Below are 116570 nucleotides of genomic sequence, written 5' to 3' on the forward strand. Positions count from 1 at the left end.
CGCAACAGTTTAATATTCACCTTTTCTGGGTGCCGGGCCATAGAGACATTCCAGGTAACTGTAAGGCAGATGAACTCGCCAGGAACGGTACAGTACAGCCCATCCTACCACGTTTGGTAAGTACTGGCATACCAATCGCTACTTGTAAACTGCTACTAATGCAAGACGCTGCGAGAAGGGCAGGCACCAGGTGGACCAACAGCACCACGTGTCAAGCCACAAAAAACATCTGGCCAACACTGGATTTAAAACGTTCAAGGTGCTTGCTCTCTCTAAGCAGATCGCATATAAGCTCGATAATAGGTGTCATAACCGGACACTGTCTAATAGGAAAGCACGCCACGAGACTAGGCGTATTCTCAAATGACTTTTGCAGAAGCTGTATGGACGAGGAAGAGGAAGAAACGGTTCTTTATCTTCTCTGCACATGCCCTGCTCTAGCTCGAAAACGCAAGAATTACCTAGGGGAATTCTTCTTTAACGATCTAAACGATCTAAATCATATCAGTATAATCAGCCTCTCAAGTTTCGTAAGGGACTCTAACTGGTTCCATTGAGCTTAGGAGGAAGCCTCAAGATTCATGTGGTATCACAATGGGCCGTTAAACTGGCCTAAGTGTGTCCGTTTCCATCTTGGACAGCCACTATAACCTAACCTAACCTACATGGAGTAGCTTTGCCTCCGTAATTTGATAGGCTAACTAATCACCAAAAGTATTTAAAACTTTTATTTTTTGTTGGAGTTCTGAGCGGATCTATTTTATCTTCGTCAGTTTTGTATCATTTGCACTTTATGTTTAACCTAAATCGAGTACCGATTCAAAAACATTTAAGCCGATCAAACTTTAGTTTAAAACGTCCAATTAATCATCTGTTAAAGTACTGAAAATATTTTTTTTTTTTAATTCTGTTGATCAAATTAGCGAATCCGATTGTTTCAAACCAAATTTGTCTCGCATTATTTAAATTCTTAGCTTAAAGTTTAATGTTTTCATCAGTGATGTTTAACGTATCTATATAATTAAATTTTAAGTTTTGTTTGTTAATTTAGTGTTAGTTTTCACCGTAATGAAGTAAATAAAGTTTTTGAAGCGTGAAAAGGAAGTTATTTAATTTCATTCAAGAGATCTTACCTCTTGCCACAACAACTCACCACTCCGATGGATAAAGTATCTGTCCCTTACCTGTACATTGTACATACCTGGCAATGATAAACCAAAAAACTCAGGTGTGTTTTTCACAGGTAAACCTTCTTTCACGATCTCACCTAACTGTCAGTTTCGGCTTACCTGTCGCTCTGCGTAGTTCTTCAATGTTCGATTTATAATTTAAAAAAAATTATTGCCGATCGTTCGCGTTCGTGGTCGTGGTGGTATTTTGTTGTCTAAGAAATCTTGTTTTTGGTGTGGGTTTATATTTTCGTCGCGTCGTCGTCTTTGCTGAAGACTAAAGAGCGTCAAAGAAACATTTCAGTTTCACTCTTTTTTCCTTTCCTCACCTTCTCCTCGACTTAACTATGTTGCCAGAGGCATAATAACCAACCGACCGATCGTCAACATAGTGTGCGTACTTTTCAACTTTAATATATAATCTTGTGGTTTTGTTTCTTGATATATTTTATGGTAAAGATAGAGATACGAATACGAATAGTATACCTATGCACCTTACCACCAACACTCTTTTAACATTCTTAAGGAATTTCATTACATCTCCTTTTTCTGCTGCTTCGTTGTTTGCACATCTCGATCTCACCTGAAGACCTGAAAAGAAGAATTTAAAGAAAAAATAAAGCAACAATATATTCCCCGAACTTGTTGTTACTATTTCGTGAGTGTGTTGTCATTGTTGGTCTCTTTTATTATTATTGATTCGTCTTCGTAGAGAAATCCTAGCGGTTTTTGTAAAAGATTAAATATCACACCTTTAATAAAAACAAAATATCAAATACTTTATCTTTTACCTACTTTTGTGTGACAGGCGGACAAACGGTTGACTTACGCAATTTCGCATTTTTGTGTTGCCTCGTTTTAGCCCGTTGCTGCCTACCTTTACATCTTATAATATCCTCCCACCTATTTCTTACGTCGTCGTTTTTCATTTAATTTTCAAATTGAGTTCAATAATTTTAAAAGTGTAGAAAGTTTCTTATTGCAAAAATAATAATTAATGTTGGTGTACCGCATGAAACCCATCTAAGGCCTGATCTTTTTAGTTTAACGCAGAGTGCAAATGCAATGACTTGCAGAAAATTTCGCAAGTGTTTCGTTGAATATTATATTTGAAAAAAAAAATGAAAAAATATATTTCCATGATCAGGAAGCCATTAAAAAGTTTATCATAAGTGAATAAGACCAAGAGAGAAGTACAAAAGTTGTGTTGGTGTTGGTGATAGTGCGCGACGAGGAATACCATTGCAAAGAAGTGGATAAAATATCAAAGAATGTTGCTGTTGGTCTAATGAGAGTGTAAAATCATGTAAAGTGTTGCCAGGTTCCATTTACAGAAAAAAGAAAAGAAGCCGATCAGAGCAGAACGAAATATTATAGGTTAGGGTAGAGGTACCTCTGTGCTGCTATAAACAGCCTTATAGGTAAGGTACCCATATTCGAGCTGCCACATTATCGGACTCGTACACACACCTTCTTGTATTCGTACCGTGTTCGATTATCTTTTTCGAGAGAAAAATAAAAAAGTGATCAGTGTATATTTTGTCATTTTGTTCGTTGTTTTGTTGTTGTTTGTTGTAATAGTGTTGCTGCATTCCATAATGCAATTATTATTGAAAACAAAATAAAAAGAAAAGAAAAAAATTGAAGGAATTGAAGAAGAAGAAGTAGAAGAAAACATAAAGGAATGCATGTATGTTCTTATGCTTCTTTTATAAGTGGCAAAACTTAACGAATTATCGCGCGACATATCAACGTTCATCCAAAGTTGCAGAGGACAAGGGGACAATTTATGTATTTTATTTATTACCTATTTAGTTTTTGCTAAAATGTTGTGCACTTTATAATAATTGTGCAAAGTAAATATTTAATTATACTTTGATCGATGGTAACAATAACGACGTGACGGACGAGAGACGGTGACAACTACAAAAATAATTGCGAAACCAACTGCAACCAACTTAATAACATTTTTATGAATTGTGCGGTGCAAAATATTAGTTTTCTTATTTTAAAATATTGCTATAGATTTGTTGCTTTTGCCACACCAACTCCGTCGTTGTCGTCGTCGCGTTTGTCGTCCTCTCCGAATCGACCGACGTGTGACGTTCAATTTGACATTCTATTGCAAGAGGGAATTTATTGCTACTGCAGCAACAACGACAGGGACAACGGAGATACAAGTTGCAAACCCATGAAAGTTACTTGCGGATTACAACGAAAACTGGAAAACGATGTAATACAAGGCAAGATACATATTTTTTTTCATTATAATTATTATTAAGTTTTTTGTTTTGTATTTACTTCGTGAGCATAGATATTTAGTTTTTTAAGTCTTGGCGTCTGAAAAGTTGTTTTAGAGGCCATTTGTTTTTACTGTCTGTAGTTGTTGCTACTGCTGTTTCTGCAGTTTAAACTATTAAAGTACCATAAAAGCTGAAACTAAAGAATTGAAGAAAGAAAAATTGAACTATTAAATTTTATATTGAAGTTTTTGACATTAGAACTTGTGTAGTCGTATTTATCTACACATTTATGAGGACAGCAATCGATTATAGTATATTTTTGAAACCAATTAGTGATACTTTTTTCAATCATTAAACACTTAAACTAGCCGACAAGATTTCGTTTTGTTTTTCTGTTGCACAAACAAAATGATACTTTTTAAGGAATTCAAATCTTGAATTTACATTTTTCTTTAAGAGATGGTTTTCCCATCCGTGTCCGTCTATCCATTTTTCTAAAACTTTAACAAAATATTATTAATAACAAAATGTTGTGTGAGAAAATTTTGAATCTATATATTCTTAATGTTCTCACAAAAAGATATTGACTCAGAACTTGAATCAAAACCCGATTTTTATGAATTTAAGCCGCATTTTTGAACATTCTAAATATACATATGTCTTATAAAACAAAATAACGATTGGATTATTCTAAGAACATTATCTTAGGTTAAAACCAAATTTTGCATAGAATTAAAAATTGCTGAAGTCATCAATTCTCGAAATACATATTCGAATCCAACATCAGCTTTTACCAACTTTTGTTAAATGTTTTGTATATTATAATTTTCCATTAAAAACAACCTGAATATTTTAAAACGGCATATCGAAATAAGAGATTGTAGGTTTTTAAAGTCATCATGAATTCTTTTCAGAAAAAAAGACATCTTCATAAATTTACATATGAAGGAGCAACAGTCCATAGAGAACCATTCCTGTATGCGAGTCATTTCAGAAATGAAGGGGACCTACAGTTTTTATTGCAAATCCGAACGGCTAATTTAATAGAACACTTTTCATGACAAGAATTACTCTTGGAATATATGTCAATTCTTCACAAGTGAAATTTATAACATATATGCAATAATCTTTCATCTGCCATTTTATTTGATTAAAACGTCTATCATAAACTAGTACAAGGTCGTTCGTCATTAGTTTTAAAAGTTATGCTATGATAGTTTTCGGACCCCTCTTTACCACTGGGCCCAGGCCCAGGGCCCCGCAATCACAAGGGGCACCACATTGCTGAAACATTACTTAACCTCTATTGGTCTATTTTCAAGAAAAAAAATATTTCGATACAATTTTAGATGCATAATGAATGATCAGAATTCGTACTTTCCTTGCTGAACAACAACCTTTGCCGAACAATTTAAATCACATTCCCTTGGAAATTATATGTACATATGTGGATCCGAGAAAAGGAAGAAATCTAAACAACAGAAAGAATTAATTGAAAAATTACCAAAACTGACATCGTATTTCACTTCAATTGCAGGAGAAACGTCTGCAAGTAATTAATAATCAATACATTAATCCAGAAATTTCAATGCGCTTTGATGCCTAATGTCCAAACTTCATTCGTAAAAAGAAATTTAAAATGTTCAAGCACACATTTTTATTTCATAAGTTAGTTTCTTCAGAAATATGTATACATTTATTTTTATTTAAAAAGGCGAGCTGCATGCTTCTTCCCAAGTTGAAAACATTTCTCCTCCACATTTTCTGAAAATTCCGGAGATGAATCAAAAAGCCAGGGGCAGTGCCCTAATCATGAAACTGCAACAACTCGGATTGTAGCTATTGTAAAGTTTTTAGCTTCGAGAGGACTTCCATTTCGTGGTGACAATGAGATCCTCGGATCTCCCAATAACGGGAATTGCATTGAGTTGCTTAGCGAGTTTGACCGGTTTCTCGCAGATCATTAAAGCAAATTTGGAAATCCAATAAGTGGTCATGCGTTTTTTCAGCAAATATCTGTAATGAAATTATTCATCTCATGGGAAGACAGGTTTTGAAAATTTTTGTAAAAGATGTCAAAATGGCAAAATATTTTTAATTAGCGTTAATAGTCTCATATTGGTCAACTAATATTTATTATTCGCTACGTAAAACGAGCCTGTTGAAAGGTTTTTGGACTTTATTCCAATTAACGGACATAGATCTGATTATTTAGCGAAAACCATACTGAAGTTTTTAGAGGATCATGACATTTTGATAACAGGTTGATAACAGATTTCAGAGGCCAAGCCTACGACAACGCGGCAAATATTTCAGGAAGGCTTTCTGGTCTGCAGGTAATAATAAAAGAAAAATGTAAATTTGCCACTTTTGTACCATATGCAGGGCACTCATTAAACATGGTAGTGCATGCCGCTAGGTGCCACTGGGTATGTCTAAGAAGCAACCAAATTCTTTGACATTGTTCAAAAATTGTATAACTTCTTTTCGGTATCTTCTCATCGATGGAGTGTGTTGACTGCTCATTTAGGTCCAAAAAAAGTTTTAAAAAGTCTTTCTCAAACAAGATGGTTGGCGCGAGCTGATGCACTAAATTATATAAATGTCATCAAGAAATTGAAGAAGCTTTGATGTCTATAGAGAACGATTTAGGACTGGCCCGAGAGGCCAGAGAGTAAGCATTTAGTCTTTGCAAAAAAATGTCCAAACTTGAATTTACCGTACTTACACAACTTTGGAACTCTGTATTGCAAAAAATTAATAAAACAAGTAATTAACTTCCTAACCAAAATAGATGAATTTATAATTGGACTCAGGGACAATTTCGATAACTTTGATTCATCAGCCAGACAAAAACCCCGGATTCCGAATATAAGGACCTTTCTGAAAGGATGAGGTGCAGAAGCTCACGCCATACTTTTTTAGACGGCCCTGGACCCTCAGTAATTTTGACTGGGAAAGAAAGATTTAAAATTGAAACCCTTCTTCAAATTGTCGACACACTAAGCGTTCATTTTAAACAGCAACTAGGTTCGTATACGAAGATTGGCCAACGTTTTGACTTTTTTTTCGATTAAAAAATCTGAATTCAGAAGACTTAAAACAAAACTGCAAATCTTTTGCTAAATTTTACACCAGAGATATGAATGGGATGAACTACATGCTGAATGCCCGTATTTAAAAGACTACTTGAAAATTAGTCGACACGAAAATGAAAAAAGACCCCTTCATTAAATTTTGTTTATTTTATTTTGAATTTTTATATGAAATATTTATTTTTTGTTTTATTTTTACTTTGTTTATGTTTATGTTTTAAATGCTAATACTAATTATCTTTTTAATCAATGAAAAAAAAAATATTTATTTCAAAAACAAAAAGAATAAATATCAATTCAAAGCTATGTAATTTTTTCTGTTTACCTATACAACATAACATAACATATGTATATAATCATAAAGGGGCCTCATTTTCGAACAGTGCCCAGGGCCCCCAAAAGTGTAAAGACGGCCCTGATAGTTTTAAGTTTTCCATAAGGTATGAAGGGAAGATTTGAACCGCATTTTCATAAATATAAAAAAATTGAAAACATGCAATTTTTTCGCGCTAGTGTGCGAACACTCATGAAACCATTGGTTACTAAAGTTAGGCAACCAAGTACCTTATGTTTCTGCTTAAAAACGGGTTTACTTAGAAGATGTTATGCAGCTTTCTATAACACCAATACGTTACATAATGCAGCGTATTTCTTGTAAAAATGCAGTCAACAACGTTTTTAATTGTGTCGCATTTTTGTTTCACATTAGTTTTGTTGCAGATAAAACATGAAATTTAAAAAAAAGCAGCAAACAAAAATAGAAATGCAAAACAACAAACCACTTATCATACTCTACGAACATACTTTCGCAAAAAAAAAAAAACAAAAAACTTATCAATTGTAAAGGGTTTTTTTAATAAGGGTATAGATGTTGAAATGGAATAAAGCAAGCTGTGTGAGGTATTAACAAACGCGCATGTTCGTCAATATCACCATATACGTCAATTTTGATTGTTAACACAGCCATTAATCCAAAAATTCGCATCGTCGCTAAAGATGATTTTTCAGACAAATTTGGGGTCCTCTTTGAAACGATTCGAAGTTTAGTCAGCGAACAAACGGCGTTGTCTATGGTCATGAACTTTGAGCTCCTGGATCAGCTGGATCTTGTACCTATCTCGCGTTCCTTAAACGTACGGGTGTTGGCCAATTGTTTACTGAACCGCTCGTCGTTGAAGAGTCGACTGTGAAGGGCCACCACGTCTTTTGTAAAATGGGCGCAATTTTGCGTGAACAAAGACTAATTTTGATAATAAAGTTTTATCATTTGAACGTTCTGTTGAATTGTGGAACTTGCCATGATAATTTGGCATAAACAAGTAAATAATAAACAAAAAATTTGACAGATGTCACCAAAACAAAATGGCCACAAAGGAGCGCCAAAATCTACCCACGCCAATTGAAAAAACCCTTTGCTAACATTCGTACTCGAACCTTTAGCAAACGTCAAAATTTTCCCAGTTGGATCCTTCTTCTAATTTTATCGGCAGTGAAGAATACGTGCTAAAACATACTTCACTACGCATATTTTTTGCCAACAAAAACGCACCTAATATTCATAACACTGAAATGTTTCAATTATATTTTTAAGTTCATCAATTTCTAATCAGATGGAATTGTGTGCAACCGCAAATAAATTATGATATAAGATTTACGTGACAATCAAATCAATCTATTTGAAATAAAATTCAAAGTCGAAATTGTTGAATTTAAAAACCACAGATTTAAGAAAATATAAAAATATTATATACACATTCGAATAGTCAAACTTATAAAGCAATTTCTTTGTCTTAATTCAGTTCTACAAATAAGATTACTCCTTTTTCAATATATGCAAATCCTCCAATCATCGTCAACGTACCAATTTGATTTCCACTCCTGATTCCTTCAATTGATAAAGTCACAAAAACGTACAATCAAGAAATCGTTCTTATAAGAGGATTGTAAAAATGTGTTTTTGTTCCACAACGATGTAGGTACGTACGTAATTTTTGTTTTGTTTTTTGAAATCATAGAACGCAATCTGTTCACGCCATATCTAAGTATTGAGTTCTGTTTTGCCGATAGCTACTTTTTACAAAGCCATTCTCTATATGTTTGTATATATTCCAAACCGTAACCAATCAATTCCAATATCGACATTTTGCTAATGCAAATTTTGGTATTTCACATTCAAAGTGCGAGAGCTGAACTAAATTTACAAAAACATAAAAACACAAAAACAAAACATACTGCACCACAAAGTTCCACGCTAGGCTTTGCGTATTGGCAACATTTATCTAGATAAAATCCATCATCTTTGGTTGTAAAAACTGCGAAGTCAGTCGCGTTGCGAGCCGGTCATTCAATATAGTCTTTGTTTTGCTTTGCTTACGCTATGCATACCAAGGAGACACACATTGTGCAAGGAACACTCTCAAAATGGCCAATATACACGCTAGGCAAAGACAACGTACGTACATATGTATGGACCTACCTTACTTACATATGTTATAGGAACAACCTATAGCAATAAAAATAAAAGGAAACATTAAATATAAAAATATAAAAACACTACGATGATGGCGACATTAACTTGATAGATATACTTATTAGGGTTGCCATGTCCTAAGCTAGCTCTATAGCCCAATTCAAAAACATTTTATAGCCCAGTTTTGGAGCCGAAAAAAAAAATAGCACAAATAATAACCCAATTTCATTAAAAATTGTATAGCTTCATTACAATTATTTTTGTTTTTTAATAACGACGGACAATACAATTGAAAGTTTTTTGTTTATACAAATATTCAATATTTGCTGCATTTTTTGGGCAAAAACATACGTATTTCAAATACAAACTCTTCATTGCAGATAAAATTATAAGTAGGATCCTACTGCAGATGAAATTTTGACGTTTGATATTGAGGGTATGTCCGTAGAGTAAGATTAATAATTTGTTGGGGATTTATGTATTCCATTCAGTTATATATAATTGAAAGAAAAGTCTATGAGGTCATGAAATTTATCCAAATCACCCACATCAATCTCTTCTTTCAAAAAATAAATTAACTACATTAAATGTCCAAAATTTAAAACTAATACAATAATTCAGTCAAAGCTCAAAGCTTGAGTTAAATTTCGTTTTACAAAAGCTAGAGTCACGCTTTCTGACACTCTAAGTCGTTAATACGATCAAATGCTCATAAACGCATAATTTTTTACAATTTTATTTCAAATTATTCTGACAAATTCGATGATGAGGCCTCTTTGAAGCTTGGATTATCCCGAAATTATTGTGGAAAACGCAATATCAAACCTCTAAATGGAAATCCCTCAACTAAAATGAAATTTTAGACAAAACGTTTCTAAAGCTGCAGTGCTTAAAATTGTATCAACAACAATCTATAATAGATTTTTGGGCTTAGTCTGCTCTCTTAATGAATCAAGTGGTTAGACATTATGTAGGGGAGAGTGGGTACGAAAGAAACAATTTGTACATTTTGTACAATAACTTTTAAACCAAAAGACATAACAAAATAAGACAACATATGTATATATTAATAAGTCGACATTTGGCTACCATAAAATAATAATTTGCCATCCAACTTTATCTTTTCCCCGAGTGAATGCTGGAAAAAAGAGATGAAAGTCAAATGTTACAACCCTCCTTTATGTCGTACCGATTGTAACAAGATGAGAGGACGGTTGTAACACCACATAAATTCAATGAAATAAAAGAGAAACTCGGTTTTACTTCAGATTTATTTATGGTATATCAGTCTTGAGATACGTAAAACTAAGTTCAATCACAGATTTATTAATCGTAGTAGGCAAAAAAAAATCAAAAAATAAACAAACAAACAAAGAAAAAAAATTAACGAACACAAATAATGATTCTCCTTTAAAAAAAACATAAACAATCTTCGATTTTCAAAATAAAATAAAAAAAAAAAGAGGCTGGGATGCGACCCACACTGATAACTTCCCATCCCGTCTGTCGATTTGTCTTGATTAAAAGTTTGTCTATATGTACTAGTATCGATTTTACCAAATTTGTATAGATTTTATTTTTTATGAAAAAACGGACTGTTGGGTTTTTATATAAAAATCACTGAATATTGAAAACAATATTTTTTGTAAAATAAAATAAGTTTGAAGCCAATATTTTGAATTTTTGAAAAGCTATTTGAGTCGAAAGTAAATGTTTACCAAGTTTTAGTATTGTTTTTTTTAGAGTTTTATTTTTTGTAAAAAAACCGTCAATTCGCTTTTCTTCAAAATTCTATCGAATGTTGAAAACAATATTTTCTATAAGATAAAATTAGTTTGAAGCCAATATTTTATAGATTTGAAAAGATATTTGAGTCGAAAATCAATTTTTACCAACTTTTGTTAATTTTTTTTAGGTATTTAACTTTTTGTACAAAAACTATAAATTAAATTTTTTTAAAAATTTTACTAAATGTTAACAACAATATTTTTTGAAAGATAAAAGTAATTAAAAGCCACTATCTACAATTTTTGAAAAGATGTTTGAGTCGAAAATCAATTTTTACCAACTTTTATACATTTTTTTTAAGGTTTTTATTTTTTGTACAAAATCTGTCAAATCGATTTTTCTCAACATCTTTCAGAATGCTTAAAACAATATTTTTTATAAGATAAAATAAGTTTAAAGTCTAACTTTCAAGTTTTTGAAAAGATATTTGAATCCATATTCAATTTTTACCAACTTTTGTTAATTTTTGTTCGGTTTTTAATTTTTTATAAAAAAAACTGTCAATTCGTTTTTGTTCAAAATTTAACTGAATGTTGACAACAATATTTTTTGAAAGATAAAAGTAAATTAAAGCCAATATCTCAAAATTTTGAAAAGAAATTTGAGTCGAAAATCAATTTTTACCAACTTTTATTAATTTTTTTTAGGTTTTTATTTTTTGTAAAAAAACTGTCAATTCGATTTTTCTCAAAATTTTACTGAATGTTGAAAACAATATTTCTTATAAGATTAAATAAGCTTGAAGCCTAAATTTCAAGTTTTTGAGAAGATATTTGAATCGATATTTAATTTTTACGAACTTTGAGTAATGTTTTTTTTAGATTTTTATTTTTTATAAAAAAAACTGTCAATTCGATTTTTCTCAAAATTTTATCACATTTTTAAAACATTATTCTCCGTTGCTCAAAATTGTTTTGGAGATGAAATCATATGTTAGTCGTTAAATTTAGGAGGTGACAAATTTTTTTTTTCAGTTTTTTTGATTTATTAAAAAAACCGTTAAATAGATTTTTTTCAAAAAATATAATTCTTTGAGATCACGTTACAGTCTATTATATAAAATTAAATTCAAGTCTCTAGCGTTTTTGGTTAGTAAGATATTAAGGGTTAACCAAAATTTTCACCTTTTTTTTAAACTGCTATGGTAAAAAAACCACCCACGCAATTTTCTTGAGAGCCCTTTCTGCATCTTTCTGCCTTATTATCTGTATAACAAAATTTATTTGAAGTCGATATCTCTTCTGGTTCTTGAGCTATGGACGACGAAAAAAACGTCGCGAACGTACGGACGTACGGACGTACAGACGTACGGACGTACGGACGTACGGACGTACGAACGTACGGACGTACGGACGTACGAACGTACGTACACACGCACGCACAGACATCTTTCTAAAAATCTTTTATTTCGACTCTAGGGACCTTGAAACGTCGAGAAATGTCAAAATTTTCAATTTGACAAATCGGACCCATTACAATAACTTCCTATGGGAAGTTAATAATTAAGACGTTCAACATAAATTACTACATATTCTGTATCTGACTCGCAGTTTCGGCATTGGAAAAAGAGCTGTTTTGATTTATCTCCCACTCACCTAGTGTGAACCCACATTTTGCAGGAAGTACATTGGACCCACTGTTCTTTGGGAATGGATTCAGAAAATTTTCCAAGACAATAAAAACACATGGAATCTTCTTCTTCACTAGAACTTATTGCATCAAATGAATTCTTACGATTTGATGTTCGAATTATTTTCGGCTTCTTAATCTGATTTGGCTTGGATTTGTTGCTTAGTTTTTTCTTAGCTTCTTCTTCTAACGTCCGTCCCCTTTTTCTTCCACCTCGTGCAGGAACTGCTGCAAGTTTCGATTTTGGATACGGAACAACGATTTCGGGAAAAAAAATGTTTCCCGATGCAGTCTGAGTTATAATATCAGGACATGATAAATTCAAATTCAAATTGGTTTCTGGAATAATAGCAGCTTGAGAAGATGTTGAAGGCAATGACTGGTTTGCGACGTCATACGGATTTGGTCTATCAGTAACATCGCAAGGGGAAAACTCATCATCCCCGAAAATATCCGGATTATATGGCCAAATTTCGGATACCCTGAAGCCTGACACGATGTTTGTGGGTGTTGCTGCCTTTTCCAGTGCTTTCTTTGCCAGCTCGGGTATATCGTATATTTTAATTCGATTGCCGGAAAATATGATACAGCTTTATAAGCCAGAACCATAAAGCTAATGCTTTTACTTTTCAATGTTACCTGCATTAGATCTCATCCAATTTCCACAAGCCTGATTGTAATATGTTTTCATTGGTCCAAAAACAGATCGGTCTAATGGTTGGAGTTTGTGAGAGCAGTGAGGTGGAAATGTCAACAGCACAATGCCATTTTCCTTGCAGCAGTTAATAACTGGAAGAGAAAGATGTGACTGATGATTGTCAAGAAGGACCAATTTTCGATTGCTTTTGGAGGCATTAGTATGTTTGACGAGGTGTTGTATGAAGTTTATGAACTCCGACTGCATCCATCCTGATTTGTTAGCTGCTCCAATGCTGCCGATGGAACAGCATTGCCTATAGCATTAACAGCAAGGCACATTGTTACTAGCGTTCCTCGCTCGGCGGATGCAATGGCTCCGACTTGCTTCTTGCCTTTTTTTGCAATAACATTTGATGGTTTATGGACAGTTTTAAGTCCGGTTTCATCGATATTAAATATATCGTGTGGCTGAAATTTGAAACGACCCATTACATCTAGGAAGTTATTGAAAAACTTAGCCACATTAGGCTTGTTGAAGTTCATTGATCGTGCTTGGTTCAGGTTTTCGAATGGCAAGAGTCTTATTCCGTTTAAGAAAAGATTTGAGCCATTCTTCACCTGCCATTTGGTTTAAATTCCAGTTAGCTGGCATTTGTAGCTTATAATAGCTTGCCACCTAATATGCTAATTTTCGAACACACTTGGTCGTAACTCCATAGTATAAATCGGCACAATGATTTATGTATGCTTCCAATTTTCCCTTCAATAGAATAAAAACATGAAAACAATTCGATGTTTTTTTTATTTTATAAATACATACTTCGTAATGATCTGTAAAAACTCTATTGTGGGGCCTGTATCCTATAACTGGGTAAATAGCGTTTTCAGGGGAATCGCGAGAAAATTGAGTTTTTCGAACAAAACGACTTAAAGTAACGTGGCAGATATTATAAGCCTTTGAAACACTTCGAATTGATTTGCAATTTTTTAGGATTTCTTCTGCTGCTTCTATCATAATACTTTTGGAAATCATGCCTCGAGAGGTTTTTCTTGTTCTTTGTCGTGGCATTTTATACTACCGAAATGGCAATCGTTAAAAATTATTAATTGAAAGTTCCTACAATTTTCATTGAAGATCAAAACAAGAACTTTCCCATTGGTATTTTTTGGGTGGACGTTTGTGACATGTTACAAACGTCCACTCAAAAAATGTTACAAGCGTCCACATCTAGTTTTTTTATATTGAATATGAAATAAAAAAAAAACTAATGGGTCGATCACAAAAACTTTAACAGCATTGAATAAAGAAAAAAATTACCTCTAATAACACAGCTACCACTTTATAAAAAATATGTTATTCAAAAAAATACAACGAACAATAACGCACACAAAAAATTTACGCCAGGACCCAAATTTCACATTTTAAACGTTGACGTTTGGATTTTTGGGGGTGCATTCAGGACCGAATTGTCAAGATTTCTACATTTAAAAATGAACGTATACAGTCTCAGGGTGTTTTTAAAGTTTAATGTTACAACCGCCCCGTGTTACTTTCGTACCCACTCTCCCCTACTTCTATTGACTGCGTTTTCTGTTGATATTAATATTTTTCAAACTCAAAGCTTCGTTAAAGAAAAAAAAAAAGTTATGTCTATGAACGATCCCACTGCATTCACTCCATTTTTTCCCCTTTTTCCATACGTATCAACTTTTCAATCATTCAAATGGCAAACTTTATTTATAAAATCATGTAACACATTCCTATTTCGACCATGTGTCAAGTATTTACGTAAGAATTACTTGAAAAATGTCCTGCAAGTGAAAGTTTCTTTCCTACTGAATTATATACAAACAACAACATGTGTGGAATAAATGTAGGAAAAATATAATACAATGACGGATTTATTAAGAAAAGGGGCCTATAATTTACAAAGTTCTTAAATTTTGGCCCAAGCAAATTAAGGAAATTGAGCTTAGCAGGAATATGTGAAATCTTATTTAGACACAATCATCAATTTGTAATGAAAACGAATACTGATGGTAATACTGTAAGTGAGCATCTATCAGTTTTGGCATAATGAAGATTGTCAAATTTAAAATTCAATAAAAGATTTAACTAAATTAAAATAATTTTTAATAAAATTCCTTATGTTATGATGTTTGACAGAAAACGTTGCTATTAAAATTTCTTTAATATTTTGTAATTGAACAGATATCAAACCATAGACCCACTAAGTGTTTCAGAAAAATGACTGAAGCTTACAAATGTGCATGAAAATCCGATACAAATGTGCTTCACCGATGTTGGCTTCACAAGATTGCTTTGACAAGTCCAATCCGGCAATGGTTAAATTAAAGTTTGCTTTGCTTTTTGTGTATATTGAATAAATGGTATGTCATTGTGGTACGATTACACCCTCTCGCTTTAACGTGAAACAAAAACAGCAGTTAAATTGACTAAAGCGCCATTGTTTCCCCCAAAAACGGACAAAAAACTAACTTATCCATTTGCTTCATTGCTCAGCAGACAGCACAAGCTCTGACTTTTTAGCAGACAGACACAAGCTCAGGCGCAACGAATTTGAATTGAATTTGCAATGCAATAAAAACAAGAGAAGAATTATGTACAAAAAATAAAAATGCAAGTTAACCTGAGTCATAAATTTCCAGAAGTCTTTTTTACTTTTGTGTACAGCACGCAACCAGAAAAATATTTTCTCATTTGGTGATATGATTTTAATTTTCCCTAAATAGTAATAGAAGCAGTGTGGATTGATAGTCTTAAATTGGTAATGTCATTGAGAAGTTTAGTATAATATTCCAAAAAACAAAAAAGAACCAAAGTATCTATAAGAAAAATAAAAGCTTACTTCAAACGCCGCGGCGTCGCTCGCGTCGTTTTCTTCGCCATCGACGTCGTCGTCGTGGCCTCGGCTTACTTGTTTGCTAGCAGCTATGGAATTGAATTTGTACCGTCAAGATATATACGAGCAGCTTGCAATAAGCTTGTATAAAGCGGTTTTTTGGATATACTCGTATCTAAGTAGATATAAGATACCAAAACAGTTGGCGTTCCTTTTTCGCGTGTAGAGTAAGTCTTTTTAACGGTATATACTCATATAGTCTGCCGCACATAAGCTGTGCATTACAAATTCAATAATTGTAGGAGAACCTGAATGACGGAATTTTTTGACTAAAAAATTCAATTCAATATGGAGGATCGCGCTATCCTCCATATTGAATTGAATTTTTGGCATTTAAAAAAAAATAAAAGTACCTGAGCTTTGGAAGCTTGATGAACTCAGCACACGTTACTTAAGAATAATAATAATATAATTGACAGTTTTGGTTGAGTCGGATAATAAAAGTGTACACACATATTATTGTTAAAAATAGTAAAAAACGGTATCAAAAGGTAAACTGTCTAAGGGTTATTTCAGAAATAAGGCTTTGGTACCTTTGAGTCAAGTTTATTTAACAGCAGGTCATCTTTTATCCATGACTATTGTATAGCTTAATAGTTTCAATTGCACTTATAAACTAAAATAGTACCTGAGAAAAAAAATTTAGGCAGGCAGGGATTGAACCAAAGGCCTCTAGCATGATGGTCCTACGCACTAACGCACTAAAGTCTTTTTTCGCTGGTACTGCTTCTTGCAAGAAATTGACAAATTCTCGAAGGGTAATTCTCCTCATTAAAAGTGCTTTCTGAAATGAGCAATTCGGATTCGGCCAATATACTCGCACACAGGAATGGTTGACAGTTGTAAGCCACTAGGCCCTAGTTCGCAACGGATTGTTCCGAAACCTAAATTATTTTTTTTATTTAACTGTTTCCATTTTAGAAGAAATATAAACCAATGACTTCTTCTTCTCATAGGGCACACCAAACACCAACTTTAAAAAAGTTTTTGACTTGAGCTTGATAGAAAGGGAGTTTTTCTAGACGTGTGGTTTTCAAGAAGAAACAAAATCCGTTTTATTTAATGTTATGGCGTTGGCGGGAATGTAGCCTTATTATAAAGAGAAGGATTTGCTACATTATTTTAAAAATGTAAGGACCACGGTGACGACGACGCACGTCTCAAAAACCGCTTGTGGATTATGATCACTTCCAATACGACTTACTTACTTACGTCAAGTTGGTTGAGGTCTTCACCGACCTGAGTGCGCCAGCTGAATCGCGGTCTTCCTCTACTGCGCCGTCCTCGTGATTGGATTCGAAGACCTTCCTGGCTGGACCGTTGATGTCCATTAGCTCTACATGACCCAGCCATCCAAGCCGTTGGACTTTAATTCTGCTAACTAGGTCAAAACAGCCCGTACAGTTCTTCGTTATGTATTCTCCTCCATTCTCCATCTATACGTACGGGACCAAAAATCATCCGACGAATTTTTCTCCCGAAGCTCGAGAAAGGACTTTACTTCTCAATCGCCTTCTAAGTCCAAAGAAGCAGCGATTTGCAAGAGTTATTCTTCGTTTGATTTCAGCGCTGGTGTCATTGTCGTAGTTTATAGCGGTGCCTAGGTAGACAAAGTCCTTTACTCCTCGAAGTTATAGCTGTCCATAGTGACGTTTTTTCCAAGACGCCGTTGTTCAATGTCTTTTGATGACAGCATATACTTGGTCTTGCCCTCATTGACCACTAATCCCATCTTTTTCGCTTCCGTCGCAATGCTCAAAAACGCTCCACTGACATCACGCTTTGAGCTTCCAATTATGTCAATATCATCTGCGTATCCGAGTAGTTGGATGGAAGGTTGTGCCTCTAGTGTTGACGGTTGAGTTTTGCACAATTCTTTGCAGAACGATATTAAAGAAGTCGCATGACAGTGCATCGCCTTGTCTAAAACCTTTTTTGACATCAAATCCATCGCTGAGATCTTTTCCGACCTTGAAAGAGCAGCGTGCATTCTCCATCGTCATTCTGCACAAACGGATAAGTTTTCCTGGGTTTTTTCCAAGATCTGAGGTAGTGTGAATATTTGTTTGAAAGTGGACTTTCCTGGTCTGAAGCCACACTGATAAGGACCTATCAGGTAGTTGACGAAAGGACCTTATATGCAATTTTAAGGATACTGATGCCTTTGTAGTTGGCGCAATTTTTTAGGTCTCCTTTTTTATGTATCGACACTTTTGTTTATTGACGTACTCATTTCATCACTAATTGAGCTTCATCGCTGAACAAGATATTTCTCTAAAAACCGGGACCGATGGCCATCTTCTTCTGGGCCCATTCACCATATACAATAGTCACTCGGTTTCACTAATTTTTGCACGAGTTTAATGTTGACGCATAGATAGAATGGACACATTTCCAACTTTGTAGTGATCTATCGCGGGCGTATGGATTTTGTGGGGTCTTCTTTCATACTTTGCTCCACAGCAGCAATAGTCTGCGAAAATTACGAGGTCTCTGAGAAGCAAACGTGGAGCGAAACCGATCCATAGTTGGTCCAATTACCGACTCTACTGGGCGATAATTGTGGACAAACATTGGACGCAGCGCGTGATGAGTCACTTGAACCGAATCCCCATTTTCGTAATATTTTTGAAAGATATGCAAACGTTGTTCAGAAGTAATTCGATTCATTATCAAATAGAAAAACTGATCTTAAATCAAGTGACAGCTGTCAACACCGAAAAAGTATTGCCAGATTGAAAACATCAATTTATTCCTTAAGAAATTCAACCATGAATGGATAAATTTCAATCCAATATAATCTTTCATATTCTAGCAATTTAGTAAATTCAAGAAGTCCATTTTTAAACCAAATTTGTTTCATATATTTATTGGAAGACATCCTAAGATTACATTTAAGTGTGTATGAGTACAAAAATACACACAATTCTTGGGAGACTTAAAAAGATGTCTATCTATAGACCAATATATCACTAATGAACCTTCTGTTGGTCAAAATAAAGGCTAGGCTTGGCACATAGATCGGTTACACTTCATTTTCTTTATTTTAAGAGCAATTAATGAACTTTTCAACCACCATTATCATTATCAATAACCGCACCGACCACCGCGCCGACTTTCAATTAATCTTCAATTATATTAATTGTCTCAGGTACACCATCTACCACGACATAACCCCATTACCAAAGTGTATATGAACTATAATTTGCAGAGGTGCTGTTTGTTATAGATATGACGATTATTATTTCATATAGCCAAAGGTCAATGGGCAATAATGCTTTAAGGTTTTCTTATAGGTATATTTATGGTGTCAGTTTTAAATCCGTAACAAATGAGAGTTATTGTTTCGGCCTTGGGAGTTTTAAATTTAAACTCCTACTATGTTAAGGCGAGAAGATATTTAAACGGATCAACCAGATCCGATTTAAGTTAGATTTTGAAAGCTTTAGCTTTGCTTAAAGAAGCAATTTAGATGAGGCCTACAAATTTGGCATTAACAAATATGGTTACCAGGTTTCAAAATCACTAACTTTTAAACCAATCAGAATATTGAAGTAATCTGAATGTTCAAAATATCGACTCGAGAATCTTTCATGACAGACGATCTATTTAGGTGAGCAATACTTTTATTTCATCGTGTACTAGTATCTTATACCTTACTTATACAAATGCTCTCAACCTCGATGTGTTATTACGATTATTATTTATTAATTTTATTGTTATGATTTGCCACACCTGAATTTTTGTTGAATATTATTTCAACTTTATTCTTCAGGTTTTCTTTTTCCATTATTTTTTGTATGGGATGTGGTTGGATTTTATTGGTGAATAATATGAAGTAGCTGTGGGGAGCTAACAAGCCGAGATCCAACAAACATCAAATTGAAATGCAATCTCTTGAAAAAAAATCCATTAAGGTGCAAACACTTCTGTGGGTGGTGGTTGAAGCATTTTAATGACATCATTAAGTTAAAATGTCAACTTAGATGATGGTTGATGAATATGAAGCTTTGACAAAAGTTTGCAATGCGCACTAAGAAATGATATGAGCTCATAACTTAAATTTGATATATTTTAAAAAGAAAAAAGGTCTGCAATGATCGAAGTGAGGCCTCTCATTTAGGTCTTATAATTCTTTCCTTTATTCAAGTCTTTCCTATAATTTCGATCTGAGGATATATTCTTTAAATGCTGACTTCGAAGATGTTTAATGTTTTTGTTGGATTTGCGTTAGGGGATTTTACATTTTTGTAAAACTAAAAATAACAACATACCCAATAAACTTTGTCTGGTCAAAAATCCAAAATTCGAATGTTCTTAAGAACGAACTGATAGATTTTTATAAAATCGTCTCTATTTTTACAAAATAAATATTTTTCTATTGCTACAAAAGAGTAGGGTACATTAATTAAACGTACATTGATAAGCTGAGAGGCTGAGAAGCAATCTATACTAAAAACTTTTCATCCGTGCCAGTATGTCGATTTTTCTAAAACTTTAACAAAATATTAACAACAGTGTTTTGTACGGCATTAAAATTTTGAAGTCAATATATTTCACTGTTACACTAATACTTGAGCCAAAAACTATCAGTTTTTTAGATATTTTTTTATGTTTTCGTGTTTTTCTGAAACAAAAAAGTTGTAACTTGAATTTTATCAAAAAACTAGCTGACCCGGCAGACTTCGTACAGCCTCAATCGATAAATAAAAGACTTAAACTTTTGTTTAAAGTAATTTCAAAACAAACAAAACGTATTGAATAAAAAGCATTTTTTAATGAAGCATGAAGTTTTATTATTATTTTCGACATGTTGCTTACAAAAAAAAAATAGAGTCTTCCTGAAATACTGGCGATTAAAAGGTTTAAATTTGAATTAACAGACACACACTGTTATGATGCAGTTTGTTAATCAATTTAAATCTTTCTTTTAAGCTATATTTTTTGTTTTGTGGTGCGTAAATAAACAAAGAAGACGGTTTTCAGACGCGTGAACACGCGACGTATAATTGTCCATGTGCAAAACAGGGAAATTCCAAGTTGATTCCACAAACTTTTAAAGACTGTTTTTGCGATTTATTTACTGTCATCACAAAGGCCAGACGTACTGGAAATTGTAAGCGTTTAAAATCGACTGCTAAAACTTTTGGAATCATCGGTATTCGCGGTATCAAGTCAAGACATCCTCTCCTTTGTATTTTAATTTTATGATTGTTGCCTGAATGATGTTATTCATCAGCTTTTTCACAGCCAGTCTTGTCCATTGCATAGTCGAGGTTGATTAATGTTACGCAGCATGATGACAACTGATCCTACTTTTAACTGCAAATTGTGAGGTGGTAATCCAGGCAATACCAATGAATTTAAAAACTCCGTGGGATAGTTGACTACGTCATCCTGGTTCATAACGGTATCGACTAATTTGAACTTCAAGGAAATTGTGAAAGGTCAAATTGAGATCTTCGACGTCTTTATTTTTTGCTGCCAATATTGCTCGTTCGCCCATCCAATTAAGGTTATTGAACTTTTGCGCTATATCTGTGAAAACACGCTGAATAAGCTCCTCTTTTGAATATGTGATGTGACAGAAATTTGTGGGTAATGTGATGCATCCGGTCGAGGTGTCCATTGCAACTTTATTACTTCCAATATCTAACAACTGTTTCGCAAACACATTTGCAGTTTCATCATGTTGCAAAAATACTCGAATGTTAGTTGTTAACTGGAGTGTCTTTACGTACCGCCACAAATTCGATGATTTTTGGCATGCATTTAGTACATCAGCAACAGTTGACCGGTGAATAACTGGAACAGTCTGACGAAAATCACCTGACAACAGAATCATCGCCCCACCACTAGTAGTGAGGTTGTATTGTAAAGATATTTAAATAATCTTATACAGTAATATACTTAGAAGTTCGTTTGTTTTGATTTTAAGATTTTTTTTTATATTGCAATGACTGGTTATTTAAGAGTAGATTATAGTAATGTTCGTGGGCTAAGATCGAATTTTCTGTCTGTATACATCCACATCAGTTCTAACAGACCAGCTGTTTTGGCATTGATATATATATATATTAGGAATGATGTTGCATATCAACTTTTACCACAATACGGTCATTGTACCAACTCCCTTTTCAATTTCATGTGGTTAAAACTTTCCGTGAATAAGCACATCATTCACTATTGTTTTCTCTATCGGAGCCCAAACCTGGACAGAGTTTCAACTTCTCAGGAATTTGATGCTCTGTCTGACTCCATACAAAGAATTGTCTCCCTGTATCCTCACACTGAAATCGTTATTACGAGCGATTTCAATGTTCACAATTCTTCGTGGCTTCGCTATTCGGGCCAGACAACGCCCGATGGAATGTGTGCTGAGATTTTTGCTGAGTTTAACCATCTTACTCAGCTTGTCAATGAGCCTACTCGAATATCAGACGTTAACGGCCGAGCAGAAAATACCCTTGACTTGTTTCTCACTTCTGATCCTGATAAGTACACAATCAGTGTATTGACGCCTCTAGGCACATCGGACCATAGTGTTATATCTGCTAATTTCTCGTGTCAAACAAATCCAGTTAAAGAAAGAGCTCCAAAGAGAACCGTTTGGCAGTACGAGAAAGCCAACTGGGACGGTCTCAATAATTTTTTCAGGATCTTTAACTGGTCGCTATGCTTCCTCGATAGCGACGTAGACTCCAGTGCATATATGATTTCTAGTATGATTCATTTGGGAATGGAAACGTTTATCCCGAATAGGGTTAAAAGTATTAAACCCAAGGATAAATCATGGTTCGATTCGAGCTGCAAAGAGGTTATCAAGGAGAAAGAGGTGAGCTTCCGGTGTTTTAAAGCCAACCCAACTGAGGAAAACCGGAAAAAGTTTAAGCAAGCCAGGAAGGCCTGCAACGCCTATATTCGAAGGACCAAATTTTTACATGACCAAAAATTACGGTGAAAAATACTGCAATGTCCCAAAGGCAGTAAGAATTTTTGGTCATTTGTAAAAAACATGAGGAATTCTTCCTCTTCCTCGGTTCCTACGCTTGTTGTCAATGACACTTCTTTAGTTAGCTCTATTGATAAAGCTAACTTGTTTGCAAGGCAGTTCGCCGAAAATTCCACCTTACCAGATAGTGTCATGACTCCTCCAGTTCTTGAACGCGTAAATGATTCTATGGGACCAATCTTTTTTCGTACTCGAACTGTGGCGAGAGTTCTTAAAGATCTCAACATTCATAAATCCGCTGGCCCAGATGGTATCCCCGCTATTATTCTGAAGAGGTGTTCTTCCACGCTAGCAAAACCACTGCGGAAGCTTTTCCATCTATCCTTTTCTTCTGGGCTCGTTCCGAGCAGTTGGAAAACTGCATTTGTTCAGCCAATTCCAAAAAAAGGCGAATCTTCTTCTCCCACAAATTACCGACCGATAGCACTAACGTCCCTTCTTTCTAAAGTCATGTAATTAATTATCAGATTAAGAAATATCTTGAGGAACGGAAGCTTCTTAATGACCGGCAATACGGCTTTCGTAACATGGTTCACCTCACCGAACAGTGGAACAGATCTTTACATCGTTTTGGAGAAAGTAAGATTATTGCACTTGATATTTCAAAGGCATTTGATAAAGTTTGGCATCTTGCTCTCTTATCGAAAATTCGTGCTTTCGGTATCGACGAATCTCTTCTTCGTTGGATTAGAAATTTTCTTTCGAACCGTTCAATACAAGTTGTTTTGGACGGATTCAAGTCTGAAACTCATAAAATAAACGCTGGTGTGCCCCAGGGCTCCGTTTTGTCTCCGACCCTTTTCCTCATTTTTATAAATGATCTCCTGTCTGCTACTTCTAATCCAATACATTGTTTCGCTGACGATAGCACTCTTAGCTTTTCATATTCGTTTCCAGACTCACAACCCTCCTCTTCGGATGTGGAACTGCAACGGCAAAATATGATTAGCTCATTAAATTCCGACCTACACAGCATTGTACAATGGGGAATAAAAAATCGTGTGGAATTTAATGCTTCGAAAACGCAATGCTGTCTTGCATCGTTAAAGTGAGATAAACCGTCTTTGCCACTATCTATGAGTGGCACTTGCATCAACGAAACAGAAAATCTTGACATCCTCGGAATGTGCATCAGCAACCACCTTTTGTGGAGCGATCACATACGCGATGTTGCCAAAAATGTCGCAAGATGTCTAGGTTTTTTGAGACGTTGCAAGAAATGTTTTTCTCCGTCTGATCTGGCTACAATCTACAAAACCTATATACGTCCGAAACTTGAATATAACTCTCATCTCTGGGCTGGTGCTCCAGTAACTTATTTAAGCCTCTTGGACAGTATTCAAAAAAGAGCTTTTTAAAATGATTGGGGATATTAACATCATCAACTCGTTTACATCACTCGAACATCGACGCAAGGTTTCTTGCCTCACCCTTTTACCGTTATTTTAACGGACTATGCTCTAGTGAAATAGCCAGTTGCATTCCTCCCCTTAAACAATTTAACCGTAAGACCCGCGCTTCTAGGAATGCCCATCAGTTTACCCTTGAGCCCAACTTCGGACGTACTATGAAGTACAGAGATTCTTTTTTTTAGCCGTACTACGCGAATGTGGAACGCCTTGCCACGCTCTATCTTTCCCTGTCATTGCAATGTTCAGAAATTTAAAACCAATGTACACCGACACCTCCTATCCAACCCTTCCCTCTTTTCCTAATGCTCACACTGTGTCTTTGGCATATTAAAGGTATAAAAAACCCTTTTAGTGTTTGCTAATTATAAAAAAAAAAAAAAAAAGGAACACACCTAAATTATTTAAACAACAGTGAGTGATTATAATTTAATATAAACTTTATTGAATAGCAATAAAGTTCAAATTGACTCTAGAAAAAGTTTGTATGGGCAATAGAAAATGGCTGTTTATTCGATTTTTTCTCGACTTTTAAACCTTCCCTAGACCTCCACGAACATTTCAAGATTAAGATAAGATAAATTCGTTCAGCCATTCTCGAGTTTAAGTGAGACTAACGAACAGCAATTCATTTTTATATATATAGATTAACTAAAAGATAACAACAATATTTTGCAAATGATAAAATAAATTTAATTTCAATATTTGAAGTTGTTCCCGACATTTTGTAATTGGCAGAAAATGTAAGTTGAATTTTTTGAAAGTTTTTATTTATTATATAAAAATAGTACAGAATTAAAAAGGTATCCCGAAAGAACTGACAAACACACACGCACACACAGACATTCGTGTCCACAATTTTTATTTTTATTCAAGATACCTCGAAAAATTTAGAAATTTTCAATTGAACAGATCGGACCGATTACAATAACTTTCTATTGAAACTTAATAAAATTAACTTTATTTTCTTACCACGTTTGCATGAGACACTGAAACGAGCTTCAAGGTCGCTTCAATTTTTTGTAGTTCCTGGTTCCATGAGCAGATTAGAGAAAAATGGTAAAAAATGGTTTTAGAGTTCCATTTTGACTCGACGGATCCTCTTTCTCCATCGGTGCAATTTTTTATAACCAAATTCATATAAAACTTAAAAGCCATCCTCAGTTCAGGAGAAATGTATATGAATAAAAAATAAATCAACCGTGATAGAATCCTTGCAGATAAAAAGTCGTTAGATTTTGCTGCGGATAGAGATTTGACTTTTATTCAATGGCAGTGTTCGTAGAGAAGTGTCCAATGTAAACCATACAAACATTAGAACGTCATTTTAAAACTCAAAATAAACTTTGATGTTTCGATAGAATTTCTCTTCAATTTATTTTAACTAGTGTTTGCTAATTTAATTAGCTACTTTAATCTTTTTTGTAAAAACATGTTTTCAATTTTTGAACAGTCCTTCAAATTTTGTAGTAACTCCATATCAATTATATTATGACTACCTTTCAGAATAAAATCTAAAATTTGTTTGTGGTGGTTGTAATCTCTTATATATGTAATTAATTGTAAAACTAAATAAAAAACAGTTTTGTTTTTGTAAGCTGAATCGACTTCGAATAAATTTGTTTTATACGGAAATAGACATACGCTGTAATATTTGTTTGTCATTTTGCCAAGAGTTAATATCAACTTATATAGTGCCATCTTACTTACTTACTTAAGGTGGCGCTACAGTCCTGTGTGAACTAGGGCCTCACCCAACAAACTTCTCCATCTAGCTGGGTCCCTAGCTAGATGTCTCCAGTTTCGCGCTCCAAGTTGGGTGAGGTCACCTTCCACTTGTGCGCGCCACCTGATCCGCGGTCTTCCTCTACTGCGCTGTCCTGTGGGTGCGGATTCGAAGACTTTCCGGGCCGGAGCATTGGTTTCCATGCGCTCTACGTGACCCAGCCATCTTAGTCGTTGGACTTTTACTTTCCACTCTCCTTCGATGCATACGGGACCGTAGATCACACGAACAACTTTTCTCTCGAAGCGACCCTAGGTGCTTTCATCCGCTTTTGTCATGGTCCATGCTTCTGCACCGTATAGCAGGACGGGGATGATAAGGGTCTTATATAGCAACACTTTGGTCCCTCGAGAGAGGACTTTACCACTCAATTGCTTTCTTAGTCCAAAGAAACAGCGGTTAGCAAGAATTATTCTGCGTTTGATCTCAGCGCTGGTGTTGTTTTCTGCGTTTACAGCGGAGCCTAGGTAGGCAAAGTCCTTGACTACCTCAAAGTTACGTCTGTCGATTGTGACGTTTTGACCAAAACGTCGGTGTTGTATGTCCTTTCTAGACGACAGCATGTGCTTTGTTTTGCCCTCATTAACCGTTTAACCCATTTTTGCCGCTTCTGCCTCAATACTCACAAAAGCCACATTGACATCACGCTAAATTCTTCCGATTATGTCAATGTCATCAGCATATGCCAGTAATTGGACAGACTTTTGAAAGATAGTGCCTCTAGTGTTGACGTGTGAGCTCTGCACTATTCTTTCAAGCACGATGTTAAAAAAATCGCATGACAGCGCATCACCTTGTCTAAAGCCTTTTTTGACATCAAAAGGTTCTGTTAAGTTGTTTCCAACCTTTATGGAGCAGCGTGAATTCTCCATGGTCATCCTGCACAAACGGATGAGTTTGGCAGGGATGCCAAAACTAGACATGGCTCTATACAGCTCGTCTCTGTAGATGCTGTCATATGCGGCCTTGAAATCGATGAAAAGATGGTGGGTGTCGATTTGGTGTTCTTGAGTTTTTTCCAGGATCTGCCAGGATCTATCAGTTTGTTGACGATGGGCTTTAGACGTTCACATATTACGGCAGAGAAGATTTTATAGGCGATGTTAAGTAGACTTATTCCTCTATAGTTGGTACAGTTTAGAGGGTCTCCTTTTTTCAGGATCGGGCAAACAATACTGAGGTTCCATTCATCGGGCATGTTTTCTTCCGACCATATCTTACAGATAAGTTGGTGCATGCTCATAACCAGCTTATCCCCAGCTGCTTTAAAGAGCTCGGCATTTAAGCCATCTGCTCCAGCGGCTTTATTAGACTTCAACTTAGATATGGCAATCTTTACTTCGTCTAAGTCGGGAGGACGGGATTGTTGGCTTTCGTCGTCTATATCGAATGGGTCATCCTGCCTGACAGCGGAATTCAGTTCTTCATCGCAGTTATACAGTCTGCAGAAGTGGTCCTTCCATATCCTCAGCATTGACTGCGGTTCCACTATGATGTTTCCACTTTCGTCTTTGCAGCCTTCGGTTCTAGGTTTATGTACCTGTGAATTTCGTTTCACTTGTTCATAAAACTTTCGAACCTCATTCCTGCTTTTAAACTTCTCAACATCTTCGACCGCACGCTTCTCATGTCCTCTCTTTTTCCTTCTGAGAAGTCGGAGTTCCTCTCGCCTCTTCTGCTCATAGAGCTCACGAGCAGCTCTCGTCCTTTTATGCAGCGCCGCTTTGCGTGCCTCTTGTTTGGCTGCATTTGCCTGCCGACATTCCTCATCAAACCAGGGTTTCCTTATTGGTGGCTGCTTCAAACCCAGCACATCAGAGGTGGCTTCTCTGATTGCATCTTGGCAATGTTGCCACTTGTTTTCCATAAATTGTGTTGGCGGCAGAGGACTTCGAGAGAGGTTACTTGTAACTCGGTCGGAAAAGGATTTGGCGATCTCTGGCGATTGTAGCCGTTCGACGTTGTATCTTCTCCCAGCACCTCCCTGTCTTGCCTTGGGTCTGGAAATCCGAAGTGCTACCTTGGCTACAACGAGGTAGTGGTCCGAGTCGATGTTAGCTCCTCGGAAAGTTCGTACATCCATGATGCTGGAAGCGTGTCTGGCGTCGATCGCAAAATGGTCAATCTGGTTGACGGTAGATTGATCTGAGAAGTCCAAGTTCCTTTGTGGATGTTGAGGTGTGGAAAACGCGTACTGGCTACCATTATGTTTCGCCCCGCAGCAAAATCTATGAGCCTGAATCCATTGTCGGAAGTGTTGTCGTGCAGGCTGTTTTTCCCGATTATTCCACCAAAGATGTCTTCCCTTCCTAGCTTGGCATTAAAATCGCCCAGGACTATTTTAATATCGTAGCTAGGGCACTGCTCATATGTTTTGTCTAAGAGCTCGAAGAACATATCTTTGGTGTTGTCGTCTTTCTCTTCTGTGGGGACGTGCGCGCATATCAGGCTAATGTTGCCGAATTTAGCCTTGATGCGTATGGTCATGAGGCGCTCATTGATGCACCTATAGCTCAAGACTTCTTGCCTAAGTCTAGCTCCGATGACGAATCCGCATCCAAATAAGCGCTGTTGGTTTTCGAGGTAGCAGTCACCATAGTAGATATCGCAGTTTTTCATCCTCTTTTTGGATGGCGGTGATATCTGCTTTATATCGTTCTAGGGCCTCCGCTAGTTCTTCGGCCGCACGTGGTCTGTTAAGGGACCTAACATTCCACGTGCATATCCGAAGTTCGTTGTCCTTTATTCGTTTGCGTTGGTTGTCAACAGTAAATCCGTCCGTATCAGAGGCTTGTTGGTGCTTCGCAACTATGAAAGCTTTTACGTGGCCAGGAAGTCACCCCGACGCACAACCTCCAACCTCGAGGGCCAGATCCTAAGTATAACTCCAAGGATGGGGAGCCGGATAAAACCGCTCCTTACAGGCCTGGGCTTCGAGTAAGTCGAAGAAGCCCTATAAGGTGTTCACTAAGTAGTTCAACCTTACTGGAACTGTAGACGCCACCGTTGATTCCATCTCGGGAATTCCTCCGCTGCCGTCTGGATAAGGAGAGGTGCCTTAGGGGAAACACCTCTGCCCACCTCTCTCGTTTGCTGCCCCCAACAACTTTCCACTGGGGTTGGAACCCAATCTCCAGTTGAGGTACTAGGCACCCGATGTTCACCGCGGGGAGGTGAGAGTAGGAGTTGATAGACAGAGGTGGGTTTTGAGAAAAACCTGTGGACGCTTGTGTCCTCTTGAATGCACATGTCTACCATTTGAACATCATATAGTGCCATCTGTTGCAAGCGAAGAAAACACAAAGTTAGAGCATAATCTACGAACGTATCCTTTTTCTGCATTTCTTATATCATTCAGCTTAAATTTGCTAAATGAAAAATATACAAAAGTGAAATTTATTAAGTTTTACTTAATTTTAATTAGTTCTGATTTGAAGTTCGCTGAATTTTGTACAATTTTGTAATAAATTATTCTAACAGAATAAAGGACTACTGCGGAATGTTTTTTTGTTGGCTATTTCATACTTATATTTCTTACGAAATATGATGATAAATACAACAACATTATACATAAATAAACACCATTTAAATTCGTTGATTTACCTAGACTTGTCAGTATTAAATTGACAGATGACAGATGAAATATGATAGACAACTGACAACAAATGAAATTACCGTATTATATAAAGTTTCCCACCATTAATCAAAATATGCAACAAAAGCAAAATAAAGACAAACTAAATATTATTAATAAAAATTTTAATATTATAACCCAACAACCACAAACTCGTATTGTAATTGCTAAATTATTTGCAATACGTAAGTATATGTAAAATATAGGTACATTTTTATACATTATAATCATTTGCGATGTTGATGGTGCCATTCTACATGCACTCCATCGCGCTATTTACTTACGCTATTATGATCTCTTTGAAGTGCAACAGTTTTGCGCTATGCATCTACGTTCTATAGTGAATTGAAACACCTTGGAATTTCAGAAAACACCAACATCCAGCAAATGTGATGCGAGAATATTAATACAAATATTGATACACTTTGGCTATGTATTTATTTTTCATTTCATTTTGAATTCAAAAAGATCTTGACATTTATGCATAAAGGTAATCGAAAAAAAAACATCGCATGTCAGAAATGTCAAGTTAATTTTGTTTCTTCTCATGAAATGAAGGTGTCGCTTTTATACAACATACGATCAAGATACTTCACACAAACAAAGTCAAGGATGTAGGATTTATTTTTCTAGATGGATTCAGATGCAGAATAAATGAATCTGTATGACAGTTCTATAGAAGTGTCACAACCTATCACAAATTAATTGTTTGTGAAATCGGTTTAGAGTGGTCAATTTGTCTGTCGGCCGTTTTAGGAATGTATTAATAGGCGTCACATGGGCAAAATCAAAAGACTCAATGACTTCCAGAATCCCAGTCCATCAGATTCCATCATCAGGTTGTATAGAGTGAATTGAACAAGATCGACACTAATTATCGCGCAAATACTAGTCAGTAGTCAGTATTGAGGGTCATCGTTCATCTGATGTTTGCGCTTCTTGCAATTCGCACACAGAGTTCTGGTGAAATCATCATTATCGCGGGTTGGATGGAATGCTGTTATTGGAAGCCGCTCATATAATATATCCTGGTTGGCATCTTGTCATTTTTATCAAAACCTGAGCAAATGATGGCATGGTATTCGGACTTCGGAGTGACTTCGAGACCATTCTGGTATCTTTTCTTATATAGGTAGGTACCCACGTTGATGGTTATTTTGAATCAGAAGAATTTAAAGTGGTATGACAAAAGATATGCCGCTATATGGCGGCATCATCAGCATCATCTTTGTCATTAGAGTCAAATTGAACTGAAGGAAAAAGTCTTATATTAGATGATGACTCGAATGAAAGGTATTTCCTGGTAAATTACTTTCAAAGGAAACTCATTTAAGGATAAACGATTCCTTTGCATTTTTTCCTTTTTTAAAAAGACAACAAAAGAAAATTGATGATTAAGTCCTTAAGATTTATTTTTAAGACTTTTTTCTGCAAAATGAAGGTGGTAGTGTAAGAAAATATACAAATTTTAATGGGATTAGTAGAGAACCAGGCGCTGGTGACACACACAGCTTTAAACCATTCATGTTTGCAGGTAATGTCAGGGATGGAGTTCATATGAAAAATCCAAATGAATAATTAAATATCTAATTAGAAACAACATGCAAAATTGTAACTACTCCTAACATTACTTAGGAATTAGTTATAACTTTGTTGTGGAATTTCTTCGCTTTAGTTTCGAGCTATCTTCGATCCTCGGATTAAAAAAATTGCCTAATGAATTGAAGGAGCTCTGCGCCGACTTGTGCTATGACTTCATGATTGCAAAGCAGTCGCCTGTTCACGGTTGTTCGTCTGAGGTTGTAGATTAGCGGAACTGCCAATCTATCCATCTGACCGCATCTGTCTTAAAAGAGGAATGCTTCGTAACACTTTTAAAATATTCGTCTTTCGGGTAGAACGCCCCGAAAATTAAATTGTTAGTCGAGAACAGCTCTCGCAAGTTTTTATCACAAAATTAACAATTCTGTTGATTCGAACCCTCTGTATAGGACCTCGTTTGAATAGTAATCAGCATAAGAAGATTCAGCTGTTCGATGGACGGCAGTACAGCGCGGCGCTGTAAACACTGTCCCTCGAACAACCTTCCCTCTGGAGTCAAGTAAACTTGTGTAAAACAGCCGTTTCATCAGACCGAAGATCCTCTGACCCTTGTCAGAGTAGCATTTAGGTACATATCTGATAAACGTAAATACTGATACCGATATACTTCACCACACTTTTGCTCGTTAATCGCTGCCAGTGAAAATCAAAGATGAGCATTTTTGTGCCAAAGCTTGCACGTATCCCTCATGGCCCTAACTAACGGAGTTCGGGACTGAATTGCCTCGGAAACTCCAGACGTTTATTTTTAGTTTCCATTCGTCGAAATATCACTGAATCTAGTGGAAATCACTCAGTACAACAATCTTTCTAGCCCCCCTATGCACTAAATATCACGACCCCAATGGTGGATCCACGGGGGGGTCGTAGGGGTCATGACCCCCCCCCCCTGGGAGATAATTTGTTTGCTTTTTCATAAGAATTCCCTTCAATTCAAAACTAATCGTATTGCGTTAATGGATATGACCCCCATTATATTTTGAATTATTTATTTTGTTTGTATATGAAAACAACATTTGTATTTTACTTCCTTAAACTTTGTTGCTAAAAGTACTGCTTTTGACGGGAGATTGGACCAGGAACATAATATGAATCGGATATTCAGCCCTATTCCAAAAACACAGCACAAATTCATCAACTTTTGACCAATTGACGATCCAGGGGGGGGTCATATGAGCCAAAACGCTTATACAGTTAAGTTGTATAAGTGAAGATTTCATTTAAAGATTTATTAGTAATTTAGTGACATTCACCAAAAAGTGGTTTGCTGCCAAAAACAACTCAAATTTTGATTTTCGTTCAATTTAGAATTAAAAAAAAACTTTAGTCATGTTTTAAATTATTTTCATAAATTTTTTTTTTAAGAAAAAGAGCAAATATTCCGGTTCTTAAGAAGAAACCTTGAATAAGAGATCATCAATTTTATATTAAGTTGCCTTTGAATTCCTTAAACTAGCCTTCAATTTTATTATTACATTTTTTTGACACACATAAATAGTGAGTTTATAGTTTAGTTTTTTACGAAATTTAAATTTAAAATGTTCATATATTTATAAGCTCTTTATTTAGTGCTTATACCAAAAATACTTTGAAGACAAAATTTAAAATGATTGTCGAAAAAATAGGTTAATCTAGATTTTTTTGCCAAATAAAATGGCATTTAAATTATTGAGAAGAACTTATTTTGGGGATATGTACATTTTTAAATCTTAAAATATAGACAATATTTTTAAACAGACTTTTTGGAAGAAATTATCAAGTTCTAGCGACCCATCGTGCCTTTCATTTATCTCAAAATTGGTTTTCTGTTGAATACAAAAGATCTTAAAAAATTAAATAAATCTACTTTTTGAAGTAAATTTGCTTTGGATGCTCTAGAACTGAGATTGAAACATGAATTTCAATAATACAAATGTCCCAAAAAATCAAGTGACACTTTTGTTAAACTAATGGCTAAGTAAAAAACATAATAAACGTTTCATATCTATTGATATAAAAGCTTCGAAACGTGTAATTTGTGAGTGCTACAAAACTTTTCTTCCCAACTTATTTGTTTTAATTTAATTTTTTTAGATAAATTATGTTCTTAAATACAACTATTTCCTTGAATTAAATAACCAAACCTTTTTTGTCTACAATTTTTAAGTTTTGTTGACGCCTCGATAAGATCCAAATACGAGTAAGCAGATTGATAACGATAGTAATAAGAGATTCCCGGAAATTGAGTTCGAAAAACCTACGTCAAAAAAAGCATGAATTTTTTACATTCAGATCCTCTCTCTTTTCTGGATTTTTAAATTTTTGCAGCGTTCTTCGCATTAATAGAAATGAAAAGAAGAAAAGAATGTTTTGTTTTTGGAATAAAGTAACGTTTCAAAACAATTTCCTACATTTCGGCGGGAAATGCACCAAAAACCCTCTAAGCTTTGTATTTTAGCTCTTAAATAAAGCATATTTAGACAACTATTCAAATCTTGGAATGTCTTCATATGAGTGTTCTAAATAATTTGATAGCTAAAGTTGTCATTTTAGCAATTATTGAATTTTGTTTAGCATCCTTTACAAAACATTAGAGAACATTTTTAAGCGGAGAAAAAACAAATCTAAGTGTGTGACCCCCCCCCCCCCTTATGAAAAGTCTGGATCCGCCCTTGCACGACCCGGGAACGTTAACAACTTTGATTATTTGGTGGATCAATATTTAGGAATTAGTTCTTTAATCGATTTCAATAAGTTTCGTATTTGAAAATAAATCCAGTGAATAATAGAATACCTTATTTTGTAAGTCGATGGAATGGAAGCATATCGCACACATGATGAAGGTATATTGTATTGCATCATATGTCATTGTGAATTGTTGAATGCAAAATATCTTTCAAAAAGCTCTTTTGTTACCGAGACAAGAGAAAAAAAGGAACAGGAAAACAGATGCTTTGATGATTGCATTAGCAACTTCAGAAACTTGTATACGAGTACATGAAATCGTCACAATGCATTAGTCTTTCTAAGGTAGGGCTCTGTCTGTCTCAAGTATAATGGTAAAGTAGCTATCTTCATAACACTTGAATGAATTAAATTGATGGAATATGTCCTATGAATGCAATCCTTCTTTTAAAGACATATTGTACAAGTATGTACATTGTACAATGTACATATAGAATATGCATTTAAGAAGTAAGTTTTATGCTTGTTACTCGTACTTAACTTTTCAATGTTTAAGTTTTTTTCGTTAGCTCTGAATAGTTCAGTTCTCAAAGGTAGGCAGAGGCATTGAAGTTATAATAAATAATGATTTGGTTAGACCAGATTGGAACTTAAAATTGAAAGAACATTAGTTGTGATATGTTTTGTAATGAAAGACACAAAGGTAAAATTTATTCGTAATTTAAGGCAACTGCTAACAAAAACAGTAAACTGATGAAAAAAAAAAGATTTCAAACTCAAATGGCTGTTGATCTTTTTGATAGCTGTCACTTAATTTAAGCTCTGTTTGGTTTTTCATTTCGTAATGAATAGACTGACTTTTGACAATTTTTATCTGAAATTGTTCAATCGAATTAAATTGATTTGAATCATCTTAAGCAGACGGAATGAAAATGATAGTCAATTTGACTATCCAAAAAAATGATAGTTAACTATCACCTTAGCCGATTCCATCCCTGTAATTGGAGCATTTATCGATTTCGCAGCACGGTTACTTTTCAGAGATGCCGAACAGTGCGCGACAATGACACTATTAATGCTGTTGAGCAGAGTACCGAAGAAGACCCGAAAGAATCCATCCACCCAGAAAATTGAAATTGTGCTCATCCCTTTTATGGAAGATTTTGGGAAAGGATCTTGGTTTGCTAACAAAATTATAACTAAACTATATAATCAAGTGTTCAGTCGTGCCAGCTTTGTGATATTATACAATGGACATTTATGAGACAATCTGAAATATTACATACCTTAATCGTTGTGCTTACTTTAAATTGAAATATTGTAAACTCTAGCTCAACTTCCGAATAGATATATTTTCTATTTTGTCACTATTTGACAGCTGACAACAGTATTATCCTTTCAATTTGGTTTGTTGAATTTATTAAAACTATAAATAAATTAAAATAATCAAGTGAAATTAAGTAAACTTTCTTTGCTACGCATAGACCTTGAAGCAGTACGTTTTGTAAATTCTTAGCTCACCCTTTATAACACATGATATCGTAAAGTTGGGAAGAAGTCTGTGAGAAATCCAACCTAACACATGGTTGTGGTTTAGCTATTAAACTCGGGCAAAAATTTAAGCCCAGCGACAATCATGCGCTTCGTACGATCGGTGAATGGTCCCAGAAACAGCCATTGATCCCGATTTTCACAAGAAATTTTTTTCAGCGATGAAGATCATAGTCCACAAACCATTTTTGAGACGTCACGCCCTTTAATCCTTACAAAGTCAGTGTTTGGTTTGCGCTATGGGTTAAGGGAATCAGTGCTCCATATTTCTTCAAAAATAGAGCCGGCCACAATGGTACATTCAATAAGGGTAGCTAAAAAGCCATTAAAATACTCCGCAAAATAGCAACAATTGTTAAGATAATTGGACCAGATAAAAATCTTACTTGTTTAATCTTTTTTCTTTTAATCTGATCGATATGTGCCTGTTTATTTATTCCATTTACATGAACTAAGTATCTATAATTACTGAGTTTTTTAATTATTTTCCCTGGTATCCATTTTACATAATTTGAAAAAATATTTCGATACAATATGGTTTCACCTACTTTAAAAATTTCGATAACCGGCTTGTGTGACTGTGGATTTGAAATATGATCTATAGCTTTTGTTTCTTTATTTGCTAAATTACTATCTCTTTGGTGAGGTACAATCAAATCAAGCAATGTTTTAGGTTTAAATTTGAACAACATATTGGCAGGTGATAACTTTGTAACGGTGCAAGGAGTATTTCTATACTTGATTAAAAAATTATTTAATTTTAAATTCCAATCCAATTTTTTCATTTTTGGATCTACTAACATTTTTCTAATGGAGCTTTTAAATGTTTGAACGGCACGCTCCGCAATGCCATTGGACTGTGGGTGATAAGGTGGTGACTTTAAGACTTCAATCCCATTTGATGAACAAAACAAAATAAATTCTTTTGAATTGAAAGGCGGTCCATTGTCGCTCACAATGAATGTTGGTAATCCAAAAGTACTGAAAACAGATCTAAGTCGTTCAATTAAACTTTTGGCTGAAGTAGTGGTCATAGGAAATGCTTCTATCCATTTCGAGAATGTGTCAACTAGGATCAAAACTGTCATTCTATCAACTGTGCAAAAATCTAAATGGATCCTTTCAAATGGAAAACTAGACACAGGCCATTTACTCAAATTACTCTTTTTAGAATTTTGTGTTACTTGACACACTTCACATTGCAAAACGAACTTTTCAACATCATTATCAATGTTGGGCCACCACACATATGAGCGAGCTAACGACTTTGCGCGGACTACCCCGATATGTCCGTCATGTACCAGCTCTAATACCTTATTTACCAAGATTTTTGGTACAACAATTCGTTCACCATAAAATATGCACTCGGATTCCGTTGCTAGTGAATCCCTTTTCAAAAAATAAGGTCTCACATCTATCGAAATGTTATCTGGCCAACCACTTATGACATATTTGTAGACCTCTGCTAACACCTTATCCCTCTTCGTTTCTTTGCGTACATCATCAAGCTTGAGTGGAAAATCAGAAATGTTTAAAGAATTAATGCTATCATCCTCAACTTCAGTGCTTGCCAAAAGCGGCAACCTCGATAATGCGTCTGCATTTCCCATCTGCGAAGCTTTCCTGTACTTAATAGAATACTTGTACATGGACAACATAATGGCCCATCTTTGCAGCCTATTTGCTGCCACTGCCGGAATATCTTTTTTGTCTCCAAAGATCGCTTGTAGTGGTTGGTGGTCACTATAAATTGTGAAGCTTAGCCCATAAATATATTTGTGAAATTTTTTAATTGCAAACACAATTGCTAACGCTTCCCTATGTAATTGCGAGTAGTTTCTCTCAGACACACTAAGTGTGCTAGACGCAAACATCACTGGTCGTTCTTCTCCGTCGATCAAATGAGACAAAACTGCACCTACCCCATATGGACTAGCATCTGCCGCAATAATAATTGGTTTTCTAGGATCGTAGGGCGTCAAAACATCAATTGCTAATACTAAATCTTTACTTTTCTCAAACACATTTTTAAGATTTTCATTCCAAATCCATGGCTTGTTAACTGAAGTCATCTCATACAAAGCTGCAAGCTTACCCGACAAATTGGGAATGCACTTGTTATAATAATTGATTATTCCTAGGTATGACTTCAACTGAGTTTTATTCACTGGTTCCGGTGCTTTCAAAACTGCTTCCAACTTTTTGGTACTTGGTTTGATACCTAACGCACCAATGCAATATCCTAAGTACTCTATCTCCTCCTTGAAAAACTCGCATTTATTCAAGTGTACCTTAACGTTAAATTCAAGAAGCCTATTTAACACCGATAATAAATTATTCATACAGTCTTCTCTATCTTTACCACCCACCAGTATATCATCAAAATATATATGAACCATCTCGATTCCCTTCAAAATTTCACTAATAATACTCGAGAATATTTGAGGAGCTGTTTTCAGCCCAAAAACCAGCCTTGTAAATTTGAACAATCCAATGTGTGTGTTTACTGTCATCAATTCTTGTGATCGTTCTGATAATGGTACCTGCAAATATGCACCTGTCAGATCTAACTTGCAAAAAAACTTCCAACCAGCCAACCCTGCCAAAATATCATCAATTCTGGGAATAACAGTGTGTTCCATCTCTACAAACCTATTAACCGTCCTTTTACAATTTACACACAGCCTGATTGACCCATCACCTTTATTTACGATCACTAACGGACTTGCCCATTTACTCCTCTTTACTGGTACTAAAACACCTTCCCCACACAATCTTTCTATTTCTTCCCTAACCTTGTCTCTTAATCCAAAAGGAACAGTGTATGCTTTACAGAAAATTGGATAAGCATCATCGACAAGATCAATTTCTGCCTTAAAGTGTTTAACCACCGATTCATTGGATTTCGAAAAAATTAACGCATACTTACTTATAATGCTTTCTGGCAAACCATTTGATGTATCAATCTTACATACCATTCCACACTTCGCAAAAAAATAGTTTCTCCATTCCGGATAAATAATCTCTATCCAATTTCTTCCTAATAGAGCCCTAAAAACATGCTTACTCTTAATAATAACTAAATCAAGGTCATGTATTTCTTCATCAATTTTAACATGCACAAAAATTTTCCCAGCCACAACCACGTTATCACCTGATAAAAGCTTCAAAGGTATATTTTCTTTCACCATTTCACAGTGTTTAAAATACTTTAAATAATCGGAGTCATGACACACAGTAACACAAGCTCCCGTATCAATTTCCATTTCAAACATTACATTTTCGACACATATATCAATTACTAAAGGCTTTTTCCCACCATATTCCATAACATTTAAATAACGTAAGCCAAATGAATTTATTTCACAATCATCGATGTTATTTACATTATTTGTTGTTTTATTTTTCTTTTGAAAGCAATATCTAGCATAATGTCCTATTTTACCACAATAAAAACATTTAACACCCTTTCTACTGCTGCTTTTATCCCGCGAGTTATGTGCTGTCTTTTGCTTGGTTTGCCTATGGATCTGTGGTGAATTTCTTCGATCTGCATGGTGTGAAGAACTAGGTCTACTGAGGCGGTTGTTGCTGTTGTTGTTCCTTTGTTGGTGATTTGTCACATAATTGACACTACTCCCTCTCATCATATCCATATTGTTATTGCTCATTTCCATACACAGAGCAATTTCGGCTGCTTTGTCTAATGTTTTTAGTCCAGTTTCATTTAAGAGTCGGGTTTGAATTTTTGAGTCACTTAGCCCACACACAAATTGTATCAATAGTGCCCTCTCCAAAAAACTCTCAAATTCGCACTCATTAGACAATTGTTTCAATTCAACTATGTAGTCACTGATATTTTCACTCTGGTTTTGTTTTCTCTTGAAAAATTTAAAGCTCTCTACTAAACTGTTCTTTTTAGGCGCGAAATGTAATTTAAGCTTTTCTATCAATTTCACATATGTATAATCAGTTTCTAATTTTGGCGCAATTAAAGACATTAGGATTTTATACAAATCTGGACCTCCGAGGCTTACAAGAAATGACACTTTCTCTGAATCAATTGAAACTTTATTTAACGAAAGCAAATGATCCAATCGACGTGCATATAAACTGAAATCTTCGCCTAATGTGAACGATTCAATTGTACCCATAAATAGTTTTGCACTTTCCGTCATTTTGCCACTTAACTTTATTTAATTATAGTTCGATACGAATTATAAAAATATTGCGTCCGATTTATTCCTAATTTTTTTTTAATTAAATGCCGTACTCGACCACGCGCTATCAATTAATTTTCCTCGTCGCCACTGAAATGTCTTAAGGAGGTTGCGCTTTTGCAATGAAACAAGTTGAGATCTCGGCTAAGACTAAAGTTCTTTATTTTATAAAAGTTCTTAAAACTAACAAGAACTTAAATTCTAAGAGAAAGAGAATGAGTGTTTTATGTAGTTTACAGAAACACATACATACATATCAGAAAGCAAGGTTTTTGAATTGGAGCTCCTGACACAGTTTCTATGTTCACGACCTATAAAAAATAAATTGGGTGGCGCGACAGTCCGTTGAGAATCAAGGCCTAGTGACTTACAACTCTCAACCATTCCTGTGTGCGAGTAATGTTGTCAGGAATGGAGGGGACCTACAGTTTATATGCCGACTCCGAATGGCTAATTTTGAGAAAGCACCTTTTCATGACAATAGTTACTCTTGGAGAATTTGTCAATTCCTCGCAAGAGGCATTACCCGTGAAAAGACTTTAGATGGCATAGGCAGGGATTGAACCCAAGACCTCTAGCATGGCAGTCCAACGCACTTACCATCATGCCACGGGTACCACTGTTCACGACCTGCCCTCTCATAAAAACGAAGACTCCACCATGAAGGCTTACAATTATCCTTATGATCTTAACAATTTCGACATCTATTGTCGAATTGCTAGCTCTAACAGATTGAACGAGTAATAATAAAAAATCGCTATGCTGTATACAAACCAAACTGTTAAAAGTGAAATAAAATCGATTTGGTCTTATTTCATCTTGTTATAGTAAAATAAGTTAGTACAGGCTTACACTTATACACTTGGGCTTAGGGATGTAAAACGTAATGGTTCAAACTCAAGCAAATTGAAAGTATGTCATTTTGCATTGGATGCGATTTCTTCAAATTTTCTTAGCTCAGAAACGATTTATAAACACACAACGTTAACCTGATATTTCCAAAACTTTGTTTTTTTTGTAAATAAAAGGTACATTTTTTGTCATGTATGTAAGTCTACCTTTATTGTCATAAGATTTCATAATTGAAGACCTATAGAACCAGAACACTTATTTAAACCAATAAACGACATCCGCTACAGCCTCTATAAAGATCTCAATCTGATAAATACATATATAAAGTATGTCAACTTAAAATCCAGCAACATCACGAACGAGTGATGCTATATTCACACTGGGTATTGTTCTGATCCAAACCATATATCAGTCCAGTAAAATCTTTTTTAATAAAAATATGAATATATATAAAATTACACGACAAAACTTATGCACAAACGTTTAATTGCAAACTAGCACAAATATTTGCAGCACTAAAAACATAAAAAAAAAAACATTCATAAAAAGTCCATCATCCGCTTAATCATTGGCTCCACATCAACGTAATTACAAAGCCGGATCATTTTTTGCATTGCAGTGCCCAATTAACGCGGCCATACCCCCGATGATATCGCGTCGTCTTAAAACATTTTCTTAGCCTTGAGTGATATAATATTTTTTTTTGTTTTATATTTCTTAAGTCGAAAATAGAGGTGAAAAAATAAAGTCATGCAACGATGTTGTATGAATATCCATTCAGGTATCCACGTAGAATCTTTGGACAACAATTTTCTCATCCATCTCTGATGAATCTCCAGTAAATCAATAAAAATCCAAAGGAGGAATATGGCTTCCAGTGGTGCGACCTGAACCGAACCTGATGCATAGTTCCCTAAATGGCTAAATATGGAGGACTATTAGTCAAAGAAAATGCATATCAATCAATAAATAATAAAATTATCCGCTGGAATGCCGCATCATGAGATTTCCCAAAGTTTTTTAATAGCTTCAACGTTTCATCGAACACTCGATGTGGCCTGAAGCTAAATTTGAGATGTTTTTTAAGAGCATCCCAACGCAACGCAAGTAGCGAGTTCACTGCTTCTGTTCTGATGGCCAAACTTTTTCTTTTCCTATCTATCCCATGAACATTCAATGAATCTCTCTCACTTCCCGTCGTCGTCGTGGTCGTCGTCATATGGTTTAAAACGACGATATGACGAACAAAGCGACAAGGAGTCGTTGAGTCAGAGCTAGACCCAAAGCCAAAGCTAGAGAGAAGATCTGAACTGATTCAATGAGTCGCGCTTGCTCGCAATGTTAGTATCGATGTTCGCACGCATACCAAACGTACTAGATTTATGAAACTCCGATCTGCATACTATTTTCTATGAAACAGTTCTTTGGCTTTGCTTGGCTGCTGCAGCGCTGCATCTGAGGCTGAGCATCTGCTGCGTGCCACTAATAGAAATTTCAAGCCCATAATTAATGATCGTTTTTACATGTTCCAATGTTTATAATCCACGCCGGATCCAAAGTGTATCCCTGAAGTCCCGATGGTCTTGATGGTGGTGTCTGGTGGTGTGGTGGTTGATTCATATTCCGTGGCTCCACAAACTATGGCTTTGAGTTGGTTATCTCTTCTTTTCGGAGGGGCTAACCAAGGTATAGATACTCGTATACTCATATATGTAGAAATAAATGCATGGTGCTGCGGCTGCTGTTCTGGGTTGCTTTGCTATATTGCTGTATTACTGTTGTACTGGGTGCTCCAGTCTTTCACTGACAATAGTCTCGTACAATGTGTGGAAACTGTGACAGCTAAAAACGACAGTCAGCACCGGAGGCGCACACCATCACCATCACCAGCTGTAACCAACTTCAAAACAGTAACATTATTCTTTAAAAAAAAAAAAAAAAAAAAAACATTAAACAAAACAGAAAAAGCAACGTTCCTTGCGCACATTCTCCACGCATGGATGCGGTCCAGCAATTTAACTATTCATCCGGCAGATGATGATAAGCTAAGGAAAGCATAGTCTCGGGTATGTACATAAGTGTTCCCCATATAGCTGCTATGGGGAATGCATCTCATTCTCATATGTGGCATTAAGTACAATACAGAGGATGTTAGATATTAGTGATGCTGCAGAGTGCTGACGACCGCAACGTCAGCTAAAAATTTCCCTAAAGCTACGAATTCTTTTAGTCGCCTTGGTCGTTATTGTTGTCTGATTGTAGAAGAAAAATTTGATGCAGTTTGATCGTTTCGATCTGTAAGTGAACGAATACTATGCATGTATGTAGTAAGTTCATATAGGGTCCGGTAGGGTGAAGGCTCTCCCCAATTCATAAAGATGTTTTTCCTCGTCCTAAATCCTTTTCTTATATCTTGTATTTGTGAAATAAGTTTATACTAATATTATAAAGGTGAAAAGTTTATTTTTTTGTTTGTTTGTTTCTTAGTTTGAACGAGTTAATCTTATTACTACTTGTCCGATTTAAAAAATTCTTTTAGTGTTATAGGTAGCCTATTTATTGAGGAAGGATATAGGCTATATAATATCAAGCTAAAACTAATAAACAATAATAAATAATGATCCGAAATTGGGGATGTTTTTTTTTTCCTTTTTAGAGCTTCTACCGCATAGGCTACGGAAACGGGTTCAAGCTTTTCTAAAGTATTGTACTCCTATCACAAAATTGTTCCCCTTTAACAGTTTAAAAAAAAGTCCGCGACACCGTATGTCTATCTTTTAAATTTGTTTTAAAATAAAGCATGAGAGTAGAGAAGTTCACCGCGGGACGCAGAAAGTATATCCATAAAGCCAATTATTTGCTTTCAACTGAATGAAAAATCAGCAAACGAAAAACATAATAATATTGGCCATACTTTATTGAAACTAATTATGCCTAGTTTACCGCATTTCAATCATTCAAAACAATCTTTCGGGAATGCAATTAATTTAGGTCTTTATTGAATGCAACTTAGATTGCAAATTTCATTCATTTTTTCACCTAAAGATTGGGACTTCAAATTTTGCAATTACCAATAATTTAACCTTAAAAAGACTGACCGCATTTTGTTCCCAATCTTTTGAAGGCAATTAATTGATTGCAATCATTTGAGAATTTATCCATTCTTTGCATTCAGTGGAAGTGTTTGATTCACTTGAAGTCTTTGCATTCTTAAGTGAAATTTCTTTACACACTTTTGAAAAGTTGGTTTTAATCTGTTGGTGTCTGACATCTAAATTCGGGGTCCGAAAATTGTCGTGCGATAAAATATTTTCGTCTCTATAGGTACGGTGGACAGCCGTAGTTTTGTTAGAACCATTCTGTATGTTTTTAAATAGAGCGTACATGATAGTCCATTCAACGTTTGATGGTCAAATTCGAGTCTACCGGCTCAGTGAACATGCAACCAAAGCCCGTACGCGAAAACATCGCGACCACATGACACGACAACGTGAAATTCACGAGGTGACAATGCATTAAAATAAAGTGGCGGTTTGGTGTGGATTTTAAACTGGAGGAGTCATCGGTCCATATTTCTTCAAAGTTGATGCTATGAAGATCATCACCGTCAACTGCAATGGCGAAAGGTCGATTATCGCCAACTTCTTGTGAACTGAATTGGATAATAGGGAAACCGAAGACATATGGTATCAACAAGATAGCCCTACGTGCCACACAGCTCAAGAGTCAAGACACAATCGATATTCTGCGCGGGCAGTTTCATGGCATGCTTCCTTGCGCCGAGACGACCTGAATTGACCACTAGGATCATATGGTTTGACCTCTTTAGATTTGTTCTTGTTGGGCTTTATTGAGTAGATGGTCTCGATGCGCTAAAGTCATCGAAAAGTGGAACTTTTAGATGCGCTAAAGAAAATAATAGTATTTCTTAAATTCACTCTGAAACTATTTTCTGAATATGCAAATAAAAAGCACTTCATGAACTTTTAAAAGTTCTAAACAAAAGATATTTACTTCATAGATTTCTAAAATAAGCACAAAAAAGTTAAAATTTTAAGTAATAAGGTTATCACTATTTCTCTTAAGCCGTTCCCTAAAGCAAATTGGAATGTTAGTTAGACCTTTCTTTCTTTAACTTTTTTCCTTCTTAATTTATCATAATAGTCTTTAACTTGATGGCCTACATTTCAAAACTTGTATTTTAGTAACTACTCCTGCACAAAATTTCCCTAATATTAACATATTGATTTATTATAAGCATGCAACTTCTAAATTTATTTTGCATCAGACCTTCCAATAAGTGTAAACAATATAAAGAGTGTTTTTTAAACTTGTGGTGTTCTAGAAGAAATGAAGCGCATGTAGTTTAATTTTATGGCTAAAAATTAGGCTTTATTTAAGTGCTCAAAAATTAAAGGTTTTTTTGCAAAAACACCGTACTTCGCGTCGCCCCACAAAAAAAAGTCCAACGGTGTCAAATCGCATGATCATTGATCTTGCAAATAAAGCTATATTCGCTCGAGTTGTGTGGCATGTGGCACCATCTTGTTGAAACCACATATTCTCAACAGCAGGAAAAAAAGGTCGGTTATCATGGTACCAGTCGTTCCATGGTCGTTTTAGAAGAAGTAAGGTCTAATCACAGATTCTCAGAACATCAAATACGACAATTTTTGTTTGCCGTTCACCGCCTGTTGTTCAAGCACCCATTCTATCAATGACGTTTTGAATGGTCAGCTGGCTTTAGTTGTTGTGTGAGTTGGACTTAATATAGATGTAGGCCTAAGACAGTCCTAATTCCTGAGAACGACGAGGAATCGACACATTCAGGTCTTCGGCAATACATTCATTTACAGCAGCGATATTTTCAGTGGTACAAGCGAAACGATGATGCCTCAGGGCTTAAAATATCAGTTTCCAATCCATTCTCTACAAATTTATTCACAATTTTGCCATTTGCTTTCGTATAGTTGGACGATTAAATAAACCATAATCTCCTCTTAAAGCACAATATGTGGCTGTGGCAGAATTATCATTTTTGTAGTTTTTTTTAGCAATTTGATTGATAACTTAGTTTAACAAATGTCGAATTCCAGCCCTTTATTTTTGAAACCGCAAAATGGATAACCCGTTACTTCCACATTGAAAAATACCCGTCTAAATATCAAATCGAAGACTCTCTTCTTGTCTATAAGTAAAATATTGTTTTGTGGGAATATTTGATTGGATCAAATCAGAATAACTGAACGCACCCATAGAGTTAGGTGAAAGAAAAACCAAGTGAATTTGTGGTTAATGATTTGATTTGTGGTCACAAAAATTATTATTCACGTACCTTTATATTTACTAAGATCAAAATATTGTAAAACTAAAATTGTTGCAATTTCAATTCAAAAAATACGACAGACAAGTTTGTGGCGGTGGTGGTGGTATAGTTGTGAGGTGTACCTACATATATTTTAACGCCTTTCTGATTTGTCTTATTTCATTCATCTATAAGACACTTAATTGATTACATATTGCTGGATTGTTCATAAACTTGGTGGTTTTAATATAAAAGAAAACTAAACATGGGTTTTTTAAGACTTTTTTCTTGAAATACATTAAAGTTATTATATGAATGCAGTTTTCTAAAACTTTTTAACTATGGTAAGGGAATTTATAAAACCTTGAGTCCGAGCACAATATATGGATACGAAAACACTAAATTCGATTTATTTCCAAAAATTGTTTAATTTTTACCTTTGAACATTGAGAACATCAAATTTGTGTTTCTTTCTTCGGAGAGCACTCCTTTAGCTCAGAATAAAATAACTGAGCAGACCGTGCTAAATGCTGAACACAAGCATCAGAATCTTCATCTTAACTTTAGTCAAAAAATAAATTGAATGCTTACTTGGTTTGTTTCTGTAGAAACAAAAGACAAGTTAATTGACATATGTCAAAAAGTGAAAGCTAAGTGTGTTGAGTTGTGTTGTTAAAATAATTCTTCATATGTGTTCAAAAAATTAGCTGACACAACACTTCGACGAAACCTAGGTCCTAGTGACTTATAACTCATAGCCATTCTGTGTGCGAGTTATGTCACGGAAGATGGGGATCTTCAGTTTTATGCCGAATTCAAAATGCTAATTTAAGAAGGTACTTTTCATGACAAAATGACTCTTGAAGGATTTGAAAATTCTTCGCAAGAGAACGTATCAGTGAAAAAAAACCTTTAAATGGCACAGCCAGGATTGAAACCAAGACCTCTATATGTATATGTATGTAAGTTTGTTGCCATCTTATTCACAAACTTAGCCACTATAACAACTATTTTTGCCAAATCTCTTCTACCGTCTCGACACTTTGCTAAAACACTCTACATATTTACATCTAGTGTTAAGGATCTTACTTTTCAATATTAATATTTTATTATTTTATACTAATTTTCAATCGTATGTAAATTGTTCAATAAGTAGTATCAACCATTTCAAAGCCGACATAATTGTTGATTTAGGTATGTTTATTAATATTATTCTTGTTGTTATGTTTTTGTAATAATGTTTTTATTTGTTAATTTAATTATAAAATATACATAGTTCTTTACTGCATCAACTTGTGTCTTTATCAAATTATTGGAATCATTTTTATTCCATTGTCGAAGTTTCAAGCCAAAAAGTTAAACTTACATATAGTTACATAATAGAATGTACATGAAGGCTCACCCGGCTTAGAATCAATTCTCGCACTATTGTCGTTTGCAATGCAAACAGCAATAGTGATAATGTTATGTAAATCATTAAGACTCCATCCAACATTATCTCTCTTTGGAGATAAAGTTGGAGAGTTCCTTTTATGTACATAGTCTTAAGCTTAGATTGTAAGTTCTATCATCTAATCATTTAAGTTAGTCTTTTCATTCTTTTGTGAACCATCGAGCAATGAAATAAATTAATAAAAAGTTGAAGTTGAAGAAACAAGTTGTTTTATTGAAAACGCGTAAAACTAACATTACTGGCGCAGTCGTAAAAAAAAAAAACGGGTTAAATAGACTATAAATACAAAAAAAAAAAGGTTTATAAAATCGCGTGTTTAAAATAATGCAATAAAGTGAACTTAGGTATAATAAATTATTAAAATAAAAAACTTACCTACAAAAAGTTGAAAAAAAAACTTTAAAATTAACTTAAAATTAAAGACTAACTTAAAAAAAAAAACAAGTGCAAGGAATTAAAAACTTAATAAAACAAAAATTTGGATGCGATTTAAAAGAATTAAAAAAAAAAGACGGAATTAAAAAACTACAATTCTTGAAAACCAAGAAAAAAAATTGAAAAATACTATAACTTATCGTCCATGTAATAAGTACAGTCTCGCAAAAGACGCCGAAATATTATTTAGTTCGAAAACAACCAACCCGTTATACACGCTCTCATACAAGTTCGGTTCGACAAAGTTAGTTCAAAAACAATTCTTGTTTTAAACCAAGCTTTAAAAGAAAGTGTCAAACTGTTATACAATTACAACTTTAATTGAAATAACACAAAGCTTTAAACCAAGCTTAGAAAAGAATGCCTTTTCATACTTAATGATGTGCTTTAACAAACTCTTGCAAAAAATAGTATACAAAACTTTTTGAACTAAAGTAATTAAAAATATAACAACAAAAAAAAAATCATTTGAAAAATATCATCATTCAAAAACAAAAAAAAATAAAATAAGAATAATAAAAAAGTACTAGAAACCAATACAAAATAAAAATACAAAAAGACGAAACTTTTAATTTGATAAAAAACATAAGCATCATACTCGGATCAGAAAGGAACGAATGAAGTGATCATCAAAAGAAAATTCATCTACTTAACAAGTGAGTATCGATCATCTTTAAATAAAATGGAAGCTATTAATCCGGCGGAAAGATTTAAGATTATTGTAGGATTAATAAATAAAGTGGCTGAATTCAATGGTGATAGTAGTTTACTTATTGATTTTCTGGATAGGATTGATACACTGTCTCATATTGTAGCAACGTTTGATGCAAGCACACAAACACTCCTTTTAGGTTACATAAGAGATAGAATTGTGGGAAAGGCAAAGCTTGAACTTCAAAAACATGGTAGGTTAGCAGATTGGGCGCAAATCCGAGATATTTTAAAAACGAATTTTGCAGAAAAACTTTCAGCAAATAAACTCTTAGATCAAATAAGAACAGCTAGAGTTCAAACAAATATTGAGGATTTTTATCAAAAAATAAACACTTTATTAAGTAGACTTAATAACTCATATCTTTTAAATGAAGACAATAATGAGGTAATTATAACTTCTAATAAGAGAATAGCTCTTGATGCTTTTAAAGATAATCTTCCTGAGCCTACAAAGTCAATTATTTTAAGCAGAAACCCTCAAACACTATTCGATGCATACAAGGTGGTAACAGAAATAAACCATCAAAATTCCGGTCCCAATACGTCAGTTTATAATCAATTTTATAGACAAACGAATAGGAGCAGTTCAAATTTCAATTCGGCTCAAAGAAACAGTGTTCCTATGTTAGGAAATGGTCAAAATAATTCCAACTACAGACGAAATAATGATTCGGTAAGGCATAATTATAATGCTTACCCAAGAAATTATGAAGGAACAAGTGATAGACAACTAAACAATAATAATTCATCGAATGTTAACATAAGAAGTGGAAACATTCCAAACAATAACAAAAGTAGTAACCAATCCTCACAACTAAGAACTAATACCTATAGTAATCAAACTCGAAGGTCAAATAGGAGTGGGCAGACACATAATAGTAATAGTTACGAACCTATGGATGTCTCTTTAAATGAGGCTGATTCAGCACAATCTTCGAATAACCCAAATATAAATCAAAACGAAAATTTTTCTGCAAATCGCCTAAAAGACTTCCCTATATAATTATTCACAACCATATTAGACCTTTAAGGTTCATAATTGATTGTGGTGCCGAGTTGAGCATCATCAATCAAAACGTTTGCAATCCAAAATGGAAAGTTCAAACTAGAAATCATGTCCTTAAAGTTCTTGATCGAAACGTCGAAACAAATATAGAATACAGAATTCCTTTGTTTAAGGAATTTAATGAAAATGACTATTTCGTTAACTTTTTGGAATATCAATTTCATAACCGTTTCGATGGATTAATAGGGAATAATATTCTTCTTGATTTGAACGCCATTATCAATTTTAAAAATAGATGCCTAACAACAAATAAAGCAACAATAAAATTATACTTGAACGAAGATGAAGAAAACTACACAAACTATGTCGAACAAAATAAAGATACTTTAAGTTTATTTTCCAACAAATCAATTTCATCTGAAATTGATGACTCTCTTTTTTCAAATCATCTACCAAATTCTGATGTTTTAAAAATAAAATCACTACTTAAATCTTTCAAGTCAATTATTTATGAAGAAGGAGATACTTTATCTTTTACAAATGAAATTCGTCATCGAATTATAACTCACAATGATATTCCAATCTATAGCAAACTCTATCGCTATCCGGAGATTCACTCTGAAGAAGTTGATCGTCAAATATCGGAAATGTTGAGGCAGAAGATAATTGTTCCTAGCTGTAGTCCCTACAATTCGCCCATATGGATTGTACCCAAAAAAGATAATAAAGATGGGAAAAAACAATGGCGAGTTGTAATAGATTACAGAAAGTTGAACACACAAACAGTAGAAGACAGATTTCCTATGCCAAACATCGACGATTCATTCGACAAATTAGGGAAATGTAATTATTTTTCGACGATTGATCTGGTGAAAGGTTTTCATCAAATTGAGGTAGATCCTAGAGATAGAGCCAAAACTGCGTTTTCCACCAAGAGTGGACACTATGAATTTTTAAGGATGCCATTTGGGCTTAAAAACGCTCCAGCTACTTTTCAGAGGCTGATGAATTATGTGCTTAGAGATTACTTAAACAGGATTTGTGTAGTTTACTTAGATGACATCTTAGTTTTCTCTACAAGTTTCGAAGAACATCTCCAATCTCTTCGAAAAATTTTTCAAAAACTTAAGGACAGTGATTTGAAAATCCAAATTAACAAATGTCACTTTGGAGACATATCAGCCGAATACTTAGGGCATGTTATCACTCAAAATGGTATAAAACCAAACAAAAATAAAATTAAATCGATAACCGAAATGGTACTTCCAACCTCAGTTAAGGCAATAAAACAATTTCTTGGTATAACCGGTTACTACCGGAAATTCATTAGGGATTATGCCAAAGTAGCGTACCCTTTGATTAAATACTTGAAAAAAAATGAAAAATTGAAAATAACCGATCCACAATATATTAAATCGTTTAATACTCTAAAAAGCCTATTAACTTCTGACCCTATCCTTAGAAATCCTGATTTTTGCAAGAAATTTGTTTTGACCACGGACGCATCCAATTTCGCCTTAGGAGCAGTTCTTACCCAAGATAACCACCCTGTTTGTTATGCGTCTCGAACTCTTAACAAACATGAGCTTAGGTACTCTACCATAGAGAAGGAGCTTTTAGCGGTCGTTTGGTCAGTGAAATATTTTCGAACGTATTTATTTGGCCGAAGATTCATTGTCCGAACGGATCACAAGCCCCTGGTGTGGTTACATGGCATAAAAGAACCTAATATGAAGCTCCAAAGATGGAAAATAATGCTTAACGAATACGACTTCGATATCGAGTACCTAAAGGGGAAAGAAAACGTCGTCGCAGATGGGTTGAGTAGGTACGTTTCCGGTGAAAATGAAACCGGTGACAGTCAAAAAGCTGACGATGAAGTAAGCTTTTTTGATTTATTTAATAATGAAGTACCTGAAAGTTGCAATGACGATGAAGTCATTGGTGAAGTTTCAGTGCCAGGTACAAATAACGATGAAGTTATTTCTACTGCGGCCACCATCCATAGTGCTATGGAGGATGAAACTCAACACATCTACATTTCGGAAAAACCCGTAAACTTGTTTAAAAATCAGATTCATCTTTTTTATGGCTCAAAAGAAAAAATATCCTTTAAAATCGTACACAAAAAAATTCAGAACCTTATACAAGTTGATAAAGAAAAAAGCAACTTATTGGAAATAATGAAACGACTTTTATTAAAGAAGGGAATTATGTGTATCTTTTGCAATGATTTGTCCTTGTACCTTAATTTTCAAAATTTTTACGTTAAATATTTTTCTATGAATAATAAATTAAAATTACTAAAATCCAATGTAAAGTTAAAAGATGTTACAGATAAAAATGATATGCTCACAATAATTAAGAAGGAACATTTAGCTAAAAATCATAGGGGTATAAATGAAATGTTTTTGGAACTCAAACATTATATTTCTACCCAAATTTGCAAGTAGAAATACAAAAATTTATAAATAATTGCGACATTTGTATTCTCGCAAAGCACGATCGACATCCGGTGCAGGAACAAATGGAAATCACTGAAAAACCAAAACATTTCAATGATATCATCCACATGGATATTTGGTTTCCCGAAAGAGGTAAAATGTTTTTAACAACAATTGATAAGTTCTCAAAATATGCCACTATCCATCCCTTGGAAGATAGGAATTGGATTGCAGTACTAAATGCAATCAAACAGAGAATTCAATTTTTAGGAAAACCCAACAAAATTGTTTCCGATGGTGACTCCTGCATTTTGCACTCGGCTGTTGAGCAATTCCTAAAGGAAAATAATATTTTCTTCCATAGAACGACAGCATCTATGAAAACTGGAAACGCTGATATCGAGAGGCTTCATGGTACCTTTAATGAACATTTTCGAATTTTGAATGCTTCAAAAGATAATTCTACTTTAGATGAAAAATTATTTAAGGTAATCACAATTTACAATTCGACTTTACATTCAACAACGAAACATAGACCTTTAGATTTCATTAATAAAACGCTTTCGAAGCAAGAAATTGATAGTTACGCTGACCTTTTTCAAAAGCAAAAGGTAGATAGGTTCAAGAAAAAGAAAAATCAAAATGCCGTCGAATCTAACAAGTGCCCAAACATAGTTCAAAACAGAACTGTAGTGAAAAGTAGACCGAAGTACAAAAAATTGAACAAATTCGAAAAACAAGGCAATTATACTATAGATAAAACTACAAATAGAAACATAAAATATCATAAAAAACAAGTAAAACGATTATATAAACATCAGAAGCAAGAAAACAGTACCTAAAACAATAAATAATAATGAAATTTACCAGAATTACCACTTTCATCCTTTTTTCTCCGCAGCGTAAAATCATAGAATCCATAGTTTTTCATTTATTTTTCAATTCTTCATTCATTTATAATTTGTGTATTCTTTTTGTTTATTTTGTTCAATATTTGTTCGAAGGAAAAGACTTTTGTTATATTTCATTAGCAAATTAGGTAAAAATTAATGTGTTCACATTCAAATATTCAGTTAAATAAATTAAAACGTTAAAAATGAAAGATTTCTTGTTTCCTTTACTGTTATCTGTCATTTTGACACAAATATAAATTTTCGAAGATTGTATTCGAATCAGATTTCATGCAGAGTGCGTTCAGGGTTATTACAAACTATTAAGCTGCTTACACAATATTCTAAAACTATAATAATTGTGCTCATGATGTGTCTGAGGTTAGTTGTAGGTAGCTTCAAAAACAATTCTAACAATAATCGTTTCTTAAAGTTTTAAATGATAGCATTGCCTAGTCTACTAATTTAAAGTTAATTTATTGAAAATTTTTATTGAAAGGATAGTTTGAAGTGCTTGCATAAAACAAAAAAAAAAAAAAAACAAAACAAAAAAGTGTAAAATTCGAAATGTATAACAACACAAAACTTAAGTAGGTACTTCGAAAAATACTTTGAAATGAAATTGTAATTAAAATAATATTTTTTGTAAAAATGTATGCAGTACACATTGCTATTTAAACAAAAAAAATGAATTTAAATGTTTGATTATGTTAAATAAGAAATCTAAAAGAATTTAAAAGCAAACGAATTTCTTAAAACAAATGTAATTTAATGAAAGGTAATTCGTAAGTAAAATAAAAATAGTAACAGAAAACATTAAAAAAAAAAAAAAAAAAAAACATTTTATTTCTAATGAAGAATTTTGTAATGAAAAAAAAATACGAATAAACTTTGTTATACATAGTTATAACTAATGGAATTAAAAACAAAAATTAGAGAATTTAATTGAAAATTATGTAAAATTTCCATACACAACTTATAATTACTGTAAACAAATTGTGAAATTTGTACAATTGTGTTAAAGAATATTTTTGGAGACCAAAAATTCTTACCCGGGGAGAAGTTACATAATAGAATGTACATTAAGACTCACCCGGCTTAGAATCAATCCTCGCACTATTGTCGTTTGCAATGCAAACAGCAATAGTGATAATGTTATGTAAATCATTAAGACTCCATCCAACATTATCTCTCTTTGGAGATAAAGTTGGAGAGTTCCTTTTATGTACATAGTCTTAAGCTTAGATTGTAAGTTCTATCATCTAATCATTTAAGTTAGTCTTTTCATTCTTTTGTGAACCATCGAGCAATGAAATAAATTAATAAAAAGTTGAAGTTGAAGAAACAAGTTGTTTTATTGAAAACGCGTAAAACTAACATTACTATATATATGTATAATGATTCTTTACAATGATCATGAACTTTTATCATGAAGGCCTAGGACAAGAACCTTACAATCGGAAAATTTAAGTAAAGGGCGGAAATGTGCTTTAACATTGTCAAAAATACCAGTGATTTTATGAAAAAGAAATATACAACATGTGAAACATTCTGCGGATAGAGTTTTGACTTTTGTCTATTCCTAATGTGGTTTTAAACGTTACTTAATTACTTAAGTAATTACACTTACACTTTTATCATACTCCGTTCTTCTGCATCGTATTGTACGTCGGGGATGATGAGGGTCTTGTATAGCGAAACTTTTGTCTAACTACCCTCAAAGTTACGTCTGTCGATGGTGACTTTTTGACCGAGGCGTCGTTGTTGTCGGCCCTTTCTTGATGATAACATATACTTTGTTTTGCCCTCATTAACTGTTTAACCCATTTTTGCCGCCCCTGCATCAATACTCACAAAAGCCCCATTGACATCACGGGGAGTTTTTCCGATTGTGTCAATATCATCAGAATATGCTAGTAATTGGACAGACTTTTGAAAGATAGTGCCTCTAGTGTAGACGTGGGAAATTTGTACTATTCTTTCAAGTAAGATGTTAAAGAAATCGCATGATGCACTGTCATTATCTAAAGCCCTTTTTGACATCGAAAGGTTCTGTTAAGTTGTTTCCAACCTTTATGGAGCAGCGGGAATTCTCCACGGTCATCCTGCACGAACGGACGAGTTGCTCAACATTAAATCGATCTATAGTTCGCTACGCTTCCTTTTGAAATTTTTGTTTGTATTCATTTTATACAAAAACAAACTTATAGCTTTATTTAAGTAAGCTTGTTCGTAGTTTCGCAAAAAGTTATTTAAACAACAAATATTCGTTTATCAACCCCTTTTTATAAGTTCTTATTGCATTCAGATTAAATTTATAAAGTAAAAAATATGAAAACAATTAATAGATATCTACATATAAAAATGAATTGCTGTTGGTTAGTTTCACTAAAACTCTTAATTGCATTGCTTTTGGTGAGAATCAGATCGCGAAATGATGTTGCTCTAGCGTTTGCTTCATCTGGAATAGCTGCGACTCTGCTAGAAGGCGGACGAACTGCGCTTTCTGCCTTGAAATTACCATTAAACATGCAAATCACCGAAACACCAATGGCCAAGATTATACAGTTATAAAAATTAATTGTCTGGGATGAATGCACAATGGCCCATAAGAGGTCATTGGATGCGCTGGACAGAACATTGAAAGATCTTCGTGACAACCAAAATATTTTTGGTTGGGCCATGTCAGGTGGTTTTCGTCAGACTCTTCCAGTTATTCACCCCGATCAACTGTTGCTGAAGTACTAAATGCCTAAGATCATCGAATTTGTGGCAGTTCGTAAAGACACTCCAATTAACAACTAAAATGCGAGTATTTTTGCAACATGATGAAACTGAAAATGTGTTTGCGAAGCAGTTGTTAGATATTGGAAATAATAAAGTTGCAATGGACACCTCGACCGGATGCATCACATCCCACAAATTTCTGTCACATCACATATTCAAAAGAGGAGCTTATTCAGCGTGTTTTCCCAGATATAGCGAAAAAGTCTTGATCCCGCGAATACCGATGATTCCAAAGGATTTATCACTCGATTTTAAAAGCTTATAACTTCCAGTACGTCTGGCCTTTGCTATGACAATAGATAAATCGCAAGGACAGTACTAAGAAGTTTGCGGAATCAACTTGGAGTTTCTTTGTTTCGCGCATGGACAGTTAAAAGTCGCGTGTTCGCGTGTCGGAAAACCGTCTTCTTTGTTTATTTACGCCCCACAAAACAAAACAAAAAATAAAGTTTATGAGAAAGCTTTAAATTGATTAACAAACTGTATCATAACAGTGTTTGTCTGCTAATACAAATTTAAATCTTGTAAAAAACCAGTACTTCAAGAAAACTCTGTTTTTTTAAGTAAGCCACATGATGTGTCAAAAAAACTTCATGCGTCATTAAAAAATGCGTTTTTATTCAATACGTTTGGTTGTTTTGAAATGAATGTATACAAAAATTTAGGTCTATTATTTATCGATTGAGCCAGTACAAAGTCTGCCGGGTCAGCTAGTCAAATATAAATTATAATTATTAAGTTAAAATTAGTTCTGGTCCGAATTTTGTACATTATTCTAACAAAAGTTGAAATGTTTAAAATCAGACTAAAAATCAGGTATGTTCATAAATTGTATCCTTTTCTAAAACAACTTAAATTACTATGTGTATCAATGCATTGATTCACTTTTATCCAGCTATGTTTACCTATATTTATACAAATTGTTGTAGCCATCAATCAAGCCAAATAATGTTTACTTTGAGTCGTTCCTCGACTGGATTTTCTTTTTTATGAAAGACCACATAAGCTACCATCATAGCAGGAACTTTTCTAGTATGAATAAGTGTAGATTGAAAAGGATGTGAACACATAGGTAAATAGGCTTAATAGTCAGACAATTATGTTTTTTTAACTGAATTAAGTGCCATCGTACTTGAGAGGTTGAATACCTTACTATAAATATAGATAAGTCATATTTAGGAGCCTCGGGCCTTTTTGTTATTTAAACCTCGGAAAACAACATAGTCATAAGATGCAATTAGTTTTTTTGCAAACATTAAAAAATTAATTTCTCAGAAAATAAAGTAAAAATAGCTACCAAAGCATATGTCTGTTCAATATTAGCCGCGTTTTATTATCACCATGATCTGATCCGGATCAGATCATGATAATAAAACAGCATTGGATCATCATATTTTTTATTATTTAAAGTTTGGTAGCAGTGTTAAATTCGTTCTTTCAAAAGTGACATTTCAAAATAAAGCAAAAAAAAAGAATCAAAACCCGAAAATGGAAGCTGCTGTATTTGATGTAAGAATTACTTATTTTTAAAACCACTTTCGGCTTCATATGTCGAATTTTTTGAAAGTTTGCAGTCTTGGTGTTTACTGTGTGGTACGTGCGTCGTCCTGTTGGAACCACCAAAAAACGGATCAATCAAGCCACCAGCTCAAAATCCACACCAAACGGTAACTTTTTGAGGATGGTGAACCTCGCGTGGGTGGGTATCATCCCATATACGGCAATTTTGCTTGTTAACAGAGTTATTCATCCAAAAATGCGCTTCGTCACTAAAGATGATATTTCAGCCAAAATTAAGGTCCTCTTCCAAACGATGTACTCGGCCGATCTTGCGTTTCTCGAACGTACGGTTGTTGGCTGATTATTTACTGAAGAGTCAACTGTCTAGCGTAAAATTAACGTTCAATCGTGTAACTTGCCATGATGGTTTGGCATAAGCAACTGAATAATAAACAAAAGATTTGACAGATGTCACCAAATGGCCACCAAGGGGCGCTTAAATCTATAAAAAATTGTTTGCGTTAAAATATCGCTGCAGTAAACAGATTTATTTTTTAACTGTCAACCTTTTTTTTCAATAAGCCTGGCTTCCGCCTTTGCTGAACTCTCTCTTCTTTTTGATCATATTATGAACATTGCTGGTTTGAATAGTTATAAGCATCATTGTACTCATTAAACTCATCTCAAAAGGAGCTTGAGCATAAAAAGTCCGTTATCATCTCACGACAGCAAACACCGATTTGGACGATTAAATTGACAGATAAAATCATAAAGTGCCCGGTATGCATTTTAATTTGAACACCTATTTTCATTATAAGCTTGAATATCTTGAAACCATCGAGTCGCTCGATTGTGTATATCTCAATGATTCAAAATTGAATTGATCAGAAATAAAAAAATGTAAAATGCACATTTAACACCGACCTTTAAAATTGAACCACCCTTTAGATCAATTCACATGATTGTTTATATTCTATTGACTTTTGAAGAGCTTATTTTCAGCAGCTATCTGATCTTCGGTTTACAATTTCCTACTTTTACAATGTGTTGGAATCTCGCTTATTGTTCGTCATAAAACATCCAAATATTTTAGCTTTTGTCATCTATGGTATACGAAAGATATTGAAATTCTTCGAAAAAGGAGAAACAAGGCTTTCAAAAATCTCATAAAAATCATGTACCCTACTTGAAGAGTTTTAATCTCTGTCCAATTATTTATATGCCTAATATCTTATAAATATTGTTAAGCTTCACCACAAAAGTTTCTGGAAATTCCTTAATGCAAAAAGCAAAAGTAATTTATGCTTATAATAAAGATAACAACTAGAAACTTTCAGCAAAATTCAATTTCCTTCTATACATTCTTTCTTAGTACTCAAAAACAAGGACTCTGTCAAGAGCAAATGCAATTAGGTTTCTTCAAATCTTCAAAATATGTAGGTCTTATGAAGTAAAATTCAGAAGTTATTTTACCAAGCCTTTCATTACCAAATCAAGAGTTCCCCAGGGCAGTCATTTAGGACCTCTTCTCTTAGTCAATCATGTGTACATTTGTGTGCGATACAGTGGCATGAATCTACATATGCGGATGATATGAAAATCATTAAAAACAAACAATCTCTCTAAACGATCGGTAACAACTTAAGGAGAACAGTAACAGTTTAAAACCTTAACCGAGTTCCATGCTAGGCAAGGACTTTCTCTCAAAAACGTACTCCTAATCCGATTGATTATAAAACATCGCAGCACATCCCATTCACCTCGTTAATAGTTCAGATTTTATTAAGTTTAAGAACAAAAATACTACAGTAAAAAATTACCAAAAATATAGCGAAACAGTAGTAAAGTTGATACAGTTGAACATTTCTCAGACTAATTTCAAACAAAATTGTAAAAAATTAACAGCGAAATTAAGACCAAAACTTATTTTGAATTTTAACTAAAGATAGATTTTATCGTAAGCAATGATCAGATAAGATTTCAGTTTTATTAGCTTTGTCTTTTTTTTTTAAGGCTTACCTAGACACTTTTTAGGCTTTATTCTGAAAAGCAATCATACCGAAATTGATACGGACTCAACACAAAATTTAGTAGTCCTATAAGACAATTGAAAACATGCATTTTGTTAGCGTTACTAAATTTAGACAGCTAAGAGACCTTATATTGCTGCTTCAAAAACGCGTTGGCTTAGGAGCAATTACACACCTTTCTATGAATTTAACACTATATTAAATTGAATGTTTTTCTTATAAAAATGATGTCGAAAGCGATTTTAATTCGTCCGCGTTTTTGCTTTGCATTAGTTTGGTTGCAAACAAAATCTCAAACCTCAAAAAGCAAACAATAATTGGCGTTAGCTTTTACTGAAAAATGAAAAATGCCGAACAGCAAACTAATTATCGTACTCTACGAACATACCTTCGAGGTACACAAGAGTTGTCAATTGTACCAACATGTATGTTGGAGACTCGAGTAAAATTCAAAATTCTATTCTACTTCTACTAAAAGTAGTAAAACTACGGATATTTTTGCCAAAAAGATGCACCAATCAATTTCATCAACCTCAAACCCCCAAGAAATATTCACAAACACTTTAGCTTTTAAAGCTTTCAAAAAACACTTACCTTTACCTACTGTTTATAAATATACCGTAAACGTCATAATTCAAAAATTATCACTTTGAAGGCTTGATTTTAGTCCATGGTATTATTTTCTAAATGGGACACATAAAGTTCCTCCCAAAACACACGTCAACAGTGACAGTTCACCGATTGGTTACCTATTTTAAAATGCTCGGATATTTAATATATTTCTTTTTTATTTGTCATTAGAAAAATACCCATCGAAAAATCAAGTTCAACTATTTGAAAGAAAAAAAAATCAAATTTTTCAATCATCAAAACCCAAAATCCAAATCCATATTAATTTAAATACAAATACCGTTATTTCATGTTGTTTTGTCAGTTAGTACAATCAAAAAATTTATGAACAAGCCATGTTGATGTTGGACACTTAAATCCGCATTAAATAAAATGATTCCAACAACAAATTGAATAAATTGTTTGACAAATTACAATAATACTCTCCCACTCGACACGAAGAAAGGTGTAAGAGGCCCGCGTTGAATTAATTTAAAGTCGTTTCACTCAAAAAAAAAAACTAAACTAAACCCTAAGCAAGTCTACATGAAATCACATATCAACCACGAAATTTTGTCGAATTTCACTTTAAGGTGCATACACACTGCTTTCTGATAAATGTTTATCTATTTTCAAATATATCGAATTTGTAAAATAACCCTTTTTCGGAATGTCTCGATTAGCATAATCTATTCATTGAAATTGTTCCGAATATTACTCATAAATCTCCAAAAAGGTTGACTCTTTCTATACTTCAAGACATACCTACCTAACCCACTCTCAAAAAGTATCTATTCCAATACCACCAAACTACAGATACTTGTTTCTTGTTTTCTTAAGCTTAAAACCCAAAAAAATAACAGAGAAAAGATATAATAGAGAATAAAAATAAAATTATAATAAAATTCATCTTTATCTTTTAAGTGGGGGTTATTTATGGGTTGTTTTGGTTTGTGAAGTGATTCCCTAAACTTGCACATAATACCTCCAGTGTGTATGAAAGACAACAACTAGCACACCTTTTTGATTTTATGAAATTCAATTCCATTTTTCTTATCTGTCGAATAGATTTTCTTAAAGATACTTATTGTATATGTGTACAAAATAAGAATTCCTAAGGTGGGACACATTCTCAAATGTTTCTTTACTCTTTATTCTAAAATAATTCGATGGCAAAATGTTAAACCGCATATAGAGCACCCTATTTAAAGAGCTTAAAAATAAAATTATACATTTTGACGTGATCTTTGATTCAAATTTATATAATTTATGATTAAGAATTTCCAAAAAAATTGTTTTTAAAGAATTTAATTTGCATAAACTTTTAAACAACCTTTTTCTCACTTGGGTGTCCAAATCTAAGTGTTAAATAAACGGATGTTTAATATCAATTTAAGATCGTTTTGTTAATTTGATTATATCCTGAGGTTATATCGGCTATAAGCGATGATTTCAGATTTTTAGGCTTTCACAATATGGGTGTCGGTTTTTAGGTTGTAATTGTTGTTTGGCGTTAGAGTCAACGAAAACTAATAATTTTTAATTCGCTGGTTTAAGAAAAATTGTATATATGGTAATTTGTTTGAGTTTCTTTTTTTGTTTACTAAATAACCAATTTTTTACCTATTGGAAGAGGTGATCAGAATCAGCCACTTAGATCTTAGAAATTAAATACACACCTATTGATTTACTATATTGAAAAACACTTATTTTTTTTAAATATCAATATGAAAACTCTTATAGAAAAGCTGGAAATACGTTTTTTTATCTGGCATTTCCTTTTTCAGAGTTGGTTTTTCTGACAGCTGTCACTTAGCAGCATCGGGCGTGGGTTACGCTTTAGCGACAGAAGACAGCATTGAGTTTTTGGGTATCGGTTTGAAGCTCCTGGGTTTTTTCCAAGATCTGCCGTAGTGTGAATATTTGGTCGATAGTGGACTTTCCTTGTCTGAAGCCACACTGATAAGGACTAATCAGGTTGTTGACAAATGGCTTCAGACGTTCACATAATACGGCAGAGAGGATTCTTTACGCAATGTTAAGGAGACTGCTGCCTCTGTAGTTGGCGCAGTTTAGAGGGTCTCCTTTCTTATGTATCGGGCACACTATGCTGAGATTCCACTCATCGGGCATGCTTTCTTCCGACCATATTTTGCAGATGAGTTGGTGCATTCTCCGTACCAAGTCATCGCCTGCTGCTTTGAATAGTTGGGCAGCGATGCCGTCAGCTCCAGCAGCTTTGTTTGACTTAAGTTTAGATATAGCTATCTTCACTTCGTCAAGGTCGGGTAGGCGGAATTGTTGATCTGCGTCGCCGAGGTTGAGTAGTTCTATCTCCCTTACAGCGGAATTCAGTTCGTCATCGCTGTTATATAATTTGGAGAAGTGATCTTTCCATATTCTCAGCATCGACTGCGGTGCTACTACGATGTTCCCCTGATCGTCTTTACAGGCTTCGGTTCGTGGCTGGTACCCTTGGGAGGTTTTTTTTTACCTTTTGGTAAAATTTACGAACCCCATTCCTGTTGTGACATCCCTCTATCTCCTCGATCGCGCGCTTCTCATGCTCTCTTTTTTTCCGTCTAAGAAGCCTGTGTTCCTCTCTCCTATTCTGCTTGTAGAGCTCGCGAGCAGCTCTAGTCCTTTTGTGCAGCGCCGTTTTGTATGCCTCTTGTTTCGCTGCGTGCGCTTGCCGGCATTCGTCGTCAAACCAGGGGTTTCGCTGTGGTGGCCGTGTGAAACCTATCACTTCAGAGGCGGCATATCTGATGGCTCCAAGGCAATGTTGCCACTGGTTTTCAATGCTTAATGCAGGCAGCATAGCACTTCTTTAGAGGTGATTAGAGACTCGATCGGAAAAGGACATGGCAGTCTCATGCGATTGTAGCCGTCTAACGTCGAATCTTCTCACAGTACTTCCTTGTTTTGGCTTGGATCGGGATATCCGTAGCCGTACCTTGACTACAACGAGGTAGTGGTCCGAGTCAATGTTGGCCTCTCGGAATGTTCGGATATCCTGGATACTGGAGAAGTGTCGTGCGTCGATCGCAATGTGGTCAATCTGGTTGACGGTTGATTGATCAGGAGATTTCATGTCCCCTTGTGGATATTGAGATGCGTGAACTGCGTACTTGCTACCAGAACGTCTCGCCCCGCAGCGAAATCGACCAGCCTGAATTCGTTGTCGGAGGTAGTGTCGTGCAGGCTGTATCTCCCGATTATCCCACCAAAGATGTCTTCTCTTCCTAGCTTGGCATTAAAATCTCCTAAGACAATTTTAATGTCATAGCCAGTGCACTGCTCATGTGTCTTGTCCAAGAGCTCGAAGAATATGTCTTTGGTGTCTTCATCTTTCTCCTCTGTTGGGGCATGCGCGCATATTAGGCTTATGTTGGTGAATTTAGCCTTGATCCGGATTGTCGTGATTCGCTCGATCACACTGTTGAAACTCAAGACTTTTTGCCTGAGCCTAGTTCCAACAACAAATCCACACCCAAATAGACGCTGTCTTTGTTCTCGGTAGCAGTCGCCGTAGTGGATATCGCAGTCTTTTAGTTTGCGTTTGCCCGGTCCATCCCATCGCACTTCTTGGATAGCTGTTATATCTGCCTTGCAGCAGTTTAAGGCTTCCGCTAATTGTTCGGCTGCACGTGGTCTGTTAAGTGACCTAACATTCCACGTACATATCCGAAGTTCGTTGTCCTTATTTCGTTTACGTGGGTTGTCAACAGCGAATCCGTTCGTATCCGAAGCTTGTTGGTGCTTCGCAACTAAAGGTATTTTTTACTTGGCCAGGAAGTCACCCCGACGGCACAACCCCCAACCTGGAGGGCCAGGAGGTACTAGGCACCCGATGTTCACCGCGGGAAGGTGAGAGTAGGAGTTGATAGACAGAGGTGGGTTTTGAGAAAACCTGTGGATGCTTGTGTCCTCTTGAATGCACATGTCTACCATTTGAACATCATACGCTGCCGTTAAAGTTTCATATGCAAAAAACAAGGATATGAATCTAGAAACGATTACGAAAAATTGATGGTACTGGGACGAGGGATCGTTTATCAATATAAGAAAGAGATTCGGTGACAAAATGGAGTGTTTATTTTATGAGTTTCAGACTTGTTCCATAATAAACGCTTAGAAAGGTAGTTTCTAATCTAAACACAGAAAACTTTTTTTATACCAAAAGTACGCATTTTCGATAAGAAAACTTGGTGCCAAACTCTATAAAATGTTTTTGAAATATTAAGTGCAATAATCTTACTAGGTTAGATAAACTATCAAATCACAAGTGGACCTATTGCTACGAAAGCCATATTGCCTGCCATTTAGAACATTTCCTTCAACATTTCTTAAGCTGATAATAATAATGGGTCGCACGTCCGATAAATGGACTCGAAACAAGATTTTAATAAGAAAGTTTAGTTCTGCGATGACTCACATTCTTGGGTACATTGGTACGTTAATAAGCAAAATCGTCGTATTTGAATTTATCAAAAGCCCTTGTTGAGACTTCGCGCCATAACGATCTAAAAGAGATGTTCCTTATAGGCAGAGGGAATCATTTCTCCATTTTTCTTCAAAAATGAAGCCGGTCATAATGTTGCAATCAATGGGGAACGCTGTAGAGCCTTGATTAATTACTTTTTCGTATTTGAATTCTTGATGTTGATGTGGACGACCAAAAGACATGAAAAATAATCAATTTATTGACGCTTTGGAGAGCTATAGTGCAAACATTTGCGAAGAACATGAGAAGATGAGAGTGCCTTAACAAAATAATCGGTACGATTTGAAACATTTGTAATTAGTATGCCCATTTAATCTAACATTCATTGGCTCCACAACCCATTTCCGTTTTTGCACCTACTTCATCATCCACTTCTGCATTTCAAAGCATTGGGCTTTCTCTGGTCAACACCATATCCCTAGCATTAAACATGGTTTACGCTGTCACATATGAAAGATTTGGCTACAAAAGACTTTCAGCTCAAAAAAAGATAATAGATTTATATATTCCATTCGAAATATTTTTAAGAACATTTTTAAAAAAATGTTTGAATTCCCGTAGTTTTTGTAATCAATCGGATTTGTCGAATTGAAAATGTTGACATTTCCCGAAGTTTCAAGGTCTATAAAACCGTTGACCTAGTTTTTATCATCATCATTAAGTTCGTCAATGAACTCGTAAACATGTGACTTAAGATGTCTCCAAAGAAAACAATCGCATTCCGTCAACTCAGGTGACCTATCTGCAAATCGTAAAATGAAGCAGCCGAGAAACATCTCGCGTACGACGTTCATTGTGAGGTAGTACTCCATATTGTTGGAACCAGATATTTTGTAAGTTCGCCTTTTTCTTCACAACTCAGGTTTTAAAAATTGATTGAACTTGTCAATGTAACTTGTTATATTGATGACCACCTGTCCTAAAAAAAGTAAGGACCATAAAGTATAAGGATGGAAGTTGAAAATACGTCGAACCGATGAACGATTATTTATAAAGCCCGAGAAAAGAAGGCAAACCTATGCCAAAACTCAAAGCATAATAGACTGTGGAGCTCCTATGATTTTGAAGGGCTTAAAGTATAAGAAACAAACCGAAACCGCCGGTACAAAGAGGAAAACTGGCAAAAAAGAATCTTTTTTCATGAGGCCCACGTAAAGTAAAGCTTTTCACGAAGAACCATACTCAACGCGTCCCCAGTTTGCAAAAATCATATAAAGGATTGTTTTCATTAAGTGCGGATAGATGGGCAAAATGTCAACCGTAGAGTTTGCTGTGTGGAACGAAGCGCTGTCCTGCCAGAACCACACGTCTTCTAGGTCCATATGGATCAATTTTTGTCAAACTATTTGAAGTTCAGTCATCGAGCAAACGGGCTCCTGGGTCAGTTGGATCTTGTACGGGTGTAGGCTCAAGTCCCGACGCAAAATTCGCGAAGTTGAAGTTTGCTAAAGGCCGAGTTCTTGTGAACGGCGAGGAGTAAACTGCTTAAGGTTCTGCTCTACACTTTCACGGAGCGCGGCGATGTTCTCGGCCGATCTTACATTCCTTGAACGTACGGGGGTTAGCTAATTGTTTACTGAACCGGTCGTCTCAAATTTGGCCACCACACGTTGAAGATTCGACTGTGAAGGGCCACATGCCTGCACAATCACCTGACCTCAATCCCATAGAAAATGTATGAGGTCAAATCGTCGAATAACCTCGAACTTTGAAAGGTGACTAATGATGCCTGGGCAAACATTCCAAGTAAGAGTTTAGTGGACTCCATTTTTGCTAACCCCCTTTTTGCATTCAATCAAACGCACTTTTATTTTTCTGAACACAGCTTTCAAGTAGCCGAAAAAAGTCCTCTATTAACGACGGTTTCTGTCACATAGCTTCTAACTTCACTTAAAAGTGGCCCTGTAATGCTCACTATAAGTAAATAACTGGATATCAAAGGTTTTAACTTTCCACACATCTTAAAATTTTACTATTTACTAGAAAAAAGCCTTAAATGACAATTGTAACTATTTAACATTAATAAAATGATTATCTTCAAATTATAAATTACTCTGCGATAAACAATTAAAAAGAAATCCTCTTAAAGTTTACAGAAGTTCTAAAGGCTCTTTGGTGGTGTTTTAAACAAACTTTTATACATTTGTTGTGACCACAAAAGCATGAACTGATATTTCTCAGATTTGTATGTTCAATATTTTTTAAATATTTCCGCTGAACTAATCAATTTTATGCATTCATGATTAATGACAGTTCCAGGCGAATCTCTTTGTGTCGCTTTATTCTTTCCATTTCGTTGTTGTTGTATTTATTAATAAATTTTACCTTAAAGAAGAATAAAAGATACGAAATCGTAATGAAAAACAAATTGATCGGTTAATGCCAGTAAACTATATAAATACACACCCATTCGCCATTCCCATGGCCCATCGTATCGCACTCTGATGGCTATGGCTATGGAGGCTCCTATATGTCGTAGGTGTCTGCACCGCACTTATCTTTGCACATTTCTCTGTCCACCCACATCAGACTCATTGGAATATTGCAGTCATCATAATGAATGCACTTTGCATTTTGTTATCTCTTATAAACTTCACTTGGATGTAGCACAATGGATGACTAACTTTATTCATTTCTTCTTCTTCTCTTCCGTCTTTCAGGATAGTCCATACGTAGCGATGTCACACCAAACACGCCGGGGGCCGCCAGTAGAGTGTCCCTTGGCGTCTTTAGGTCGCAACACAACAGTTTTGGATACCCAACAACAATATCATCATCCGCTGAGCTCAAGTCCGCTTAATCCGCAAGTGTATCAGATGTCGAGGAAGTCTCCAGACCTGAGTATTGACACAGATGACATTATTTACACATCTTCGTCAGTGTCACAACAAGTTGGGGGCGAAAATCATCCCCATTGTGGAAACAATTTACCTGGGATGTATCATTTATCGAGGAGCTCATCATCTTCCATGGAGCAGGCTTATGACATGCGACGAAATCCACAAGTAAATCCACAAAGCCGACACAGGCCAGTGCCACTTCGAAATTACACACCAATTGAGAGTTTACTTCAGTATCGGGAAGCACGAACCCCTAGTGCGTACATTCTTCCTGCAAATGATAATAACGAAGACTCTAGCGACGAACCGAAGGTGAATAGTAGCAATGGCGGTAGCGGGGTGAAGATAAATGGCAGACGTAGTGTACCACCAAATGCATCGTCTGTTGGTAGTGGGCAATATTTTCTCGAGAAGAAAATGGATCAATTGTATATTCAAGGTGCCATTCGAGGACTTCCTCTGGGTTCGGAGGCAAATCATTTTCAAAATGAACGCTACTTCCTGGAGGACGATTTGAGAAACTTATGCGAATTTAATGGCAGTGACCGGCTGCATGGTATGTTGACATAGTAACAAGTGAGAATGATATCTTTCTTATTGACCATATTTTTTTGTCTTCTTTATAGAATCTCATCTTCTTCATCGACCATCGAGTCCGAGTGAAACGAGTGGCTCTGATCGATACCTTTTAGATCGAACTCAAGGTTCACCAGCAGCATATACCAACGTAAATCAACAACGTGATTCCTCGTATTCAAATCATTCGTCAAACGTTGGCCTTGACAAACGATTCCATCCGTCCAAAGTGAAAAGTCTGTCTGAGGGCTTTTCGAATATGGGTCGTTTTTCACCGAGTTTGGATCAAGGTTATGCCACTTTAGTATCACCATCACCAACTGGTCATCCAATACCTGGGCCAGGACCATGGAGTAAAAAGGGGCCTTGCCGGTCAGGGCCTGGCTTTGATCGTCTTCCAGATGAGGCTGTACTGAAGATTTTAGGTTGGCTTGATAGCTGTGAATTGTGCAATGTTGCGAGAGTGTGTAGACGTTTTGAGAATCTAGCATGGCGACCGGTTCTTTGGAAAATTATCACGCTTAAAGGTGAACATATAGCTGGTGATAAGGCATTAAAAATGATATTCCGTCAGTTGTGTGGCCAAAGTAGAAACGGTTCGTGCCCGGATGTCGAGAGAGTAATGCTTTCTGATGGTTGTCGAATTTCTGATAAGGGCCTCGTTTTATTAACACGAAGATGCCCGGAGTTGACGCATTTACAACTGCAAACGTGTGTTAGTGTAACCAACCAGGCGCTTTGTGATGTCTTGACAAAATGCACCAATTTGCAACATTTAGATATAACTGGTAAGTACATTTTTCTATCGTTTTAAAGAGTTTATTTTGTTCTATTTGTTTAATTTGTTCTTTTATCAACTTTCTCCAAGACTTACGGACTTACCGAACTTTACCAAATAAAGCAGTAGTTAGTTCTATAAAATTCCGTCAAATGCTCTGTTTTTAATAAGAGTTTTGTGTGGCAGGTCCAGGCATTATAGGGGACTTGAAGGTTAAGCAAGTTTCTATTTTTTGATTACCCAGATGTCAAAAAATATTTTCCAATTGAGGCAATTTGATTGAAAATTAGACAAGAAAAGTTAAAAATCAAGTCTACTTAGGTTAAAATGTCAGGTGATTGTTAATTGATTTAAGTGAAAGATGAACTTTTATTTACTTGGTGTACAAATTATTTAAAATGTTCTGTACCAGGCTTACCTGTTATATTGAAAAGGGAATAATTACTGTCTATACCAATATTAGAAAGCTTACAATTTTGTTTGTTTGCTTGTTTGTTTGTTTGTATTCGCTAATCTCAGGAACTACTGGTCTGATTTGAAAAATTCTTTCATAACTTCATGATAAGACTAATACCAGCGGAGCACCAATATTAAATGTTTTAAAATCCCTGGACTTGGATATTTTTTTGTAGGCGCTTGTATTGCGTGCGAAGAGAAACCGGCTAAATTGTGTATGACACAAATGTTCCTCTAAAATCGCTCTAAAAAATAGTACGCGACAGCATATGTTTATGTTTTAGAGCTGGCTCACTATAACCTATATAAAGGGTGAAGCTAGTTTCTTTATCGTACAAAACACAACTTATTATGGACTTTGAACCTGTGTGGGGATTATTTGTAAATAACAATGCTGTTAGAACTTTCTGCAAACAAACGATAGTTAGGTAGGGTTCCAAGTTTGAAATTAATGACATCTGACATGACATGACATTGGGCAGGTTCAGAAGACATAAGGGACTTGAAAGGCAAGTTTCTAGTATCAGATTGGCCAGCTGCCAAAAAATTATCTTCCAATTAAGATAACTTCAATGGAAAGTTGACTGGAATGTTAGTCAAGGAAAATCTCCCTAACTTTCAAGTCAAGTTTAATTCTATCAAAATGACAGTTGATAATTTTTTTTCATTCAACTGAAAGCTGAACTTTACTACTCTATGATTTATTGATTTTCTGCACAACTTTATTTAATGCTTTCTGTAAAAGAATTCCTTTTCAATTTGGAAAAAATAAATAATATTTCTTTACAATACAAAATACAAATCGTTTTGGACTTGAAGCTTGCTTAAGGAGTGTTTTAAAGTAGAGATTTGCTAAGTAAAGTTCTGAGTTTGAAACTCATGACGCTTGACTAGTTGCCTCGGTCAAAATTTACGTTCAAAGAATGAAGCTGACTGCAAATATGGTAACTTATGTTGGCTGAAACTGCCCATTAACTAGCTGCCTTTTCCTAATCCTTTACGTTGTCTGAAACTAACCAATATCTTCCGTTTCCGGTCATATAAATTCAATAATGGCATAATTTGAACTTGTCAGAAAATGAAATCCTTTTATTGGAAAACTCTTTAACAAATTGTATAAATCACCCCAAGTAAAAATCCATGCAATTATTAATATCCTTTTAAATCTGCAGGTTGCACTCAAATCATCAATGTTAGCATCAATCCAGGACTCGAACCGCCTAGAAGACTCCTACTTCAATACTTGGATCTAACCGACTGTACTGCCATAGATGATGTCGGCCTTAAAGTAGTCGTCAAGAACTGCCCCCAGTTGGTGTTCCTATATTTGAGAAGATGCATTCAAATTACAGGTAAGAATCTTTAAAGTGAGATTTTTGCGATTTTAAATATTCATTAAAATTGTCAATACTCTTTTATCTTTTTTCCAGATGCCGGTTTAAAGTTTGTGCCAAGTTTTTGTATTGCTCTCAAAGAGTTGAGCGTTTCGGATTGCCTAAGCATCACAGATTTTGGTCTTTACGAACTTGCTAAACTAGGAGCCGCCTTAAGATATCTATCAGTGGCTAAATGTGATCGAGTTTCTGATGCAGGATTAAAAGTCATTGCCCGACGATGTTATAAGCTTCGATATCTTAATGCTCGAGGTTGTGAAGCAGTGAGTGATGATTCAATAACAGTATTGGCTCGTTCATGTCCTCGATTGCGTGCTCTGGATATTGGAAAGTGTGATGTCAGTGATGCTGGCCTAAGAGCCCTCGCTGAAAGTTGTCCGAATTTGAAGAAGCTTAGCTTACGAAATTGTGATATGATTACAGATCGTGGTGTACAATGTATCGCATACTATTGTCGAGGTTTGCAACAGCTAAATATTCAAGATTGTCAAATTTCAATTGAGGGTTATAGGGCAGTGAAAAAGTATTGTAAGAGATGTATTATAGAACACACAAATCCAGGTTTCTGCTGAGATCACAGTCAAATATGAAACTACAATACTTTACTATTTATATATATATTATAAAAAGAAGTAAAAATCTATAAAAATACAAAAAGTATTTAATATATAATCGACTCTGGTTGGATAAATTTGTTTTGATTTTATATAATTTATAAGTTTATAGACATAAGTTTATCTTTGTAAGTGTAAACAAGCTGTTGATTTGTTGTATAATATATTTTTGTATAACAATGTGAAAAAATTTAGTTCAAATATTAGAAGAAAATACCTTCGTATGATGTATTTATTTTTATTGGTATTTATAAAATAAAAAAACAAAAAGAAAACTGTCTTATATTGAATTTAAAATGTATCGTGTAAAGTTTATTTTATTTAATTTTTTTTCTCTCTACCTGCCAACCTATTATTATTTATTACTAGTTGAAATTATACATAATTTGTATTGTAAATATGTTTTAAATTCTTCTGTTTTTTAAACAATTCAAGTAACTTAAAATAATCATAAGATAATACAAATTTAAGTAATAAATTGAATAATGTTTTAAAGGAACATACAAATTAAAAAAAATTTCTTTCATTATCATTACAGCATTGATATAATTTTGGAAAATGTTGAAATTTCGTTTCATTCTAGTAATTTCTTCTTTTTAAAATCATTTGAAACTCACATGACTTGCTACTTCACTTGCTAGTCTAATTTTCTGTTCGAATAATATCCGGTGACCAAGGCAAATGGTTAGTTTTCAAGTGTTATAAATGTCAAACTCAGAACCTTACTTCACTAACTTTACCTTCAGGCCATGCCGCAAAAACTACCAAAAATATTATTGTCTAAAAAATATTCCTCAGACACAGTTGCGTATTTAAGCATGGGCCCGGTGGGCCCCGCAATTATTTGGTCGCCAAATCCACCAACTCAAAATGAATGAATCTATACAAGAATTATATAGAAAACGAAATAAGATTAGTAGACAGTAACAGAAAAACAAGTTTAATTTTACTCTCCGTTCCGTTGAAATTCGCCTCCTCAACATCTTAAACTTCCGGCACCATTAATCTTTAATCATATACCTGCACACGCTGTCAACATTATTTTAACAACTCTTGTTTCGTTCAAATCTACAGTTCTGCACACAAGTTGACTTTTCAACTTACTCCATAAACAAACACAAAGTTTACCCATGACAATTCATTCATCGCAGATCATTTAAAAAAATGTGAGAACTCAGGAAAGGGATACACTTCCTATTTATCAGCAAAATATTTGCAACGAATTCATTGATATATGGGAAAACAAGTCCTAATGAAAATTTTAGGTGAAATTAGATCGGCAAAATATTTTTCCCTAAGTGATGACCTTTCTCATATCGACCTGTTGACTTTTGTAATTTGGTATGTTAAAAATTGTGTTTCCATCGAAAGGTTCTTAAAATGTATACCTATTCAAGAGCATAAATCTGAATATTTGGCTGACACAATTTTGGCATTTCTGAAAAATCATGATATTTCAATAGACGATTGTAGAGGACAAAGCTATGATAATGCATCTAATATGTCGGGAAAATATTCTGGTTTGCAAGCAAGATTAAAGGAGAAGTGCCAATTTGCTGTCTTGTGCAGCACATCCCCTTAACTTAGTTAGGCCTTCATGCGGCTGGTTCTTTGCAGGATGCAACAAGTTTCTTTCAAGTGGTTCAAAAAATATAAAACTTTTTTTCTGCTTCTACCCATCGCTACCCAGGGTGGTGTTCTTTCGCCTCTTCTATGGCATCTGGTCACGGATACAATTCTCGTTAAATTAGAGAGATGTGGAGTGAAGGCGGTAGCCTACGCGGATGATTTGGTGCTATTGGTGTCAGGAAAGTACACCTCTGTGATTAGTGAAATCACGGAGACAGCTTTGAAGAAAGTTAGCAACTGGGCCACGAGTTGTGGACTAGGAGTTAACCAAAGTAAAACTGAACTGTTGCTCTTTACCACCAAAACTAAAGTACCGCCCTTCACGCTACCTCGACTCAACGGTCAAATCCTATCATTGTCTTCCAGTGCAAAATATTTGGGAGTTATACTCGACCCTAAACTAAACTGGAAACTAAATATTGAGGTACGGGTTAAGAAGGCCTGTGTTGCCTTCTACGCCTGCAGCAAAACTTTCGGCAAAAAGTGGGGACTTCAGTCCAAGATGATTTTATGGACGTACACAGCCGTAGTACTCCCAATCTTAACATATGGTTCGATTGTGTGGTGGCCTGATCCTAGCAAAGCCTATAATATTAATAAGCTAAAGAAGGTTCAGAGAACAGCTTGCGTGGGCACCACAGGGACCATGCGTACTTGCCCAACGGACGCCCTCAACGTTATTTTGGATCTTCTACCAATCGAACTTTTTAATAAATACATAGTTTCCTGCAGGGCTATTATGCTGAATTAATCAAATAGCTGGTTGTCAAAACCTTATGGTCACAGCAACACTACGAAATTGATTTCCTCAGATATTATCTCGGTAGGCACTGCACTCCTACTTTGAGCCTTGGTAAGGGTTTTCCCATAGAGTGAAGATTGGGAGGATGACATCGTGTCAATAGGTTTCGACACAACCATCTTTACTGACGGCTCAAAGATGGAGTGCGGAGTTGGTTCTGGGATCTTTTCTGAGTCCCTAAATGTAGCCAAATCCTTTATAGTCTAAGAGCCGGCAGCAAATTTTGGGAGTGGAGTGATAACCAAAATATATATACATATATGTGTAGATATACGCAACATTATGCCAAATTCAACCGTCTGGCAGGTTTTCAGCCTTCCCCTTGCCAGACGCATTTTAACACTCTTTAACAGAATTTTTCAACTTAAATCCTTAATAACTTTTTTTCTGTTATCCATAACCAAAAGAATCATATACCAAAATATCAGACGAATTCTCCTGATTCGAAAAATGTGTGTCCAAGACGTTTTGTTTTCAGCCTTCCCCTTGCCAGACGCATTTTAACACTCTTTAACAGAATTTTTCAACTTAAATCCTTAATAACTTTTTTTCTGTTATCTATAACCAAAAGAATCATATACCAAAATATCAGACGAATTCTCCTGATTCGAAAAATGTGTGTCCAAGACGTTTTGTTTTCAGCCTTCCCCTTGCCAGACGCATTTTAACACTCTTTAACAGAATTTTTCAACTTAAATCCTTAATAACTTTTTTTCTGTTATCCATAACCAAAAGAATCATATACCAAAATATCACACAAATTCTCCTGATTCTAAAAATGTGGGTCCAAGACGTTTTGTGTTCAGCCTTCCCCTTGCCAGACGCATTTTAACACTTTTTAAAAACACTTTGTTATTAGTTATTACTAATTATTATTCAAAAAGACTTCAATTTTAATATATAAGTTTGGGTCCGACGCTTTGTGCTGCACTTCCCGCGTTTCACAGCTTTACTGGTTGTGACTACACACCAGGTTTTTTAAAAAAAGGAAAAGTGAAACCTTTTGAAATTTTGAAGGGTTCTATAGAATTTCAAAACGCTTTTTCAAAATTCGGACAATTTTCTTATATAAGTGAAGAGGATATTCTAACAATAGAGGAATTTGTTTGCAAAATTTATAAAACAACCGCCCTCAAAGTGAATGATGCCAGATATGAACTATTTTACAAAACTTGTAAACCGACTTCGAAAAAAATTTTCAAAAACATTAAAAGTAAGTTAAAATTTAAAATATTTCTTTAAAACCTTAAGCAATTAATATGCTTAACCATTTTATCTGAAGGTTTTGAAGGTAGTTTATTGCCACCAAACAGAAGTGTCTTACTGCAACAAATTAACCGTTGCAACTACATATGCCATATTTGGAAAAGTGCAATATTAAATACAGGAATACTACTTTCCCCATTTCAATGCGGCTGGACCATGGAGGATGACATAGTCAAATTGAAATGGTTCAACGGAGTCGCTGCCCCAGAAACCATTGAACATTTAATTAACTGTGATGAAAATGATAGTGAAGAAGACAATTGTTCGCAAAATTCTTCATCGGACGAATCTGATGATGGAGAATAGTTTTTTTTTATAATTTATAATTTCTTATTTCAAAATTTCATTCAATTTTATGTCATGTAATTCAATAATTTTTGTCTAAATAAAATACAATTGTTATGCTTTGAAGGAAAACGGTGGTTTTTGTGCATTCTTTCTTTGGGGTTTTCTGGCAAGCATAAGACTGAAAAGAAAACGTATTGGAAATCTTCTGATATTTTGGTATATGACTGTTTTGGTTATGGTTAATAGGAAACAAATTATTAAAGGATTTAAGTTGATTCTGTTAAAAAGTGTTAAAATGCCTCTGGCGAGGGGAACGCTGAAAGCAAAACGTCTTGGACATACTTTTTAAGAATCAGTAAAATTTTTCTGATGTTTTGGTGTATGATTCTTTTGGTTATGAATAACAGAAAAAAAGTTATTAAGGATTTAAGTTGAAAAATGTTTTTAAAAAGTGTTAAAATGCGTCTGGCAAGAGGAAGGCTGAAAAAAAACGTCTTGGACCCACATTTTTAGAATCAGGGGAATTTTTCTGATTTTTTGATGTATCATTCATGTGGTTACCATTTCGACCCAAAAAGTTGATTTTCGCGCATTTTGGCGGCCGTCTGGCAAGGGGAAGGCTGAAAGTAAAACGTCTTGGACACACTTTTCTGACATCAGTGGACCATCTACTATTGATTATATATTAATTTAAGTGGTTATCACTTCGACCCAAAAAGTTGATTTTCGCGCATTTTGGCGGCCGTCTGGCAAGGGGAAGGCTGAAAGTAAAACGTCTTGGACACACTTTTTTGACATCAGGGCACCACCCCCTATTGTTTATATATGCATTTAAGTGGTTATCACTTCGACCCCAAAATCGGAAAAATGACCATTTTCGAACCCCCACCCCCGCCCCCGGCTGAAAAAAAAACCTGCCAGACGGTTGAATTTGGCATAATGTTGCGTATATCTACACATATATGTATATATATTTTGGTTATCACTCCACTCCCAAAATTTGCTGCTGGCTCTTGGTCTATTAGGCTTCCTGACTTTGCTAGCGTCTTTCAGGCTGAACTGCTGGCAATAAGGGAGACATGTAAGATACTTAAACAAAACCTTAACCAAAACTGAAATGTGGCTATCTTTACAGACAGTCAGTCAGCTGTCAAAGCCATTAACTAGGCCATATCCTCATCTAAATTGGTCCAGCAATGTCGCGATGAGCTTACGAGCCTGAATATTAACCTCGGTGTCACCCTGCTCTGGGTTCCGGGCCATAGTGGTATCGTGGGAAATGAACAGGCTGACGAGCTAGCGAGGAAAGGATCAGCCCTTCATAGCTCACTTGCGGCAATGGTTAACATTCCTCTTGGTGCTATGAAGGGTAAAATCTTTTCTATCTACCAAACTGCATTATATCTAGGAAGATATGGCCCACCTATAACAAAACCCGTACAAACGATCTTCTATGCAGGCCAAGGCAAGACATAGCCAGGATTGTTGCGGTTTGTACCGGACATTGGCCTATAGGAGTTCATGCAGAGAAGTTGAGTATCTCTTGCAACACCTATTGCCGTAGCTGTAGTGACCAAAGAGAAAGTGAAACCATAATCCATTTCCTCTGCAAATGTCCTGCTTTGGTAAACACCAGAATGAAATGCTTTGGAAAAGCATTCTTTCAAGAACTCGATGACCTATCTGAAACAAAGATTAGAGACCTAATCTTTTTTCTCAATGTGACAAAATGGTTCTAACATAATCGCTATGAAGCTTCTCTATCAATCTATCCCTTGCAATCAAAGGTCAAACGAGTTTTTGGTATCAAAACGGCGGCGCATTGGATCTCTGGCTAGGTTGCCTTGAGATCGCCATTTCCACCTACCTACCCATCGCTGGAATAAATTGAATGAATGTTTAGGTTCACATAGAGTTTTTAAAAGCCGTTTTGAAACAAGATTTTCTGCACGAGCTGATACAGTTAACGCGCTCCATTAAATTTACTTTATTCACTATGTTCTTTCATAAATGATCTAAGGGAGAATTTTGATAAATTTTTAGAGTGTGCTGAAATTCAGAATCCGGATGCTAATTATAAAGACTTATTGCAACGAAAAATAGTACAAAGTTCGCATTCCACATAATTTGATGGTCCTGCACCATCCGTCCAGCTAAATGGGAAAGAAAAGTTCAAAGTATCAATTCCAATTATTGACACTATTACTTTGCAAGTAAAAATACGATCCAATTGTTTCACGAAATTAATGCAAGATTTGCCTTTTTTTGTCGATTGCAATATTTGACTCCAGTAACGTTGCAAAGTTTTTGCGAACCATTGAGATGTTAATGCCGAAGAACTTGAGGTAGAATGTTTGCACCTCGTACAGTATTTAAAAGAATTCAATAAACATGTAATTGAAGATCGTATTACAATATCAAATGTGTACAGTCTAATTACAGTGCATGAAATTGGGAACACATTTCCAAATGTAGAAACTTGGACACACAATCCTAAGTGATAGACTAAACAACTTGTCAATTTTATCAATTGAAAATTAATTACTGTAGGAAATTGAATTTGATGGCTTAATTCATGATTTTGCAACTGACAAAAGTATGCCTTCTATAATATTTTATTGTATTCTTAAAATTACATATATGTACGTATATCTTAAAAAAACCGAATCAAAACAAATATACAGAAGTAAACTTACATAAATTAAAAAAAAATATAAAAACATTAAAAATCAAGCCAAAAATACAATAAAAAAGAGGGTCGTCGATTTGTCTTGCTTAAAAGTTTGTCTATATGTACTCGTTTCAGTTTTTACCAAATTTGCGTACTATTTTTTGTAGATTTTATTTTTTATGAAAAAGCGGACTGTGGGATTTTTATATAAAAATTTATGAATATCGAAAACAATATTTTCTGTGAAATAAAATAAGTTTGAAGCCAATATTTTTAATTTTTGAAAAGCTATTTGAGTCGAATGTAAAATTTTACCAAGTTTTAGCATTGTTTTTTTTTTTAGAGTTTTATTTTTTGTAAAAAAAAACTTTCAATTCGATTTTTTTTCAAAATTTTACTGAATGTTGAAAACTATATTTTTTATAAGATAAAATTAGTTTGAAGCCAATACCTACAATTTTTGAAAAGATATTTGAGTCGAAAATCAATTTTTACCAACTTTTATACATTTTTTTTTAGGTTTTTATTTTTTGTATACAAACTGTTAATTCGATTTTTTCAAACTTTGTCTTAATGTTGAAAACAATATTTCTTATAAGTACAAATTAATAAGAAGCTATTATCTCAAATTTTTGAAAAGATATTTGAGTCGAAAATCAATTTTTACCAACTTTTGTTAATTTTTTTTAGGTTTTTATTTTTTGTAAAAAAACTGTCAATGCGATTTTTCTCAAAATTTTACTGAATGTTAAAAACAATATTTCTTATAAAATAAAATAAGATTGAAGCCCAAATTTCAAGTTTTTGAAAGGATATTTGAATCGATATTCCATTTTTACCAATTTTGAGTAATGTTTTTTTTTATTTTTATTTTTTATAAAAAAAACTGTCAATTCGATTTTTCTCAAAATTTTATCATATGTCAAAAACATTCTTCTTCGTTGCAAAAAATTGTTTTGGAGATGAAATCATATTTTAGTGCTAAAATTTTGGAGGTGGCAAATTTTTTTTTTCAGTTTTTTTCGATTTATAAAAAAACCGTTAAATGGAATTTTTCCACATTACAGTTTATTATATAAAATTTAATTCAAGTCTCTAGCGTTTTTGGTTCGTAAGATATTTAGGGTTAACCAAAATTTTCACCTTTTTTCAAACTGCTATGGTAATAAAACACTCACGCAATTGTCTTGAGAGCCCTTTCTGTATCTTTCTGCCTTATTATCTGTATAACAAAATTTATTTGAAATCGATATCTCTTCTGGTTCTTGAGCTATGGAGGACGAAAAAACGTCGCGAACGTACGGACGTACGGACGTACAAACGTGCGTACACACGCACGCACAGACATCTTTCTAAAAATCTTTTATTTCGACTCTAGGGACCTTGAAACGTCGAGAAATGTCAAAATTTTCAATTTGACAAATCGGACCCATTACAATAACTTCCTATGGGAAGTAAAAAATATCAAAGATGTCTATAAAGAAAAATGTTCAACTATTGAAGGTAAATTCAAAAAAAAAATTATAAAAGTATAAAAAAATATCTGTTTTATGTTTTTTTAGTTCTTTTTAAAAAGTAAAAATATTTAAAAAACACGAATTTCAAAATTATTTTTTTAACCTAAAGAATAAAAAAAATATATATTATACCTACTTGTTTTGGCCCCTAAATCCTATTGGGCCCAGGGCCCCGAAAAGTCTGAAGACGACCCTGCTCAGACAACCTACAAGTCCCTCGCAATTTGTATTTTGTATTCTAATGAAATATTGCTTATTTCTTTTCGAATTTGACATGAAACCCTTTCACACAAAACACTTTATCGAATTGCGGAGAAAAAAAAATAAGTCATGGAGTAATAAAGTTCAGCTCTAAGTTAAATGAAAAAACATGATCAACTGTCTTTTTGACATTACATTTCTTACTTTCCAATCAAATTTGCAATCAAATTTCTTTAATTGAAAGACAATTTTTTGGCAGCATAGCATCTGATACTAGAAACATATGTTTTTAGCGTCTTGCTCTTGCATTTTCCATTTTGCCGATAAATTCTTGTGATATTAGGCAGGTTAGACAACATAAGTGACTGCATTCCTCGAACGTAAATTTTGACCAATGCAACTAGTTAGTTTTTCAAGTGACATACAACAACTATCAATAACATAACTGTCTACTAAACACTCCTCAGGCAAGTTAAAAGTCCTTTGCGACTTGCATTTGTATTGTAAAGAAATATTACTTTTTTCTTTTCCAATTTTACAAGCATCCGTTTTACACAAAAGTCTAAATGAAATTGTACAGGTAGTAAATAAATCATAGAGTAATAAAGTTCAGCTTTCAGTTGAATGAGAAAATTGAAAACATAATCAATTTTCATTTTGACATAAGTTGACTTGGCTTGATAGCTCATGAGATTTTTCTTGACTAACTATCCAGTGAACTTTCCAATAAAATTGACTTAGTTGGAAGACAGCACTTTTAGCAGCTGGCCAATGACAAACTAAAAACTTGCCTTACTTTCAAGTCCCTTATGCCATTTGAACCTGCCCATTGTGTTTGGCTTAGCTTCATTCCAGTTGACTTTCGTTCGATGTGAATTCCAAGAAAATATTGTGCTTTGTTTATAACCTTTACTTATTTAAATTTCCTTTGAGAGGAGCATTTTGTATTTTTCACATTACTTAAGTTATTTCGAAAGATAAGTAAGTCGTCGACATAAGAATAATTAACTGATTTAGTTTCTTTATTTTGGTATTAGGGGCCAGTTATAGCTATTATTAAAATCGATCCGGAAAAATGTTTGAATCGATATTTGACGGGTTTTCCCTATGATTGGAAATGAAAATTACATATTGATCGATCGGAAATCACACAAAGAATTTTTTTGAGAAAAAAAAGTGTAACTGCGCATTTATTTTGTTCTAAAAATGTATTTTTCTTTTTACCGGAAGGAAATTCATTTTCCTAAACAGCTGATACTTTTATGTTTAAAAGTGCAACAAATCGTTCCACTGATTTTACAAAATTCCAATGACAGATTCTTTTCAGTAAAAATTGTTTGTTGGACTTGAATGACAGAATTTTTTAAGGATAGCTATAAACGACCTGTCAATCAAATTCCAATGTTTGTTTTCAATGATGAAAACCAGTGATAGCTATAACGGGCGCCTTATGATATTTTTCAAAATACGTTCGTTTGAAACTAATTGAAGTAATGAACTTGTGAAATATTTCATTCCAAATTTATATCATATAGTGATTTGTTCAACTTAACCACAAAATTTCTATTTTCAAAACCTTCTGGATGTTGCATGTTAATTTTTTTCTCGACATGTCTCTAAAAAATAACGATTTCACATGATAAACATACACAAACTATGCAAGTACCATAGGTCAGCAACAATCTGTTTACGGCAACGACAATCTGGTTACCGCGATCAATTTTGGAAGATTAGTTATTAGCAAGTCTGAAGTTGAAGAAGCACTTAAAAATGTGAATAATGACTATCGTCCGGGTCCAGATGGTGTGGCTCCAATTGTCTTAAATATGTGTGCTGCACTGCAGTACTCTCTGAACCTCTTTCTTATATTTTTAATCTCTCTCTTTCTTTCTGAATGTAAAAAATCTTTGATAATTCCCATTAATAAAGAAGGACCCAAGCAGGAAATATCTAACTACAGTCCATTCTGCAAACTGTCCACCATTCCAAAACTTTTTAAAAAACTTGTGTGTGATAAATTTTCATTTTTGCTTAAGGAAGTAATATCGCCTTTCCAGCATGGCTTTGTATCGGGCAGGTCGACAACTACTAACCTTTCCATTTTCACAAACTACGTTCTCAATAAAATTGAGGCAGGGTATTAGATTGACGTCATCTATGCTGAATTTGCAAAAGCCTTTGAAAGAGACAGCCACACTATTCTACTGAACAAACTATCAAGAATTGGTTTTCATTCAGATATTTTGCAATGGTTGAAATCTTATCTTATAGGACGCATTCAATTTGTTTCCATTGGTAATGTTCCCTCTACTCCTGTACATGTGTCACCAGAAGTCCATCAAGGTTGTCACCTCGGACCCTTACTATTTATTATATTTATCAATGACATGCCGGATATTTTTCTTAATTCCCTTAGACTTTTATTTGCTGACGATCTTAAGTTTTATAAATGCATAAAACAAACTGATGATTGCCTCCCCTTGCAAGATAAAATCAATTATCTTTAAACGTTTCTAAATGTCAATGTTTTTCATTCTATCGTTCTTACTATCCTTCTTTCTTCGAATATAAAATTGGAAGTAGTGTTCTTGAAAGAGTTAGCCTCCAGTTTCGAGCTCCAAGTTGGGTGAGGTCACCTTCCACTTGTGCGCGCCACCTGATCCGCGGTCTTCCTCTACTGCGCTGTCCTGTGGGTGCGGATTCGAAGACTTTCCGGGCCAGAGCATTGGTTTCCATGCGCTCTACGTGACCCAGCCATCTTAGTCGTTGGACTTTTACTCTTCTGGCTAAGTCAACGTCGCTGTACAGCCCGTACAGTTCGTCGTTCCATCTTCTCCTCCACTCCCCTTCGATGCATACGGGACCGTAGATCACACGAAGAACTTTTCTCTCGAAGCGACCCAAGGTGCTTTCATCCGCTTTTGTCATGGTCCATGCTTCTGCACCGTATAGCAGGACGGGGATGATAAGGGTCTTATATAGCAACACTTTGGTCCCTCGAGAGAGGACTTTACCCCTCAATTGCTTTCTTAGTCCAGAGAAACAGCGGTTAGCAAGAGTTATTCTGCGTTTGATCTCAGCGCTGGTGTTGTTTTCTGCGTTTACAGCGGAACCTAGGTAGACGAAGTCCTTGACTAATGACTACCTCAAATTTACGTCTGTCGATTGTGACGTTTTGACCAAAACGTCGCTGGAGCGGATGGCTTAAATCCCGAGCTCTTTAAAGCATGCACCAACTTATCTGTAAGATATGGTCGAAAGAAAGCATGCCCGATGAATGGAACCTCAGTATTGTTTGCCCGATCCTGAAAAAATAGACCCTCTAAACTGCACCAACTATAGAGGAATCAGTCTACTTAACATCGCCTATAAAATCTTCTCTGCCGTAATATGTGAACGTCCAAAGCCCATCGTCAACAACCTGATAGGTCCTTATCAGTGTGGTTTTAGACCAGGAAAGTCCACAGTTGATCAAATATTCACATTACGGCAGATCGTGGAAAAAACTCAAGAACACCAAATCGACACCCACCATCTTTTCATCGATTTCAAGGCCGCATATGACAGCATCTACAGGGACGAGCTGTATAGAGCCATGTCTAGTTTTGGCATCCCTGCCAAACTCATCCGTTTGTGCAGGATGACCATGGAGAATTCACGCTGCTCCATAAAGGTTGGAAACAACTTAACAGAACCTTTTGATGTCAAAAAAGGCTTTAGACAAGGTGATGCGCTGTCATGCGATTTTTTTAACATCGTGCTTGAAAGAATAGTGCAGAGCTCACACGTCAACACTAGAGACACTATCTTTCAAAAGTCTGTCCAATTACTGGCATATGCTGATGACATTGACATAATCGGAAGAACTCAGCGTGATGTCAATGGGGCTTTTGTGAGTATTGAGGCAGATGCGGCAAAAATGGGTCTAACGGTTAATGAGGGCAAAACAAAGTACATGCTGTCGTCTAGAAAGGACATACAACACCGACAGCGGCTTTATTAGACTTCAGCTTAGATATAGCAATCTTTACAGTTCTTCGTCGCCGTTATAGAGTCTGCAAAAGTGGTCCTTCCATATTCTTAGCATTGACTGCGGTTCCACTATGATGTTTTCACTTTCGTCTTTGCAGCTCTCGGTTGCATGTACCTGTGAATTTCGTTCTCTCAACATCTTCGATCGCACGCTCCTCGTGCCCTCTCTTTTTCCTTCTGAGAAGTCGGTATTCCTCTCGCCTCTTCTGCTCATAGAGCTCACGAGCAGCTCTCGTCCTTTTATGCAGCGCCGCTTTGCGTGCCTGTTGTTTGGCTGCATTTGCCTGCCAACATTCCTCATCAAACCAGGGGTTCCTTGTTGGTGGCTGTTTGAAACCCAGCACATCAGAGGCGGCTTCTCTGATTGCATCTTGGCACTGTTGCCACTGGTTTTCGATACATTGTGTTGGCGGCAGAGAACTTCGAGAGAGGTTACTTGTAACTCGGTCGGAAAAGGATTTGGCGATCTCTGTCGAATGTAGCCGTTCGACGTTGTACCTTCTCCCAGCATCTTCCTGTTTTGCCTTGGGTCTGGAAATCCGCAGTGCTACTTTGGCTACAACGGGGTAGTGGTCCGAGTAGATGTAAGCTCCTCGGAAAGTTCGGACATCCATAATGCTGGAAGCGTTTCTGGCGTGGATCGCAATATGGTCAATCTGACGGTAAATTAATCTGGAGAAGTCCAAGTTCCTTTGTGGATGTTAATATTTTCAAGAACCACAAGAGATATCGACTTCAAATAAATTTTGCTATACAGATAAAAAGGCAGAAAGGGCTCTCAAGAAAATTGCGTGGGTGGTTTTTTCACCATAGCAGTTTGAAAAAAAGGTGAAAATTTTGGTTAACCCTAAATATCTTACGAACCAAAAACGCTAGAGACTTGAACTAAATTTTATATAATATATTTTAACGTGATATCAAAGGTGTATTTTTAAAAAAAAATCCATTTAACGGTTTTTTTATAAAGCAAAAAAACTTAAACAAAAAATTTGTCACCTCCAAAATCTTACGACTAAAATATGATTTCATCTTCAAAACAATTTTGTGCAACGAAGAATAATTTTTTTGACATCTGTTTAAATTTTGAGAAAAATCGAATTGACAGTTTTTCTTACAAAAAATTAAAAACCGAAAAAAAATTAACTTAAGTTGGTAAAAAATGATTTTCGATATCTGATATCTTTTCAATACTTTAAGATAATAGCTTTTAACTAATTTTTACTTATAAGAAATATTGTTTTTAACATTAGGACAAGTTTTGAGAAAAATTGAATTGACAGTTTTTTTTTACAAAAAATAAAAACCTAAAAAAAAAATGTATAAAAGTTGGTAAAAATTGATTTTCGACTCAAATATCTTTTCAAAAATTATAGATATTGTCTTTAAACTACTTTTATCTTTCAAAAAATATTGTTGTTAACGTTCAGTAAAATTTAAAAAAAAAAAGAGATTGACAGTTTTTCTACAAAAAATTAAAAACCTAAAAAAAATTTAACTAAAGTTGGTAAAAAATGATTTTCGACTCAAATATCTTTTCAAAACTGTAAGATAATAGCTTTTAACTAATTTTTACTTATAAGAAATATTGTTTTCAACATTAGGACAAGTTTTGAGAAAAATCGAATTGACAGTTTTTTTACTTCGTAAACATTTACTTTCGACTCAAATAGCTTTTCAAAAATTAAAAATATTGGCTTCAAACTTATTTTATTTTACAGAAAATATTGTTTTCGATATTCAGTGATTTCTATATATAAAAATCCAACAGTCCGTTTTTCATAAAAAATAAAATCTATAAAAAATAGTACGCAAATTTGGTAAAATTGATACTAGTACATATAGACAAACTTTTAATCAAGACAAATCGACAGATGGGGTGGAAGTTATCAGTGTGGCTCGCATCCCAGCCTCTTTTTTAAATATTAATTTAATTTTAATTTTAAGTAGTCTGTAAGATGATTAATGTAATCTCTGATTGCTGAATAAACTAAACTAAACTATTATTATCAAAAGTGGTTCGTGCAATCGGTCCAACTACATTACTTTGTGTGAGTTCTTAAGGCCAGGACGATCTGCTTTCTGATGAACTTGGATGTTATCTTTCATCTGTAATGTTAAAGCTATTTGGGAACATTGACACTTGTACCAATTACATCTTTAGCTTAAGATGCTCTCATAAATGAATGAGAGCAAGATTAAAACTATAATCGAGACAGTTTAGTTAACGTATTGAAGCAAACAGCACTTTTTTGTGGAACATTTATTTAGTTAAACAAATAACAAACATTATTAACAACACTTTAACATCCAAGCCATCAACAGTTTCAACACGCTTCATCTTCAAAATATCAGCAATGTTCAAGTGACCCATTCGTTAGATGCTTCAGGTTAGGTCAAAGTGCCTGTCCATGATGAAATCGGACATACTTAGGCCAGTTTAATGGCCCATTGTAATACCACATGAATCTTTAGGCTTCCACCTAAGCCCAATGGAACCAGTTTGAGTCCCTTCCGAAACGTGAGAGGCTGATTATGCTTATATGATTTGGATCGTTAAAGAAGAATTCTCTCAGATAATTCTTGCGGTTTTGAGCTAGAGCAGGGCATGTACAGAGAAGATGAACAACTGTTTCCTCCTCTTCCTCGTCCATACAGCTAGTCATTTAAAAATACGCCAAGCCGCGTGCCGTGCTTTCCTATTAGTCAGTGTCCGGTTATGGCACCTATTATCGAGCTTATATACGATCTGCTTAAAGATAGCAAGCACCGTGATCGCTTTCAATCTAGTGTATGTTGGCCAGATATTTTGTGTGACTTGACACGTGGTGGTGTTGTTCCACATGGTGCCTGCCCTCCTCACAGAGTCTTGCATTAGCAATAGTTTACAAGTAGCGATTGGTATGCCAGCATTTGCGAAACGTGGTAAAATGGGCTGTACTGTACCGTTCCTGTCGAGTTCATCAGCCTTACAGTTACCTGGAATGTCTCTATGGCCCGGCACCCAGCAAAGGTGAATAGTATTTTTTGGAAGGAGCTGCGTATTTGGTTTCCGCAACATGATTTTTCGTCCATATGAACCAGAGATATTAAATTTTGATTCGTTTGCAAAATTAATTTTTTGTTGCTCTTTTGCAAAGTTGAACCGTTTAACTCCAATGACATATCCCCTTTAGCATACATAGGACAAGACATACTCGTATATTAATGTTCTCGAGACTTTATTCACATTCAGCTTCATCAATTATATCCTTTATAGGATAGGTTAGGATAGGAATATCACTAGTTTTGCCCCGCCATGCTTCACAATTTTCAAAGTATGTAGTGAATCGTTTGCCGCATTTTGAAGTCTTCTCACATACTACTGACAATCCTTGGACCCAAATCTTTATGGGTCAGTCTCTATATGGTTTGTAATCAGCTTTAAACATAGCAATTATAATTTAGTCCAGTCCTTTGAGAGCTAGGGCCTAGTGACTTACAACAACAAATGATTTCTGCATGTGCCCGGACTCTCAAATAAGTCTATAGTGCTCAGTTTAGGAACCAAACAGTTTCGAAACTAAAAGTTGCATGTTCGCGCCTAGCCTTAAGCTAGCATCACACTACCAGTGAATTCACTGACAACTGACAGGATGTGACGTAAAAATTACGTCACAAAGTCGTCAGTGTGGTTGCGCGTAGTGTGATAGCCAGTTTTGGGACGTCAGTGAAGTATGTCAGTGCACTGACGTGTTCACTGACAAGCCGAAATTGCGTCAGTAACTGACACGAAAAATGGCAAGTGTGATAAGTAGTCACTGATACATGGGACAACTGGCAGACTTTTTTGACAAAAGCGTCAGTACACTGACAGTGTCCCATCACTGACAACCCATGTAATTTCATGTGCTGTCAGTGTTGAAATCCTGTCAGTGAACTATCAGGTTTTTTCACATTTGCATATTTTCTGCAGGAGGTTTTATTTATATAAAATGAGTGGAGGCAATAACGTGGTTGATTCCGAAGCATCCATTAAAGCCAAGAAATAATCTACGAAGCAATTTTAAAGCTTTTTTGAACAAGCAACGCACCAAAAAATCTGGACAAGGTGCTATAGACGGAACCGCTACAGCTAAATACCCCCATTATTCGGAATTGATGTTCTTAGGGGCCAGTTATAGCTATCAGTAAAATGCATCAGTAATTTTTGAAACAGGAGGAATTTGAAATGTTTTACTGATGAGCGATCATAGCAATCAGTAAATTTACGTCATTAAATTAAATGTCACTTTGAAGTTTCTATTTGAAGAGTTCGTTTTGTTATTCATTTGTTTGTTATCGTTTGTGCTTCTGTGAAATTAAGTTGATCTTATCATGGGTCGTGCAAAAAATAAACAAAATTTATTGATTGCAACAGCTTTGTGTATAATAAATAAAAGATCTTCCGGAGTGCCATTTTGTCTGAATACTTTTGGTCGTCTTTGGCATAAAGACACATATGGTTTTTTACTTCAAGTATTAATTTGGTTTCAAACTCTTTTTTTTGAAGTCATTTTTGTTATATTTTTAATTTGTTTTGCTAGGAAAATGTTGTTTACTTTCGATCATAACATCGAGCTTCGCGCCTCAGACAATTTTTTTGCTGTTGCTTTCATCAGTAAAATTTTTAATGATGTGATCGGAACAGCAAAAAATTGAAACACGAACAATAAAACGAAATGGAATTTCTTTTGACTTTTGGCAGTCAGCTGTTCAGTAAAATGAAATTTCATCATTAAAAAAATTAAAATGGATTTATAAATTAAATAAAACTTTAAATGCATTGTTTCTTTTTGAAAAAAATACTTCAATATAGGATTCATCTTATTGCATCAATCTTTTGTTAGAAATAAATCTATAACACGCTCAAAAACTAAAAACAAAAATTTTACCGATGTGCAGCAATCATCGCAGTGCATCTCCACGTTGGAATTGGTAATTCCAGTTTAATTTGCTAACATATATTATGAAGTTAATTTGAATTGCAGGATAATCCCATGACCGATCAAACCTTTTTGAACGATTTGGGTCAAGCGGCAGCAACGCAGGCGACAGACGACAATAGAGATGCACCTCCCCTTACTCCGACATTTATCTCTCAACATAGCAAGCGAGCAACATCAAAAACATCCGTTACGCCATCGCCTACACCTTCAAGTTCTGTAATGATTAAAGACTCGGCCCTAAATTTGCTGAACAAATTGGAAGACCGCTCTGAAGCCATCATACGCAAGGACCATTTTTGTGTATTCGGTGAACTTATTGCGGGCCGTTTGCGAATGCTAGGGCCGGAGCAAGCGGAACAAATGGAGATGGCAATAACAAAGACGATGTACAGCTGCTTGCAGGCCTTTCGAGCTTCAGATTCACATAGTTTTGTCATAGTTGACGTCGACAGCAACATTTCGGAATCATCAACATCGCCAGATGCTCTGTCACCACCTACCGTATCTCGAGTCATTCGGCCAAAACCGTCCCGGTCATTGGGGTTGCCACTTCCACCACGAAATGTGGAGAAACTGCCATTGGTACTTTTCTTTCATTAATATATTTCAACTAATTTAAACTTTTGTTTTTTGTTTTTCACGAGCCAAAAATTGAATCGGCAAAAACGGTCCAAATGCGCACAGAGACTATTTTCTTGGATGATATGTGGACTGACATGGATGATATGGAAGTTGAAGAACTTATTGAAATTCGCCACCACCAAAATAATCTTTAAATAAACTAACTTAACTTAACTTAACCATGCGGAAAAGCAGTCGCAGGGAATTAAAACTCTCGCCGGTGGCCAAGTAACGCAGAGTGAGTGCGAGTCGTGCTTCCGCTGAAATGCTTTGCCGGAATTTTGTATCGGCTTTTGCAATATGTGGCTTCACTAAATTGAGCAAATAATCGAACTGTTCGCTCGACATGCGCATTTCATTTCGATATAGTTCCAGGTCTTCTTCCCGTAATTCCATGAGCAGCTTGGCACAAAACCCTTCCTTTTCCCTGCGCTTCAACCATTTCTTCTGCCAAACACTACGCGGTCGACGCTTTCTCTTGTCGTCATCATCGTCGCTGATGCTTTCCAACACACACCCTGCCAAATTAACCATCGTTGCAGTTTCTTACATCTCGAACAATTCTCCTTCCAACATTTTTAACGCAGCCACAGTGTTCCTCCATTTAAAAAAGATATTATTTTTTTTTTATTTAATTTATTTATGCGTCCACACAAGACCACTGACAACATAATATAAACACAAACAAGAAACTGACAGCCACTGGCTGTTGATATTCAGTGCTGCCAGTATAGTGTGATAGCAAAACTGCTCACTGACCTAATTTCATGTAAATTTCACTGACGCCACTTGCCAGTGTTATGTGCCAGTGAATCATGTGTCAGTGTAGTGTGATAGTCAGTTTTTAAGGCGTCAGTTCACTGATCGACTCGGAAAAAAATTCACTGACTAGCATCAGGTGTCAGTAAGTTTTGGGACACACTGGCACGGGCCTGTCAATACGTGTGAGTGTGATAACCTTTTTTGCTCAACTGACCACTGACAAGCAATTGCTTCACTGGCGTTAAAACCACGTCAGTTTTCGTGACGTCACTGCCTGTCAGTGGTCAGTGAATTTACTGGTAGTGTGATGCTAGCTTTAGAGTGGACTTTAATATTTGGTAAAAATTACCATAAATTGTAAGGATCAAAAATAATAAAGCAAAAATGATTATTAGTAAGGCCCATGGACTATAAGGTGGCCAACTTTGGAAACTTATTTGACTGAATTTTAAGTTGCTTGTAGTTGTTGAAAATTCAAAATTGATTGAAATTCCCGATAACGCAAAACTCCTTGGACTCACTGAAAATATCGAGCAACTAAAGTCGATTGCCTTCACCCTCTAGCCAAATTCGACAAGCTTTTAGAACTAGAAAGACAAAAACTGAAATCAAAAAAAAAAGGTTAAGTGGAAACAATGTTATAGTAAGTAAAAAAAGCAATTTTCATTCATACTGACATTATGGTGTCGACGAACATGTTCATCTTTATTATAGCATCTTCGTCGGCTTCAGTATTGCCACAATCTTCAAAACCTAAAAAAAGCTTTTTATTTCTTCTTTATTTTGAAAATTTGATACTACGTTTCTATTTTTACATTTAGTTACACCTTTTTTCAAGAATTTCATTACATAAATGAACCTCACAATCAAAACCAAATTTAAATATTAAATGGTATTTTTGAAAAAGATGTAACAAAACGTACAAAATGTAAAATGGCAAAACAACATTTAAAAAAGTAGAAATGTAAAGCTTTTTTACACTTGTTATTTGTGACAATACTGATGCAGTCGAAAATGCTATAATAAAGATAAACACGGTCATCTTTACTATAATCTTGACTTTAGCATTTCTCGAATTTCCTAGAAAAAGCAGAAATGTATTTCGGTCTTTTCTCTTTATCTCACAATCATTAATTTTATATGTTGCATCCTTTTTTGCAGGAATCAAAGGCAAATGCATGTAAATCAAACATGAATTCGAAATTGCTGCATGCATCTTGAGATTCATAATTCGAAAGCATACTTCAAACTTATGATTATATATACTATTTCTTAAAGAGAATAACTGTTTTACTATATATATTATGTTATAACTATATTTAAGCTTTTTGAAACATGCTCAATTGCTATGCTCTGCATAAATTGTTTTATATTTTAGTTCAAATCTGGACGGACAATTTCAGAAATCAATATGATTGACTAGATGCGTTCATTTAAAATTAAAACACACCTGAATGCAATTGTTTTATCGTCAAAATACCGGCCATTTTCTTTGCAAATTATTTAACGATCGTTAAATTTTTGACGTACTCGCTATTCGCAGAAATACGGGAAATCAAAAAGTGAAGCCGAACCGGCATTTTTATTCTTTGCAACAGTTGTGGAAATTTTAATTCAATCCTAGCAATAAATTATAATTAATTGCCAATAAGCATTTATATTTACATTAAACCTCCATTTAAACCAATAAATTACAACCAACTATGTCTAGCCTACCAGCAAAACGCGCTAAAATCTCAGCCGACGATACACCGAACGAGGATGAATCAGAAGCACTAGAATTGATTGACGCTTGTCAGAATGAAATTGACGCCCTCAATGAGAAAGCCAGCGAAGAAATTCTCAAAGTTGAACAAAAATACAACAAACTACGTAAACCATGTTACGAAAAGCGCAGCGAGCTGGTTAAGCGTATTCCAAATTTCTGGGTTACAGCGGTAAGTTCTTAGAAAATCCTTTACCTTTAACAAAAAAAAAAAAACAATTTTTAAACACAGCCATTGCACGCATGCTTCCGCTATGATGGCTTTGGGTGGAAAATTTATTGCGCACGTTTTTTTTGTTTTAATATTTTTCTTTTTAGTTTTGCTCGCATTTATTTATTTGAGTTTTTGTTTTTAACACCAGACAAGACAACATCATTGAAATGTATTTTTGTGTATGTTCATGTTTTTATTTATTTTGCAGTTCATCAACCACCCTCAAGTTTCGGGAATTTTAGATGAAGAGGAAGAGGATTGTCTGCATTCGTTGACCAAACTTGAAGTGGAGGAGTTTGAAGACATAAAGTCGGGCTATCGCATAAATTTCCACTTTGATGAGAATCCATACTTCGAGAACAAAGTCCTCACTAAAGAGTTCCATTTGGGTTCTGGCGGTAAGAATATTATTATTTAGCGCAAAATTAAAAGCGTGACTTGAGAAGATGTGAAAGTAAATGCATTGCATATTATTTTGTCGTGGGAAGGTGACTGTACTTTTTGTGATATGAACTACGAATTGAATTGTGTGTATAAACAGTGTGTTGAAGATTTATACCAGAAAGTCTAGTCTATGTTTTTTTTTCTGATTTAGCAGTCGAGACAAATTTCTATCGTCTTTATAAATAATTAATATGTTTTTTTCTCTCGAAACATTTTTATTTGTTTTGTTGGTTGGTTTAGAATATTGTTGGACTAAGTCTAGGTACAGTTTCGTTTAAAAATGTTTACTATTAAATTGTGTGTATGTTTTTTTTAAAATGTTTGTGTCGTGATGTTCCTCCTTATCTTTTCATTTTAAAAAAAGAACTGAACAAAATTTTAAAATTATATTCTTTGATTAGCATCTCTAACAAATTATGAGATAGATAATTGTGGACCATAGAAATTTTGTACCGATTTTTGAATACTAGCAAAAGTTTGGTTTGCTTTTTTTTTGAAACATTTAAATTAAACAATAGTTCGTTTAAATAATTAATAGATATAATTAGGTATTTCATTTTCAAAATATGTACCTATAAATTAACATAGATACAAAAATCTGTCAAGCTTGGCTTTGCCGTCCGTCTTGATTGACATAATTTACTCAAAGTCAATGGTATTTAAAGTTAAAAAACATGCGCGACCAGCTCAGGGGCCTGATTATGGGATTGGCGGCGAATCGTTTTGCTAGCTTTGCCGTCCGTCCCGATTGAAATAATTTACTCAAAGCCAATGGTATTTAAAGTTAAAAAACATAGATACAATTTTTAATATAAGAAAAGAAAACGCAAAATATAAAAAAGTAATAAGGATTATTTAAAGGAAAGGCAATCTTACAAACAAACAATATATATATACTAGCGGACCCGACAGACGTTGTCCTGTCTACACCTCTTTAATTTGAAAATTTCAAACTTTTTTTAATTAGCTAAAACATTCTGGACCATTTTGATGAAAATTATTATTCAAATGTTATGACAATATCTAACGTCATTACATGTAAATTTTTTACAATTAGACTAATCGATAGCGTGTGAGTATGTGTAATGAAATCTTCAACTTGTTTTAATTAAACTATTTTTTTTTTAAATATATTTTTCTATTTACAAAAACCTAATTAATCGTAATGCCATTGGATGTACAATATTTTTGGTTAAACTCTGAGGTGTATAAATAAATAAATTCGATGGTTTTCCAACTCTGGAACACGCAACATATAATTGGCCGTGAGAAAAACATGGGTTTTCTAAATCTAAGCCACAAATTGTCATTGTTTGGCCTTGTGACTTATTTATAGTCATAGCATATGCCAAGCGGATTGGAAATTGTAAACGTTTGAATGGTATAGGCGAATCTGAAGGAATCATTGGGATCAGTGATAAAAGTACAACTTCACCTTGAAATTTTCCACCCAAAATAGTGGCTTCAAGAATGTTGCCCATGATATTTTGTACAACTAATCGCGTGCCATTACACAATTTTGGGGCATTTAAATTTCGAAGCAAAATTATAGGTGAGCCAATTTTCAGTCGCAAATTATGTGGTGGCATTCCAGGGAAATCTAGTGAATTTAAAAACTCTACAGGATAGTCGAGATCAACAACAGTGTCAATCGATTTAAATGTAATTTCATCACCAGGCAATGACTGTTGTATTTTAAAATTGATGGCGTTAACATCTTAATTGTTTGCGGTTAAAAATAGCTCGCTCTCGCAGCCATTCATGATTAGTATAATTATGTCTTAAATCTGGAAAGATACTTGTTATTAACTCATCTTTGGTAGCCACCATGTTGCAAAAATCCTCTGGAAGTCGAATATATTGTGTATCTTCATACAGTTGAATTTTACCGTTGCCAATGTCTAACAATTTTTCAGAGAATAATGACGCTAATGGATCATTTTGAAGTCGAACGCGCATAATTTAGTGACACTTGGCCATAGATAAGATTCTTTCAAACATGCGTTTATTTCGTCTGCATATGTCGCGCGTGGAATGGCTGGTAATGTTTGTCTGAAATCACCAGACAGCAGCAGTAGAGCACCACCGAAAAGCCGAGCATTATTTTTGATATCTTTCAGTGACCTGTGGAGAGCTTCAAGCGAATGCTTGTGGGCCATTGTACATTCATTAATAATTTTACATTTTCTCAAAACTTCAGCCATGCCTAAATCCTTCTTTATGTTACACATTGCTTCGGGATTTGTATGAACGTTCAAAGGTAATTTAAGAGTTGAATGCGCAGTCCGTCCACCATCAAGTATCATTTTGCTGCAAGGCCTGATGAAGCAATGGCCAATGCAATATGATTTTGAGATCGAATCCGCGCAAGTATCAGTGCGATAAGAAATGTTTTACCAGTGCCACCTGGAGCGTCTAAAAAAAGAATCCACCTTGTTGTGCTGCAATTGAAACGTTAATTTGATTAAATACATTTCGTTGTTCAAAAGTAGCCAAAGAAGTCTTATCGAACTGGTGTTCACGTTGAACATCGCTGTTGATGATGTCTACCGCTGGCCTATTCGGCGCTGGCATTCCAAAATGGATGAGCGGCATGTTTGAAATAAGAATACTAATTTCCTCAATCATTATTAATGACTCGTTGTATATTTCGGCGGAGAATTCAATATTAAGATTTTGATTAGTAAATCTAGTCCGATGCAAAATATCCTCACTCATTGAGTCTTTCAGACGGAAAACACGTTGTCAATATTATTGAAAATAATTGACGAATTTGTTGTGGAGATGAGCTCAGGCTGCATCTGCAAGTGTGAGATCCCAATGGTTATCATCCTCCAAAAAATGTAACTCACGACACTCATCGAGAAAGAGTCGTATGAAGTACCATTGACTTTTCGCAAATATTGGAAGGACGTCGGTCCAGGGACGTTAACCAGTAATAAACGCAAAAAAAAAAAACATTTGCGTTGCTTAGGATGAACTGTATATAATCGACCTAAAGTTTTTGTCATAAATATATCAGCGAATCCTGGTACTGGAATGTCTCGTTTCCGAGGTTCCCAATTCTTTGATTCTTTATTCCATGTAAAAAATTTAGGAACCTCAGTGTACATCAACGCCCTCGCGAATTGACCAGCAGCATCTTGTCGACTACAATGTTAAGACAAAATTGTGAATCTAAACCATTCTCAGATCCCCTTGAACACACACAAAAAATTTCATCAAAATCGGTCCAGTCGTTTAAGAGAAGTTCAGTGACATACACACTCACAGAAGAATTATATATATTAAGATTTATTTAAGGAAAACGTTCCCACAGGTTGAAAGATTCATTAGAGTTATATGTATAAGAGGCAATGAGAGCAGTAGTGGCGTAACCCTCATTTTTTCAATTTTGAGTTTATTACACTAACATAACTTTCTATGCAGAAGTGGCGTGGCTCATATTTGTTCATAAACCTACACAAAATTGTTAAAACATTCTACAATTTTTCGTAGCACAGAAATGGCGTAACTCGCTTACGTCTACATTACGCAGTTTATTTAAATAAATCAATTCTGAACCAAAATTGTACATTAAGCGAAATCAAATATAAACTTCATCTTAGAAAAGTAGAGTCGGCTAGAAATGGCATTAAAGTTGATGCAGCAAAAGCAAGGAATCTAATGACATTTTCGTAATTGCATTTGATCTTATGAAAACCCTGCCAACTCCAGTAATTTCAAGGGGTGTGTGCTATTATAAGAGACCTAAAGAACAAAGCTTACATGTATATTAAGGATGAGTCGGTTGGTTCAAGAGGTCCCCAAGAAATTGGCAGCTGCTTATTGCATTATATTAAACATTTTGTGAGTACCTCAAATTTAATTATATACACAGACCAGTGTGGTGAGCAAAATAGGAATATTATGCTGCCTGTTTTGTGCCAATATATTGTTTCGCATAGTGACTATCTTGTAAATAAAATTGATCAGAAATTTCTATGGAGTAGCCACTCCTACTTACCTTGTGGATCAAGACTTTGGTCTTATCAAAAAACAAAAGAAGTATTTAAGACATTTTTGGCCCTATGGACTGGTATAAGGTTATAGCAGCAGCAAGAAAGAAGGATCCATTTAAAATTATTGATATGGATGGATCTGTGATGTTTTCGACGAAAAAAATTTTAAACTTATATAACAAATCCAAAAATTAATGTTTATAAAGGGAAAGTGGAATGGCTTAAGATTCAATGGCTTCAATTTTTGAAAGAAGACGTGCTTTTTGAAACTGTGATATTGAAAATAGAACATCTACAATAATCACGAATTACTGTCTCCAATAGGAAATGCCGTAAGTGAAGCGAAAAAGGAAGATTTACTCGACTTACTAAATTTTATTCTCACGAGTTACCATGAGTTTTATAAGAACTTGACAACTGTTTCTACAGACAGAGACGTTAGCTTAGTGGAATACCTACTGTAATGTCCCAAAGGCAGTAAGAATTTTTGGTCATTTGTAAAAAACATGAGGAATTCTTCCTCTTCATCGGTTCCTACGCTTGTTGTCAATGACACTCCTTTAGTTAGCTCTATTGATAAAGCCAACTTATTTGCAAGGCAGTTCGCCGAAAATTCCACCTTACCAGATAGTGTCATGACTCCCCCAGTTCTTGAACGCGTAAATGATTCTATGGGACCAATCTTTTTTCGTACTCGAACTGTGGCGAGAGTTCTTAAAGATCTCAACATTCATAAATCCGCTGGCCCAGATGGTATCTCCGCTATTATTCTGAAGAGGTGTTCTTCCACGCTAGCAAAACCACTGCGTAAGCTTTTCCATCTATCCTATTCTTCTGGGCTCGTTCCGAGTAGTTGGAAAACTGCCAGCCAATTCCAAAAAAAGCGAATCTTCTTCTCCCACAAATTACCGACCGATATCACTAACGTCCCTTCTTTCTTAGGTCATGTAAACGCTGATTAATTATCAGCTTAAGAAATATCTTGAGGAACGGAAGCTTCTTAATGGCCGGCAATACGGCTTTCGTAGCAATAGGTCCACTGGTGATCTCATGGTTCATCTCACCGAACAGTGGAACAGATCTTTACATCGTTTTGGAGAAAGTAAGATTATTGCACTTGATATTTCAAAGGCATTTGATAAAGTTTGGCATCTTGCTCTCTTATCGAAAATTCGTGCTTTCGGTATCGACGAATCTCTTCTTCGTTGGATTAGAAATTTTCTTACGAACCGTTCAATACAAGTTGTTTTGGACGGATTCAAGTCTGAAACTCATAAAATAAACGCTGGTGTGCCCCAGGGTTCCGTTTTGTCTCCGACCCTTTTCCTCATTTTTATAAATGATCTCCTGTCTGCTACTTCTATTCCAATACATTGTTTCGCTGACGATAGCACTCTTAGCTTTTTATATTCGTTTCCAGACTCACAACCCTCCTCTTCGGATGTGGAACTGCAACGGCAAAATATGATTAGCTCATTAAATTCCGACCTACACAGCATTGTGCAATGGGGAATAAAAAATCGTGTGGAATTTAATGCTTCGAAAACGCAATGCTGTCTTGCATCGTTAAAGTGAGATAAACCGTCTTTGCCACTATCTATGAGTGGTACTTGCATCAACGGAACAGAAAATCTTGACATCCTCGGAATGTGCATCAGCAACCACCTTTTTTGAGACGTTGCAAGAAATGTTTTTCTCAGTCTGATCTGGCTACAATCTACAAAACCTATATACGTCCGAAACTTGAATATAACTCTCGTCTCTGGGCTGGTGCTCCAGTAACTTATTTAATCCTCTTGGACAGTATTCAAAAAAGAGCTTTTAAAATGATTGGTGATATTAACATCATCAACTCGTTTACATCACTCGAACATCGACGCAAGGTTTCTTGCCTCACCCTTTTACCGTTATTTTAACGGACTATGCTCTAGTGAAATAGCCAGTTGCATTCCTCCCCTTAAACAATTTAACCGTAATACCCGCGCTTCTAGGAATGCCCATCAGTTTACCCTTGAGCCCAACTTCGGACGTACTATGAAGTACAGAGATTCTTTTTTTAGCCGTACTACGCGAATGTGGAACGCCTTGCCACGCTCTATCTTTCCCTGTCATTGCAATGTTCAGAAATTTAAAACCAATGTACACCGACACCTCCTATCCAACCCTTCCCTCTTTTCCTAATGCTCACACTGTCTTTGGCATATTAAAGGTATAAACAACCCTTTTAGTGTTTGCTAATTATAAAAAAAAAAAACATGATAAAGAAGAGTGATAGTTTCATAGCAGTCTTAACCCTTTACTGCACGCACTATGATCCAATGAAAAAAAAATTGTTTTCGTTTTTGTTTTTCATTTTGTAAAATTAAAAGAATTAAACAAAAAAAATTGTTTAAATAAATTTTATTAAAAGTTAATAACTTTTGCCATATATGGCTGCTTGTGCAGTTACACATATTTCAATAAAATTAACTTTTGGCATATATGGCTGCTTGTGCACTTACTTTGCATTTTTTACACATAATAAATGACCTGTTTTTGCAGTCGTTTTGGCATAGCTGCCTTGATTTCTGCCATTACGGAATGTGATCCATTGCGTCCAAACGAACCGAATTCAATGGAAAGTCATGGCGCCTTCCTTTTTTCTTCAAATGTTGAGTTGGGAAAGCGGGGGTAAAAGGACTCAATCGTAGTTTTTTGACGCTTTGGAGTGTTCGAAATTGAAGCCGGGCGTCCCCTTTTCAGACACTTTTTATTCTTGCATAGGTGTTCTGCTATAGCCAGCTTAAAATTGAAGAGAGGCATATACGTGTCGCTCTTCTGCCGCCACAAAATCCATGCATTGACAACACACAAATCTAAAAAGTGGACAAAAATTGTATGTACCACTTTTTGGATCGTATGTCAATTGGACGAAGACCAAGCATAGAATGTAAAAGGTCAACACCACCCATATACTTATTATATTCATCTATTATCTTTGGGCAGTCAACATCTATGTACTTTTTTCTTTTCTTGAGTACCTTCTTTTTTTTTTGTTGTGGGATAAGCCCCTACAAACCTGGAAAGCATATTCACAATTTTATTATCAAACCAGGACGCCTTCAATGGTAGCCATCTTTTCTATCATATTTCCTCGTCCTCTTTTTCTTTCTTTCCTTTTCTTTTGGAACTTCAATGTTGGGAATTTTTTTTTTCCTCAAAGTCCCCAATGAAAGAAGACCCGCTTTGGTTGGATGCACTTGAAGTTTTGGACTGCCGAACCAGTTGTCAAAGTAAATTTTGTGGTTTATATGTCTTGGCACCGTTGAAACCAACCTGGACACAACATTTCCGCTTACACCCAAATCTGGAAAACCATCTGGTATAACGTTGCTCTGTTTCCCTGCGAATATATCAAAATCATAGCTGAATCCCGATATTCCGCTTAAAACGATGTTTTTGTAACCCCATTATGTGGATTTTTTGGATTATACTGCTTAAGGTGATGTCAACACTTAGTGGGAATTGTTTGTTCGTCCACTGCAAGATGTTCTTCTTTTGGTATAAGAAGAAGTCGTTCCCTTATATTATTTAGGAGTGGCCTGACTTTGAAAAGCTGATTTATCATTATCAGCGAAATGGAGACATTTTTTTATTTCCTCCCACCGCCTACATGGCATGGTCTCATAAACAAGAGGCTGTCCTAGTTGGGAGTTCCAATACCGCCTGGTAGAAGGCAATTTTATGAGGGACGTGAAAAGAGAAATACCGACAAATTGTTCCATTTCACTTCGCGTTAAGTTGAATGGTTTATTTATGTTGTTTTGCAATGCTTTTCTTTTGGATTCGTCAACAATCATATCAAACAGTTCTCCCTTGAAAAGAAAAAAGTCAGCGGGGGTCTCTAAAGAGGACATTTCTTCTGGAAGCTCTTTTGTCCCTAAAAAAGGATAATCGCTTTCCATGTATGTTGCACGGGATTTGCTCCTCTTACTTACTTTTACTTTTTGCTTTTTTTTTCTTACCTTTCGAGATCAAAGTTGACAATGGTTTTTCATCATCCGAATCGTACTCGCTTTCATCGGTTTCAGGCACCTCTATGTGTTCTTTACAGTCCATATCCATATTCTGCTCATCCTCCGATTCAAGGATTTCATCCTCACTCTGAAAACCATCACCAGGAACAGCACAAAATCCTTTTCCGTAGAATAAAATAGACGAGATCATTGTTTTTCACTGCAAAAAAGCAACAGCAGCCATACATATATGAAACCATAAATATTGTTGTGAATGGATAAGGAGCCATATATGGATGTTGTCAAAAATACGCCGTGTCTTAAATTCCACGGACATAATTGACCATTTAACACTTTAATATTACTTACCAAATTTGATTGCAGATTTTCGCGATTGTGCAACGAAAAATAAAACCAAATACACTAAAAAAATATAAACAATGAACTGTTCTAAGATATCAAAACGGTACTTTACCAATATCAGTTGCGCAATCCAAGCAGTCGGCGTTTAAAAATCAAAAGCCATATATGGCTTCTTGTGCAGTAGAGGGTTAACTCATAACTTCTTACTATTTTGTACTTAGAAATTCATAATAAACCAAAATTTAAAAACTCGTATATTTAAATATTGGTGTAACCTAATTACTTTTTAAAAATTTATTTCTGTATCCAGAAAGTAGAAGTGGATGGTGTAAGCACCATAAAATCCAGTAAACATTTACAGACAAAATTAAAATCTAAAATATGAGATATTCCTCCAGATATGTCATAGCTGAAGTTTATTAGCCATTATTTTAAATAGGAAATAAATAATAAAGAAACGTGTTTCTTTAACCGTGATTTTCTCAATCATTACAATTTGGGGTTACGCCACTTCTGCTCTCAATGCCTCATATAAGCCACAAAGTAACATATTTTGTTAATTGATTTATCTAGCTTTAACACTTCCTCCATAAACACAAAACAAAATTGTATTTAATCAAATTATAATTTGTCGATACCTATTTTCTTTGGTAGCATTTGAAATCGTACGCATTCAACCGGTTTTGTCAATAAATCTGCTAACTGATCAGTTCCTGCAATATGCTCCAATCTTAAATCCCCCCCAAGAAACGCTCAAGAACATAAAAATGGCGAACCTCAATATGCTTTGTTCTTTTGTGAAACTCGGGATTCTTTCCTAGCCTTACAGCAATTGCACTATCGACATATAATATTGGTGCCAGTTCTTTTTGTCCTGTTAGTTCTTCCAAAAGATGTTTAAGCCACATAGCTTTCTTGGCACCTTCACTTGTAGCCATAATTTCTGCTTCCGTTGTTGATAAGGCCATGGTTCGTTGAAACTGACTCGTCCATGATACAGCACCACCAGAAAACAATGAAATTATTCCAAGTAGTTGAACGTCTGGTTTTAAGATCGCTTGCATAATCAGCATCACTGTAAATTGCCAAATTGTCTTTGCTCTTTCTTTGGTAATTAACAAAAATTCGTTTAACGCTATTCCAGTCATCTTTGCTACAAAACTTACTGCAAAAGCGATGTCTGGTCGCTTTGCGGTATGGAACTTTGTCCTCTTGAATTTTTAAATTTTGAATTTCCTTCCATTCTGAAACGATCCAAAACTCGTATATTTTTCTTGGTTTTTTTAAAATTTTTATCTTCATTCCAAGAAAAATTTCAAGAGTTCCAAATGTAATTTTAAATTCATTTTTGAGTGCAAACATAAAGTTTTTTGAAGTTCATCTTCGTTATTTCCAAGAACTAGTCCATCGTCAACATAAATCGCAACATAAAGAACTATTACTGCGATAAAATAAACATGGACCACCTGTGGTATTTTTCAGTCCAGCTTTCTTCATAAAGGTCAAAAATCGTTTATGCCAACATCGTTGTTTTAAAATGTGAATATTCCAAGGACATTTACGATAAATTATGTGCCGTTTTGAAAGAAGCAGCATCCAAAGGCTTAACATGTTAATAGACAGCAAGAAAAGATGAACAAGAGGACATCAGTGCACACATTGCTAAATTACAAAAGCTATTTGTAGATCTCAATGATAAACTAGCCAAGCATAAGAAAATATCCTCTCTGAATGGATTCTGAATGGCAGAATAATGTCAACCCTTGGTAAGGAATTTGACAATGTTAGAGACTTGTGGAATACGATTCCTGCCGAAAAACGAACCCTGAACTTATTGATCGAGAAGTTATGCACCATCGAAACAAGAGAAACGAAACAAAATATCAAGAGTGAGGAAATTTTAAGAAAAAGCAGAAAACAAAGATTGTGTTGAAGAACGCTGTATGTGGCCTTATGTATACATTCAACTATATATGTTTGGTCTCATTTGGCGAAGAGATCATAGAGTGCATTTTTGACTTCTCTTCCATTGCCTGACTGCACGTTGAGGGTAAAATTTATAGGTATTATAATATTCAGCCAGTTCCTTTAATTTCTCGAACCAATGACACTACTTTTAATTAGTATACAGAGCTATAACTTTTGTTAATATTTGATTAGGCATGTTAAAATCACTCAAAAGATAGCCAATATGTAACTTAAGCGTTTTGATAAAGTGCGGCGACAGTCCGGTTTAATGATGAAGATATAATTGACGTATTTAACCTTACTCATTTTTCAACGATTTCATATTTTGCCTATCCCCAAGTTTACGTTGCCTACAAGATTATAGATTCGGCTAACTGAAGTAAAATCTTTGTATTTTACGTTTTGGGAAACAAGATTGTTTGCAAAACATTTTTTTTTTAAGTAGCACTTATTACGCTTTTGCCTTTAACAAGTTTCTCCTTAAAATTGGTTTTCATTTGGAAGTTACTTGTTATCATTACACCAAAGTATTCATTTTCTTTCACCACTTCAATTGGTTCGCTGTTAAAATAAAATTTTTATTGGTGGATAGTCTGTCACCATTGTTTTTTAAACACCATATCCTTCCACTGCTCGCAGTATACAACAAGACGGTTGATAATTAGTTGAAATGTTTGAGGTGAATAAGCAAAAAGGGCAACATCGTCGGCAAACATAAATGCTCATATCTTGTTCTCAGCAAACTATCCCACCGGGTAAATCGTCAATGATATCGACGATAAACGGGGAAAACGGATACGGACTCCTTGCTTAACTTCCATTGTTGTTTCAAACCAATCCGACCTTTCCTCACCATTCCACACCGCAGTTATATTTCCTTCATAAAGAATTTCTAGCACTCTATCAAATTCTGTTGACATTCCCTTGTTGTACAACTTGTAAAACAAAATTCTTCTATCGATAGTCTCGAAGGCGGCTTTGAATTCTATGAAATTTATCGATAATATAGAAGGTGGCCCTGAAATCTATGAATAGGGCACATAGTTTCTGTTTCTGCTACAAGAGTGTTTCCGCAATGATTTTTTAAGGCTAAAATGTTATCATTCGTTGAATAGCCGCTTCGGAAAACCGCTTGACATTCCTTAAATTTTGATATGGTTAACGCATAAAAATTTGTATAATTGCAAAGCATTAAGAAATGGGTTTGGCTTGAAAAAATTACAGCCAAAAGGTCCAGTTTTTTTTAGAATTAGGGCCCGTATGTGACTAATAACTCGTTAATTGGGGATTATTTGCGTTAGACAGAAAAAGTCATTAACCATGGCTCTACTATAGCGATAACTATTGATTGTTAGAGCACACCAAACTGACTCTTTGAGAATGCATAGCCTGCGGCACGGCGCGCGTCTCAAAAATGGCTTGTGGATTATGAACACACCAAATATAAACACAATTTTCCATATTAACGTATCCATTCAACCTAAAATAAGTTTATCTGCTGATAAAAATTATCTTGTGAGTTTGACACGCTTGATGGTTGTTCAACTCCCGCAAAAACTTTCATAAAGTGGATGGACTTACTTAAGGTGTGAACTAGGGCCTCACCCAACAAACTCTCCATCTAGCCTGGTCCTTAGCTAGATGTCTTCAATTTCGCGCTCCAAGTTGGGTGAAGTCACTTTCCGCTTGTGGGTGCCACCTGATCCGCGGTCTTCTTGTACTGCGCTGTCCTCTGGGTTTGGATTCGCAAACTTTCCGGGCCGGAACATTGGTTTCCATGTGATCTACGTGACCCAGCAATCATAGTCGTTGGACTTTCACCCTTCTGGCTAAGTCTATGTCGCTGTACAGCTCGGCGTTCCATCTTTTCCTCCACTTCCCTTCTATGCGTACGGGACCGTAGATCACCGAATAATTTTTTCCCGAAGCGACCCAAGGTGCTTTTGTCATAATCTATTCTTCTGCACCGTATAGAAGGACGGGGATGATGAGGGTCTTATTAAGCGACACTTTGGACCCTCAACAGAGGGCTTTGCTCCTCAATTGCTCTCTTAGCCCAAAGAAAACCGCAGTTAGCAAGAGCTATTCTTCGTTTGATCTCAGCGCTGGGGTTTTCTGCCTTAATAGTGAAGCTTAGGTAGACGAAGTCCTTAACTATCTTAAAGTTACGTCTGTCGATGGTGACGTTTTAACCGAGACGATCTGCTTAAGCTTAGACATAGCTTTCTTTACTTCGTCTAAGTTCCCCACGGACGGAATTGTTGGCTTTCGTCGTCTTTGCTCAATGGGTCATCCTGCTTGACATCGGAATTCGGTTCGTCTTCGCAGTTATACAGAATTTATACTCCGTTATATGCAGAAGTGGCCCTTCTATATTCTCAGCATTGATTGTGGTTTCACTATGATGATTCTACTTTCGCCTATATAGCCTTGGTTCGATGTTTATGTGCTTGTGAATTTAATTTCACCTGCTCATAAAACTTTCGAACTTCATTTCTGCTTTTGAACCTCTCAACATCTTCGTTCGCACGCTTATCATGCTCTCTTTTTTTCTTTCTGAAAAGTCGCGTGTTCCTCTCGCCTTTTCCGCTCATAAAGCTCGTGAGCAGCTCTCGTCCTTCTATGCAGCGCCGGTTTGCGTGCCTGTTGTTTGGCTGTATTTGCCTGCCGACATTTCTAATCAAACCAGGGGTTCCTTGTTGGTGGCCGCTTGAAACCCAGCAAGTCAGAGGCGGCTTTTCTGATTGTGTTGGCGGCAGAGAACTTCGAGAGAAGTTACTTGTAATTCGGATGGAGAAGGATTTGGCGATTGAAGCTTTTCGACGTTGTATCTTCTCCCACCATCTACCTTTTTTGCCTTGGGTCTAGAAACCCGAAGTGTTACCTTGGCTACAATGAGGTAGTGGTCCGAGTCGATGTTAGCCCCTAGTGGATGGACACAGCTCTAAATTTTCTGCGCGATGGCGGACGGACTCATTCGGGTCTTTTTGATACTCTTCTCCACATCACCAATAACGTCTTCGGTGCGCACAGTACGTCGTTTGTGAGGATGTGCATTATCCACTAGAGAAAACATGGTGTGAATCCGATCCATGGTTCCCCGAATTAATGTCTGCTGAGTAATTGTTTCCATTTCCAACCATTTTTTATATGGCCACCGCGGTCAGGTTTCAGCAGACGATTCGTTCTAAATTTCGAGAGCATGGTCAAAACCGGCGCTATTTCGCGTTCAATTTCGGCTCAGAGCTTTTTCAACATCGCCGCTTTGTTTTCATAAGAAAAAGTTTAGAGCCGCTGTATCAAACAAACAAGGCGGTCGCATCTTTTCCACAGTCTCTTTAAATAATTCATCGGCTTCAATTCCTGAGTTAGCTTGATCTTGTACGGATGTAAACTAAGATCCTAACGCCATAATGTGGTCAGAACGATGACCAATTTTTTTAAATGCCGCTGAATTGACTGATTTGGATCGTTTGATACGGGCGTCTAAACAGTAGCGATATTTTTGACACTTCGAATATGTAGACTAAAATTTGTATAAACTAAACTATATACTAAGGCGAGAATTACGACCAAAAGTTGGAATAATTGGAGAAGCTAACGTTCTTAAAGTTGCTATCACAAACCCCAAATTTTGGTAGAAAAGTTTTTCAGACTTTATCATGATAAAAATGTTGTTTACTGAATAAATTTACAATAACAGTTTAGTGAATTGTAGCACGCCAAGTTGTTTGAAGTCCTCTTCCTCCCACGTGTGCCACCTGCACGCGGTCTTCCTCAGTGTCAGTTCAAGCCTCAGCGCCATAAATGTGGACCGGGATAATAAGTTTCTTAAAGAAGGTGACTTAAGATGCTGAAGATTACTGAAGTGCCTAGGTAGATAAAGTCCTCACGTACCCGCACATTGTAGCTGTCCATGGTGACGTTTTGTTCAAGACGTCATCGTTCGATGTCCTTTTTTTGATGACAACATGTACTCAGTATTGCCCTTATTGACCACTAAACCCATTTTATCCGCTTCCGTCACAATGCTCAAAAATTCGCCACTGGTATCACCCTTTGATCTTCTAATTATGTCAATATCATCGTTGTATCAGTAATTTAAATGGATCTTAAGAAGATTGTACCTCTAGTGTTGACTGTTAAATTTTGCACAATTCTTTCAGAACGGTGTTAAAGAAGACAGTAAATTGCCTTTTTTTCAAACTATTTTTGACATCCAATACATAGTTGAGATCTTTTTCTATTTTAATACAGTAGGGTGCATTCTCGTTTACAGATTTCGATTCGTGTCTGGTGCTACATAATTTTTTTTTACCGTTTGGTAAAATTTACGAAGTTGAAGTCTTTTGTTACCTCCATGCATGCATCTCCCCTCGATCGCTTTTTTTTATTTCTGAGACACCGGTGTTGCTTTCTCCTCTTCTACTAGTAGAACACGCGACCAGCCCAGCTACCTGATTTGGGATACGCGGCGAATCGGTTTGCTAGCGAGGTTGCTATTTTTCAATTATTGCTTTCGCTTTCTTCGTTTTGAATTCGACCTATTAGCGAATCCGTAGGCTTATTTAAAATGTCATAAGGTTTGTTGAAATCCGACAGCTTTTTTTTTTGGTGGATTACCAGGTGAAAGAGTGTATATTATTATTCACTGTTCGATTTCAGGGATTCTTTTTTGATTGTAATTATAATAAAATGTGAATTAGCTTTATTTTAATATTCGATATTTGTCGATAAATTGACAATCCACAATAAAATATACAATTTTAAAATTCATTCAAGGAACGATAAAAACAAGCAAACAAAACGACATCGATTTTTGGCTCCCGTCGAGGTTATGAAGAAAAATAATTAAGGAATGCCTTGCAGTTTTGTTCTTGAATTCCTCTTATCTCTTGCAAAATGAAGACAAAAGCTTCCTTCGAAAGTCGAAATAGTTTGATTAACCTATTAAAACAAAGTGTGAAGATTAATTGATTCATTTGATTTAAGCTAACAGGAAAAAATACTTAGTCAGTTGAAATGAGATCCAGAGGAGAAGATATGTTTCCTGGTAGTCTCCCGGACACCCGTAATCTTGAGAATTCCTTAAATACATCCCTTTCGGAATAAATACACACCATAATTTATTAAATTTTTTATGATTTTGTTTATTGAATCACCGCCAATTTAAAAATTAAAACAAAATTTGTGGAAAGCTGTCAAACCAAAAGTGTCAAATCACTAGAATATAGGAAGAACTATTTTCGGGAATACGTTAATAAGGAATTACGACGCGAGTCGAATTTGAAAGTTTGAATTGAAAACGATCCGCTGCGAACCTCGTAATCATGCTTCTGGTCTTTCTGCGTAACGCCGTTTTATACGCTTGTTGATAAACTGCCTGTACTTGCCGGCACTAGTCGTCAAACCAGGCTATGGTGGCCGTTTGAAGCCTTGCACTTCAGTGTCAACTGGGAGAAGTGTCATATGTAAGTCGATCGCAATGTGTGTCAATCTGGCTGACAACTGATTGATCAGGAGATTTCCTTGTCCCCTTGTGGATATCGAAATGTGTGAACTTCGTAAAGGTTACCAGAACGTCTCGCCCCGCAGCAAAATCTATCAGCCTGAATCCGTTTTCGGAGGTGGAATCATACTGGCTGTACCTACCGATTGTGCCACCAATGATATCTTCTCTTATTAGCCTTTCGGTTAAATCGCTTCGTAGACTATGACTGGTGTCTCAATCTTTCTCGCATATTAGGGGATTGTGGTGATGCCTTTGTTCACACTGCTGAAACTCAATACATTTTGCCTGAGTAAAGTTCCAACAACATTCACACCAAAATAGTCTCTGCCTTTGTTCTCGATAACAATCGCCGTAGTATACTCGCAGTCTTTTAATTTGCGTTTGCCCTGTACATCTCATCGCACTTCTTGGTTGGCAGTAATATCTGCGTTGCAGCAGTTTAGGGCTTCCGCTAATCGTCCGGCTGCACGTGGTCTATTAAGCGGCCTTACATTCCACGTACAGATCGAAAGTTTGTTGTCCTTATTTCGTTCGCTTGGTTCGTCATCAGTAAATCCGTCCTTATCGAGTCTTGTTGGTGCTTCGCAAGTAGGATATTTATACTTAGCACAGCCTCCAACCTGAAAGGTCAGGTTATTCATTTGAACTCCAAGGGCAAAAAAAAGGTGCCTTAGTAAAAACACCTACCCCCTTTCTCCGCTAGCGTTGAAACCCAATCTCCAGTTGGGCTATTAGGTACCCGATGTTTACCACGGGTAGATGAGAGAAGAAGTTGGTAGACATATATGGATTTTGAGAAAAACCTGTGGATACTTGTGTCCTTTTGAAGACTTCTAAACCAAGCAAGTTAATGAATTCCTGGACCCCCAAATGTGAATTCTATTAATCAAAGTTCTTATTCAAACAGAGAGACATCTAAAACCGAGTTGTAATGCATTAGAAATTTAAACTCTGTTTGTTTCGGGTTCTAATTTTTCTCAAAAAACAGAGTTTTAGAGATTAGAACTTTGTGAAGAATTAAGCCGATAGTTTCTAATGTTTAAATTCTGTCCGTAAAAAAAAAATTCTAAAAATTTGTTTAGCTTATGAGTTTTATTTTAACTTGAACTTTGATCAATGTAGGTATCGGATGTTGCAAAAAATTATAATTTAAGTTTCCCAGATATCACATTTTTTTAAGTTATATTTTCAACTACTTGGTATTCTAAATTTAAAATTAAATATTTTTTGTATTTGGTGTTAATAGCTGCTGAAAATAGCGATCATCCATCATCTACTAGTACATCAATTCAATGGAAGGAAGGCAAGAATCTACTTAAGCAATTGCTCTCAAAACCTTTCAACAACAAAAAGAAACGGAATTCCGAATATAAGACATTCTTTGATTGGTTCACTGACAACAGTGATCCGGTGAATGATGAAATAGCTGAACTCATCAAGGACGATCTGTGGCCAAATCCATTGCAGTATTATCTGGTACCTGACATTGAAGTTGAGCCCGAAGATGAGAATGACGATGATGACGATGACAACGAGTAAGAAAAATAGTCTTCAAACCTTCTTAAAAGTAAATTTCTTATTTTATTTTTAATTTTTTTTTAAAGGGATGAGATGTTTGATGAAGAAAACGTGGAGGAAGAAGAAGGTTAATTTTACAAAAAATTAAATTCAATACGAAATATATTTATATTTAATTTTTCTAAATTTCAGAAGAGGGAGCAGAAAACAAATAATAAATTGAGCTTTAAAGTAAAGCAATTCAATTAAGCAAATAATACAAACAAAACAAAAAGAACAACATTGGATATTATATTAACTACAATGTAAAATATTTTTCTTTTTTTCCGGAAAATATATTTAAAACAAAAAGGCAAACTAAGATATAAAGACACGTTCTCTTTAGTTATAAGAGTAAACGTGTATACCAAATTATAATGTTGGGATTTTTAAAGTTCAAACTAATAAAACTTATCCTTCTTTCGGAAAAAAATATTTTTTCTTTTTTTTTTTAAATTTAAGAACAAGACTTTTTAGAAAACAAAACGGAAAGCCGCCCATATTCGACGGACCAAATTTTTACATGACCAAAAATTATGGCAAAAAATACTGCGACAGTCAAAATTGTTGGTCATTTGTAAAAAAAACTTGAGGAATTCTTTCTTTTCATCGGTTCCTACGCTCGTTGTCAATGACACTCCTTTTGTTAGCTCTTTAGAGAAAGCTAATCTCTTTGCTAGGCAGTTCGCCGCCAATTGTACGCTGCCAGTGAGTGTTATGACTCCGCCTGTACTTGAGCGAGTTAGTAATTCTATGGGACCAATCTTCTTTCGCACTCGTACTGTGGCAAGAGTCCTAAGAAAAAAACACACATAAATCCGCTGGTCCGGATGGTATCCCCGCTATTGTTCTGAAGAGGTGTTCTTCAACGCTGGCAAAACCATTGCGTAAGCTTCATCTGGCCTACTCCTCAGGTCTCGTTCCGAGAGGATGAAAACTGCATTTGTCCAGCCCATTCCCAAAGAAGGCGAATCTTCTCACGCTCTAATTATCGACCGATTGCACTTACATCCCTTCTTTCCAAGGTCATGGAAACGCTGATTAATTATCAGCTCAAGAAATATCTTGAATATCGAAAGCTTCTTAATGACCGGCAGTACGGCTTTCGAAGCAATAGGTCCACTAGTGATCTCATGGTTCATCTCACCGAACAGTGGAGCAAATCTTTACATCGCTTTGGAGAAAGAAAGATTATTGCACTTGATATTTCAAAAGCATTTCATAGGGTTTGGCATCAGGCTCTCTTATCGAAAATGCGTCCTTTCGTTCAATACAAGTAGTATTGGATGGATTCAAGTCTGAAAACCATAAAATAAATGCTGGTGCGCCCCAAGGCTCTGTTCTATCTCCAACACTCTTTCTCATTTTGATTAATGATCTCCTGTCTGCAACATCTTATCAAATACATTGTTTCGCTGACGATAGTACTCTTAGCTTTTCATATACGTGTTCAGACTCACATCCCTCTTCTTCGAATGTGGAACTGCAACGACAAAATATGATAAGCTCATTCCGACTTAAACAGCATTGTACAATGGGGATTAAAAAACAGCGTGGCATTTAATGCTATGAAAACGCAATGCTGTCTTGTATCGTTAAAGCGAGATTTACCCCCATTGCCATTATTCATGGATGGCACTTGCATCAATGAGACAGAACAACTCGATATTCTCGGTATGTGTGTCACCAACCACCTCTTGTGGAATGATACATATAATAATAACATAAGTTCATTTACTTCGCTTGAAAATCATCGTCAGCTCTTTTGTCTGACCCTTTGTTGCCGTTATTTTAACGGCTTATGCTCTAGTGAAATAGCTAGTTGCATTCCTCCCTTAAACAGTAATACTCGTGCTTCTAGGCATGCTCATCAGTATACCCTCGAGCCCAACTTCGGCCGTACTGTCAAATACAGAGATTCGTTCTTTAGCCGTACTACGCTAATGTGGAATTAAAAACCTATGTGCACCGACATTTCCTTTTAAACCCTCTCTCATCTTCCTAGTGCTCACACTCTGCCTCAGCATAATAAGGGTGGTAATATCCCCTTGATTGTGTGCTTATTATAGAAAAAAGAGCAAAGAACAGTGGCGAACTGAAGTGGTCGGATGTTTGTCAAACCTAAGTTCATATTGCTGTTGAACTTGTAAAAATGACTCAATTTGCTTTCGGTTTACAATAATTGTTTATTTATTACTCTTATCATTGAATACAGACAGAATCATTGAAAACAGACATTTCTCAGCATACAAAAACAACTATTTAAATAAAATGTTAGTACTTGGACCAGAGACCCTTTTTTTTTAAACCACTTCACTCTTCTTGGCATACTTGTCACTAATTTGTCAATTGTTGTCTTTGGTATATTGGTCCAGGCAGCTTGGACTCGAGCCCAAAGCTCGTTCGAATTATTTAGAGGCGAATAGTGCTGACACAATGTTCTTTTAACAATTGCCCACAAATTCTCAATTGGATTGAGATCTAATCATTTAAAAGGCTTTGTGCAGGCCTTTTAAATGGTTGGAATACAATTTTATTGAAGATTTAAGTAGTCATAAAGGTAATTCACGTTTAAAAATAATCTACGATCGTCATAAATATTATAAATTAAAGTAAGTCAAGATGTCTAGGTCTACCCTGAGGAACTCCTGAGGTATACGTATTTAATAGATTTCGAGGTTTGACTGTCTATTTTAATCTTTTGGACCCTATCGTTAAAAAAAAAACACTAAGGAGATCAGTGAATCCTCAAACTTTCGAGTTAACGAAACAGTATGTTGTGGTATACTGAGTGAAAAGCTTTACTAAAATACTTGTAAGTAGCTTCTTCTTAACTTTGACTTTCGAAATTTTGGGTAGCATACATTGTCTTTCGAACAAGACTTAAAGGTAAGTTGAAAATAAATAGTAATGTAAAGAAGACATAATTTAAAGCACTACAATTACATACATACATGTATTTAAATCTGTAATAATGTTGGAATGCCAAACTTTTTTTTAACTTCCCATAGGAAATTATTGTAATGGGTCCGACATTTATCGACGTTTCAAGGTCTCTAGAATCGAAATAAAAGATATTTAGAAAGATGTCTGCGTGAGTGTGTACGTTCGTTCGTAGGTCCTTACGTTTGCGACGTTTTTTCGTCGTCCATAACTCAAGAACCAAAAGAGATATTGACTTCAAATAAATGTTGTTATGCAGATAATGATGCAGAAAGGGCTCTTACGAAAATTGCGTGGGTGGTATTTTTACCTTAGCAGTTTAAAATAAAATGCACGACTGGGTCGCACGAACTTGCTCCTGTATGCAAAGAGTCTGTTTAAAGTACCTATATAAGATTTAAAAATATACCCGTAAAATAAGTTGTCTTCAAAGATATACATAAATGCCGTTTGATTTGTCAAAAAAAAAACTGCGCGATTCATCACAAGACATAACTCATCCTAGGATATTTCATCCCGGAAATGAAAAATACTTGTGGGCACACTTAACGAAAACAATTGTTTGTGCATTCAACTAGTTCGTTCAAAGCTTTTTCCTTTGGATAGCTTTATTTTATTTTCATATAAGAAGAACCAGGATGAAAAATAAATTATCTGAAGATAAGAAAGAGGAAAAACGTGTGTGCCTAAATTGTTAAGCGATCGCCTAGCTTTATGCAGATAAATAGATAAAGACATGTTTAGGATGAAAATGAAGGAATGTTAATGGTGGTAGAAGGTATTTACTACAATCCAATCATATTCCTTCTTTCCTACAAGTTTTCAGCGAAAACATGGAGTTATTACGTTCAATTTATTTTTTTTTCGTTAAATTTTAAAAGAAAGAAGCATACGAACAAGTACAAGAAATTGCTATTCATGTGTTGTTTACAGCCAGGCTCTTGTGCGTTTTGGATTTTAGTTATGAAGTGACACGTAAGCAATAGTTGTAGAGGTTGTACGTAATACCTATATATGTAGGTTAGGAGTAATGTGTATACGCTGAAAAAGTGAGTCTAGTAGAAAATACTAATACTCTTTCGGGCCCGTTTCTTAAACTTGTACTAAGTATTTATTCTTTTATATAGGCAAAGGCAAGTAAAACATATGTGAAACAACCTTATTCGTAAAGAATATTAGAGTTGTGGTCCAGTATCACGAATGATCGATATTACGAACACTTAAACCCGAAATTATTGATAGCAACAATGTTGAAGAAATTTAAATTGTAGATTATAATAGTGATGAAAATGCTAGCTCAGAAACTGAAGTTCAAAGAGTGAGTCATCACGAAGTTGTCCGAAATTTTGACAATTGCATCCATTTTGCAGAACAACATTGAAAACTCTAAATTCTTAATTCTTAGAAGTTTACGGGCGAAGTAAGAAGTTTAATTTGAGCAAAACTAATATAAGTATATTCTTTAAATGTTTCGTTATATGTAAATGAAGTTATATATGTATGTTTTTTATTCTGTTAAGTGAAGTATGTAATTATTTTTGTATGAAGTTTAAAATGAATTAATAAAAAATACAACCTATTAACCTAAAAATTTGTATGAAAAAAATATTTCGATATATTGACTCTGGACATTATATCGTTTGTTATACTGGACAACCACTGTATTTTAAAATCACATATATACTATTATAAGATTCAAAATTTTGCCTGAAAAATAATTTTGTCTCCAAAAATTTAAATGCCATTTTATAAATCAAAAAACCCTTGATTTTTCAATTTTTTTTTGTTGAAAATCGGTAGAGCAGTTTTTTTTTAAATTAATTTTGTATATGTAAAATTTTTCAATTTTGTTCTAAAAATATTTTTGGTATGCAGTTGTTTAGTGATTGTAAAAATACGCTCTACATTTTCGTTTTTGAGATATAGAATTTTGATAAAAAAAAATCAATATTTTTTTAAAAATCCAAAACCATATTGCGATCGACGCCAGACATAATTCCAGCATCATGGATGTCCGACCTTTCCGAGGAGCTAACATCGACTCGGACCACTACCTCGTCGTAGCAAATGTAGCACTTGGGGTTTCTAGACCGAAGGCAAAACAAGTGGCAACATTGCCAAGATGCAATCAGAGAAGCTGCCTCTGATGTGCTGGATTTTAAGCAGCCACCAACAAGGAACCCCTGGTTTGATGAGGAATGTCGGCACACAAATGCAGCCATACAACAGGCACGCAAAGCGTCGCTGCAATGAAGGACGAGAGCTGCTCATGAGCAGAAGAGGCGAGAGGAACGCCGACTTCTTAGAAGGAAAAGGAGAGGGCATGAGAAGCGAAGATGTTGAGAGGTTTCAAAGCAGGAATGAAATTCGAAAGTTTTATGAACAGGTGAAACGAAATTAGCAGGTACATAAACCTAGATCCGAAGGCTGCAAAGACGAAAGTGGAAACATCATAGTGGAACCGCAGGCAATGAACCGAATTCCGCTGTCAGACAGGATGATCCATTCAACATAGACGACGAAAGCCAACAATCCCGTCCTCCCGAATTAGACGAAGTAAAGATTGCCATATCTAAGCTGAAGTCTAATTAAGCCGCTGGAGCGGATGGCTTGAATGCCGAGCTCTTTAAAGCAGCTGGAGATTGTTGAACGAAGCTATGAGCAGCAGAGCGATGAACACAGCTAGCAAGGATCGCCAACATTGACATACTACACATGTATGATCGCCAACTTCATCATGTATCCGGTAACCTCTCACTCGATACCAAGCCGCCAACCATTTTGCATCTCGCTACCTTTTATATTTCACTCTAACTAAATTAACTTTGTAAAACCACTTATATATTTAATAAAACATAACTTTTTGCTAACAGGTTATGGGCCCAGGCAACTGGTTTTATTAGTAGTTTTTTTGTTTATGTCTTGTATGAACGTGATTGGCAAAATGGTTGACGACAGAGTAAGTATTCCGAAATTAAATAGTACGAATTGGCAAATATGGAAAATTCGCGTGGAAAGTTTCCTCGCACGAGATGATTTATCAAAGTACATTGAGGAAGATATTCCTGCTACAGACGATTTGAAGGATGCTGCTTGGAAGACGGGCGATCGAAAGACGAAAGGAACAATTATTCTCTTCTTGGGAGATAACCAGCTGTCCTTGGTGAAAAATTGCGTGCATGCAAAGCATGTGTGGGATGCCCTTCGTAACCACCACGAAAGGGTTTCTCGATCGACTCGTATAGCTCTTCTCAAAAGATTGTGCTCTGCTAGGCTGCAAGAAAATGGAAATGTTGAAAAGCATCTTTCAGACATCGAAGAGATTTTCGACCGCTTGGCTGCAGCTGGCCATGTGTTGGATACGGACACACAAATTTGTATGATGTTGCAAAGTCTGCCAGATTCCTTTGAGACATTGGTGTCAACCTTGGATAGTATTTCGGACAAGCATGTGACTGTCGATTTTATTAAACAGAAACTTATCGATGAATATCACCGTCGAATCAATAGAACAGATTCATCAAAGCAGGAAAAGGCCCTGAAAACAGATTCCAAACGATCTGTGGACAACAGAACTTGTTTTTACTGCAAGAAGGTGGGGCACATACGATCGAGCTGCCGTAAATATTTGTCATCGAAGAACAAGGGTAATTTTAAGTCTGTTGAAGAAACCAACGTGGCTTTTGTAGCTGGGTGTGAAAAATCAGGATCATGGCTGATTGACAGTGGAGCCAGTTCACATATGTCATGCGATAAAAGTTTTTTTACCTCCTTGACGCATTTTGACGACGCGCACGTCACTTTGGCTGATGGAAAACAAACCGCAACTGCTGGTCGAGGTGAAGGAGTTCTTTGGAGCCTAGATGAAAACAAGAATCCAGTTAAAATTACACTTCACGATGTGCTGCTTGTGCCAGGATTGGAAGGTAATCTTATTTCTGTTAGTAGATTGGTAGACAAGGGTCTTGGTGTTAAGTTTGACCATACTGGATGTCGGATTTTGAATTCGGATGGAAAAGCTGTAGCATTA

At 35.3% G+C, this 116570-nt stretch overlaps 3 protein-coding genes across 4 annotated transcripts; all 3 read left to right on the plus strand.

The window, feature by feature from the left end:
- Window positions 1–1290: 1290 nt before the first annotated feature.
- On the plus strand, window positions 1291–71031 carry LOC129954133 (F-box/LRR-repeat protein 7). Of its 2 annotated transcripts, XM_056067833.1 has the most exons (6): window positions 1291–3312; window positions 3345–3412; window positions 67028–67763; window positions 67834–68571; window positions 70190–70369; window positions 70448–71031. In XM_056067833.1, the coding sequence occupies exons 3-6, from the start codon at window positions 67046–67048 to the stop codon at window positions 70981–70983; spliced, it is 2172 nt and encodes a 723-aa protein (XP_055923808.1). In that variant the 5' UTR covers window positions 1291–3312; window positions 3345–3412; window positions 67028–67045; the 3' UTR covers window positions 70984–71031. The 2 variants fall into 2 exon arrangements, with proteins under 2 accessions (XP_055923808.1, XP_055923807.1); XM_056067832.1 differs by having other exon boundaries at window positions 1291–3412.
- On the plus strand, window positions 48563–49597 carry LOC129945517 (GATA zinc finger domain-containing protein 15-like). The gene has a single exon (XM_056055307.1). It carries the CDS (start codon window positions 48563–48565, stop codon window positions 49595–49597), a length of 1035 nt encoding a protein of 344 aa, XP_055911282.1.
- A 20273-nt stretch (window positions 71032–91304) lies between the features above and the next one.
- LOC129941540 (protein SET) lies at window positions 91305–110030 on the plus strand. Its single transcript, XM_056050211.1, has 5 exons — window positions 91305–91715; window positions 91966–92155; window positions 109287–109575; window positions 109645–109685; window positions 109751–110030. Exons 1-5 carry the CDS (start codon window positions 91482–91484, stop codon window positions 109771–109773), a joined length of 777 nt encoding a protein of 258 aa, XP_055906186.1. The 5' UTR covers window positions 91305–91481; the 3' UTR covers window positions 109774–110030.
- The last annotated feature ends 6540 nt before the right edge of the window (window positions 110031–116570 follow it).

Source organism: Eupeodes corollae, chromosome 1 (genome assembly GCF_945859685.1).
Source record: "Eupeodes corollae chromosome 1, idEupCoro1.1, whole genome shotgun sequence".
NCBI classification, from domain to species: domain Eukaryota; kingdom Metazoa; phylum Arthropoda; class Insecta; order Diptera; family Syrphidae; genus Eupeodes; species Eupeodes corollae.

What these genes read in the sequence shown, in the direction of transcription:
- LOC129945517 (XM_056055307.1), top strand. Translation starts at nt 48,563, where the DNA reads ATGGAAGCTATTAATCCGGCGGAAAGATTTAAGATTATTGTAGGATTA.
- LOC129954133 (XM_056067832.1), top strand. Translation starts at nt 67,046, where the DNA reads ATGTCACACCAAACACGCCGGGGGCCGCCAGTAGAGTGTCCCTTGGCG. An exon ending in TGGCAGTGACCGGCTGCATG is followed by an intron (nt 67,764 to 67,833) that starts GTATGTTGACAT and finishes TCTTCTTTATAG; the next exon opens with AATCTCATCTTCTTCATCGA. An exon ending in AAGATGCATTCAAATTACAG is followed by an intron (nt 70,370 to 70,447) that starts GTAAGAATCTTT and finishes TCTTTTTTCCAG; the next exon opens with ATGCCGGTTTAAAGTTTGTG.
- LOC129941540 (XM_056050211.1), top strand. Translation starts at nt 91,482, where the DNA reads ATGTCTAGCCTACCAGCAAAACGCGCTAAAATCTCAGCCGACGATACA. An exon ending in GTTCCATTTGGGTTCTGGCG is followed by an intron (nt 92,156 to 109,286) that starts GTAAGAATATTA and finishes TGGTGTTAATAG; the next exon opens with CTGCTGAAAATAGCGATCAT. An exon ending in GATGATGACGATGACAACGA is followed by an intron (nt 109,576 to 109,644) that starts GTAAGAAAAATA and finishes TTTTTTTTAAAG; the next exon opens with GGATGAGATGTTTGATGAAG.